The following is a 142,892-nucleotide window of genomic DNA, read 5'->3' on the forward strand; positions in this document are numbered from 1 at the left end:
TCTGCGTTCATTTTGACAGTCATGATAATTGTTAAAATGGACAAAATCATAATGCAAAGAAAGTTATTGTGTTTGCGTCTCTAAGAGAGAAATCAGACATTTAACTGCTTCACAGCACATTGGACGCTCACTGATTAGCTCAGCTGTTTGCTCCTACATGTGAGAAATATTGTTCAGAGAATGTGGCTGTATTGTTGTTAGTTGGTGAGAGTTCAGAGCCATCAAAAACTTTGTCTTTTTTTTTTTTTTTTTCCAAAAGCTGCATTTATGTAACCGTTTCATCTAATAATACATAATGGAGAAATGCTGTGGGTGGAGATCACAGTATTTACTCCAAATTACATTTTTCACAGTAATGATGGAGGGAATTTGTATGATAGGAATGTATTCTGTATCTGTCTGCATGCTGGGAGATAAACTTGAGATTATGTTTTTTTGTTTTTTTGCTGTTGGTTCATCTTATTAAACAGCCCTTCAGATAATTATACAGTCAATGATACCAAGGTTCTTATTTCTGAATGTTTCTTTCAGATTCTGGGGTTATTTGAATTGAAAAAACAAAAAAACAAAAATCCAAACAGCTGAAGCCAAGTCAGAAGGTTGCAGTTATTGTTAAGGTGTTATTATTTAGGCATTGAACATATGACATTATCTTTCCACATAAAAACATGAGGTTGGTGCTAAACCTTTGTGCTACATTGTAATGGAAACACCAAGTCCAGTAAGTCCAAAGTTTTACTTAAACATTGAAGAAAAGACACAACTTTTTTTTTTTTTTTTCTCCACGTTTCGCTAAGCTATGCAGTTGCTCAGTCTGCCTCAGTGAAAAATCATGAGCATTCAGCAGGCTTGGAGTAGCTATTACTGATTACCTATTTTATAATTAATTCAACAAATAACTACTTGACCATTTAGAACCACACACTGAATGCTGATGGAGCACTGAATGTTCACACATTCTGTGTTTTCCAAGTGACAAATATTTAAAAACAACGGTTACAGCAGGACCTGGGATTTCTGACTTTGTCGTGTTTTTGTCAATAAAAACATAAGTATAATGTTTAAATGTTCCTTCTCAGACGTCGTATTTTCAAGATGGATAACTAGGCTGTCTGAGATCAGATTTCAAATGAAAAGTCACCAAACCAAACTACAAAATCTAACATTATATTATGCATTTTAAGAAGTCTGTGACACTTCTTTACTTCTTCTTCTTTGTCTCTAGGTCTCCAGTGTTCGTCCATTCTTAATATTACAGAGACATTTAAAATTAGAAAATGTCATTCAATAATTGCTACCTTAAGAAACAAAACCTTGGTTGTTTTCTGCTTGGAGCTGGTACGACGCTTCGAGACTAAGTCCTAGAATTTGGTTTTATATAATTACTGATCACTTTGTTGTATTAACATTCAAAATAAAGTTTATTACAGGACATGCAGAGATGTTATTTTTCTGATGCCACTGATCTCATATCATCTATAAATGATGTGAAATGCCTGGTTTTCAAAAAGGCATTGCTTGGCTGCTTTTCAGCTGTTATCTCCTTTCATGCTGCTTTCCTAACGTACACTGAAGTCGCTGTGCTCTTGCACAATAACCAGCAGGTAAGTTTGTGACTACAAGCCATGAGAAGAGACTATAAAATAAAAGGACAACTGTGAGATCTCTCGATGACCTTTGCTCCTTTTCCTAGGTGAGTTTTAAGAGGTCTGAAATAATTCAAAGCGAGATTCATCACAGAAAAAGATGCTGAAACTCCTATTATTGTCCAGTTATTAAACTTTCTGCCTCTTTCAGGCAGGGGGTTCTTTGCCATCCCGTTGCTCACACTGGCAACACCATTGATTAGCTAAACTCTATAGGGTGCAGTCTCTGTGGATGCAATCTTACTTACCTTGAAGTTTTTGATGGTCCAGAAAACCTTCCACATGAGGCACATAATATAAAGTGAGGAATGGTTTACCTTTTTCTTTTATAACTTTCTAGAACTCTAAGCAACTTCTTGCTGGTATTATTGGAGTTACAAAACCCCTTTTCCCTGTGGAAAAGAACATGGAAGATAACTTTGAATTATTGTGCATCAAAGCAAGTTTGAAATATAATCCTTGCTACAATGAACCAATGCATTGTCAGTTTGACGTATCCAAAGAGACTAAAACTGCAAGGAACTGTATGAAACAATAATTACGTGCAGGCAACAAGCAGCAGACTTTAGAGCGCTTCTCTCAGGGTTCCTCCGTTTATTTCTTTTGGTTGCATGTCTGCGTGGACATCGTCTCCGAAAACATCCAACAAACTCAGGTCGTTTTTGCGAGAGTCAAGCGTGGACGTCCGTTGTTCTAAACACCGGTGTTCTGTGATGAAGTTCCCCCATCTCTCAGACAATGTCAGCAGGGACGGGACCGCCTGACCTTCTTCGAGGTAAAAGAATTTCTCCTTGCCCGACCTCACAAAGGGAAAGACTGTTTTTTACAAAAGCTCGCGCACAAGGAGAAGGAAGGAAGTGGCTCCAAAGTGTGGGAAGGAGTCCCGCGTCTCTGTAAGAAGCCAGTGAGCTCTGATAGAGACATCCCAACAAACCCGGCTGATTGGTATGCCAAAAGACGCCATTCATTTAGAAATTGAACATGCGAATTGGAGGCTTCTGAGAGGAAGCTGGAGTGATGAAAAATACAGGTTTGGCATGATTGAGCTCCAACCTGTTTGGGGATTGCACATGTGTATGGGATTGTGTGTGCATGCGTGGTGTGTGTGTGTGTGTGTGTATGTATACACTCTCGCTGATAGGATGGGGGGGGGCTTCGTTAGGGTAATTACAGCTTTGCTATGTAAATAAGCCCGTCATAGTGGAGAGAGACACACCCACCTCTTTTTCAGACCCAATTAACCTAACTCCCCTGGAATTTGCATACCTAACAATCTCAATACGCCCATATGTACACAGAAGAATCCACCCCTTTCACGTTTATACACTTTATTAAAGCCGAATTATGCCTATCAGTAAATTTATACACGTGCTAAACTTCTCGTTTCTACTCAGTAGTCGCACCAGGGAGCACGAAGCGTGAACTTGAGGAGTATTTTGTGTGTGTTTTGTTGATCTTGGACGAGCGAGGAGACTACAGGCAGCAGGTGATATCTGTATGCATAAGGCATCACCCGGGGCTAACTGGCTGCTGGAGCTGTGGTGAGCAGCATCTATCATCTCAGGCCACTGATGAATGTCTGTCCTGAATGGCTCTCTGGCGTAGTTGAGGGGAGCAGAGATAAAGCACGAAATGAGTCGCGGTGGAAAGAGAAAAGGGAGAAGCTGGAGAAAGCAAGGTGGGAAGACGAGGAAGGGTGTAGGCGAGGAGGGAGGAGAGAAGGAGCAGCAGACAAACGTACGAGAGAGGTAGGAGAAGAAGAAGAAGAAGAAGAGGAGAGACCGAGAATATCCAATGACTTCGGAGGAGATGCAAAGGAGTGACAAGCAGGAGATGATGCAGGGGAAGAGAATTAGGAAATGTCGGGGGGTGGAAAAAGACACTTGGAGAGCCTGAAATGACTGCAGAGGAGAAGAGGAGGGAGGAAAAAGTAAGAGATGGGGATGGAAGGGTGAACAAGGAGAACTAGAGGATCACAGCATGTCAGAAATAAAAGAAGAGGTGGACAAAGGGATGACGTTGGAATAACAAAAATTTGAATGGCAAGACGCAGTATTATTGAAATAAAGGCTTTCACAGAAAATATTCAAACATATTTGTAAACCTGATTAATTTTACTTTTTCGAATCTGAAACATTTTCATCTAAGAGTGTCTGATGGTTGCTAACCAGAGACTGGATGGCCTCTCTAAACTGCCACTTAGCCTGAAATGAGCAGTTTTGACCTTGTCCACACTGACAGGGGTATTTTTAAAAAGCATCCATAAGCAAACTGAGTTTTCATTAAGAAAAAAAAAAAAAACACTTTCCATAGTGAAGATTTTTACTCTGTGGAGCAGAAGTCAAACTGTTACCCTTTAAATACAACATGAAGAAGTTATTGACTGAAACAAAGGTCAATAAACACGAGCTGCAACAGTGACTGGGCGAGAAAGTCTGTTGGCACCACTGAGAATCTTCTTCTAAATTTTGGTGTTGGTGATGTTGACACCGTTGCTGCCGACTTTCACAACGACAAAACAATCATTTTTGACATTCCAGAAACTGTGTTAATGCAAAAGTTTCGAAAAGGAAACGATGTCCACAGTAATGAAGCCAGTTTTCAGATTAATACTTGTGATTTCTTGAGATAACGATTTGCTGATGTGACCATGACGACCCACCAGGGGTGGAAACTAACTACTGTAACTCCCCGACTACAAGCTGCTACTTTTTTCACTAATACACGTTTCTGAAAGTCTGGACTCCTGCACGATGAAGAGGCAGTTTAAGTTTAATTAAGTTTAAATTAGTTTAATTTATACTTAGTTAGATTGGACCAGTCATCCAGCGCAGAATTATTGTGGTGTATATTAAATACTGTGACCATGTAAACATTAACAACAAATGTAAAAATCGGTTTCATCTTTTGCCAATAATTTCTATTGAGTAAAGCTGACATCAGAGGACAAACTGCTTCTTTTGGAGTGAGTTATTTAAAACTATTAGAAAGGAGGGATGGTGAATAAGTTTGGACAAAATGACTGGATGAAGGTCAGAACCGCCAGTTTCTGAGGAAGAGGAAAACCACAGAGTAGCTTCGTAGTGAAGGTTGGAGTGGAAAGGTGCTGAGATGGGTACAAAAGACATGAGAAATTTATTTCCCATTGAAATATTCATGGTTTTATATGCTAACATGTTTTATTTTGTGTTGCATTTTTATTTAAGAAGGTAATCCTTTAATTAAAACTGTTTGAGAACAATATGTTCTTGTTTCTTTCTCCTGCTCACAAAAAAAAAACTAAGTAACGTGAACAAGAATAAAATTTTAATGAGTTTTCTGCTTTTATTTGAGTAACATTTTACACTGGTAACTTTACTTATATTTATTTTTATTTTTTTTTTTAATATAATTACACTTCACTTTTACTGGAGTTGGTTATTTTTCTGCTCTTTCCATCTCTGCTGCTACTTTGTTCTGTCCACTTGTTCAATGGCTTTTTATTACAAACGAGGAATCAACCAATCATTTCGCTGCGACTCAACGAACTGAGGCGTCTGAGACAACCTCCCGAAGTTCAAACCGAGCATCTGACTCAAGTATTAAGGAGATTTAAAATCAAACACAAAGCTCAAGAACCATTCACTACAACCCAGGTATGCAGAATACAGCCTCTAAATGCACATGTTGAACCCAGATGGGCTACAACAGCAGAAGATCACACCTGGTGCCCTTATTGTCAGCTGAAACCTGGAGACTGAGGAACCAGCTTCCACAGGCTCACTAAAACTGAACAACAGATTGGAAAAAAAACAAACAAAAAAAAAACACTTCGCTTGAGCCATTATTTAACCACAGTATTCCAACGTTAAGGTCAGGATTTGTCATAAACGAGATGAAAGTACGGATCGTCCTGCCTTATTTAATTGTTCACGGTGGTTTGAAGGTATGCAAGGGATTTTACGGGCAATTCTGGCGACGTGTGTAGAGTAATTGTCCTGCAATTGAAAAGTCGTGGGCTTGATTTCAGCTTGCTGTCCTCGTATGTTGACGTGTCCCAAGGCACCAATTCGCCTACCAATAACTTTTTCTTTAGTGTGAATGTGGACCTATAGTCTAAAGTGCTCTGGTTGGTCATTAAGACTTGAAAAGCATCACATAAATTTGGTCCTTTTAGCTTTGGCACCTTGATATTGATGCCCTGCCTTCTCACTTTTCTGTTTTATTTTTATTTTTCTCTTGTTCTGATCTGGTTTGTTTTGGATTAGTTACATTTTATGTGACTGACAGGTTTTTTTTATATATATATAAATTTGTACAGTTTTTATGAATGTATTACAGAAAAAAATATATTAGGTTTTACTCTTAATTCATGCACCAGTGTTGTGTTTTGCTGTGCTCTGTTCTATCATTTTGCCAAAACTTGACATTAGTTACTATAGTAACTAATGTATATATATATATACATTTGTGTTGTAAAGCATTTTGAACTGCTTTCTTGCTTAAAAAGTGCTACACAAATAAACTTGACTTGATTTTTTAGTTGGTAAGTGTAATTTTATTTACAGGTATTATAACACATCCAAAGTTATTTCTGTAAACTTTGTTTGAATTCAACACTTCACTTTAACAAAGATTAACGAAAAATATGCTTGAGGTTCCTTGATGGTTGATTCAAACAAGAAAAAAAACATATTTTTGTAAACTTACTGTGCTGATTTTATTTTATTTTTTTCTTTAACAATTCAAACCCACATTATCTCTGTAAAATATACCAGCTACATATGGGGAAGATGTACAAAACAGCACAAGACTGAGAGAAACAAGAAACAATGGACGAAATGGAACATTTTGAAATCAAATGGACGCCAAGGGGACAAAACGCTAACATCCCGATCTGTGTCTTTGTATAACAGAAAAAGCAGAGACAGAGAGAGCACACAGTGTCCTTGCTTATCTCAACTCTGTGCAAAAGACGAAGAGCCAAGGTTCCCCAGGAATTATTGGGTTCTTGGATCAATAGTGGTGCTATGATAAGACAGTGATAGAGTTTGTGATCTAGGGCTTAAAACACAGGGGTGCACTATCTCTTCTTCTTTCTCTGCTTCTTTTTTTCCACAGCAGAGTCAGCTGAATGTAAGCTTTTTAATAGAAACAGAAAAACAGAAAATCACAAATAGTTCATTTAAGTCTCGATGAGAAAGGTAAGTAGTATAAAGAATAGACTTACAAATTATTATTGCGTGTATGTAAGATCCAATATGGTGACAAATGTTCTAACATAGCATAATTTTCATGATAGGTTTTAGTAGAAATGCAAAGGTTTCACATTTTTAAAACAGAAATGTACACCAACATGCAATCCCTACTGCTGCTAAACTAAAATAAGAATAAAACAGTTTTACCTTAATAGGATTGAGGGGTGGAGGTTCTACAGTTTGTTAACGATCCTGCCTGTTAATGACTGGAAATGTAAGTAACCAAATTTGTCTGTCTTGTAAGACAGGGTAATGTGTAGGAGTCTTCTTGCAGCCAGCTGAGTGGTAGTGTGCAGCAAGAAGTGGCTCCAAAGCAGCACTCTGCACAGAGGAAACTCCAGAATCACGTTATTTATAACGAGGAGGGTTTGCCAAACAGCTGGATGTGTCCCTCATGCCTTTTTTCAGCCGTCTAACCAGCAGAGCAGATGTGTCAGAAAACTCTCTGGTACAGTCACTGTCATTTTATTATAAGGACTTTAAACTGTAGAAATTGTTTGAAATTATACATTGATACTAATAAGTGATTCATTAGCTAATATACAAACAGCTTATAACTACACAGCAAATTTGGAAGTGTCAGATTTCCAGTGCAAGTGTTTGTATGTTAAAAATAGTGTTAATTCTACAACATGAGTGTTAGTATTAGTTTCCCTAACACTCACTAAAGAGTTCCAAAGAGTTAAACAAAAAGCAATCCAGTCCAGTGTTGATTTCTAAACTAACTCCAACAGTCTAACTCAACACTCAGTCTGGTGTTGATTTAGAAATCATCATTAGACAGTTCCTCCCACAATTGTAACATATTTGTGACATCACACCAGGGAAGGAGCAACAGATAGGGTGGGGGTTGCAGCGCGTCCCCAGCCTGGACCTAGAGGGGGCCCACATGGGAGGCAGAACATGCCTTCAGGGATTCAGATTTTCTTTATAACATCTGATGAGAACTGTAAAGAAAAGCCCTCTAAATGATACCCCAGCAGGTTATAGAGTAGGGTGCCCCATTGTTGACTCATGGTTGCTAAAAACCTTACCAGACTGACTGATTTTAGTGACATAGTGAGTGTAAAATATTGAATAAAATGTTGTGCCTCATTTTATTTGCCTTGATATCAGCTGGAAAATGAAAAAACGAAACACTGGATGGTACCGACTAATTACTGGAAACAACTGCACACCACAAAACTCAGTCGTTGTACCAGTAGCTCACAGATATTTTAAGTTTTACGTCTTTTTCATGGTACAGATCTTGCAGCTTCGGCCAAGAACAATAGGAGCAAGCAGGACCCGGAACCAACCTATGTGGAATAAATTCAAACGGAAATACGTTACCACCTCTCGTGGCATATACCCCATTGAGCCATTTGACTCTGGTGTTTTGTACCTGTGGCACATCTAAAAACTGCCAAAATGTTTTTTCTTTGTTAGTGTGTCATGTTGGTGACTGAAGCCTGTTATGATGACTCCAACACATTTCTTCAGACAGGTTGGCACGACTTTTATTGCTGTCCAAATGAATGAATATGACGGAGACACACACAGGTGAGTCTGATTAGTTTTGGTCACACTACTTTTTAAAATATTTATTTATTATCCTAATGTTTCTGCTATATTTCTTGTTTTTCCTTCCAGGCTGTAAGTCTTCCTCCTTCATGTTGGCGAAAACAAGAGCAGCACCAAAGACACTTCACCATCAGTGATCACAAGACCATCCATGGCCGCTTCCAATGAACTTTCAAAGCATACTTTACCTTCAGTGCAAAGTACCACTTAAAATATTTATTTTCAGTTTATGTGTGCGTTTAGGTTAGTAAAAACAAATATTAGATTTTTGCATTCAGTTGTCATTTTTGACATAGATTATAAGGCTCACTGCCCAGGGCACCACAGATTTCTCAACTAGGTTATTACGTTTTTTCATTTGTATTTTTTTTAACATCATAACCACCCAACAGGTTTGCCTTTTATCAGTTTATCTGTTTTGAATAAATGTCACAAAGTTTTCAAATTATTTATCATGGTCTCAATTTTTACAGCACAAAAACCTTTTTTAACAGGGGTACATATACTTTTGCATGTATGCTTCAGAGGGGCGGCATTACGTAAGATTAACTTTTTTGAGCTTTTACACCATTTCGTTCCCTGTTGCTTTGACTTTCATGTAAGTTTGAGAAGTCTTTTAATCTCCATGGCAACCGTTCAGCCGTGCAAAACGCCTGGGGAGACCAAGCGCCGTCTTTGCCGCCTCTTTGGAGCCGCAGTTTCCAAGCCATGCTTTCGCATTACGGTGCACCGCTCCAGCGCAACTTCCTCACTCAGTTCCTTCAGACTAGCCAGCAGCATTAGCAAACACCTGGTGGAAACCCACACCCGCTGAGCTCATTACACAAGCTATTTTTCAGTGAAACGCTGATAAAAACGTTAAAGGATTAATAGAGCAGCGCTATTGTGATGACTTCCTGAAGGTGGAGTGCTAGAGCAGGAATTTTTAAAGAGACAAAGTCTTAAATTGTGAATTAAAATGTATTTTAAGTCATATTTGTTATGTGCAGCATTTTTATAACAAATGAATGCAGCATAGTTACTTGATTGTTCTATAAGATGATACTATGTGGCTGGAAAACACATACTAATGAACTTTTAAAATAATATCTACCTTACTTTCTATATTTATTAAGCTAATTACTCAGATTTTTTTATAAATAAAGGATGGGTGTGTTAACTTTGTGCTCAAAGTAAAATCCAAATAATTTTCTGTAACTTGGAAGATAAAACAAAAAAACTTCAGCCAATAACATTGTACAGCCGTTCCCCACTTTGGACTCTGTACAAATTAGAATCTACATCATGTTATAGTGGAGCATAAGGAACTCGTAAAATCCTACTCTGTTTAAAGTAGCTATATCTGTTCCATAACCGAGGCCATCTGCGCACTTATTTGTTATATAAACAAGATTATTGGGAAAATGTTGATCCTTTATAAAATGATGCCCCTCGCTCCTTTTCTATCTCTTTTGTTCCTCTATTCTTTTATGAAAATGTCTGCTTGCGAGAGCAGGTGTTTGTATCCTCATATAGTAGAAGGCTTTAGCGCTCTCCCTCTTTTTCTCTTTCTCTCTCTCTCTCTCTCTCTTGCAGACAGAAATACATGTGCATGTCCAAGCACATATACACACAGGGGCGTGCGTGCAGACAGACAGTCAGCTGTGCCCTTCCCACAGCAAGTAGCACGAAAACAGAGCACTGCCTATCCCTGCCTTACATACATACACACACACACACACGCACACACACACACACACATATATATATACACACACATGGACACACAAACTCTACAAAGAGCTCTCCACATACTCTTAAAGGGACATGACACACAATTAAACTTAGCCGTCAAGAGCCGGCACCACACCTGGACAACAACAAAGTGCATGAGTTACAGCCGCGTCGTCACTTATATCTGTTAAATGTGACTATTTGTGATTCTGTACTCAAACAGAAGAGCATGTTTGTATTCCAAAAAGTTGATTTAAGTAGACTTCTATCACTTTTTTTCTTTCAGGTTTTGCATGTTCATAGTTTAGATTGATTGCAAGATGTAAAAAAACAAGCAAAAAAATCACTCAAAATCAGCCTGTTAAGAGCTGTAGTTGTGACACCACAATCTGTTAAAGCGCAAACATTTATGTTCAAATCAAGAAATGTTGTCTGGATTTAACTGTAAACGTGCTGAAAATTAAGCCATCTGAGCAGCAAAAATAGCAACTCATAATGATTGTGAGCAGTTTAATAAGGAAATTTTGGAGATATATGAAACATATCTTCAAATTTCACATGCAATTCAATTGAATTGTAAATTATTTTCTACAACATGCCCATTAGAACCTTTTCCTTTCACTGTAGCTCTTGTTCCCATTTGGGCTGGCTTGACTCTCATTGAGAATGACCCCTGATCAAGCCAAAATAACTCCAAGTGACCTTCTGCTGTTAATATGTGTTGAATCAACGTGCTCACATTTTCTTACAACAGTAAAGCAATAAGCAATAAATCATGACTGTCCAATGCAGGTTTGAATCTTCCACCTGGTGGGCACAAATTAATAATCAGAATGAAATGTAAAGTGTAGGAAGCTTAGGAGCCAGAGAGAGTGGAGCAAAAAGAATCTAGTGGAAGCACACTAAAACCGGTTTGATCAAAAACTGTTTTTTTATGACCTATTATAAGCTGGGTTCATGCTTTTAAGTTTCTATGTAGCAAATAAATTAGTTGACGTCATCAATTGAAACTTGTTATTTAGCACCTGCAGATTTTTGTATGCATTGACTTAAAAATATAGAAATTCACCTAATTTTTGACCTAAATAGTTAGCGTGATCCTGCAATCACTTGAGAGAGAGAGAGAGAAAGAGAGAGAGAGAAAGAGAGAGAGAATGATCAGGAGTGAAGGAAATACATTTAAAGAGAAGAAACCAAATAAATAAATAAATAAATAAATAAATATTGATAATCATTGATTGATTTTCTTTTCTTTCTTAAATAAAATAATAAAATGTGATAAAAATATATAATATAATCTGATCAGGAGGTCAGTGGTGCTGCTGTGGTTGATGGGCCCCAAACTATATTCTGCCTAGGACCTCATTCAGCCTGGAGCTGGATGGGTCTGTGAACATCAAGATTTAGCTTTAAATTAATTTATGAGGTAAATTTTTAAATTGAAGGTGGTTAATTATTGTTTAGGGTGCACAAATATGACCAAAGTCACCCATTACTTCCTGTTAATATTATATATTTAATACATTCTACTGTTTAGAATGATTAAACATAATAGTAATAGTTAAATGCAACAGTGTGACGCTGTAGATTGAAAAAAAGGGAAAAGTTGAACGAAGGCCTGAAGAATAGAACTTGAACTTGAGCGAAGTCTGTACAAACTTGGACACTGTGCCTTTAAGAAGCCCCCACCATCTCACAACAGGGGGGGCGTGAGCTGAATCCAGGAACAGCGATTGAAAAAAAAAAAAAAAAAAAAAAAAAAAAGCTCCACCACTGCACTGTTTCAAGTTCCCCTCTCCGGCTGAAACCCTGCCTGATTTGTGGGCAATGTTGGGGATGTAGAAAAAAAAAAGAGAAAAGGAAACCGGAGCAAAGAGAGCGTAAGGAAGGGAGAGATAGAGAGACAACACTAACTGGGTAGCTATGGAGATAGTAGGTTTTCCTGGTTGCTTTCTTTGACAGGTGTCGAGTGGGATAAAATAAAGTGTGAGAACAGCCTCCAAGATGTACGGCAAGGGTAAAGGAGCTGTGGTCCCCTCCGATAGCCAAGCGAGAGAAAAGTGAGTAAATTATCGCAGTGTCACAACAGCAAACCCCAGTACAGAGAGAGGAGTGTGCTAGGTGGCTAAACTTGCTAACTGATGTCGAAGCAGTTCAGCAACTTCAGACTCATGCACAAGTTTGTTACTTTAACTTTTCTTCTGTTTCTTGCAAGTGAAGCCGTGCTGCTTGTGTTTTTGCCACTTCTCCTGTGTGTGTTGTTGCCTTTTCTCGCCTCTTCTTCTTTAGCATCCTCCAACTTGCAGGCATGTCTGCTAAGTTAGCCCCAGCAACTAGCTGCAGCCAGTTTCACTCTTGTATTTAATTGTTTTGTTGCTCATGTTCAACCTAAAGCGGCTGCTAAAGTTGCGCCACTTTCTTCCCCCTCTTCTTTACACGCGTGTGTGCTTTAAATATCCAATAAGGAGCATGGAAGTGGGGAGGGATCCCACTCGAGTTTCTTCCTTTCTCCTCAGCCCCCCCACCATGGGGGAACAATGCATTTGGATTTATTGTAGCTGCGCATTTGGTATTGTATCCGATTGGCTTTTGTGTGCGTGTGTGTGTGCATATGTGTGTCTGCTCTCGGTAAAAATAGGATACAGCTGTTTTGTGGGGGGGGGGGGGCTTTGTTACACACTAGCCGTGTTCGTGGCTTGTTCGCGCAGGGGTTGCGAGTCTGCTGGCGCTCGGCTGCGTTGGATCCACGCGTGTTTTCGGCGACTCTTCGTGCAAAAGCGGAGCGGCGCTTTGTAACTTTTGTACCCCGCTCCGTGCAGATCTTCCCCCTGGCAGCGAAAGCGACCCGCGCTGCTGCCCGGAGTAGGCGCTGATCGGCGGGGTCTTTGCAAGGGAAGCTGCAGCCCCCTCTGAGGCTCTTTGTCTGCATGCCTCAGTCTCGCCCAGCACGCAGCTCCCCTTCTCAACACTTCAACAAGACAGATCGCTTCCAGATTGACCTTAAATATCAATTCAATAATCACCCGGTGCATTAGCGGGCCAATCAGGGGCCACTGACCCGGGTGAGCCTCCCTTGATGTCATCCTACTGTTATCCCGATTTGGTTGGTGTTAAAACTTTGTTGGACTGAACTTTTTTTTTTTTTAATGCATTTGCAATCAAACCGGGACAGAACCTGAGTTTAGATCAACAGGCACCTCTTTGTTTTCTCAAAGCTCTTCCTCATCTCTTTCTTCATCTGCTGCACCTCAGTCCTCATCCCTCACATTGCTGTTGAATTATTGAGACTGACCGAAGCAGCTGCTCTCAGCTTTGCGTCAAGAGTTGAGAGAGAGATGGAGGAGAGAAGAAGAAGAAGAGGAGGAGGAAGATGTGGTGGGCAGACTCATCCATGTTTAAAGAGGGGGTTTTGTCGCGAGCCCCGGGCGAGGTGTCAGATGTACTGATGGAAGAGAATGCGTTTGCGCGCCGATGTCTCCCATCCTAGAAGTTTCGAGGGAGAGAGGGGGGACGGGGAGGTCAAAGGGCACCGTGCTTTCCTCTGTTCTCCGCGTTAACTTTTAAACTCGCTCCACTGCTTCGTTTGTCCTGCAGGAAGTGGAATCTTTCTCCTCCTCTTTGCTCCTGGAGTGGCTCATCTCCTCAAACTTCTCCTGCTTTTCAGTGAGCCAGCTCGCAAGCTTTAATAATGCAGCAGGCCAGGTGCATGCACAAGCAGCCCCTTACACAACACACACACGGACACGCACGCATGTCGACACCACGCATAAAATTTTCATCGAAGGTCTCATGAAGGATGGGAGGGCATTGGCAGCATGATCCTCCCATCCCCAAACATGCGAATAGAGTCCTTAAACAACTCCTACTGCGGGTCAAACTCCTCTAAGGATGCACATGTATCAAGCCTGCACAGAGCAGGGAGATGGTATCAATATTTGAAGACTTTGCTGGATCCTGCGAGCTTTTGCCAGACATTTTAAAACTCCTCCAAATCACTATAGGTGTTTAAATGAGATTGGGCACCAGTATAGTTGCTTGAAGGGTGTAATGTGTGTGTGTGTGTGTGTGTGTGTGTGTGTGTGCGCGTTTGTTTGTAATACCTTGTGGGGACGATTTTCCTGACATATACTACGTTGTGGGGACCAGTCGCTCCTCGTGGGGACCGGAGCCTGGTCCCCACGAGGGGAAACCCTGTTTTTGGGTCAGGGGTCAGAGTTAGGGCTAAGGTATGAATTGAGTTTTGGTTAGGGTTAGGGTTAGGTATGTGATGGTTAGGGTTAGGAAAAGGGTAAAGGTAAGGTTTAGGCTGTAGAAATTAGTAGAAATGAATGGAAGTCAATGGAAAGTCCCCACAAAGATAGCAAAACAAACGTGTGTGTGTGTGTGTGTGTGTGTGTGTGTGTGTGTGTGTGGGCGGGCCAGTGCTAGACTGACCTGCAAGTGGCAGTGACTTACACTCTACACGACAAGTCAAAGAGAGCTTTGTGACCTACAAATTGCTGGAAACCTCAGAAAGTGGTCAGATTCCCCTGGCTGCAGTGGTCAAGTGTTTTTGTTGCTCAGCGGAAGGGAAGTCTCCATCCTCCTGGCTTTACTGGTCATTTCTAGAGCTACAGTTACGAACTATGACCCGTCTTCAATCGGTTAGTAGTTAAAGTAGTTGCAGCGATGATTAGCTTGAATTATTCCGGGAAGTAAGGAATTCAAGACGGCTTCTGCGTTGTCTCTAAGGCGTAGTCCACATGTAGCCGGATATCTCGGGGAAACAAAATTAATTTTTATGCTTTATTCATTTAATATCTCTAAAAATAATTGTGAATAAAAACTCTGACCAAAATGGAGTTTTGGATAAAACTCCCAGTTTGTGTGGACATGGGAAAATGGAGATTTAGGGCCCCGTGCATTACAGTCTGTGACAAATAATGCACGGATATATCGGCATGTTTGCTTTGACATGATTCCCAATCAACATCGTCTTGTATTTTATTGACTTTATATTCTAATCCACTATTTAAAAGTAGTTCAACCTGTAAACCTTTATATATATCTGTCGCACAAATGAACCTCCTACTGTCATGTTAAGTTCCTACTAGGAAGTCGTGGTGGTTTTGAAGCGATATGATTGGCTGACATAGGTTTTAGCTTTGCACTACACTGCCCCCTGTGGGTTTGGCATGTTTAAAACAACGCTCGGGTGTTAAACAATGCGGCGGAGATATTTGTTTTAATAAAGGCCAAGCTACATGTGTACATTTCCTAAGTTTGAACTGCCTTGTTGCTGAAAAAGTGCTTTATAAATAAAACTTATTCTTCTTAAGTTTGCCTATTTGTATATCTTTTTTGTATGTTAGTGTGAAAGCGAACCCTCTGACAGTTCATGGTGTCTATGTATATAAACATGGACAGATTGAATCTATCAATGCATGACACTAAAGCCTACTAATGTTTAACCTGAACTGACCCATTTACAGCCAAACACTGTTGTCAGTGTTATTATGGGACTGTAGTCGTCCAGATGGAGCGTTTAAACGTTTTGTCACAAGGGATCAAAATCGTCCCCTCAAAAGTACCTGCTAGCCAAAAATATATAAGTTTTAAGAACTAACATCACCAAAAATATTTTTCTTTTTTTACCTAGTCAACGACAAACTATAAACCATGTTAATGAATGGAATAAAGTAATTGTTTTTCTTTGTAGGAACAGGATCATACATCCAAAACCTCAAATAATTTCATGTTTTCCTTGTTAAATGAAAGGCAACCAGTTTATTTTGTGCCAAATTGAAGAAAACTGTACAAAAACCCCCCCCAAAAAACCCACATTTCTGCAATAAAAACAGGATTTAGGTCAGTCTTAATTTGAAAACACTCACCAGGTTTTCATACAGCAATTGAATGCAGATTTGGCTGAACCAAGGTGTACTTTAGGGTATAAGGCAATGAGTAGTTCTGGTCCTATTTACAACGAAAATTTGAAGGAAAACAGAAAGCTTGGAAAAGAAAACATTTTTTTTTTGGTATTTTTATGAGCAGATTTTAATTTAAAAGTTATGGTTTTGTCCTAATTTGTAAATTTATTTGTTGAATTGTGGTCTGGAGGAATAAGGAAAAAAAAAAAAAAGTCCAGGTGCCACAAATAGCTGGTTGGTCACATTACGAACACCCTTGACCTGGAGTACCGCATGGCACTGTTATTTCGAATCTTGTTAAAAATAATCTTCATTTTCCACTTGATTCAACGTTAAATCACATTTGGATTTGAAAGCTAGTAAATACAGAACCAGTGGTCAGTTTTGGGGTTGATTTCTGAACACTGACCTGTTATATATTAAGAAGAATAATCTTGACTTTTGACTTTACACCGTTTTTGACTTTTTGTCGTTTAAAACAAAAGCTGTATTGTTCTGGAGTTTACACTTTAAGCAGTCTTTAGCTATTTATATTAGCAACTAGAATAAGTAGTGTGTCTAGACGCACTAATGTAGATTCCTACTATAAAGCTGATATTTCCAAACATATCCAGCAGGCCTCGTAACACTACTGGATGAAACGGAGCAACTCTGCTGTAATCCATTCAGCCTCCCTATTATCTACTAAAAGCCTCGCTCTCTCTCGGACCCTCAGTAAACAGCGGACATGCCTGGACACATATAGTGGAAATAAAACAATTTCTATTTTTTACAACTTTTTGTTTCTCTGTGTTTTACTTTAAATTGTCACTGTTACTGTTACTTTCTCTTTCTATGCCAGCTTCCATATTGAAGCGAGTTATTGTAAAAGCAACCTGGTTGCCCTTGGGTGTGGTGCGTTCGCTGACAAAAAAAAACAAACAGATATGTTTTTTCCTGACATTCCAATGACTGTTTAGGACAGATCAAGCTAAAAATTTACTAATTACAATGCCTTGCTGATTTTCCAATAGTATGCACATATTTCATTTAGTTATGTCAAGGGATTTTTTGCAGTGTGACCTTTTATAAACTAGTTTGATATTCATTACATGCACAAGGTGGCATTGGAGAAATGCCCTCACTAGGACCAAACTGCTTGTGAAGGAACGCTATTTTAGCTTTTTAACATCTTGATCAATAAAAATCAGTTTCCGTTTCCTCCAAACAGTTTTTTTCCCCCAATACAAACTTAAATAGCGATTCATCAATCAATCCACTGGTAATCAAAATGGGCCAATAAACTCGGATTGAAACATCTTATAATAATGATAATGAACATTTTATTCTTTTATCAATTACATCAAAATTAAAATTCACACTGTTCTCAGTCTGTTAACACAAAGGTTGTGTTTTTTCATTTCCCACCTGATTCAAGGACACTCACTCTCAGTATTCTTGATTAATGTTTATTTTTTTTGTTGGACTAAAATGAGAAAATCCTAATTTGGCAGGTCAGAACTAAGAGAAAACAAATAAAAGCCTACTCGGCACATTCCTGAAACATCTAAAATGTGAATCAGAACCAGAGTTGTGGTCCGTTTTCACGAAAACATCGCTCTGTAAATGGGCAGAAGCAAACTGGACAGTTTAATAATCAGCTTTTTGAAAAGTCAAAACATAGATCTTCAGTGTCGGAGTTGTCAATTAAATCTGTTTTCTATAATTGTGCTCAGTTTATAAATAAATTGGGTCATGCCAATGATTGATTGTTTTAAGCTTAAACAAACTCTGGGATAATTATATTGAAACAGAACTGAAAACAAAACCCTCTTAAATAGAAACTCCATTGCTTCTAGATGCAGGTCAGTTTTGCTGTTAAATCTTTAAACGTATAATTTAGTTTTATCTTAAATTACTGAGAAACAGACTCTGATATTGGCCTGTTTGTTGGAAATGCCTGTGATTCTGTCTAGGGCTGAGATATCATCATGTAGGAATCATTGGCTCGGTGTTTGCCTATTCATATCTTCCGCAGACTACATTTGCATACTAACAACGTATTTGCATACTATTGGTAGTAAGTACAGGTCAGGCATGGGTCGTGTCTGTTGTAGCACTTTGGAGCAGTGTTCATTTCTCCTCCCCTGTGGCAGAAATACGCAGCATTGACGACACAAAGATTCAGCTGGAGTCTTACAGAACCTGCGCTCCTGTTTTACTGCGACACGTGTGAACAGTTATTTTGTGTTTCCTTCATACATGAATGTCATCTGATGTTTCAGCAAAGATAGTTTTTTCAGAATCTTGGATTAAACGGGTGTACTTGTGATTAGTAGAGGCAGGTGAGAAAAATTGATTGACGTTGCTGTTCCTGTTAGCTTCAATGTTCCGAATTGACTCGCCGGTGCTGCAGATCGTTTTTTGTTAATGACTTTCTGTTGGTGCGATGAAAAACCTGAATGTCAACTACAAAAGTGGAGTGCTGAAGGTTTGCGGTTTTAACACTTGGTTATTGTACACCATGCAAATACGGTCTTTATTAAAAATATGGAGGAAGATGCCCTTCCTTGTTGGTGTTAAGCCAGACTTCATCAAACACGGTGGAGCTCTCCACATCCTAACTTGAGTCATGGCAAGATTTGGGGAATATACATTTATTTCTCCAATATTAGTTTATAACTCTACTTTTTTACAACAGATGCCTCCTGCTTTGCAAAAAGAATTCCAGCATTCGACATAAAACCCGACGTTCTTAGCAAATATTCAAAAGTTTTCAAATCTTACTGCTGAAAGCTACCAGTTTTCACTGCTCGGGTTTTAGCTGTTCTTTCAGAACCACATTGAGGGTGATGATGACATAATAATAACATGGGGTAGGCGGTACCTGTATCTCATGGTATCTGCTACAGGGAGAGGCAAAGCTTCACACTTTATCTACTAAGTCGGACTTGTTTCCGGTCAGAGTTGTTCTTTGTCACCGATTCTACTCGTAACCTTTACCGACAAAATTTCTTGACTCAACCAAGTTGTTGAGAGGATCCATTTTTCTGACCTCAGGATCGTCTTTTTGCAGATGATGTGGTTCTTTTGGCTTCATCGGGTCGTGATCTCAAGCTTTTACAGAGCGGTTTGCAGCTGAGTGTGAAGTGACCGGAATGAAAATCAACCCCTCCAAACGTAAAACCATCGTCCCGAGCCCGAAAAAGGGTAGAGTGGCTTCTCAGTCCCAAGTGGAAGAATTTTAAGTTTCTCAGGGTTCTGTTCACAAATTAGGGGACAAATTGAGTGGTACATTGATGGACCTGTGGACGGCACAACAGTGGTGTTGTTGAAATGGCTGGTTAGGATTCCTGTTCTGTGGGCGACCCACTGGGAGGGAGACCCAGAGAAAGATTTGGGGCACGCTGGAGGGGCTATGTTTATAAAAACAAAACTTAGTAAATTAAGAAGGAGTTTGTCCTTTTCATTTAAGTCTTAATTAAAATGAAAAAAACAGATGTTGAAGGTAGTATAAGTGCAATGATAAGAATCAATGCAGAATCAAATTCCAGTCGTTATTGCGGTATCAGTGTGGGCAATGCTCAGTCGCATCTCTAGATGCAGTGTTTGGTAGGACAGACTAGTTTGGGTGCATTGAACCTGGCTCTCCATTGTTATTTGCTCTGTTTGATGGTCTTTTATGTAACTAATGTTTGTGTCCAAGATTCAAAAACTTTAAGGGGAAGAAAAGAGTGAAAACATGTTTGCTCTCAAGAAGCAAACTGATGAAGACATTAAGGCAGTATTACAGTTAATAATCTCTCTTGTAGTCATGAAGATTATCAATGCGCTTTGCATTTGATTGTATTGCAGCCATGTTTCAATTCAGCACATAGGAAAGCAGAAGATGTCTTTTAAGTAGCTGTAAATTGAGTCTCTATACGGCGCAGTACAAAGGAAAATCCAAAGAGCTATCAATGTTTAAAAGCAAAGCTCACAACAGCCTGATTATCTCAGAAACCATGTTTCATTGATCAGCTCATTGACTGCTGATGGTGACAATGACACTGAGCTACTGTCCTTCTCATTAGGACCTTATTGGCCTGTCAGAGGAGTGTCTGCTGTGGGCACACAGGGCACTGTCATATCCACACTCCGGGTCGATTGATGGTCCATTAACAGCCTATTAAACATGACTAAGTGAAGGAGTTTGGAGTACAATGTTGGGCCAATGGGGGTTTCCCACTCTGCCTGATAAGATTGGTGGATTTCCATTTTTTAACTTTTGTTGGGCTTTTCTAGCAATGACTTATTTTATGTCTCTTTTTAATTGTCAGACCAGAGCTTTTTCTTTTTTAATTGTTGGTAATGGCTGTTTGTCTTGCTGCAGTGAATCATTAAATTAAATTAAAGTTGTTGCATGATTATCAGTTTTGCATTTATTGAAAGTTGGAGAAAAATAAATGTTCTCATAATGTTTTTTTTCACCATCTGTCTGAGTTGACCTAGTTATGGAGATTATGTTGTTTGAAAAGTCTTTAACATAATGCCAATGCCCTGTCTGCTGCTGTGGTGTCTCATGGCATTTTAGAGCTACTTGACTATAATCAGAATCACAATTTTACCCAATCTGAGCAATAATAAAACAGCAAAGCTCTGATTGGTGCAACATTCGGTACAATCTTTATAGCAACGCAATAAAAATGTGCTTGCCAATAACATATTTGTTAAATTGGATGGGCTATCACTCTTTTATCACATCTAGGTGACCTAAAGGTCAAGTAGAAGGTTATGTAGAAGTAGAAGGTTATGGACTAGAAAGTGGCTTAAGTTCAATCCTCTTGGATTATGTGTGTCATAATCATACACACATCATAGTGATAGCTGACATCAAAGATTTTTCACAGATGCAGAATTTTTCTAAACATGATAAAGTGGATTTTTGTTCTGGAACATTATCTGAATTATTTCACTTCAGTCCAATAATACTCATCTATCCAGCTCATGTACTTCATGTGCCAGTAGAGGAAACCATCTTTGTGCTGCTGGTGATCTCTACTCAAACCCTTCAAACTCAAAGACTTATTCATCATCCTAAATTGACTTTTATCTACTACAGTTAACTAAGTATTTGCATAAAAAAGAAATTAGAAAGGTGGTGTCATTTTTTCACTATTTCAAAAAGGTTGGGGAAATATTTAGAACATTGTTAAATATTGGTTATCAGCCACAACGGCGAAAATATTGTACATCGATATCGGCCCAAATGTTCAAATTGGTGCATCCCAAATTCACACCAGTGTAAGAATAGGTGCTTCTTTCGAAAAGCAGTTGTTTTTTGAAACAAAAGATTGTTTTTTTTATTAACTCGTATCTGTACCTACTACTCAGAAAACTTCCAGTTGGGAAAACCACATAATAAATCTCTATTCTTTCCAAACCAGGCGAAATTACCACATCTTGATAGCATCTCAATATTAGCAGGATATTTGAAACAAAAATGTAGAATATGAGCTTATATTTGTCTGAAACAGAAAAGCACTGAAACATTTATTGCTGCTGATAAAATAATCTAAAATTCAGATTTTTTTTCTTTTATGGTTAAAGAAATCGTATATGTCGTCTTAATCCACAGGCCACATTCACAGAGGAATTTCCAGCTACTCCAGTACTTTCAGGTGTCTCTTTAATGGGGTTTTAAAGAGGAATGCACCAAATAAATTAAGATTTGTATCGGTCGATGTTTTTAACAAATCAGTTCTGTGAGTAAAGCGGGCTGACATTATGTGCTCTGTTTTTTTTATTTATTTATTTTTACAATGTCAAAAGGATGGTGAAATATATAAAAATATATACTGGTAAACATCAGTTATTGGCGATAAAAGCATAATTTACATCTGATGGAGATACTGACCTAAATTTTCCTGGATAAGGTGGTTCAGTTGAGGGAACTAAAGAAACAAATTAAGGAAAAGAAAATAAGACATTCCAACAAGTAAAGAATATTATTTGAAAATGACAAAGTTTTGATTGAACCAGAGATGTTTCTCATCTTGCTGCTAATCTGTCCGTCTGGTTTTAGGTAGTAGCTTTATGGAAATTTTCTTATCGTTCCTGTAATATTGTTCTTATGTTTCTGGCTTTACAAGCTCGACTTGTGAACAAATGTTTTCTGTTTGCAAAAAGTACCAGAAGCTGTCAAATACAATTTTGACCTAACTTGTGATTTACTGGTGCATCAGAAAGGCATTCTGTGTTGTCAGAGTTCCCATGCAGATTTGGAAATTCTTGAAAATAATTTACTTTTATAATTTTCAAGCTCTGGATACAATTTGATACAGTGGTTTTCGTCAGTAGCTTTATTGACTACAGTGAGAAAATGCACACTCGAGTTTAAAAACGACTTTAAAAAGCTGAAGCCATTTTCAGTATTCTCTTGTTTTTTAATTTGTGAAACCTACAGAAGATGAGACCCGATTACTAGTGAAGAAGTTACAGGTTTCCATTTTATACCCGGCACTCTGTCTAGAATATTGTGACAACTTCAGGAAAAAAAAAAAAATCTAGAAATTTGAGTCTGGAACGGTATTTTAATTTTGAAATTAAAATGATTTTGAAAGTATGCTTTAAACCGTTCCCTTCCGATTTCCAATTCTTGTTTTGCGCAACTCTTAAATCTATCATTTCTTTTTTTTTTCTCATTTCAGGTTAGCGTTATATGTGTACGAGTACCTGCTACATGTGGGAGCACAGAAGTCAGCACAGACCTTCCTGTCTGAGGTAAGACGGCGTCTTCGACTCGGAACACATTTAGCTCCGACCGAACGTTCAAAGTCCTCCCGAATTGTTGTCTTTCATTGGAAATCACCTCTGCTTTAAGTTCAGCCGGCTCCTGTTGAAACATGTTACCTGCAAAGTGGGCCCAAGTGCTTCTGAAGGCAAACGGCTCTCTACATTCCTCAGTCTTAATGCAGATCTAAGCAAATACACACTCTTTCAAGTTTTAGCTTTTACACAGCAGGATAAACACCAGTAAGGACATAATTAAATGAACAGCGTGCCAATATTTATTAAAAGCTCCGGGCAGGTGCTGGTAATTTATAGCTAAACCAAACAACTTTTTACCAACCAAAATGTACTGAACAGGCTGTGAAGATGTGGCCAATTATCTCAGAAGACATAAGTGTGGGAAAGGCTAAGAAGGACATTTTGGACAATTTGGATTCCTAAGTGAAAAATGCATGGTGTAGTATGAAAGATTATTCACAAAAAATGTGAAAATGTCACAAGTTATTGTTGCATCGACCCGTTGACCATTGATTGAAGTCTTCAGTCTTTCTAGCTGCTTTTCAGCATATCTGTTACAGAAATAAATTCAATAGATTCGATATATCTAAGCTAAAAACATGTTTGTCTATAAAAAAATCAACAACCAGTGTTCTTTGATGCTCTTTGTTTAGAGTTTAGTGGAAATCGTATAAAGGTAGGAACATATGCTTTGATGAATAAATAAGGATAACCTTGTATCTGTTTGCTCTGCAGCACGTTTCCCTGATTATTTTTGTTCTCATGTTGCCGTGAAATAAAAACAAAGTTTGCTCAAATAAAACCGAACCTTTTTCATAGACCGCTAAGAGAGAATTGTCATTGTTCAGTAAAACATGACCAGTTCATCTATACCTACATATTTTCTCAGAAGTTTTTCCACAGCTTCATGTCCTTTAGAGGGAACTTTTATAGAGTTGTACATAAACAAATAGCTGGTGGTGTTAATGAGCCGAGGCAACGTTACATAGGAAGAAAAATCAAACCTGTGCAAGAATGTGATTGACAGAAAATATGAAATAATGATGTTACTTCAAGTATTATCAAGGATGGTATATATATATATATATATATATATATATATATATATATATATAAACAGAATAATTGTTGTGCAGGTTATTTTCTAGAGTTTGATTTTTGAATCCTTACGGAAATCGAGGGAATTACAAGATTGCCCTAGTTATGCACGCAAACATGTTCCTAACCTTTTGTTTTTTTATTAAACTCCAGATAAAAAAAGTTCTTACATTTAACTGATTTAACGACCTTTTGATCACCCGTTGGAACCAAGGGGAAAAATTTTCAGATTTAAAAAATATTTTTATTTCTTGACTTTTCTCTCTCACAATGGTCTGATTAAAAAAAAAAAATTGTTAAGTCGGGTTTATTATTTCTGTCTCAGTAATGTTTTTTGGTTTTGTTTCTGTGCGGTCAATTCAAGGGTCTAAACATGATCTCCTGGTGCAAGTTGTTACGTAATGCTTTAGTTTTACACCAGATCCTGCTGACTCTCCGCCAATGAAATCTGAAAACCAAAAACAAAACCGAAGTTCTTTTGGAGAACTCCATTTTTAGATGTTTGCATCAAAATACTTTCTCAAAGCGTCTCTCCAGTCGTGTGGGAGCTTTTGAATCTGGATCCACGTTTTTAACATGTTCAGAGCAAAACGTTAAAGAATGAAAGCTGATGTCAGAAGCTGTTCTCGGTTTGACGCAGTGATTACACTTTCTTAATCCCAGGACCTACAAACCAGATGCTATCTCTCATGACTCTCCTCCTTGTTTTCTTCTCAGATTCGATGGGAGAAAAATATTACATTAGGGGAGCCACCCGGATTCCTTCATTCGTGGTGGTGGTGAGTATCCCCGTCACATTTATCCCTGCCTTCACGAAGCCAGCGACTGAATAAGCAGGTTCTCCAGGCCTGTTTATTTGTCCTGACCTCCTACAGTGTCTTACTATATCAGTGAAATCCACAATTGGTGGATACTTTCCCAAAAACAAAGATCATATTATGTAAATGTGCAGAAAATGAGATTCATGTCCTTGTCGATGATTTAAAAATGTCCTCCTGGAACTGAAAGTCCAGCCGACCGTCAGCCTTTTTCTTGACCAGACTCAGCGAGGCCCTGACCCCCGCTGCTCTCTCCTCCTCCTTGGCCCCTCCTCCCGCTCCCCAACCTTCGCCGCCGCTTCTGAAACAATAGATCCAGATGGTTGGGGAATGGACCCCCATCTTCGCTCCTCCTCCTTCCCCCTCTCCTCACCCTTTGTGTTGCCCCCCCACCCTCCGACTTTACCCCCTTTGTTCACACGGGAGAGGGCTTTTTAGCAGATTAACCCGTTGCATTCCAGCTTCCTTTGTGTCACCTCCTTGTCATTTCTCCCCCTCTATCAGACTTGACCTGTTGGGTCAACACCTTAAAGCCCCGATCAGCATTTTCACTGGATTTTACTTCACTGGTGCATTGTGGGATACAGTGCATTCAAACATTTCTTCATTTACCCCTCCAAAAAAAGTCACAAAAGCAGCTTGTTAAATTTAAAGGAGCTATAGCTCACACTTACATGAGTTTTTCAGGTTATTTATGGCTTCTTTTTAAAATTTCTAATTTCTCAATAAGTCGGCATGTGATAATTCAATTGTGAGACATATGCAGTAGTCAAACACAAGAGCTCAAATGCATTCTTTAAAAATGTTGTTTATCTTTTTTAGTGTTTTCCAGCTCTGCATAAATTTAAAACCACCGTGGGAAACCGTTTGATACCAAATTCACTATTTTTATAATTCTAAAAACAAAAACTGTAACTGGTGTGTAAGAGAAGGATGGGCCTTCCCCACATACCAAAAGGTGGTGCATGCCAATTATTGAGGTCTTCCTGTTGCGGTGCTCTTCATCGACGCTCATCTTGATACAAAGATGTGGTTTTGTGTTATCGAACAGGTTATTCTGCCACCAGGAGCTGGTGGAGTTACACAGATTTCAACTGGGACTCCAAAACGACAGAATTAACTTTTTTTTAAATATACATATATGTATAATTTTTTTAATTATGCAATTGGAGAATAATCCAATTGATTTTCCAAAGACATTCACATTTGTTTTGGTGACATTTTCTTGTTTGTTTTTTTACACCTCCTCGGATCCACAGCTTCCGAGCTTCCACCCTATCAGCCCCCGCTCAGCCCCTTCAGACTAGCCAGAAGTAATTGGCAAACACCTGGTGGAACTGCACATCTACTTCTCAGTGCAACGCTGGTAGAAAAGTTGTTTTTACTAATGGGATAGTAGACGAGCGACGCTGTGATGACTTCCTGAAGGCGGAGTTTCAGAAAGACGAAACTCCGAGTTTTTAAAGAGTTAGAGGCCCAAATTCAAGACAAAGTCAGTTCTCTTTAGTCGTTTTAAAGACAACAACTGAATGTTGCTTTATGGCACTATGTGCCTGGAAAATACATAACACCGCCCTTTAATTTATAATATTTCTTTAGAATTTTTGGTAAATAAAAAGTTGTCATTGCTTTTTACTTTTCCTCACAATGACATTTTTGCTAACATAAGCCAAAAACCCATTCTTCTCTAAAGGAGAGAATTAAAGGAGAAGAAACAAACTAATTTGTGATCTGTTTAGTGAAATAAAGGAGAAGATGGAGACGCTGAAGAAGCCGCTGTGTTTTTAGGTGAATGAAAAAGTGCAACTCTCAGGCGTTTGGCATGTTTGTTAGCATTGCATTCTGCTGATGTGAAGTGAAGAGTCTGGCTGATTAGCCCTCTCAGTAGTCGTCTTGCTGTTCCAGTGCCTTAATAGTGTTTTTGTTAAATCAGTGCTCAAAGAACCTCTTACTGGATCAGGTATTCAGCACAATTATTAGCAGCTTGATTGTCCTCCCTTCTCTTAAATGTCGTAGAAAACCTGTCCTCAGATTCCCCCACTGTTGTGCTTCTGAATATCGGGGTTATCTGTGGCCCAGATTTGTAAACGGTATGTAATAACTGGCTATGTTGTTTCAATTACATTCACTTGAGCAACTTTTTGCAAACTATGTACTTTGAGTAGTTTTAGTGCTGCGCCGATGATGTTCCCCGTCCCCGCGGCCTCTCATCAGAGGAGAGGCAGAGGTTAATTTCAAGTTTATCGTTACCTGCAGAACATCACTTCACTTCACTAAGTTCAAGTCCAAAATAATCCTTCATAAGAGAAACTGTGAAATGTTACGTTTGAGATGTTCATCAGCGAAATATTAAAAGGTTTGCAATTATAATTTAGTTTTTCTTCTTTATTTTTTGTTTCTTGATGTTTTTACCTATCTTGAACAAATCAAGTAAAGAACTTTCTGTCTAGTAGATTGTTCATTAATCCATATTACCTTTATGGAGAGTGATTTAGGAAAAAAAAACCTGCAAAGCTGCTATGTTGAATGTAATTAGGGTAAAAAATTGTGTGCATCTAAATAAAAAAGTTAGAAACACCAGTTCAACCAGTGTAGAACGTAAGTCTAGATCCCTGATCAGCCGAAGTTACCCAAACTTAATGATTTCAGGGCTGATTATACAGTAAAAAGTATGTCCACATGGTTGTCACATGAAGTGTTTTACCCCCCTCACACAATACAATATTTACACTACATGCTGGAAGTATTAACTTTAGAAGTTTTGTATTTTTATGGGGGTTTTTCTTACTTTATGTAATACCAAACTTGTATTATATTTCACTGTCTGATTCCACCATTTAAAAAAATAATAAATCAAATATCATATATTTGATTTATATTTAGCCTTCTACTAAATTCATTTTTATTCTTTCTTGATCATTTTTATCTGGATAGCTACTTTTTACTTGAGTAAATCCACTTTTTTATTTTTTTTGGCCGTCTACCCACCTCTGACAGTAACTCACCATGGTGTTTCAGGGATGAGAGCATTTGCTCCTTTTGCACTTTATAGTAAGACACGGGCCCTGGTATGATAATACAAGTACATGTGTGTATTTTGAGTGAGTGAGGTGCTGATTGAGAGGGTGACACTGGCATTGTGTCCCCCTCACAAAGACGCTCAAGTGCATAAGAGGTGGTTTAAGAGTGCTAGGGAGATAATGAAAGTGTGTGAATGGGTTATGATGAATGGCTGTTACACATGGGCTTGGAGCGCTCTGTTTGCTAACCTCTGACCTCTCCTTTCCCTCTTCATTTTAGCGTATTCTGGGATTTGTATTGTGCAGCTCCAGACCGAAGGGAGACGTGCGAACACTCCAGCGAGGCAAAGGCCTTCCATGACTATGTAAGTGACAAATATTGAATGTCGGCTGACGCTCGGCGTCGGTTTATCTTGAGAGTGAAGCTCCGAAATGCTAGCATCTTCTTCAGGGACATTTGGCTGAGAGAAACGCGTGCAGCTAGGGGAGAGTTTATTGCTGCCCCGTGGAAAGACGCGTATAAAGACCTGAAATGAATAGATTTTTCACCGCAGTAGCATAAAATGGTCTCCATTGAAAGCATTCATTTCACGAGGTTGAAGCATAAATATTATTGTTGCTTTAAGACCATTTTCAACTAATATAACGTAATATAATGCTTACACAAAGACATTTGTATAAGTAATAATGGAAGTATACCTTCAAAGGTCAATAAACGTTAATTTCTAAGGAATATTTAACATTGGAGGACATTTTAACTATCCAAAACAAACAAACAAAATAACCGATACAACAAATAAAATGGAAACTAGAGTCTGTGCGAACAAAAGGATAAAAAAGCGAGAGAAGCAAGAAATTATTGGGCTCGTTTTAATTTAGACTGACTTAGTGGTCATTATATGAGTTTTCACAAATTCATTCTTAGTTTTCCGACACACAGCTACGAGTTTTTTCTTTCTTTAGTTTTTTTTTTTTTTTTTACAATCTTCTTCTCAAATCACAGATTTACATTTTGTTTGTCTTTGTGATGGTAGGAGAGAACAGGTTGATGTTTTTTTTTTTTAATCAATCAGACCACAGAGAGCCTTGGTGATAAGATGTCACATTTTGCTGCAGTTTCCTAAGAATGAGCTTCAGAGGTATATTTTTATTTTTATTTTTTAGGTTAGTTCAGTGTGGGTGAGAGCAAGATAAATATAGCTCCTCGTCCAGTCTGGTGTTCCGTTGCTAAAAGAATGGCTGCCTGTGTCACATCGTTATTTATACCCTAGGAAACTAAAAGTCATGGATTACTAATCAGATGTTCCTAGAAATTAATCTGTGATTGGAGAAACAGGTGAAGATTTAGAGGTAGACTTGTTGTTGTTAAGTTTACGGTGAAACTACTTCAGTTTACTCACTAGTCTGGTCTTTTGGCAGGCCCACATTTACCCCTCAGTGTGTGTTTCTCATCTGTGCGTCTCCCAGATCAAATGTCACCTAAATGAACTTCATGCTGTGGAGAAAAAGCTGCTTTCTCTTGACTCTTATTTTAACAAACTCAGAGCTTTGTGTCTTCGCTCAAGAACTTCCACAAACATCTGACGTTTGTTTGTGTATTACTTTGCATACGTCTGAGGCCGTCTAACGGATTCAGCTGAAGTTTTACAAACTCACATTTCTGCAGCTGGTTGGAGACGCCTGTAAAACCGACATTTACTCTGACCATTTTCCAGCTCTTAGTTTTGACTTTCTGAAGGGGGTTTTAAAAGAAAAAGTTTTATTGGTTTATATTTATTGAAATTCTTGAGAGTTAATTTGATTTGAGGGTTGGAGTTGAACCATTCCTCAACACCCAGTGATATCTGGTTGAGCTTGGTGTCGCGGTCTTGATGCAAGCTGCCCAAATGCCTTCAGTGCTTCAGATGACAAGTTATTGTGTTGATGATGATGATGATGATGATGATGATGCATGTTTTACTGCAATTAGAAGGAACCTGAAAAAAATCATGAGGCGTCTCTGCTCTCCCTGCTGCTGCTTGTTGTGTTTCTCGTTCAAAGTCTCTTCAGACCTTTTCATCTCATGACTGGGACTTCCTCCTGAGGTGGATCAGAGATATCACAGGGTTTTTGTTTTGTTGGAAACCTTTTAGCTGATCAAGAGGCATAAAGAGCAAGTGTAGATCATAGATTGGGAGGCTTCAGATGTCACACGGTGGATTCCAGGGTGACAACTCTTAACTTTTTTTTTTTATATATATACATATATAAAAGCTGGAAATTCACTAATCCGGCTCTTGTGGTCAGATTAGTGCAGAAGGCCAATATTTCCATTTTTCCTTTTGTCTTGACCTCCCAATTCTGACTTTTTAAAAGTTTCCATGCATTATAAAATGCAGACGAGAAAGCTATATGCTGCATGTGCATTGCTTAGCAGTTTTGAATCCAACTAGATGTATAGAAAATATGAGATTATCCCTTTTATTCAACAAAACACAAGTCATGAAGGACTTGCTGTTGACTGATGTGTTTATAGACCAAAAGTTATGGGAGTCTGATGCATTTAATGAATCAGAGGCGAAAAAAGAAATCAAATTTTTCAGCCTTTTACTGCTGATCACAGATGAAAACTAGTAAAGAAAACGTTGTACTGATTCTGGTATCAGGGCCGATTTATTGATGGATCTCTGGTTACAGTGGCTGTTGAAGATGTTGACTGATTATTCTCTTTATTCATTAGCAAATTGCTTGTTTTTTGTTTTGTTTTTATGTGAAAATGTTGCAGAAGTTGTCACGATCGATGACCTGATATTCTAAGGCGGCAACCATTACAAAGAGAAGAAAGTTTTCCAAACTGTAAAAAAAAAAAAAGAAAGAACATGTAAACGTTTTGTGAAGAAACGTTTGTGTTGAGCTCTTATGCGAAAGAAAAATCCCAGCATTGTGTTTGAAGCCTTTTGGTGAACATGTTGTCTTTGTAATATGCTACCAATTTTAGTTGTTTACTCATTAGCAGTGATTTTCTCACGGCTAACAATAAAGTTAGGTGTAATATAGTCACGATATTTTCTCACTACAGTTAAAGAAACTCTGTAACTGTGTGGTTTCATGTGTAAACATCAGCTGCTGTGATCGACACCGTTGTCTGTCTTCGGTCTGTCCTCTCTGACCAAGACTATGCGTGTGTGTATATGTGTGTGTATGTACTGTATAGTGTGGGGAGATAATGGAATAGAGTTCTAATCCGGTAATCCCAGCACTGGGCCGAGGCTAAGCCAGGGATTTGTGTGTGTACGTGTGTGTTTTGATGGTGGTGGGGCATCTTTGGCAGCCTGCCCATAAGAGGGTGGCTGGGCTCACACCCTCCTCCTCCCAGTTAACGCCGTGTATAAATGTAGATGGGCATGTGACACGGACACTTGCTGTCTGCTCCCTGACGGCGATAAAGCTCGGAGACGGGACCGGTTTAATTTTGGCTCCAGCCCCCCGAGGCTAGCCTCCGAGCGCAGGTCCCCCTCTCTGCTGGTTTCAAAAGAACGAGCCAGTTAAAGGCAGCGCCGGAGGAAGAAAGAAATTTCACCTCGAAAGAGTTTTAGTCCTGTGAACTTGCCGGATCGCACGCTGGCATTAAAGACACTCTATCACTGCTCTCGCTGCTGGATGCAGAGAAACAGCAGAAGTTGCCTCTACAGTAACTAAAACTCTTTGCAAAGGTTTTGTTGTAGCTGGTTTTAATAATTGAATTACAGACATCACATGTCTGATTTACAGGGTTTAACTTAAAAAAAAAAAAGAAAAGTAGAGTAATTGATTTCTTTTTCTATTAAAGCCCATTAGATCTAATTCAGTGTGTTTATCTTATCACTATGATTGCCTAAATACAGATGCAGAAACTAATTTTAGATCAAATGTCAGGAGTCGGGTTTGTTGAGTGTTTTCATTTAATTTGCCTGTTAAACGTTGTTAATCCTGCCCTGATTGTATGTAATATGTATGACTAATTCAAGTGTTATATTACAACAGTTAGTTTTTATTCAGTTTATTTATATGGCTCAGATACACCGCACAACTCAAATGTCAAGCCTCTCGCAATAAATCAATTAATCTCATGATAGATTAAAACGAGCTTCCATCTGCATGTTTGTCTCTCTTTCTATTAAAGACAAAAGGTGGATTTTCTCCACTAGCTTCTGTTTTGATGGGCGGTTTTGTTTACAGAGACTTCAGCATCCATCTTATTTATTATTTCCGGAGTTTTGTTGATTTATTTTGGATATTTAAAACACCTCCTAGCTCCAGTGTTAAATGTTTGTGAGAAGTTAAAGTTTATTAATCGTCACTTGCATTAGTACTTGAAAATGATCTCAAAATACCACAGTTGCCATTTATCGCAGTAACTTCTGGGACAGTTTATCATCCAGTAACATTTGTTATCATGATATGCCTAGTCAAATCCACTTAATTTCACGACAGTCCACCCATACAGTCTATTTTCAGATGATCATGTAATGCCAGTGAGTCAGAATTGCCTCTCAGCCCAGCTGACGGCATCTGATCATTGACTCTGCAGCAATGCCTCATCCCTTGCAAGCATGTGGCGACAGTAAGGAAGAAACACCACTTTTTAGCCGAGCCAGCTTCAGCATTGGTGGTAATCTGCTTCATTTGGCTAAACGACAGGAAGAACAGGAAGGACACACACATGCACTGGTCCAGGGGAACTTTCTATGGCAATTAAACAAAGATTACATTAACACTGAGGATTCAAAATGGCCGATAGTGATTACTTTTCATGGGTAGAAGAGCAAGATGATTTATAGATAATGTCAGAAATGGCTCCATCTTAAAGAAAACACACAATTTGAAACACTAGCCCAGGTATAGTTTCTAGTGGCAAACAAAAATGTAGAGCAAGGGTCAAAGGGTAATTTGCTCTGTCAATACCTGTTCTCTGGAAAGAGATGGAGAGGAATGTTAAATAAAAAATGTGAAGTTTTCATGTCTGGCTGAGGTTCTTCGGTTCTCTCTGGATCCCTCTGGAAGTTGGCTGCATATAATGCTTAAATAAGAAAAAACCTGGCTTGCTATTTAACCCTGTTGAAATTTTAATTGATATTTCTGCTGAAAATGTGGTTTCTGGCTTCTGCTCAGGTAGTTTATTTGTTGATGAGATTCTCACTCTCCACTTGCTGAGTCCCTCGGGATGATCTGCTTAAAGCTTATAAGCTTCGTTCACACCTGGCATTAACGTGCATCCTAACTGATCCGATCACAAGAGGACAGCTCTTTGTTCACTCCGGCATCAGAACGTGCCGCCGGTAACTTTTAAGTAATCAGTCGTGATTGGATCTCGGATCTTTGCTCAAAGACACAAATAAACACGCAGCCTCCGTGCTTTTATTTTGACGACCAGGACCTGAGTTTGTAACGCGTCGCCTGCACTCGAGACGCTCGGGATGGGCAAGTCGCATCAAATTATCAATCTTATCCGTTTAAACTTAGTGTTTTAATCAGGATTAAACCTGTAGAGAGCATAATCAGTCGCATCACAGCGCTTGTATTCGCTTTTGTTCATTACGCTAAAAGCGCAGTGCAGAAGAAATGGCTTTGTGAAGGGACCGGTTCCCTTCTGGATCCAGGAGTCTGCTGGTGTGGAAGCGCATCAGACTGAGACAGGTGGTGCATCGGTGGGCCTTGAAGCGCACACTGCCGCTCTTTGTGTTTTAGGAATGTGCCTTATACAGCCCACACTGTCTCCAAATGCCGTCTTGAACCTGAACATAAAGCCGTCTGTTTTTGTTCGCACAGGACACAGGGATTGTTTCTTTTTTTTTTGTTTATATATCCCGATTGAAATTAAAGGCGTTAATGTCTTGCCTACTTTTTTTTCCCTTCTCTTCCCCTCAGCTTCCTTCCCCCTCTGAATTTCTTAAACTTCAGCTTCTTCACGTCTTGTTCTCCTGCAGCTTGGGTTTTCTCTCCAGCGCCTACACATTACGTTTCCCACCCAGCCATCTTAACTATATCTCCTCTCCCCAACACTCCAGTCTACCGCTGCCTCACTTGGCTTATCACTTTGTCCTTCCCTCAAACTTTCCTGCTCTTTCACTCTCACTCTTGGCTCCCTGTGTTCCTGAGAAGATTGATCACCTAATCTGGTGGTTTACCTACAATGCCCTGCAGCTCTTAGGAGAGGCGACCAGTGTAGAGAACATAAAGATGGTTGAACTATATTTTGTAGTTTTAGCAGATTTTATTCCCTGACAGTCAGTATTGGTGTAATGTGAAAACGTTTAAACTGAATGAATATGGGTGTAATGAGACGTAGCAAGAAAATACTAAGTGCAAAAAAACAAACAAACAAAAAAAACTGAACAACAAGTTGGAAGATTTAAAAACTTGCTGTTTTCTTCATAGCTTCCTGTCGGTACTCGGTTAAAGAGCTATTTCAGAGTTTTACTGAGACTAACCTGGGTTAAAATGTCTTGATTTTTAAGTAACTTTTATTGTAAAAATGTTTTTTTGTTTTGTTTTTGGCATTAACACCAATCTTAAAATCTGAATAAATAGGCTAGTCAAACCTGGATTAACATATTCTACACCCATTACTAGATCGGCACCAATCAAACTTTTCTGGCCTGTTCTGATCTACTTTGAGGTCTGACTGGCTAATTCCTGTTTGGACTGATTCACGTACATGTAAAAAAAACTACAAAACATTTACCTTACAAGATTATGCCTATTTATAAGTGGCATCATATATACATACATGTCCTTTATCTGATTCTTGTTCAACTTAAAAAACAAAAGTATGCTATTTGATGAGGTGTTTATGAACCAGAAACGGCGGGAGATGGTTTTGATTTCTCACTTGAACAGGAAACAAGTGTTTGGCATCTGGTCAATGATCAAATAGTCAGTCAAGGGGAAATGGACTCTTTAAATCTTTAAAGCCAAAGATTTTTGGCTTTAAAAATCTTTAAAGCCAAAGATTTTTGGCTTTAAAATCTTTGTTATAGAATCATTAAAACAGTTTGTTGACTTTTTTTTTTTTTTTTTTTTTTTTAAACCAAAGCAAATAAGGATTTTCTTTAGTTTTTCCAAAATTATTCTCGACTCTCTAGAAAAACAGTTTCTAGATTTTAATACAAAATGTGCTGAGGCCATTTCTGCCAGCCGTGGTGTAAGAAATCTAAATATTTTCAAGCAATGAATTTCATGCCATCAGATATTCTATCAATTCTGGATTATATTAATATTCAGTAATAGTTTATCTAAGTCCTGTTTTTGTTTTGGGTTGCCAGCAGAAATGTTGCTCAACGTGTTTGGGACGTGGAGCTGCCTGTGCAGCACAATCTGAGTGCCAGCCATGCACACAGAAGAGGACAGTAATGACTCACCTATATAATAAGATACCTTACAGACCAGGAGACTATATATAGCAGACATGACTCTGGTGTTGCGTTTTCTGTCTTAACCCACTTTTCACCTACTTATCAGCAGCAGCTGAACTCTTACTGCTACATTTGACTCTTACTGCTGCTGATTAAAAAGGAGGAGAATAAACGAAGCATCAGGAGAAACTAATGTTGCTTGTAGTGTCGCATGGAAATAACTTATTATTGTTTACAACATATATTAGTGTCAGAGTATTTTGTCCCATACAGATTTATTCTGCTTGACCTTTTAAAGTTGTATAAAGTTGTTGATTTACAGTGGCTGCATTTTCTGCTTATAGGTTTGTAGAAACAAGTAAAATAGAACCTGTCTATGAACACAAAGTAGATTAAAAGATCTCAGAAAGCAACACATCATTTCCAGGTCTAAGGAAATTAAAAAGCAGATTTCAAAGTCATTTGTATCATTTACAGTTTCAAAGCCTTTTTGTAAGGCTGCAGTGAACCGCAGTGAAAGCAGCTTTTTTTTTTTTAAATTAAGAAATCAGAAACATTGATGAACCCTTCTGGAATTGACCAGCTTTATTTTCTCTCCCACGTCCGATCGAGGAGGTCACAAAAGAACCCAGAACAACTTCTAAGGCTTCCGAGGTTGGAGGACCAATGGCATCAATGGGAAAGTTTTAAGGCAGAAACCACTGCTGTCCAAAAATAAAACACACCTCATTTCACGTCTGCCAAAAATATCTCAATTACCCTCATAAACTTTGAGTAAATATTTTGTGTACTGACTGAAGTGAAACTCTGTGAAAGCTGCATCTCCCGGTAGATCTGATGCATCAGGACGATGATCCGAGCCACGTCTGCAGATCTGCCTTTGGAAGGTATTGGAGATGGTTTCTGAGTGGCCTAGTAAAAGTCCAAGCTTAAATTTGGTGGCATGACCTGAAACAGATCAAATGTATCCTGATCACGGCAGTTCCCCAAAAAGAGTAGGAAAATAAAACTAGGGTATACAAATACTTTTTACTGACGGTAAATGCTCACGGCTCATGGTGTTACGAGGTAAATACGAGTGTGAACATCAAATCTTTAATGTTTCAGGTTTGAGCATTCTGGTTTTGTTCTGGTTAGGTTCTGATTTGCTTGTTTTCTTGCAGCCACCCCTGCCTTCTCTCCAGAGTCCCGGCTAAGTGGATGTTGTGTCTGCAGAGTTATTAGTGCTGCCGAGCGTTTGTGCACACTCCTCCTCCTGTCTGGTTGGGCGCTGCTACCTTGGCAGCAGCCTGTTGTGTGTGTGTGTGTGTGTGTGTGTGTGTGTGTGTGTGTGTGTGTGTGTGTGTGTGTGTGTGTGTGTGTGTGTGTGTGTGTGTGTGTTTACGTGCGAGTTGTGCCAGTTTTGAGGACCAGCTGGGTCTTCAGAGATGGCGTTTGCACAAGCATTTGTTTCTCAGACGTGATTGTAAGAGTTTCAGCCGTGTCCTGTTGCTTGTCGACTAAAACGCTCCGTTTTGATGGGGCGGGTGAATCGCCTAAATCACAACTGTCAGCTTTTTCTTTTCTTTTTTTTTTTGGGCGACCACCTCACTCCTTCACTCCTTCAGGCTGTCCCCCTCCTTCCCTTAACTCGTCTCCTCCCCACCCCTTCTTCTGTGTGCGCTAAGGACAGCAGGTCAAGGAGACAGTGATGAGGTACATATCAGTGTGAACCAGAATGTAGATTAGTACCTCTCCAGGCAGGGACACACACAAATATAGACACACACACACACACATGAACTCGCCATCCCTTCCTGCCTCTCCCTTTTTGCCATCCAGTGTTTATGTCTCTGTCTTTATCCCTGTGAAAGGTATCAGGCGGAGGTCAATAATGTGTTGAGCACTATTGATCTGTCCGGTAGTTCCTACGGGTGAGCGAGGGTAAGAGGGAAATGGAGAGGTATGGATCAATGCTATTCTGTATAACCCATCTACATACCGCGCTCTGCCACCCAATCAGATCCCGAGTCTTTTGTTCTCTAATAGATTATTCATCAGCGTTTGGGATCTGTACAGTGGACGACAAGCAAACACAACATGACGGTCCTCGCAGTGAGCCAAAGCCCAGGATTAGAAATGTCTGAGTTGTAGTTTTCTGCCATAAGAAGTAGACGTTCCAGTGCTAAACCAGCGCTGGGCGAGTTGGCTTCAACCAGTTCTTCAAAAAGTTAAACACCAAGTCGAGACATTCTCAATCACAACGTCTGAGCCAGTAAATGTTTTATCATTTCTCTGTTGCATGCTGCATATTTGAGCTGAAAGGGAGTGAAGATAATATTTAACCTACATGAGTCACAGTGTCACCAGGTTTCATATGGAGTATGACATTTCATTGAAATACTTTATAAAGTGTGGGAAAGTATTTAGAAACTTTGTTCTTAACTTTGTTTAAAAGGTCCATCCATCCATCCATCCATCCATTCATAAATCCATCCATCCATCCACTTGTCTGTCAGTCCGATAACAAGGATGATAGAAAGCAGTTGCATTTGAGGAAAAAATGGATGAATTACAATTTATATTATCAGCAACATTGCTGTTTATTAGTTTTCTAACTTCAAACATTTAATTCACCTGCCTGATGGCAGTACAGAGCTCACACAAAACCTCCTGTGGTTTGTGATGATGTAGTTTTACTGTGGATATATATTTTTTTAAACAAATTTCTGATCAGCAGTGAGATCGTGATCAGATTTTAAGCTCTTAGCAGCATTATTGGATTCCTGCTGGTGATTTACTATATAAAAATCTACGGTAACCCACAGGTACGTGTTCTTGGTCCTAAACCGTTGACGTGTTTTCTTAAAGAATTCACAAAAATGAACTGAAACATATCCTGCTGTAATATCATCAGCAATCAGAATGCTTCGTTTCAGGTGTCATTGGCTTAAATGTGGTGTAATTGGTCGTTGCCATGGGGCACGATTTGTTTCTAGTACAGATGGGGTGTTATTCTCACCCAGGCTACATCAAAAAGCAGCTCTGGGAAGATGTTCCCACTCGACGCTGTGACACAGCATCCGTGCAGCTCCGTAGGGTAAGGCCATTAAAATGCAGTTTACGGTTTAAACAGCGTAAATATTTCTAGGCATTTGAAAATGTGTCCCATGGGTTTTGTTGAACTACCTTTAGCTGCTTTAAATGAAAGGAATATATTCTCGTCAGTTGTGCTTTATGCCAAGCATTAAAGCTTCTTGACTGTGTGTTTCTTGCGCGGTTCTCAGCAGCCGACATTCCCCGAACTTGACGGCAGGAAGAGAAATTATTCAACTTAACTTTTAAAAATAAACTAATTAGTTTGTTATTAATGCCTCATTCCTCTACCTGCAGGTTTCTTTAGCATTAGAAGTCCTTGTTTACCTTCTGTGCTGACCGGACTTCCAATAGATTTACTTTCTGTATGAGTCACAGTTATTGCAAGCTACTCTTTTTCGTTATGAAAACAAAGAAATCATATTGATGGCACAAAAAAAAAAAGTCTGCTGGCTCCTTTAGTATTTCCTCAGGCCAGTAGGTTTTGATAAAGCCCGACTGCATGCTAAATCTACGCTCCAATCTCGCTGGCGGCAGTCGCTCGGTCTCCACACTTTTTAGTTTGCATTCGGTTTAGGTTGTGCAAATGTGAAAGTGGATGTGAAGAATTATTACCAATGATGCTCCATAACAATAAGAAAAGATCTGCAAATTGACTAGAACGACAAAAAAATCTTTTTTTTTTTTTCTTCAAAATAATATCTGGGTTTTTTCCTGCGAGTCCTCTTTTTTTCTTCTTCTTCTTTTTCTTTCTCACTCCTTTATCTCCAAACTCACTCTCTCTCTCTCTCTCTCCCTCTCTCCTGCATCTTCTTACTCTCTCTCTGAGCTCCTGGAGCGGGGGATGCCAGGGGGACAGAGTGCAGATAGGACCTGTCGCCATAGCAACAGCTTCTGCAAGCTGCTGACACCCTACTGTGGGGGTGGCGGGGGGATTGAGGGGGCTGAGAGGAGGAGCAGAAGAAAAGGTTGTGAGGGGGAGGCACAGTGTAACGGTCGGGGCACAAGAGGGGTTTGGGGTGGGGGCTGGGGGGGTCATTGATGGAGCAGAGGAAGCTGTACAGAGGACACAGGAAGAGTGTGGGGGGGGGTGGGGGGGGGCGTGTGTGAGGAGGCAAGGAGGCAGCGACCCCGCGTCTACCCCTGGGATTCAGTGCCCTGCTCATGTTCACAAGCAGAATTAGCATAATGATGGGGAGGGGGGGGGGGGCGCATTGTTTCAGTCTCTGTGTGTCGGTAACAGATAAAGGAAGAACGGAGAGTGTTTGCGTACATGTGTGTGCAATTAGACGGCAGTCCTGTCTTCCTGGCGTACAGTAGCATCACATGGACGCCGAGCGCTCTGGAGGTGTGCGTGCTGCCGGATCGGGGGTCTTGAACCCCCTCCACCCTTCTGTTCTCGCCCGTAGCCTGCGGTCCTCCCCTGTCTGTCTCTCTGTACCGAGGGGCTGCACTTTATGAGCCTGTGATGCAACTCTTTGTGTGTCTGTGTGATTTTCCCGTTCGTGTTTCTGAGTGCTGGTCTGATCTTTTGTTTTTGTTTTTTTTCCCAGCTTGCTTATGTAAGCACTCTGAACATGTATTTTGTTTTACGCGTGTTGTCAAGAACACACTGTATCATGTGTAGCCTGCTAGCTGCTCCACATCTCTTTCTGTGGTTTGTATTATTACAGATTTTGCATCATCTTCAAGTCTGGAAAAATATTGAATTTGATTTTAGGTTGTTTTTTTTGGGGGGGGGGGTGAGTATAAAATTAATATATTTATATTCACTGGTTTTATCATGTGTTCATTTGTTGACATGACCTTTTTGATTTAATAAAATCTCTCCTACCCAAATGTTTTTGTTTTAAGAAAAGATGCTGATAAAGTGTTATCAGTCTGTTCTTCCTTTCCTTTTTTGTCTTCATCCCTTCCTAGCAGGTTCCATGTTTAAGTCCTGAGTAATGCAGAAATTTATTCTAAGTATTGGAGGTTATGTCTTTAAAAAAAGACTGGTATACAGTCCAGAAAAGTATGGACAAATCTGTAGGAAAACTGCTGTTATTTGACTCTAACAAAGGGAAACTGTTGTTGTTACACGAGTTAAGTTTAACAAAGTCCTTAAATATTTTTGCATGAACTGGTGTAACGCCGGTTTTGTGATTTCATGCCCAGTGCGCCGGCGTTGTGGAGCGGAGGGTGATTTAGCTGTCGTCTGTGTGTTTCAGAGCGCGGCGGCGGCGCCGAGCCCGGTGATGGGCAACATGCCCCCCAACGACGCCATGCCAGGTGGTCCCATACCTCCAGGCTTCTTCCAGGTATAACCCGCCTCCTCTCTGCCCACTTGTTACATTTTCAGCGTCTCTCATTCATCCCTCTGACCACTCTTCAGAAAAGATTACAAACAACCAAATAATTTAAAATTTAAAGGCAGTTTTGTTGTATGAAGACTAATTGTTCAGAAGTTGTCCACTGAACTTAATTTAACAAAATTGTTTTGTTTTACTGTCTGATAGACAGAAAACAATACATGGTTCTCAATTTTTTTTAATTTTTTATAAATATATAAATTCAGATCTGATAAGTGTGGCATGGACACACTTATCAGAGCACACTTGGCCCCTTTTGATACTTTAAGATATGTAAAATAAAATCAAGTACAACCGTTACTTTCTGAAACCACCCTAATTATCTATTCCTGGAGTCAATAGAACATTTCTGCAGATGCTTCAGTGTTTTGAGATTGAGAAACAAAACAAAACTAAACCATATTTAGGTTATGAATCAACCTTCGAAGCTTTGAATATCTCACCGAGAACAATTTGTGTGCCTGTGTTTAGAGGTGCCAGATAAATGCAAAACACTAAACAGAGGTGTAAATGTTTCATGAAGTCGTTTTGATTTGTGAATATCTTTTATTGCTATTTGCAACGTTCTCAGTGAGCGTGGGAAGATGAGACACAAACTCAACAAAACATGTCTGTTTAAGCGGTTCACTGTAATTATTACTCAGGTTTGCAGTTCTGGGAGTTTTATTTACCTTCTGAGTAAATGAGGGCGATCATTTACTCAAAACCAGCTAAGACTTACTCGACCCGACTCCGTCCATTCATCTGTGGCTCGGCTCTCACTCCATCGACGCTTCAACATCCCGTGTCCATCTCTCCGTTCCACCCATCCATCTCTGTTTCCGTCCCCTCTCTGACCCGTCCCAGCTCTGTAGCGCCAAACGGGGGCGGGGAGGGGTTTCCGTGTTGGAGAGCCTCTAAGAGCGAAGAGAAGGCAAGCACACCGATTGTGAGCGAGCACCCACAAACAAACAAAAAAACAAAAAACACATGCTCTCACATCCTCTGCGAGGCTGCAGCGTGATGGACAGCGGTGGCATTTGGCAGGAGGCGCGATAAGGTAGCGGCGAAGAGTGGGAGCTAAAACGCGGGTGACACAATATAGGAGGGAGGAAGAAAATTAGAGTGGAAGAAGAGGAGGGAAATGTAAAAGATGGTTGCTCCCAGCACTGAGGCCTCACATCCTCGTGGTGCGCTGCCTTGTTGGTGGTGAGGAATAGTGAAAGCACGACTGTAAATAAGGAAGGAGGGGAGTGGAGAGGGGGGGTGACGACGAGAGATGCATGGAAGTGCTATTTTTACCGTCGGTGGGAGAGTGAGATTGGGCGCGGGTTTGTGTGTCTGTTGTGTTCAGGGGAACTTATTTTTCCAGAGAGCTGCTTTGCTTCACAACACATGCAGAATCTTGTTTCTGTTCTTATTAGTGCTGTGGTCAGTGGCACGTCTGACTCCATAAGGAAAAACATAAAGAGCATGTAAGAAGCGACACACCTACAAGTTAAGTGTTGCACGGGAGGCAAATCCTGTTTTATCACAATTCAAACAAGATCAAGGCGACAGCTATAAAGATTTCTTCCACCTTATAGTTTGAGAGGGGCTTTTGTGCCAGTAAGCTTTGAGCTTTGATCAGCTTGTTGCTTTGATAATTAAATATTTGATAACGGCAAGCTCTTACTTGTGTTTTTATTAAACATTAAGGGATCCCTTCACACATAACTTTGATTTAAATTAAATGTTTACACATTTGAAGGCCAGTTTAGCACATTGTTTTCTGAACAATATGCTTGTCTTTTTTTACAGAACAAATGCTCCTTATGGATTATTAAAAAGCAAGACTATTTAAATTTCCTCCATATAGAGAAGCACTGACAACAGAGTTTTTTGTTGTTGTAAGACTGTCATTTGTTTCCAACTCAAATTTCTGTTTAAGAGTAATATTACAAATATTTCAAAAGGTTTCTGAAATGCCATTTTTAGTCTTCATTGGTCATTATTTATGTAAAATAAGAGCAAAGGCAACGTCACATTGTGTTAGGAAAAAAAAAGGTTTGACTTAAATTGTCATACACTTTTAAACTTTGCAAATTGTCTTTACTACTCTCTGTTAGCAATTAGTAGAGCATTATGCAAGCAGCTTTGTGTGTATATTCTAGAAAATATAGTTTGTTTTACTATATTAAAACATTTCCAAATCCATTAATCCAGAATGTTGGCTTAATGGTCGAAAGGGTCAAATTGTACAATCTGGCCTCTCATTCGCCTTCCTGTTGTCTGCTGAAAGTCTTGCTCTCTCCTGCAGCCTACGTGAAACGCAGACCTGCCTTCTTACACTCCTCCAACCCAATTTTAAACCTTTCACTTATAAAGAACAAAGTCAGGATTAAGTCTTCTTCTCTCAGTCACTGCAGCCGCACTGAACAGCACTAGCGCTAAGCGTGGTGTGTTCACTGGTTGGAGGAAAAACGGTTGGAACTGACTAGTCCTCAGGTCTGGGGGCTGAAAAACAACCAATTTTGGCCAATTTTAGATTTAATTGTAGAATTAAAACAAATGTTACACAAATGAGCTTGTGTGTTTTCAGGAAGTTGATGGGATTTGAATCAAACATCAAATTAGAAACCAGTATTGACCAGTAAAAGCCTGACTGGAGCTGCATTGGGCCTGAACGTTTAGCGTCAGCAACCAGTTTGTGTCATGAGGTAGAGAGATGGCACCATCTCATGTATTTAATATTATTTATGGGTCACATTTTTACAATTTGTTTCATTTGAGAATGGAGTCTGGAAAACGTCTAGAACTTACTTTTCGTGTTTTCCAGCTTGAAACGCGTCGCTTATTAACACCTAATTATTATTATTTTTTTGCTAATGTCAATGCACTTTTGCACCAAACATTTGCATAACCAGTGCAAGAAACAACCTGCTTCAAGTGACAGTGTTATAATTAGAGACATTTGTTGGTAAAATGCCATTTTTGTAATTGAAGTCCTCAGCAATTGACCTAAATCCACGTTTCTGCTTGACTGAAAACCACCATGTGTTTAAGAAAACTGACCCTACTCGCAACATTCATTCATTTTTGTTTTAATATATTGAGGCACTGACCTCTTCAGGAAAGTCTCAATAGGCAATGATAGTAAAATGATGCAGTATTTACAATCTTTACTGGATGTTGCCATCTTTCTGTCTCCTCTTATCCTCGCACCGTCGTCTAAATCCAGTGTGTTTAGAGACAGAAGAGATGATCTGTCTGATCTGGAAATGTAGCAGCTTACAGTCTGTTTTGGTCCTCTGAAGAATTGATGTCAGGGATCATAGATCCATTGCAAAGCACATCGTAAATAAAATGAGTGCTGTCCAATCGGGGCTCATCTTTAACTCATTCACTGATAAGTCACAAGATTTAAACTGAGCACAATAGAAAAGGAGAGAGTACACGACAACTGCAGACCTTCTACGAAATAACTGAGCAAGGAGAGCAATAATCAGCGAAGCAGTCAAGAGGAACCTGGTAACTCTGGCGGAGCTGCAGAGATCCACAGCTCAGGTGGGATAACATGTTGACAGTGTAAGTCATAGACATAACAAATCTGGCCACTTTGGAGGATTTGGTAAGCAGATAGTTGTTGAAAGCTGTAATTAACCCCATTTTCAGTTTAACGTAGCAAACATGGAAGAATGCGCTCTGGTTAGACTAGACTGAAACTTTTTGTGGCTGCATGAAAAACCCATGCTGAGTGGTAGAAAACCCTGAAAAAAAAAAAAAGATTTCCCACTGTGAAATATATTGGCAGATGCATCATGCAGGGATTACTCAAACAAAATAAGACAAAAACTTTTAAAAGCATGTGTCCATCCACTGCTATGTGGAGCTTACACATAAAACCTCGTCTGGTTGTGAAATGAGAACTTTTTGCACTGTACCATTTCTGATGATACCTTTAAGAGCCCAAGCAGTGGATGTTGCTTTGAGGCGTATGTCACAACAGGTTACTCTGAACTAGTTATTCTCTGGCTAACTTTGAGCGCACAAACTCCCAGACGCTCTCCGGTAGCCGACGCGTTGCCTCTCTCTCTCTCTCTCTCTCTCTCTCTCTCTCTCTCTCTCTCTCTCTCTGTGTGTCCGGATGTCTTGGAGGGAAAGGTGGAAAATTCCACTTGCTATTTGTGAATCTGACACTCATTGTTTAGGAGGGGAGAGCGGGAAAAGGGGGGAAAAGTAAAACATTGAACTTTACTGAAGAGGGTGTCGCGTAGTGACGTATTTATCAGAGGTTTTTGACCTCCTGTCCCGGGTGGAGAAGTCAGCGGTATGATGTATGAGCGTATTTGTGTGTTGGCACCGGAACTCGACTCTGTCATGAAGTAGGTTTCCAGAAATGCTTCTGTATTTTTGTTTTGTTTATTTTGTTTGTGGTCGGCGTTCTCTCCGGTTGCGAGTCTGTGCCTCTGCTTGGCTTGTTGTGGTAAGCCTTTGATAACACTGCCCCCGTGTGGTTGGAAGTAGAACAGTCGCGGGACATAACAAGGTGGTGGAAATGATCAGCGCTTGTGGTGTAACAGGGTCACTTTAAGGCCGTGTATAAAGATGATATTTGTCAATTAGTTTGGAGTTTTGATTCCCCCACCCCCCAAAAAAATAAAATAAAAATAAGCAGCGTTTTCCTCTCAACGTCCTCCTCCAACGAAAACGCTCCCTCCAGACTCCCTCCCAACATGGTTTTCCTCTCTTCTGTGACTCTGATCGGGTTCTTCCTCCAGGTGTGAACCCCACATTCTGGCCCCTCCCCTCTCTGATATCGCTCTTCTTTCTTAAAGGGACCGCCCGGCTCTCAGCAGTCCCCTCACGCACAGCCCCCCCCACACAACCCCAGCAACCCCATGATGGGACCCCATGGCCAGGTAAGAAGCAGCAAACACTTTCTCTCAAACACCCCGTCATTCCCTGACCCACACACTCCAGCTTCTCTCTTCCCATTTGCTACCTGCACTCTGTCCTCCGACCACCCTTGAGTCCTCCAAGAGCTACATTTGTTCAGGCTAACTCCCCACTAAAGGAAGTCCCCTGCAGTTATGAGCTCCTTTTGGTTTTTTTTAAATAAAAGAAATAATTAAAAAAAGAAAAGCCAAGCATCCAGAGGCAGGCAGTAGGGCAGGCTCCTCTCGAAGGCCGAGAATCGGCTGTCCCCGTGCGGGATGAATAATTCACTCCTTGCCCCTCCCCCGGAGCAGCTTGTGGGGGGTTGCACACTTATCTGCTCCAGCCTGAACACACACAAACAAGCTCACACACCTCTCCCCTCCCCCTCACTTACTTCTTCTTGCATCTTATAAATAAAAAAGCAGACAAGCAAAATTAACAATCGCATACATATCCAGCAGTTTCCTACAGAGTGTTTGGTTATCGACATGAAGGGAGTTCAGCCGCCGCGTCTCAGCTACAGCGGCTACAGACGCCGCTGTGGAGGTGAAGCTAGGCTTTAGCCCATTAACTGCGGCGGCTCGGCTTTTCATTCTTGTGGTTTCCAGTTTCTTTCTTGTGTGCGAGGGAGTGTGGGCACGCTTCCGCTAAGGGTTTTGAACCGTGTCGTTGGCCCGAGGCGTCTCCGACTGCGCCAAGGCAGACCACAGGGCCGAGTCGGCTTACCGGGAAGGGAAGACTCTCGCACACCCGCACTCGAAACGAGCTTTCAGTCCATCTTGTTGGGTATAAAGTGCACTTTATAAAGCTTATACCGCACAAGCTCATGCAAGGATGTTTTTCCTTTTCGGTTCCACGTCGGACGTTCTGCTGATTCTGCAGTTTTCCGATGTTGTCATCCATTTTCCAGCCGCGCTGTGTCCATCTGTGTGTTCTCAGTGCTTCCTCTGTTTGAGTGCTTTTGGATTTATCAATAATAGAAATGTCATTTTCTCTGTGTCTCTTCCCCACCGCCCTTGTTTGTACCCCTCTTTTCTGTCTTCCGCTTTTGTTTTCTTTTCTTTTTTTTTCCTGGTCCCTTTAGCCTTTCATGTCGCCGCGGTATCCAGGTGGTCCACGCCCCTCACTCCGAATGCCAAATCAGGTAATCGCCTGTTTGGATCAAATTTCCATTAAATGAACTATGTGTGTGTTATTATGTTGTTGAGTTTCCGTTTCTGCTCTCTTCCCAGCCTGGGGGAATCCCCGGATCGCAGCCTCTCCTGCCAAACAGTTTGGACCCAACAAGACCGCAAGGTAAGGCTGAAGAACCTCCTCTAGCTTCCCTTTTCTATCCAAAGGTGTTCCTCAGGGATTCTCTCTCATGTCGCTCTTATTTATTTTAATCAGAGAGAGAAAACACTAACTTTTGATGCCAACAATACTGTGGTCAACATCCATCAGTTTATGTATTCACATTTAAAATCCTAGTCTTTAGGGCTTCAACCAGTTGCAACAACGTTTTAAATATTTCTGAAATCACCTCAATAGCTAGCTGAATCTAACCTTTAAACAATGCAGATCTTAAAATGGCACATTTGTTAATCTTCTAAGTATTTTTTTGGCCTTTTTAACTAAATGGTGGGTGTGTTTGACTCGAGGAGGAGTGTGTTGTGATTTTGGCGGTAGATTAGACCTTCTGGAGGCCTGCAGCTCATGGGATTACGGCAGAGCAATGTCTGTTGCATTGCTGACTTAATTCCTGACTTTTAGGAGCTGAGACATATGTGCCTGTGTGTTTATGGTGTGACTCTGGTTCTGTTCTTCTTTCTGCCAGGACATCCTAACATGGGTGGACCAATGAGAATGAATCCTCCCAGAGGAATGGCCATGGGCCCACAGGTATTAATAAAGGAAAATGGAGGCCTTTTTTTTCTCCTTTTAGACTGATTCAAATGTGTTTTGAATTTTCTGACATTTCTTTATGTCCTGTTTCTTAGAACTACGGAGGCATGAGGCCTCCTCCAAACTCCATGGGGGGTCCCATGCCAGGAATGAACATGTAAGTCCGGTGAAATACCCTCTCATTAGTTCACAGGTACCTCAGTCAGCCTGTAGTTGCTCTTCTCCTCCTTTGAGTAGCAGCAGAAAAGCAATGCCTCCCCTCCTCCACCTGTTGCTGCCACTGCAGCTCAACAGCTGAAGGAAAGTTGCTACACTTTGGGTTACTTTTTTTGAAATGGATCATTCACACCACATTGGCCGTTTCATAAAGAATAAATAAACAGTCAGTTTGCATTTGGCACAACCTGCATTTACAAAGCAGTTCAGATACGACGGGATGATCCTGCATTGATCCCTGTTGGAGGAAATCCAGCTCACAAACATAAGTATCTTACAAATAAAGTATATATTCCATAAGATCAAGAGTACTTCTACATATTCTAAACTGAGCATACAAATACTCCTAAGTGACTTTATGACTCCAATGAAAGAAACTGTTAACAGAAGTAGGATTATTAATCTGCATGTACAGACACTTCATGAGCTACACACACAGCCAACATATCATCAGCCGGTCTTTCCTTCAGCATGAATTTCTGCAGAGTTTTCCAGGTTTTCAGATCATCGGAGGAATGTCACGGATCAGCCGTAAACTAAACACAATTCATCTTGAAACCTGGTTTTTGCTTTTCTGATTTGAAGCACAATTTGGACGCAGTAAGCATATTGACTTTGACGCTAGAATATTTGAGCAAGTTGAAAATCTACAGATGCTGAAATGCTTGGTTAATTTATTTTAAAACATAAACTGCTTCTGGGTCCACAATATTTTGCTTTAATATTCTATTGTCCTTTATTGTTGCATGAAAATGGATTAGAGATTGTTTTGTCTAAGACAGTTGCAGATTATGACTTCTCTTAATGCAGTAACAGCTGCATGTTTTCTTCTAGTTAGTCTTTCATTGTCATCTCAGGTGTTTTCTCCTTCTGACCAACTTTTTCTACACATTTTCCCCTTTTTGTCTTTTCCTCAGGGGTCCTGGAGGAAGGGGGCCATGGCCAGGACCTAATGCTAACTCAGTGAGTCCACATTTTATATGTAAAATATGATGACTGCAACTGAGTCCAAACAGGCCCAGCTTCCCCTTTCAGTCACAGCTAAAACTATTTTAGCTAAAAGAAGATTTCTCTTTTCAAAATGTTCCCAGTTCAGTCACAACTTCAGCTATTTTTAGGTCTATTCACAGATTTTCAGTTGAAATAATGTCTGGTCTTTGACTAGGCCATTCTGTGCTTCAGTTTGAACAATTCCATGAGACTCTGACCGTATGTTTGAGGTTGCTGTCCTGCTCGGACCTAATCCTCCTCTCCTTGAGAGCATAGAACACGTTTTTCTTCCGTATTTGCCCTGCATTTAACGTAACTCTGACCATGCAGCCACCACCGTGCTTCAGTATGCTTCACGCAGAGCTTTGAATGTAGTTTAGTTTTTGCAGCGAGCCAAACTCGCATCATTTCAACAGGTTTAATGATCAGAGTAAAGTAGGGCTGAATACAAATGCACACTGTACAGGTTTTTACTGTAAGTTGGCTCTAACCACTGTCCCCTCTGCAGATAGCTTACTCCTCATCATCACCAGGAAACTATGTGGTGAGTCAAACTGTAAATAAAGCCACTTTATTAAGACATGTTCTCTGCTTATGTGACTTGTAAACCTTTAATTTTGTTTCCCAGGGTCCACCGGGTGGAGGAGGGCCTCCTGGAACTCCCATCATGCCCAGCCCAGGTGGTGCGTCACCCAACTGCGTCCCCTGTCACAAACTCTCATCTGTCTCTCTGTTCATTTCCTCACTTAACAATCTTCATTTTCTCTGCTCGCCACCAACTGCTATTGTTCGTTTCTCATTTTCCCCGTCTTGCATTATCTTTATTTTGATCCTTTATCCTTCACTCCATTAAATCCTTTTTTTTAAATTATTATTATTATTATTTTGTGTGACGTCATCATTTAAATAACTTGTCATTAATGTAGTTGTGTTATTTTTCCTAGATTCAACCAACTCCAGTGAAAACATCTACACAATGATGAATCCTATCGGACCCGGAGGCAACAGACCCAATGTGAGTTTTTTGTTGCAGAATCAATTATTTGTGGCAAAGATGAAAATGTAAATGTTGCTCTAACTGCATTAGTGTTGAGAAATGCTTGGATTAATCCGGGGAGTCTGAATTAAATCACTTCAGCTTTGCCTCCAAAGATTACAATTATACCTACGAGTCCGCAGAGAGAAAAAAGGATCTCAAGTCATTCATAATTCCCTCTCACCAGTTCCCTATGGGACCGGGGCCTGATGGGCCAATGGGAGCTATGGGAGCCATGGAGCCACATCACATGAATGGATCACTAGGTGGGTTGAGACACAGTGGGACTTGGCGACTCGCATTACGTTTTTTTTTTTTTATTATTTATTTCTGAAAGTACTCAAATCTGTGCTTTACATCCTCAGGGTCTGGGGATATGGATGGGTTGCCAAAGGTGAGTAAACATCTTCTTTAAGCGTTTCCTCTGTGCTCCAGCGGCGCTTCAGTCAGATCTTGTGTTATTCCTGTTTCGACCCTCTCTCTCGCGCTCTCTCCCACCAGAGCTCTCCTAACAATATGGGAGGCATGAACAATCCTCCCGGGACGCCGCGGGACGACGGCGAAATGGGCGGCAACTTTTTGAACCCATTCCAAAGCGAAAGTGTAAGTGGAGTGGAGCGTGTTGGCGACATTTCACACCCTTTAACGGTTTGTCCTCTCAATCCTGACATACACCAGTGGAAGAATGCAAGCAGAGGGTTTGAATGATTGAAATTTAGGAGTGAAATAAAGTGCTAATATGTCCCTATTTTGGTAATTTAAGAGAAACTTAATTTTTTTTATAGAAATCTCAGTTTTACAGACTTTATTTTTTCTTTGTATGTATTTTTACACTGTCTATGTTTTCTGAAGTTCAAAACCAACCAGGTAAATCAAATCAAAGTTGAATCAAACCCTTTTGGGACATTTTAAAGCAGCCTGGATTCATGGGCACGAGGCCGTATTTATTTTAATGATTCATTTGGACTGTTCTTCTTTTAGAGTGGAATGAATTGTAAAGCAGCTTCAGTGAATCTTAAAACGCAAATCAGAAACTAGAATTAAATCGACCAATCCAGGAGCGCCAATATTTTTCCTGAGTGCTGATTGGTTGAACCCCCAAGAGCATCCCAGGAAGACTGCAGATGCTGGTTTCTGTGGTAGCACTAATACAAATTTTAACTTTGTGTTTGAACTATTAAAATATGCCATTAAAAGTGTTTATAGAGGGAGTTTCAAGTATCTGTGGTTTTTAGTTATTCTCTGTGGTTGTGAACCCCAATTCCTGTAAATACTAGGACAACACTGTTGAGTCGAGGTCTTCCTCATTCCAGAAACTCGGGACTGACAGTGTCAGCCCCTCAGCATAACGCTGCCCACACCGTGCTTAACATTTGCACCATTATATTTCACAGCCTCACCTTCCTCCTCCAGATTTTTCTGAACTTCTTTTGTCGTTATGACTGAACAGCTTAGTTTTTCGTAGCCCTGCTGAGGACGACAGATGGTGCTGACTCTCTCCAGCGTGGCGGGGATGAGTGAAGTTAAACAGCTTTAGTTTTAAAACTTATTTAAATTGTTTGTTCCATTAAAATGAATCATTAAAAGCTCTTAAGTTGTTAACACTCAGTCCATGATGAGAGAATATTAAGATCTGAACTCGAAAAGGAATCCATACCTACTGTAAAAAATGAATCTTAATTGTGAGATTTTTGGTTCCCTGCGTATCAAACTCAAACATGGCTGTTGGATATCTGGGCCTCAAGATCCAAAATAGACTCATTTTAGAATCAATCTCTTTGTAAATCTCAAATATTTTCTAGATTTAAGCTTCTTTTTAAGCTGAACTTTACATGTTGGGACACAGCACTCTAAATTATGTCTTTAGCGACAAAGAAACTCACTTTTATCCACGTTGACTCCTTGTAAGAGCTTGTGTTCTGCTTGCATTGTGGCCGCTTACTAATCTCTTAAAACTTCATTCTGTGCCCTCTGTATGTGATGTGATTATAGCCGATTGATTGAACTGTATCTGAAACTCAAAGCAAACACCTTGGTTCTGGTTAAAATGGCGTAGCGGGCGGGAGCTGATGGGTTTGGTTCCCTGCGTTGTGTAAAATTTGTGACGCTCTCTTACCCTCGACCTGCAGAGCCACGGGGTTCACGGGACGGCAACAAGCTGAGCTCAGATAAAAGGCTGCAGTGCTGCTGTCAACTAAAAACAAAACACGTCTGATTCACTGTTGGAGCTGTCGGGTTGTTCTCCGCATCGAGCCGGGTTCCTGTGTCAGGGTTCCTCCCAGTCTTTTTGGCAATCTAATAAATATTGTAGCCTAACAGGAATTGCAGCTGGTGAACTGTAGTTAGTGCTGTTTATAAAAGGCTTTTTTTTCTGTTTTAGAAACAGAATAAAGATATCAGGAATCATAAAGAGGTGCTTTATAGAATCTATTGCCCCTTTTCCACTGGCCTAGATGTTTTTGCGAATACCAATTCATTCCAAATGAACATCTGAAAAAGCAGGGAGGACAGAAAGTGCCTATTTATCTCACTCTCCGAGTAGAGGCCAACTTCAGATTTGTGAGAAATTCAGGAACTGAAATCCAAATGGTTAAACATCTGGTGCTCAAATATCCAGGATGGTCTGAAAACTAGTCGTTTTGTAAATTTGAGTCTGGGAAATTGAGAAAGGAAGCCGTTCTGGAACCCCGACCTGAGAGCGCCGCTATAAAGCGTGCTTTATCTCTGGAAGCAGTTTGACCTCCCTTCCTGTTTGTCGAAGACAACAGAAACATGACAGCGCTGACTGATGGAGTCTGTTGTATAAGCAGCCTGACTCAGACCTCAAGTCTGTGCTTCCTGCAGCTCTGCAGGCCTGGGTCTGAGCGCCCTCTAGTGTTTAATCGTTGTCGGTGATATCTCCACTCATTTCTGCCCTCCTCCTCCCCCCTTCCCCTCTCTCTCTTTTCAGTATTCACCCAACATGACGATGAGTGTGTGATTTTCTTTTTTTTTTTCTTTTTAATCTTTCTCCCCCAATTTTTTGTGACTCTGCACCTGATTTTTTTTATTTTTATTTTTTTTATCATTTTCTTCAATCCTAACTTGACCCTCGGACTGACCCGCCTCCCCTCATCGCACACACACCTTTTCTCCCCTTGGCCCCCCTCCCTCCTGACGGCATCCGTCCTCCACCGCCCCCGACCCGCCCTCCGTCTTTCCTCTCCTCCCTTCGGGAACTGCTGCGGCCACGCAGCCTTCCGGGAGCGCCCTGGAGCATGCTGGAACTCTAATTAAGACGGGCCCTCCCGGAGCGTGCAAAATGGCCACCGGCGTGAACAGGAAGCAGTCGCAGGGCAGCAGGAAGGGCCTCCTCTCAGACTCCGGCCCCAGCCTCCCCAGCTTTCTCTCGGGGTCCAGACAATGAGCGAGGGGATGGAGGAGACCGGAGAGCACCGCCGTCCCTCCTGGACTCTCTTTGCAGCTGCTGGGAATCTCATCAACCACAATGTTGGATTTTTTTTTATTTATTTTTTTTTCCGTCTTTACTGGTTTTTGTTTTTGCTCCCAACAGATTCCACAGAGGGCCCTCGATGTCCCTACAACATTGTTTTGTTTTTGTTTTTCTCTGTACGTGTACATTTGTAACAGAGTTGTTGTGATGATCAGTGAACATGTTTTTCCAAAATTCTTTTGTGTATGTAATGTATCATTGCTATTTTTATTTTAATTGTATTATTATTATTATGATATTGCTATTATTTTAAGATTAAGGTTTTTCTTTTCATTTGTTTTTAGGGGCACACTGTTTAAATGAAAACAGCACATGTGCGCGCACACACACACACACACACACACACACACACACACACACACACACACACGAGTCTCAAATACAGATTCCTCTCATTTAGAATATCGTTGGAAAGTTAATTCATATCAGAAATTCAATTCAAAATGTTAAATTAATCAGAGTTGAATGTTGTAAGTGTATATTTAAGTTAGTGGTTATAGCTGAAGGCTGATGAAAATGCGAAATGCGGTTTCCAACAAAATTTGAATGAAAACATCAAAGAAAAAAAAAAGTTACTGAAAAGTTTGTCCACTCATTATATGCACTCAGTACTTGACCTGGTCTCCTTTTGCATTAATTTATGCATCGTTAGATTCACTGCAGGGGTTCAAGTCATGCAAGTTTACCAGCTCAGACTGCACAAAAACCAAAAGAAATGTGCTGCTGAGCAACAGTGCAGCCTTTGTTCTGTTGGCTTTGTGTCGGCTTGATGAATGCGACAGCTGTACTCCATGTTGGTGCATGCAATCATGCATTAGCACTTTTTTTTTCTTCCACCCAGTTTTCCATTGACATGCTTACAGCAGCAGGGTGCTTGATTGCCGTCAGGTCAGAGGTCGCCATCTTAGCAGAAGCTGCATTTTGGATTTTCTGTTGGCCGTCGACCTTGATCAGCTGGATAAATATATCACTCTGTCAGTTTCACATTTTGAATTTAAACACTGAAGTAAATGTTTTGATGATATTCAGACTCGCTGAGAAGCACCTGTAATTTGCTGCGCGTCACATGGCTTTCTGTGAGCACACTGCCCCCTGCTGGTGGGATTTTATTTCGTCCATTACGGTACCTATTGAGCATTTTTGAAAACATCCAGACCTTTTTACTCCCTTGCTCACCAGCAGCATCTCTGCCTCCTGCTTTTGTAACTTTGCTGCAGTAAAAAAAAAATAATAATAATAATAATGCACAGCTCTATTTATTTATGTACTTTTAATTTGTTTATAAATCCTTTTTTTTCTTTTTGTTTTCTTTTCGTTTTTGTAAGTGTCATCCCTGTTTTTGTCGTCGATTGCAGAATTGGTAGCAACTGTATAAATCTGCAGATGCGCTCAGCAGAGTCCTCCATCTGAGCCCGAAAGGTTCTGTCCACTCCACCCCACCTTCCTCTGCCAGTATTGCGATCCTGTTCGTCCGCCTGTGCTGTTTTGGAGCTTGCTTTGCTGAAAGGAAGGTCTGGGAGCCCCAAATCTCTGCTCCGTTGACTAAAAGAGTGACGTCCCTCCTCCTCTTCCTCCTCCTCCTCCATCCTTCTCCCTTTATTCTCATCTCTCCATCAGGCTGGCATTCTTACACAAACACCACTTTTCCCCCTCTCCTTCACTTCTGAATTTTTTTGTACAACTCTCCATGTTTTTTTTGTTTTATTTGTTCTGTTGTTTTTGGTTTTTTTTCTTTTTGTAAATACTGTAAAATGCATTTTGATATCATTGACATGTTTTGATATTTCAAATCACAACTGAACAGTTGATCAGTAGCGTGCTGATTCAGGCAAGCGGTGTACTTTTAACCAGAAATGATATGAAACTTAAAAACCGGAGCTGCTATAGACGATTATGCTATTTCACCTCGCAACCCATATTTACGTGGGGGATTTGGGGGGGCCTCTCTGTGCTGCAACTGAGCAGGACAAAAGGAGGGAAATTACCTGTAGTTAGTTCTGGGATAACTCATCGACACGTGTTTTAAACATGGTGCATTTGAGGTGACTAAAGAAAAATACAAAGTAGGAAATTTGTTTTCTTTCTTTATTTTTTCTCTTTTTTGCAATTTTTGGCAGAATTTTCAAAGACCGGGTGCAAAAACAAATGACACGTGGTCTCGGATGCACTGCAGCTCAGCTTCTTTTGACTCGACAACAAAAAAACAAACAAACAAACAAACAAAGCAGGGCACACAGGACACTGGCTCTCAGTCCAGCACACCGGAGATCAGAGTACATACTTTACTATGAAGGATTTTCTAATCTATTTAAAATCAGGCAAGAGAAACGTTTGTGGAAGCAAGAGGAAGGAGAGAGAAAAAAAAAGCCACATGGACATATTTGTTGCTAAGATGAGGTGGAGAAAGTGCATCAACATGCGTTTTCTCCCGTGTACTTTAATACTGTTGTATAAAATGCAGTCCGACTTCTTTCTGTCCTGTAAGCAAAGCCGTCACAATGTTGATCATTACTGTATTTCTATCGTGCTGATGTATAATACTGTAACATTAAGGAATGGGGAGGGTTAAGACAGGACTTTGGGGCAGAATTGGGAGTAAAGATTTTTTTTTTTTTTTTTCTGTTCGGTTCCTCATTATTTCCTCCTGATGACAAAGCAGTATTGAATATAAGGCAGGAAGTTGCTTTGTATATCATGTTAGGGTAGTTTCAGATCCTAAATGTCTTGTGTAGTTAAAAAAAAAAGAGGTTCCTTCGTATGTTTCTTTATATTGTAAAGTTACTTTAGACAAAAAAAAGTTGCTTATTGGAAAAAAAAAAGGTTGGAAATCTACATCGATGCTGATTAAATGTACTTTATTTTATTGTTTTGTTTTAATTTCCATCAACTTGTCGGTCGTTTTTGCCTGTGTCCCCCTTGTTGTAGATACATATTAAAAAGAAATAAAATGACTTCACTCCTTTTGCCATGAACACTAGCTCCGATGTTCCTTCTAGATTTGAAACCAGAAAATTTTTCTTCTCAAATATTTGTTTTCCATTAGGCTACAAAAAGACATTCAAAAACACACAGAGTGAAAAGATGTTAACTAGTTTTGCGGCTAGTTCTTACATCTACTTCATAGAAGGTGAAACTCATTCAGATCGAGAACTGATACAAAATAATGCAGGAAGCTGCAGATGTGGCTGGACTCGACACTTATTTAAATAAAATAAAACCAGACCGCAAACCTATAGCTTCACAGTTTCAGAAGTCCAAATTATTTTGTTCCAACTGCGCCGAGTGGCGACGCGGTGACCTCCCGCTCCTCTCCCTGTGACTGAAGCCAGCAGGAGCGAACAGAGAGGAGGCCTGGGGCAGCAGAGGGAGCAGGGCCGCTCTGGCAGAGGTCGGGGGAGAGGAGGAGCAGGGCGGGCGCGGCTGAAACCAGGACACGCGTCTGCTGCTTCCTGCAGGTAAAACGTTAGCTGGCACCTGCAGGCGAGAGTCCGGTTGCTTCGTTAAGGGCGGGAGGTGAAGGGGAGGATTGACCGCAGCGACAGAGGGGAGGGTGTTCCTGCGGAGATGAAAGCGACGGGATGAGCAGGCTGAAAGCTTCGTGTCTGACCCTCCTGGTGACAGAATCCTCTTGGGGACACCGCCGTCTGATTTAGTTGTAACCGAGTCCTTAATCCAGCATTTACGAACGTCCCCGGTAAACCCAGCATCCGGTCTGCGCGCCACGCCGTCCTCTATCTCCTCATCTACGTCCTCGTCTCCATATTCTCCCTGCACCTCTCCTTCCTCCACGAGGTTCCTCTCCCTCATTCCCCGTTCATAAGCCCTCTGCAGGGAGTCCAGGTTGTTAATGGCCAACCACGGTTCAGACGACACCCTCTGTCTGGAAGCCGGACCCCTACATGGACTTGACTGACTCAGCTCGAACGACGAGCGTCTGCTGCCGCTTCCGTGTTTGCCTGCTGGACATAAACGAACAGAAAAGCCCGAGTCAGAGTCATTACTAAATGATGCTATTTCTACAATTCCAAAATTACACTCTTGTCTTTCTTCCAGGAACAATCTGACCAAACACTGTCGTTTAGTTGATGTAGTTTCTTGCAAGATTCAAAGCTAGAAATTCACATCCAAGGGACATTTCTACGTTGCAACTTGGAAATTACCCAGCATTCATGGAATTAGTCTGAACCAACTTTGAATGCAGTTGCGATTTGAAATTTCCTGGCTAAGAATTTTGCAGACAGAGAAATTTAAAAGGAAACTTTCTTCTGAGGGCATTTGCTAAATGTTAGCCATTCCTAACCCAGTGTTGATGCGAGGCTGATTGATTATAGCAAAGTTCTCGTCTTCTAGCTGTAGATTTTAGATTAAATAATTGTGAGGTAGTTCACCTTTACCAGCCAAACAACCCAGCAGTATGAAGCTACCACCACCATGCCTGACAGTGGCTACAGAGTTACTGGAATTAAAAGCGTTATTTCGACCCGTCCAATAACACTTCTCGTCAGCTAGCTGGTTCTGCCTTTATTACATCTGACTGTAAACCATTTCTCCAGATGACTTTAGACTTCTCCAGATGGAAAGCTGCCCATTTTAGGCAAATGTCATTCGTTCTTGTCTTTCATCTGAGGTCAGTTAACTGAGACCTGAAGATGCGCAACCAGTTCTCATGATTTTAACCAATTTCTGACAGGAGGATAGGTCAAATGTTTTTTTTTTGTTTTTTTTTTTAAATCCTCACTTGTTCCTCTGAAGTTGAAGATGTTTCCCCCCTCAGGCGAGCTTGGCGAGCCCGTCTTCAGGATGATGTCGGACGGGGACATGCAGGACACTGGGGAGGAGTCCGGAGACGGGGGGACGTTCAGGTACCTCCTGGTCACTGGGCCTCTGTTCGCACCCGTCTCCGTAGCAATGATGATGATGTCACGACCTTTGGCCCGGCAAGCGTCTATTAGCACCTGAAATAAAAGTGCGGCATGAATCATCTGTGGTACTCTTATATCTTTTTAGGATTTTTCTCTATTTTTTTTTTTTCGTTGGGATAATAACCTGCACTGTGGGTTGGTGCTGTGCGTTGATGGCGTAGACCAAAGCTGAGGCTCCAGAGCCGTCCTCTATGCACGGGTCAGCTCCTGCAGCCACCAGGGCGGACGCCACCGGAGCGCCCGCTCTCTGCATACAGGTGTACATCAGAGCAGTGCGACCCTCCTGGTCCTGTGCGTTGGGATCTGCCTGATTGTAGGTGATGCTGTTTAAATATTTCTGAAATTCAAACTTTAGCTGATCTGAATGCCGTTTGCTTCATCTTCCCACCATAAAAAAAAACAACAAAAAAACAACTGCTCTGGGTCTGTCGGTTTTGCGTTGTGGCTCTTGAGTGAAGATGCACAAGCAAAGTGTCTGTTTCATAATGCACTCTTGGTGAGAGGTTTTGTGTTCCACAATGGGCAAAACGTTCAAGAACACACACGTGGGTGGATGAAGTACTTAAATCTGAGGCTTATTTAATTCATTTTTGTGCATTGTAAATATACAACACTGCAAAAAAAAACACCAAAATTTTACCAAGTATTTTGGCCTAGTTTCTAGTGCAAGTATGTTAGTACACTTGAAATAAAAAAAAAATAAAATTAAAAATACTAACTTATAAGTAACTTTTCAGCAACATATAAGCTTGTTTTGAGACAGTATGTCCTTAATATTGGTGTAAAAAGTACTAGTTGGAAGTGAAATAATCTTCTAGTGGAACAACAAACTTTTCCATATTCCTCTGGGAGATTATTTCACTTATACCCAACACTCTTTCATCAACATTAAGGAATTATTCACTTTAAACAAGCTCATATATATCAACGCTGAGAAGCTACTTATAAGTTAGTTTTGTCCTATTTCAAATGGACTAACATATATGCACAAGAAACTAGACCAAAAAGTACTTAGCAGGATTTTGTGTTTTTGCTGTGAAAACCGTCACACTGCCGTCGCGCATGTGTTTTCGTGAAAGGGGAAGTATTTGTCACCACAGTTTGACCTTATTCTGCAGCAGGAATCTCAGGAGTTTCACACTCTCCTTCCCGGCTGGCTCTCCTCTCAGGGCCTTGCAGGCAGCCAGGAGGGGCGTCTCTCCTCTCTGGTTGCTCCCGTTCACCTGAGCCCCGCCTTCCACGAGGAGGCGGACCAGACGAAGCTTCCCGCAGGAGGCTGCGCTGATGAGGGGGCTGGAGTCTGTCAGAGGATCCCCCATTTGCCCTGAGAGGCAAAACAGAGTCAGGCAGGCTGCATTTTAGTCGCTGACCCGCTGAGAAGTTTGCTCTTCATCAGCGTGAATGTCGTAATCGTGTTGGCGCTTTCGATGATCCCATTGGAATTGGTCTGAAAATGCAGGATATGCAACTCGAATTGAACGCAAAAGCTTTTTGTTTTTATTACAAAGATTTCAAATGATGCATAGTCAAACAAATGCGTGCAACACCACCAACAGAACCGGATGTGGGGGGGGGGAGTGAAATTTGCAATTCATCAACAAGCTTCTGGCTCCACATTCGACCAATCTTCTGATCTAAGACGATGGAAATCATTTATATTTGTTGGTGTCCAGCAATAAACAATTACTTTTAGGAATAGTCTGTAAATTTCTAGATCTAAATGTCTTCACAAAGAAGTTTTTATAGTCAAGGGAGACCAAAAAAAATGGGTATTTGGGAAGGATTGTATTTTTGTTGTCTTTTTGTATATTTTTCGTCACCCGCTAAAACTTCCTAAATTGAAATATAAGTTGAGAACAAAGATGGAGAAAGACATCGGTTGATGTGTATTAAATGAACGAAAAGCACGTCACTTACCTTATGGTTCTTTTTGCTGTCAGTTCAGCCGGAAAGAAATCATTTCACACCGAAGTCGTCGTTAATCCTTTGAAACATTTGCCTTTGTTTTGTTTTTAGAAGAAGAAGAAGAAGAAGCGCCTTCATGCGTCGCTGCGATCTGCAGAGGGAAAAGTGAGTTTCCCTCAGCAGCCTCCCTCCCACCTGCTCTCCTGCTCCCTGTTGGCGCAGGAGAGGTTCGGCTCAGGGCGGGCGTTCAAAGTCACAAACGGTTTCCAGCCCAAAATGTCACCTGTCGCAAACACAGCATCACAAAGAGCCAGAGGGCCTTTGATATGAGTCAGCTTTGAACGGCTCTCATCTGCCCTGCGACCACCGTCTGTGTTCAAACAGACGCAGGGAAAAAAGACAAAAGCAAACAAAAACCCCTCGGCATGCACAGGCTCTCTGTTCAACTCTCAGCAGTTCATTAAAACTGTCTGCTGCTGCTGCTGCTGCTTTGGAGTTGATCATTTTCAGTGATTCAGCTCCAAAAGTGAAACTCAAGATTCCTGAAGCAAAGAGTGGAATATTTTAGGGGTTTCTTTCTGTTATTTATTTTTATTTTTATTTTTTAATAAATGTGGCTTGCAGGATTCAGAAAAAATCCTCAGACATTTGATTTGTGGATATTGGGCAAATACTATGTTATGAAATCTCTGATATTCCAGAAGTCACAGTTGTTTTTAAAGCATCAACATCAGTATATCTGACAAATCTTTTGAATACCATCAGCTTAAAGCTATTATCCTGAAAAAAATCAGTGACATACTCCTTCAGTGACTGACTGTTGCATCCCAGGTGCACAAAGGAGCATTATAGCAGGTCCTTCTTCCCAGCAGCTGTACGACTATAACCATCACTTGCTGTTTTTTTATGTCTTTCCCATTTGTTTTAAATGTCTGTCTTTTGTACGTTTCTTAAAATACCCTATGCAGATGCAGATTTTTTGCATGATTTTTTTAAAGTAAATATAGCGTATGCTATCTAATAATTCCATAGCATTTTATGCCGTAAATCTGCCCTCATTGTACAGTCTCATTTCCTACTTTCTGTTTTTATTTGAGCTCAATTTAGTTAATTTACACAACAACAAATCATAACACATGACAGCTAAAGGCCCTTTAAAGTACATTTTTACCTTGATGTGAAAGTACATTCTTCTACTTGGCTGTCACTTTACTGCTGCTTTATTGTCCTTCAGTGATTTTCTCACTGAAGGACAATAAAGAATATTTCACTTTAACCTGTCCACAAAACAGGACGGTGTAGGTCTGAATGTTTACAAAGAAAACATGCATAATGTTGTGCATTTTTGTTTTATTTAACCTCCGTGGAGTTTATTGCTACCTCCATTAGCCCCACCACAACCTGCAGAATCGATGACTGCGATACATTTATGGCTTTCCTAAAAGAATGTGACTCCTTCTACGGCTACTATGAGACCAGAAAGAGAGCTTATGCAGCATTCTCATTCCCAGGTCTCCTCGCTGCTAGTTAGCTCCATGTTTAAGAATCAATCTTAAGATGCTTTTAGTCACTTTTGAAGCCATTAAAGGTCTTGGGAGGAACAAAAACCCTCAGTGGTGCATAATTTTCCTCAAAAAAGACAAAAAGCCTTTCTGAAGACTCTTTCCCAGGGGAAGCCATTGATGTTTTTAAAAGCAAATTTGAGATTGATCTTTGTGGTTTAGGGTTTTGTTTGATTTTAGGTAATTATGATAAACTGCTCAGCACTGTTTGGCTTTATACTGATTACATTTTTAATGTACTTTATTTTCTGTAATTTTCATGATTTACTCACTTTTCTCCTATTTTAGTTCATTTCCATCTCATTTGTTTTTTAAATTAATTAATTGTTAACCTCTGTTAACAATGCATCTTTGTACATTTCTTCTTTTTAAATCCATACTTGTTGAACACACTAATTATTTTTTTTATATATCTGTTTGGTCATAGATGCTGCCTTATGTATCTAGCTTATGTAAATCACTTTGCGTTCCCCATTAATTGCTTGAAAAATGCTCTGTAAACAAAGATTGACTGGCTGCTGGTCGGGAGCACTAAAACAGAAAATTTAAGCCATAACACAGTCATGTATGTCCCATTTCTAACCTATCTATACTAGCAGTGTAATACAGCAAATCACATTTACAGCATCTATATCCTAACTCTGATTAGGTTTGCACTGCACTTCCTTCTACACCTACTTCGTCACGTAAACACACCCATGTGCATTTATATAACATAGCTTTAGTCCTCAAGACAAATATGTCACTGACACATAATTGCAGTTCAACTGGTTTTATCAGTGTGGCTCAGACAGTCTTGTACTCTTTTACCACCATCCCTTCAGCACAGACAGGATTTAGCCTTTTCTCTCTCTTTTTTTTGTTCTGCCTTTTAAGCACATTTTTTTCCCCCCACAAAGAAACACAATAATACTGAATGAATAACTGCCTCATCCTGAAAGTTGCAGCTGTCTGTAATAAACCAGGTTGGAGCACATCGTCATTGTTTTTGTTATTTCACAATTACAACAGTTTCATGATGTGGTCTTTATGTAATTCTGGCCTTAAGAGGGTTTAAAGGCTGAAACTGTGAAGCTGTAAAAACATGGTATCTTCTCAGACTGGTTGGCAAACTACTTTACTATATAATTATTTGACAAGCTCTTTTAAATGGATGTTTATAACTCGGTCTTTTTTTTCCTGTCGCATAAGCACTATCTAGAATTCCTTTACTTGCAGTTATCATCAGAGTTGCCACAGACATCCCGCTTCCATTAAATATGTGTTTTGCTAATGGCTCTACGGTGCATCTATAGGACTTTTGCCTCGATGTCAGGAGGTATGATAGATACTGTAGCATATTTCCACAAACTTTGCATATTTCTGCAAAAAAAAATTGATTTTGGAAGAAACTAATGAAAAAAACTTCTTTTCTCCATTCAATATATAATTTCGAACATGTGGCAGGGATGCACATCCTGCTCATGTTGTGAAATAAAACAATGTATTTTGTAAAATATGTATCTTTGAATAAACTGATTAAAGTTTTACGTACTGTACGTGTTAATTACCTAACCGGGGGCATCGTCACAAACTATTGACTAAAAACAAAGCTTGTCATTTGCACCGCAGTACATTCTTTATTGACCTGTACTTCTGGACAGCGTAAGCTATTTGAAAATGAGTGCTGTGTCATTAGTTGTGACTTATGACAGTGAAGTTGGAAACTTATTTGTAGCTTACAGTGTATTAAAGGATTAATGCACTGGTTTTGGAGGAGGAACCTGGTCTGCATTTGATCACCTTTAGTTCAAAATCTAGGATTCTCGGACTGGTTAAATCTGTATTTTTCACTAAAAAGTTAAATTTTTATCAAGATGAGATTTATTAAACTTGAAGTTGTTTACTTTGTTTTTATTTATTGACATATACTAATAGAGCTAAAGATTCACATCTATATCTAAATATATCTTTATATATCTGCCTTTAGCGGTCTAATGATGGAAGACCACTCTCATGGCCAGTGGTTTGAATTATATCTTATTACGGCCTGCCATAGCCCTTCGCAAACATGAGTCTCCCCCATTACCTCATGTAAAGGACCATTAGCATAGCGAGACGAGGACGAGAAACCCAACAAAAAGAGTGGAAGTGGTTACGTAAGACCTACGCAATGGCTTGTGCGTGTCTCTCGACCAATAGGATCCGCTTTGAGTTCAGCCGTAATAGCGCGCCGCGGAGCAGCAGCAGAAGCCTCACAGCTCCGTGGAGGTCTTTCTTTGGATCCGACTGGCCAATGTTTGCCCATTTATATCTCGTCGGGCTGCTTTGGTTCGGAATAATTCTGACCGGGACGGGAGGATTGTGGCGCGATGTCGGCTCTGAGGGAGAAGCAGTGTTACGGACTGTCCAGCGGTAAACTAGACCTCGGCGGCAACGTCTCTGTTTTTCACGTAAAACTCACTGACAGCGCGGCAAGAGCCATTGGTACCTTTCAAAACGGCAAGGTGGGTCTTCACGCTGCTCTTCCTCTCGGTAAATTGCGCCGCATGAACTTGTTACGGGGCCTCTCGCTTGCTTTAAAAACGAAGCGACGGGGGTTGTGCTGTGAATTTCGGCCGAAGTTCACCGCCACCTTCCCCCGGAGGTGGTTGCTACCAACGAGCCCCCCCACCACCTTTTTTTGTTGCCAATACATGTTGCATAATGCAACGCGGAAACGTGTGTGTTGTGAAGCTTGTAGCAAGCTGCTGGCCAAGTCCAAACAAGCTTCTGGCAAAGTGTGAGGGCAGCTCATCAGTGAGGAGGACAGGAGAAGGAAAGTGAGGGAGGAGAAGCTGTGGGGGTGAAGGCTTGTAGTAGGAGGGAATATTTGGATGAAACTCCACGCTGGTCATTGACTGATATTATACTTTTTTTCTAAAACTAGGCCATGGCAGAGTGACTGAACTCAAAATCCACCATTTAACCCAGTTAATCACCACTGAACCAGATGCTGCAGGAAGTCTAACGTAACAGACACTTCCTCAAATCAGCAATTCCTTGTAACGAGGGTTGGAAACTCCTCGGTGAGGAAATTACTGCCACCTCTTTGAAAGCTTAAAGGTGAAACCCCCCCGATCGATTTCGTCATAATTTGACCTGAAGTGGCGATGAGACGGAACGGCTGGGGGGGGGGGGAATCACCTAAGCCGAGACTCGGAGCTTTACGGCTCTTCAGATCACACTTGCGCGCATCACGCAGGAAAAAGTAAGACATCTGCACATGAAGCAGGGCCAGACCCTGCGCTGGCTGCCAGCTCACACTGCGCACTCAACAGGTGGACTCTCGATTTAAAAAGGTCACTTAGATGGTAGTCACTGCATACTTTCCATCAGGGCTGCAGACGTGTCACTCGAGCTTTTTTTTTTTTTTTTAATTTCACTCAATGTGACAACGCATTTTTGTTTTTTTTTTGCTGTGTCATGATGTTTGAACAGATTTATGATGCTGAATCTGCTGTATGTTTGCATAGATAATCAAAATGATGTTTTTTTTAAACAACTCATTTGTTTATTGGTCATAAAATCAAAGGTGAATCTGAGGGATGGTTGAAATGTTGCACAGACATGGGTCATGGATGTATTTACTATAAATAAAAGGACTTGCTAAAGAGTTTGTGCTTGAACTTGCTCACATTGTTGGCATATTTTAGGCACAAACCTCAATGTTATTCAGGTTTTATGACCAACACACAATAAATGATTGTTTTCTTTTTTTTTTTTACAAAGAAAAATACATTTATACAGTAAAACTGCAGAATACATTGCAAATACAGCCTCTTTGTTTTTGCAAAGGACTGTCTGGAGAACAGCTTATATATTCCAAGTGCTATGAACTTGCATTTTAAATGCTAAGGTAATATTTAGCCAGCTGGACAGAGTCACACGACATTAGATGATCACCGATCAAATGAAGCTGTCCAAAATATCAAATCTCAAGAGTGTAGGAAGCATAGATGGAAAAGACAAAGGAGAAAATAAGCATATATCACAATTGGTAACAGATTTACCAAATCCAATCGCCATTGCAAGGTTGCAGGCTGGACAAGAAGCAAAGCAGAGAAACAGCCATGAAGGAAACCTGCGAAAGAATCAGTCAGCAACTTTTAGTTGGGGATCTCACAGATTTCTGCTTTATTTAGTGACAAGAAGGAAGTCATTATTGAATTAAAGCGATAAGAAGAGTGGCGTCAAACGTGACCAAAAGTAAAAAAATTTTGGCAAGTGACGCGTGCGTCAGAAAACTAACCCGTCACCTTATTATCAACATGTTGACCCAAGGTGAAAGATGGTGGCATCATCAATCTGCAAGGTTTTTATTAACCAAGGGCAGGGAAGTTGGTCAAATTGGAAAGAAAGATGGATTGAGCTAAAGAGAGGGCTATCCCGAAAGAAAACTTGTAGGGTTGATAATCACCCTCAGACGGGGAAATGACCCTAAACCTCCAGCCAGAGAAACAATCGAATCCAGAATCTGACAAGAGACGCACTCTTAAAGACCTGCAGCTCCAATGGCAGCAAGAACAGTAAAGATACAGAAGTCTGAGAATGAATGCATGCCACACTTTTCAGATATTTATTTGTAAATCTTAAGAAGGATACTTTATAAGTTGTCTTTTCTCTGCACTTGAAAATCAAACACTTGCATTTCGTTGGTCTGCCATACAAAAACCAAATGAATTGCACTGGTTTGTTTATGTAAAGTAACAAAACATGGAGGAGTTTATTGCTTTTTCTAAGTGCTGTGTGTTTATGTCACACTCGTACTGAATCACTACGCACAAAATTCAGCTTCTCTTGATATTCTTCACAGCTTCTGTTTTTTTTTTTTTTAATCTTTTTTAGAGCTGGTCTTCCGGTCCTACCATCACCTTCAGTGGAAATCAAGGGGTAAGATGACCTGCTATTTCCGCTCCCTAAACACTGTGTTTTCCCTCGTATTGTATCTTAAAAAATATCCAATCTCCGTTGTAGAGAATCGCCGTACCTTGCTCAGAAAATGGAAATGAAGCGAGGATCTTCACCTTCGGAGTGACTAACGTCGCTCGAAACAGTCCGCACGGAAGCTTCGACTGCGTCAAGCAGCACGACGCGGGGTAAGCCATGAAGGAACGGCCAGCAGAAACGCAAATATCGACTGCTTTATTCATTCTGAACAAGTGAACAGCCGGCTTTTCAAAATGACAGCCACCGTTGGGACCTTACATTAGCATTTAGTCGTAGCGGTTAACGTTACGTTGACGTTTAGCTGTATATTCAGTGGGATGGTAGCTGCCAACGTTTCCAAATTCCATATGTTTCACGCCAGACTGTGATTAATAGGAAAAGTGCCTTTACTATACTCTCCTGAGCCTTCCTGTTATCCACTGAAAGTCTTCCTCTCTGTTGCTGTCTTGCAGCCTGAACAAACAATAAGCTTTTTTTGACCTGTTGTAGAAAGTCGTTTATATTTGAAATAGTTTCTTGCATTCGTGTGAGCCCTTCAATCACGAAGCACCTCCCTGGTATTGAAAATAGCAACTTTTATTGTCTTCTTCCCAGTGGTTGTTTTTTAAGCAATTTGTCCATTTAAAGTGTTATTAGGTGAAGAAGGCAACGTTTTGAGTTCCTACTTGTTGATCTAGCCATTTCTCTGAGTAGAAGATGAATAAAAGTTGGACTTTTTAATTCTCTCTAGTAAAGAGAAGTTTTTTATTTATTGTTGTTTTCCTTTTTTTTTTTTTTAAATCAGCCACAGTTGGGCTTCTGGTTAGGCAAATTACTTCCCTCAACAGCTAACAGGTCGTCTCGTCTGCAGCAACATTTTCACATAAAGTTGCATTGTTGACGTTATCTTTGGATTTGATTACCAGAGGAAACCCGGGAAGCAGAGAAGAGAATTTAAATAACGTCGAGGAAGAAAATTAAATTCCCCGTGTCGGATTCAGAACTGGCACGCTTCAGAGCCGTTCCTAAAAACCGAATTTGGACTCGGCCGGCGAAACGGTCCGGCTGATGCAAGCGGGCATCAACTTAAGCAACCGGGTTAGGTTTTTATTAGGAGCATCAATCATGGCAGGCTGAATGCTGACTGTCTTCCCCACCACCCCCCCGTTGTGCTCTCAGTGCTGCCGAGGAGCTGACATGTCTCGGAGTGATTCAGAAGAAGATGACAGTCAACGCCACAGATGACTCGTATGATAAGGCTCGCCAGAGCATGACCCAGGCCGAGGAGGAGACGCGCAGCAAAGGGGCCATCGTCATCAAGAACGGCGCACGCTACCAGGGTAAGAAGAACGGAAAAGGGCTTGCATGTCTGCAGTGTGCGTGTGTGTGTGTGTGCGCGATTATACAACCAGAAACCCAGCGCAAGACAGGCGCTCGGCCTGAAGGCGATTCTCTCTCTGATATCCTGAAAATGCTGTCAGCCATATTGCATTGGTTGCCTTGGAAACATGTGTAGTAAACAGATATTTTAAGGGTTGCTTTCTTTTTTTTTTTGTTTTGTTTTGTTTTGTTTTTTTTTGCTCTTCCTGCACATTTTGTCCCTTTTCTTTCTTGGTGATTGCATTTCAGTTTAGCACAAAAATGAACAGTGCAAATGCAGGACAATCAGTTTTGCTCTCTGCGTTGTAGAGCCAGCGCTTTAGCTTTTCCTTGTTCTACCACTGTTGTTGCATATCCAACCACCACACCACTTCCTCCTGAGATGATATGTTAGTCTCTGTCATCATCTCTCAGTGAACCTACACACACACACACAGACACACAAATGGAGTTTAGCATGTTAAGATATGATGAGTCTGTCGTTTTAGAGGAAGCTTAAAGGGGGGGGGGAGAAAATCAACATTACTCATGCCAGGGTTGTGCAACAGTGTGGTTTTGTCTTAAATTAGATTGCTACATCTGCTCGCTGTGCTCTGTTTGTGTCTTTCTAGCCTGACTGTGGCTTTCTGGTGGGGTGAACTGAGGTCTTTTCTTTTTTTATTCACAACTCTGCAAGTGGAGAAAGTTAAGATAGAACAACTTCCTCCTCTCATGTCTAATCTTGTCTAAAATGATTTAACAACCTCATTGTTGATGCATATTTAGTTTAGACTGTGGGGTTTAAGTAACACTTTTTTATTTAAACTAACATAACATAATATGGGATTGATTGCCTTTTGAATTAAAAATCTTTCTTGGTAAGGGCCTGTTTTTTTTTTTTGTTTTTTTTTTTGTGGATAACCTTTTTAACTTCCGGCCTATTAAACTGAGTTTAGATCAGTCATCTCTTGGCTCCCATAGACTGATTGCTCAACACCCCTGAATTGCAAACATTCTTAAGAAGGTTGTAACATAGACGCTCTTGCACACAGGAAATTATTATAAACCATGAATAATACTAATTTGCTTTTCTGCTGCAAAATCAGACTTCTTCGTTAGCTCTTAAGGATGTAGTGGCACAGAGTTATTTACTTGGTTTACTTACTTCTCATGTATCACATTTTATGGGTGATTTGGACATGGATAATTAGGATATTTTGTGATGTTTAATGCAAAAACTTGTACTAACTATAAAAAAAAAAGAAGCAAAGCAAAAAAAAAAAAATACAACACTTTTTGGCAGTGTTTATGTATTATACTGCTCTTTAAAAGAATTGTATTCAGCTTTTTCTGTTATCTTTACTTTTCAAATGTATCTTGACAGTTTCCCTAATGAAGAAGTTTCTGAAACGTTCAGGCTGAATAAAAATCTCCAGCGTGCCAGACTGAATCCTCCAGATTGTTGGAAACCTGGATTTTCTGCAAGCATCAAACCCATTTTTCAGCTCTTTACACAAACTTTCTATGGGACTGAAATCAGGACTTTGTTTTGGCCACTTTGTTGTCTTTAAGACCGGTGCTGTGCGGAGGGTCAGTGCTTATCCATGTGTGACGACGTTTTGACTTCCTGGCTGATCTCTTGAGATTCAGCTTCAGTATTTTATCATAATCTTCATTCCTCAGTCCCTCCTGCAGCCAAACAGCCTCAGAACATAAAAGTGCCAGCGCCGCTCCCCACTTTGAGGTGTGCTAGCTTGGTTTCCTCCAAACCTGACGACGGTCATCACGGCTAAACACGTGACTTTAGTTTGATTAGACCACGAGACGTGTCTCTACAACTTGGGGGTTGTGTCTCTTTTTGTGTATTTGCAAACCATAATCTGGCTTGTTGTGTTGCTTTTGAACTAATGGCTTCCTCCTGTCTGAATGGACCGTGTCTGTACAGGACTCGTCTCACCGTGGATAATCACGCTCTCTCGCCAGCTGCAGCCGGTTCCTTCACAAGGACCTTAAGCCTTTGTTCTGGGCTTTTTGCACAAATTTGCCAAAGCACAGTCATGTCTGGGACTCTGCACCAAAACTTGCCTGATAATGAGGAGGTTGTATTTTTAGAACAGTATTTGAGTGCGGTGCTCTAAGTGTAGCAGTAAGGAATAAATTGACTGTTTATCTGGAAGGTGCTATGAACACAATTTCTAAACGTACTTATTGCTGATGCCTTTTTTTTTCTCTCCTCTCCCTTTTTCCTTATTTTCTTTCTCAGGCAAGAAGGTGACGGTGCGAGCTCCGGCTCCGGCGCTGGCCAAGCTGACCAAGCCCAAACACTCGTCTCACTCCCTCCTCAACAACATCAAGAAGGGGGCCAGCCTGCCGAGGCAGAGGAAGGGTCCCTGTCCAGTGAGTAGGAAAAGTGTCGGTGACGTTGGGGAGCGGCCCCTCAGGGAGAGAGTGATGCACCTGCTGGCTCTGAGGCCGTACAAGAGGCCCGAGCTGATCCTGAGGCTGCAGAAAGACGGGATCGCAGACGGAGACAAGGACGTGCTGGACGCCGTGATGATGGAGGTGACGAAGTTACTTTGACGCTGTGGGAACGAATCCAATAAAACATCTGAATAATTTTACTGCCGTTCGACGTGTGGTGCAGGAAGAAATTCTGACGGAGGTGGCCCGTTTGTTTTGCAGGTGGGACAGCTCAGTAACAGAGACAGCACGTTCGTCCTGAAGGACGGCCTGTACAAGGAGCTGCAGAAGGACTGGCCAGGCTACACCTCAGGGGACCAGCAGCTGCTTAAACGGATCCTCGTCAGGTAATAAAAACGAATCCTCACTGTTTGCTTGTTGTTCCATCAAACAGTTATTTGCTGTTTATTATATTTATTAATGCCGGTTTTCCAGCTGTTTGAGTAGCTGGAAAACCTGTAGGGTTATTTTCTAACCCTATAGAAAATAAATCTCTAAGTAAGATCAGAGAGTGGGTATGTTGTAAACATTACTTCGGTTTTAAGTCACGCAGTCATGCTGAAAGGCATGACGGCTGATGATGATCATCATCAGCCTCCTTTGGCGTTGCATAAACCGACTGTCACCTGCATGAAGTCACTCTTTACCTGGAAATGTGTTCTGCTGGATGTTCTTAATAAAAATGGAAATTAAAAATCATTCAAAATGAGCAAACCATGAATCAAAAGGACAACATTCTCAGAACTGAAACGGCTTAATAAATCTAATAAGGTGCTCTACCACAGTAGGTTCATTTACATGGTTGCTCTACTGCAGCTCAGCTTTAGAGAATCCTGCACCAACAGACGCATGAAGTATAAAAGCCACATCGCTTGATCGGCTCGCGCATGTTAAACACAAACCACTGACGGCGTGACGAGAACTCAGCCTTAAATAGAAACCTGTGTGACTTTCTATTTGTGCCACCAACCTGAGTGCACAGTAAGATTGATGTGAGCACATATCTTGTATATATATATTTTTAAACTGACTTTACTTTTAGTGTGACCAGCATTAAATAGCTTGTTTTAAGATCCACTGGCGGTTTATTTAATTAGAATTTAGCTGAAGTGCAAAAAGCATCTTATTTATTTAAATCATGTTTTTTGGTATTTGTTAAATATTGTCAATAATGACTTCCAGTAACCCTAACCAGATTGTTAAGTTTTATATCAACTTTTAACATGTCTTAGCACAAAAACACAGTTGTCTGTTGCTTACCAGCGGGCTTAGCAAGTTTTCTGGGGGAAACTCTGCGGCGCATCTGTCATTTACTTGGTTCCTTATTTTTGTGTTTTCCTGTTTAACCAGGAAAAAGCCGCAGCAACATTTTATTTCTGCTCCCTTCCTGCTTGATTGTTGATGTGCAATGCTTCCCTTGCAGGAGACTTTTCCAGCCACAGCAGAACCTCCTCACTGTCCCCGAGGCCCAGGTCAGCCCTCTTCGAGAGACCCCCAACTCATCACCCGCACACCGCCCAAAACACTCCCTCCTCGATGAATACGCCGATCCTCTGGCCAGCAAGAAGCCCAGAATATCTCACCTGACGAGCAAATCACCAAGCGAGAATTTCAGACTGAGGTCTTCTAAACAGGAGGCTCAGAAAGGCGCCGAAGCTGCAGCAGCAGAGGACGGGCGAAATAACTCGCTTGACCCCAAAAGACTTTTTGACTCGCTATCAGCAGTTTGTCAGCAGGAAGCAGAAGTGGCTAAAAGACTGGAGCAGACGGATGCTCGTCAAGAGGAACCTAGAGACCCAGAGGAGCAACAGAAACCCAAGTCGGATCGCCCCCCTCCGCCTCTGATGGTGCCCGACCTGAGCAGACACACGGTCAAAAAGAAGAAGAGCAAACACAAGCGCAAAGATCAGGTGAGAAAACGGGTGCCTGCTTCAAGGTGGTTGTTGGGATTTCCATTTTAGGTAATTTGTTGATGTTTTTTATGTTTTTTTTTTTGTTTGTTTTTTAAGGAGAAAGAAGAATGGAGAGACAAGAAGCATAGGAGAAAAGACAAAGATTGCAGTTCAGATTATTCAAATAACGATGCTCCTTTGCAACGCACAGGTGAGAACTGCCAGACTTGGTGAAACCGTTAATTCCTCTGTACTTTTCTGCTCACTTACAGCTTTTCTTTGTTTCTTTCAGAGACGAGTAAGCTAATGTTTGACTCCAACGTACCTCAAGTTGACACTGACTCAGCAGACTATTTATCGTAAGTTGTTTGTTTGACCTAGTTGCGTTCCTGCTTAAGCAATAGTTACAGGGCTGTTTGCTTTCCTGTTCCCCTGCAACCTGCAGGACAGCAAACACAGGAACGCGTCTTTGCAAAAACCTGGGTCTTCCCTTGAGGCCTGAAAAGGATACAGCCGTAATTTTATTCAAATTTTATGTGGAAGACGTAAAAAGGAAAGCGTTCGCAGGGCACCAAAATGTATTTTTTCCCAAACTAAAAATGCAAAAATCGTTTTTAATAAAACGGGTCATTCAAAACTATGTGAATTATCTCTTTCTATAAGGAGAAATATTTACATTTTTATATTTAATAGTTTTAACTTTTGCAGTTTATTGTGCTACCGTTTAATTTTCAGATGTTTTAAGTGCTCAAAGATTTGAGCAAGGTACACATAAAATGATTAATATGAAATCCAGTTAATTATTTGTATACTATTTATCACAAAATCAATATTGCAATATTATATTGAATCAAATCGATTTCAAATTTAAATGTAACCCAAAGAATCTAAATTGGAGTTTATTGATACCCAGCCCTTGTGATTATTCTTTTCCATCCCAATAAAAATCTAAACACTCTTTTCTTTTTTTCTTTTTTGCTCTTATAATTCTGTTAAGTAGTTATTTTTTTGTAACTCTCTAGTCGACTTACAGATACGACTTTCAGGCATCTGTAAGTTGTGGTAGATCCACACCTTATGAAGGATCCCCTTTAATGAAAATCATGCCATTTATTAATCTTTTTGGGTCGATTGTTTCACCTTCAAATAGGACAGAAAGCATAAACATCAAGTCAGAGCTACAATGGACGCTTTCCTGCTCAAACCAGTATGTTGTTTTTTTGTTTTTTTTCCTTTGTGCAGGAAGTACACGGCCATTTCCAGCCACAGCCAGAGACAGAGCTATAAGCTGGACTTCAATAAGGAGTACAGCGAGTACAGAGACTTGCACGCTCGCATCGACAGCGTCACGCAGCAGTTCATGGACCTGGACACTCAGCTCAAGCAACTTCACCACGAGTCGCATAAATACAAAGTAAGCTATACGAAGAAAAATACACGGTTTAGCACATTTTATTGAAGGTGTGGATATTTCCTGCTCGTTCTGATTTGTGCGTCGTTGTTTTTTCTCTCTCACAGACGGTTCGGAATAAAATCCTACAAGAGTACCGGAAAATTAAAAAAGTAACTCTCCTCTTTCTTCACACTGCTCCTCAACAAATGTTTCCTCTGGTTCGCCTGGAGGTAATCGATTTTCTTTGTTTTCCTTGTTCGTCTCTTTAGTCCAATCCCAACTACAATCAGGACAAAGTTCACTGTGAATATCTACACAACAAGCTGGCCCACATCAAGAAGCTCATATCAGACTTCGATCAGCAGCAGATCACAGTGGATCACTCCGGCCCCAAATGAAGCTCCCGGCTGGGGAGGGTACGAGGAGAAACGTCCCGAGGCTGCTGAGCTCAGCGCCATCAACCTGCAGCCGACGTGGCTGGAGCAACCTGCTGTAAACATCAAGCAGTGTTCAGACTAAAGAAAAGTGGCTTATTTTCTTAGAAAGCGAGGAGCTCTGCACCGACGTGGTGCAGACACGAGAAGTCGCTGCAGTTCTGTTCAGGCGGTTCAAACTGGAAACGGGCGATGAGATGAGCTGCTGACCCTGAAAGCATTTAGCAGGTCCTCATCTCTCGTTACACTTTGGTTGTGAAGGATGGCTTGTATGTTCTGGTTGCCAGGTTGGTGTTCAAGTTTTAACCTGAGAAAACTGCATGCTGTACATATCCAGAAAGTCCGCATGATTTGTCAGGTGAGGGTTATTTTTTTCTCTTAGTGACGGCAGCTAGGACAATACAAAGGCCTGACCTTCAGTGTTATTTAAGCTGGCTGAGCTCTTCATCTGTGTTAGCTGTTCATCAGTTTGGATAAAATCATTTAAAAATTCACTTCTACCCAGGACTCATTGCTCATCAACTGCGTAATCAGGGAATGTACTCTTGACATTCGCTGCAAGTGTAAATTACAAATGGTTGAAACTAATGTACAGAGCCGTCCATACTGTAAGCTGAGATGACTTAAAACACTGAAATGTGAAAATAATGCATGTTGTGTACTTTACAGACCGCATGATGAGTAAAACTAAAGGTATTGTCAAGGTTTCTAATAAATAATTTTGTATAGATTCAAGTTCTCATTTTTATTTTCTTGGATTCTTACTGGTGTGGATAACAGGATGTTATAACTTCTTGTGTTTTCTTTTGTATCAACTGATGATTGCCTTGTCCATTCATTTCTTTGCTGTTTATTATAGTTCTGGACGTCGTTAAGATAGACGTCATATGAGCATTTTTGACGGATGTGCTGATTATTCAAGGTAAAACTAGAAGCAGATGAACAAGTTTAAATAAGCTGGGGGGTTTTCTAATCTTCACATACAATATCAAGTTGTACACATAGACAAACACTCCACTAATAAGTGGATAAATGTTCAAAAGGTTATGGTTGCATATTTGAAAAGGGAAAAATCACCTCGGTAGTTTAAGTTTATGGGACAGACCTGACTAGTAGTAAACATTGTTTACAAATTCTAAATGAGGTTAAAGTTGCAGGCCAATGCAGGTTTTGGAGTATTTATATTAATTATGGAATATGCATAAATGCTTTATACAATAAAAAAGTTAAAAAGTGACAGGATGGGAAAAGAAGACTTATAAAAGATAAATGTTATAATTTGAATAACGGAAAGAAATTGCTCGATTTATTTGTATTAACTGGAAGACTTTAAATATTTAAAAAACAAAAATAAAGCGTAGTGAAATAGTAAGCAATGATTGGTTGTTCAGTTACAACTGAAGCCTCGCCTATTGGCTGAATGTACGAGCGGCCTCTTGATTGGCTGCCCCGGAGCTTTTTGCCCTAGTTACAACTTCCGGCTTTTGTTAGCATGCTAGTGGTAAACACATTGAAATCTGTAAATTACTAAGCTGTCCTTGAACTTTATGAGAGACAGCTCGGGGTGATATGAAGGGAAAATACAGACGCACGGAAGGGGGAACGTGAGCAGTGAAATGAACGCTTACGGTGGGTTAAACATATTTTTATGTATAAAGTCATTTAGGTCAGTGATAAAACACTCCAAGCTAATAATGCAGGTGTGTGTCGCTTGTGTGTCCAGCAATTTTATTTAGTAGGACAGCTTGTGTATGCTGCATGACCATTTCAAGAAAGAAATCTGCATTACTAGTAGCGGTTGTAATTTTTAAACATAATTGTTATAGCTCACTAACTTTCCTTGTACCACTACCAGGTAAGAAAAAACAAACATGCAAATATGTGACTTTCTTCCCACTTTTTTCTGTGACTTCTATCCACACCTCCTCGTCCCCATCTTCTCAGTCATGTTAGGAGTTTTCCAGACGTCACAAAAGCTGAGGACGTCGCTGAGACTCCTGTCCAGAGCGGGACTCCCACCTGTTGACCTCCAGGTGCAGCTTCTTCTCAGGGGCCGCAGTCCACAAAGTGCGACCTTCTCCCGTGAGCTTCACCTTGGACCTGATGGACCCGCGTCGTCCCCGGCCGCTGCTCCACGGAGGCTGCCTTTCTCCAGGGTAACTGTGGAGGATTTGACCTTTTTCAGAAAGACACTGCCAGGCAGGGCCATCACTGACCCGGACCTGGTACAGTCCAGTAATGAGGACTGGCTGAAGTCGGTGAGAGGTGAATCCTAGAACTGCATGTGTCATTTTTTTTTTAACTTTATTTGCTTCGTTTACTGCATGTTTAGATCCTTGTGTCTGAGTCCTGCAGGGTCAAGCGAAGTGTTGCTGAGACCTCAGACAACACAGGAAGTGTCACAAATTCTCAGGTATATTAGTGACTATTTAATGCTCTGAGATATTGTTCCATATTTTATCTCTTTAAAAATATAATATTTGAACACACTGCACAAATTTAAACTGGAGAGATTATTTTTTAATATTTGAAAAAAAATCTGAAAGCCCACCAAGACCCAACTAGTCAGCTACACTGACATGATGGAGGAAGGAGAACATTGATAATAAAAGCATCCAAGAGGCCTATTGTAACTCTGGAGGAGCTTGAGAGAGCAAGACCAAGCATATTCTGCCTTTGAGAGTGCAGTGACTGAAAGCAATAAGACACTTACCACAAGCTGTGTAGTAAACCTAGAAGGTAGATGAAACCACAGTGGCAGGCCCATCTTTTGGTCTACAAGCAAAAAAAAAAAAAAAAAGAAGAAGCTGAAAATCACCTTAAATGCATCACTCCAATGGTGATAACATGATTTTGTGGGAAGGCTTTTTTTTCAGGAGTTATAGAAGCTGCCCTCTTAATGGAGAGCCACATAGATGACCAGCAGAATAAAAATCCACAACACACTTCTAAGTTTTTTTTTTTTTTAACTGCTTTGTTTAGGTGTGTCAATATGCGACAAAATGGGATACAAACTCAAGGACTGTGGCTATTTATGTAAGGCCCTGTAACCACATTGCCACTTTTCATGAGGACTTGTGTTTTCCTTCTTTAGTTACTGTCACAGTCGCAACCTGGCAGTGAACCCTCAAGGAGGTAATACTGGTCTAGTCGGCGGCAGCGTGCCTGTGTATGACGAGATCATCCTCTCCACCTCTCTCATGAACAGCATACTTTCCTTTGATAAAATCTCTGGTAAGGTTCAACCTTAAACCAGTCACCGGTTTTAAGAAAGGTCGCTTGAACAATAACTCTTTAGATTCTCCTCCTCAGGTATTCTGACCTGTCAGGCAGGTTGTGTGTTGGAGAACTTGTCCCTCTACCTGGAGGAGAGAGACTACATCATGCCACTGGATCTGGGAGCAAAGGGCAGCTGCCAGATCGGGGGCAACGTGGCGACCAACGCAGGCGGTCTGCGGCTGCTCCGATACGGCTCCCTGCACGGGACTGTGCTAGGCCTTGAAATTGTGAGTGGATGTGTGAGCCCACAACAGACGCACTCGGGTTTCACTGTGTTTATTCTAACAAGGGAGAAAATCAAGTTGGTGGCTAACATCAGTCCAGCAGCTTCTACCCCGGGTCATTAAATAAAATGCAATAAAAAAAAAGAAGAAACAAACAGACTACAGAGTAAATGGCTCCCAATGAACAGTTGATAGCAGTTGTAAAATTAAACACAGCTAAAAAGTACATCAAATATTAATGGTTAAAAACAAATATAATGCATAGCAAAATTACCCATGAAACACTGCATGTAACTCCAATTGTCTAGTGTGTGTGTGTGTGTATATATATATATATATATATATATATATATATATATATATATATATATATATATATAAATAAAATTTTACATATATATAAATTTTTTTAGGTGATCAATTGTAATTTTCTCCAAATACAAAGCTGTTATTTGAAAAATACATCAGTAGTATTGCTCTTAACGGTTATCTGAGGTCACCATATTGTTTTTTTTTTTTTTTACCTGCAAGAGTCGTCTACAGTAGAAGGAGGGACCGGGTCGGTGGGCATGCTTTTTTGTCTGTCGGCCATATTGGATTTAACAAAAATAATTTCTTGCATTTGCAGATGATGGCCAGTAGTTGATAGTGTATTTTATGATGCATTAGTGTCCACTTCAGTGGTCTGTGTGCTTTTATAACATAAAAATCTACAAGATAAACTAATTCTGACAAACTTCACAACTATAATATTGTTAAAATAAAACTTGGATACAGATGTGGCTTTTATACCTGACATTGTTTTTTTTTTGTGAGGATTGTGTAGTATTTGACCCAAAGCTCAAATTTTTAACGCATCTCTTGTTTAGGTACTGGCAGATGGTCAGGTGCTGGACTGTTTGTCCACGCTGCGGAAGGATAACACAGGATACGACCTCAAACAGCTGTTCATTGGCTCAGAGGGCACTTTGGGCATCATCACTGCGGTCTCCATCCTTTGCCCTCGAAAGCCAAAATCCGTCAACGTTGTTTTCCTGGGTAGGAGCTTCTTCGCGTTCGTCTCCCGGGCGTAAAAACGACAGAGCAGAGCAGTGAGCGTTTCTGCTTTCCTTTGTAGGCTGTGAAACCTTTGACCAGCTGCTGAAAACCTTTCAGCTCTGCAAAGGCATGCTGGGAGAAATCCTGTCAGCCTTCGAGTTCCTGGATAGTGAGTGTATGAGGCTGCTGAACACACACCTGAAGCTGGCCAATCCTATCTCTGGTATGCACACACATGCCAGTAGTTTATAAAAACGCATGACTCGCATTCTTTCACGTTACAACCACTAGCTTCAGTGTATTTTATCGGGAATTTATGTGACGTACCAACAGAAGGTAATGGATGCAGCTGCTGCTCGTCCAGTTGCCACGAACCTCTTGGCTACTTTTACTAGGAATGAAATCCTGGCCCTGAACAGAGCGGGGGGGAATCAAGAGGCAACAGGGTTCAATACATATGACGACAGATTTTGCCTTCATTAATTGTCCCTGTAATTATTGTAATAAACGATAATATTTTAATAATAGTCATTTTGAGACTGTTTTCAAGTAATATATTGATAATAACATAATGATGCAATTTCTCCCTCTCAAAGATGAATAAACCTTAATTTTGTAAAGAGCACTCAGCATTGGAACAGGAAGATACTTAAAATATCGAAAATAAAACACAACAGTACATAAATAATACACTTTTTTTATGTGTAAAATTTACTATTTACATCATTTTATTTCCACTTCACAGGTATGTACTGCACTACCAATTTGCGTTGAGGCACAGCATATAATCCCAGTCACATTTCTTGAAGCTGGTGGTTGTAATATGACAAAACGTAATCAAAGTTCTGGTGGTGTGAATTCTTTTACAGTATATATGTTTTCTGTTTTCTGCAGATTGCCCCTTTTACATCGTCATCGAAACATCTGGATCTGACTCAGACCACGACTCGCAGAAGCTCCACAACTTTTTAGAGGAAGCGATGACCTCGCTATTAGTTACAGATGGTACTGTAGCAACCGAGGAATCAAAAATAAAGGTAAGGGGATGTTCTTAACACTTCACCTGTTCAACCAAATGTGACATAAAATAATAAGGATGGACAATATTTTTATCCAGACTCTTATATCTTTGCATCGTGGAGCGGTTCTCGTGTCCCTGGGCTATTAAAAGCACATCGGACGCCTACAGTCCTGCAGTGGGTGACTTGTGTTTTCATTCTAACAAACTCAGACACAGTGGTCTATTCTGAGTCACTGAGTAGAGAGTCAAAGCAAGCCCTGAAAATAGTCTCCAAACCACTGCAACACACCACTCAAAACTTTAAATGAGTGAAGTAATCAAAGATTGTCTCATCACAATCTTTGACCAGATTGTGATGAGACACAATCGCTGTTTTTTCAGTGCAGAAATCAGCTGAGAAACTTTTGGTTCAGGTGATTATGTTGACGTTCCTTCAAAATTTAACCATCACAGTCGGTCCTTTTGAACTAGACACACACAGAAAATCAACCAGTGACTGAAGTCGACCCATCTTTGGCTTTTTGATGGGAAACTCAACATTTGAACTTTTTCCAGGCAGTACACTTTCAAATCTGTTTTTGTAATAATCATGATAAAAGCTAAGATAACATAATGAAGATAAAAACAAGCTAAGTTTTTTATTTATTTTTATGTCAACTAGCATGTATACATGTAAAACACATGTAAATAGTTCTTAACCTCATGGGAGCTTCTTGTTTTGGACAATCATTTATGTTGTCTGGATTAGAAAATATGTATTTCCTAACTTTATTCCCTGTCCCATATTGTGTTAACATTCATGCCTTTCTTCTTTGTCGTCCCTTTCTTACTTCTTCCCTGCTTTTTTTTCTTCCTCCTTTCCAAATGTCATCCTTACCTCCTTCATGTCTCGTCTTTCTTCCAGGTTTTATATTTAAAGCCCGAACACTGTACACACGTCTGCCATAAATTCACAGTGAATGCATTTCATATTTTAAAATGAATGAAAATTATAGAGAATTATGGCTAATAATGGTAATATTCTTGGGAGCCTTTCTTTCCTTTTTTATATTAATGAAAGTCAAGCCGCGTTTCCTCCTGCTGCTGCTTTAGTTTTGAGAGCGTGAGAGCTGAATGACTTATTCAGACTTTCCATTTCCACCGCTCCAGACGCTGTGGTCAATGCGCGAACGTGTCACCGAGGCGCTGACTCACGACGGCTTCACCTACAAGTACGACATCTCCCTTCCGGTGGAGCGGATCTACCAGCTGGTGACGGACATGAGGCAGCATCTGGGAAAGCGAGCCAGGAGCGTGGTGGGATACGGACACGTCGGTAAGACCACGGGACGGGAGGATGAGTCGGGAGGTTTTCCGTCCTGTTCTCACGCTTCTTCTCGCGTTCCCCCTTGTAGGTGACGGCAACCTCCACCTTAATGTCACCTCTCCTGCAAAGGATCCCGCCCTGCTGGCGTCCATTGAGCCGTTCATCTACGAATGGACGGCCAAGTTTCAGGGCAGCATCAGCGCAGAACACGGACTGGGCCTTAAAAAGAGGAATTACATCTATTACAGTAAATCAAGGCCAGCTGTGGCCGTCATGGGTAAAATGAAGACGGTGCTGGACCCCAAAGGTATCCTGAACCCGTATAAGACTTTACCAGATGATCTGAAGTGATTTTAGATGGAAATGTTCCAGAAGCCATCTTTCACAGCTTACTGTCTGCAATCTTCTTCGTACGTTTGTAGTTCAGAGCTGCCACCTTTGCACCAAAACAACAATGAGATGTTTTTGGTAAAATTGTTGCAGTCTAACATTCACTTTGACTTGCTTAGGTGTGGGCTTTAGGTGTGGCTTTTAAAAAGGACAGGGCAGACCTTTCAGTGTGGCTCAGAAAGAAAAGAAACTGTTAATTATGCATGCTAGTGTAACCTTTGGGCCATCATGATTCACCAGAGTAGAGCGATCAGCATCAGATGACGTCCTACAGGTTTGTGTTTGCTTCAGATTGAAGTGGAATGAAACTGAGCAAAGCTTGGACACTAAAACTATAATAATCAGTTAATCGTCAAGCAAGAATGCAGTAAATGTTTTATTACATGTAAAAAAAAAAAGAGACAAAGCGGTATTTTTCTTCAAAGCAAAGCCAGCACTTGTGAGCTTATTCCTTTGTACACCTAGGCAATGTTTTAGTTTTGAACCGGTAATATAAATAAGTGTCCAATGAATATGGAGCGTTTTCTTTTCCCTCCAGTTATTTAGTTGGCCTCTGCTGCGTCGCATTATTGAAGAGACTCGAGTGAAAAATCAGCTGCTGTCGTCTGGATGACAGAAAAAGGAAAAAGTAGCTCAACACCAGCAGATCCCGTCTATTCCTTTCTGCTCGAGTTTCACACATTTAATGTGAGAGTGTGTGTTTCATTGCCTTAATGTAAAATATTAGATCTTACTACTTGCCTATAGTTTAGGTCAGAAGTTTCTGAACCTTCCATATGGACATTTATAATGTTATTTTGGGGCTTTTAATGGTTTTTAATTTGACAACTTCATTGTAGAGAAAAACAAAAGACTGGAGCACCGATTTGGATTTAGTTTTCTGCAATCAACACATGGTCAAAAGTATACATACAGGTTCAGATATAAATATACAAGAAATGTAATTATCACACTATCAATATGTCCTTTGCCAATTAATGCACATTGTGCCTGTAATATGCTTGACATGTTTAATGCAGCATAAAAAGTTTTCGAACATGGCGAGGTGGTCAAGGCATTAAAAAAACTACAACTGAAATATTTCACAGGCATCAGCTAAAAACTTTTGTTTTTTTTTAAATAAAACCTTACATGGAACAATTTTTTTCATGAAACTAGATTATGCACTTAATCTGAAGTCTGTTTGCTATGAACTCTTATTCACTCACCACCAATCCCTACAGTGACACTGACCAATATTATAAATGGCTTTTCTTTTTTTGCTCAACATATACATCCTAATGTTTGTGGAAAATGTTTTTTTGTTTTTTTTTAGATGATCCATATACCAGGTTAAAGCAGAAATCAGTTGCACATTTGACCACCAGACCTCCTTGTGAAAAATATTTGAGCTTATTTAAATTGGTTGAGTTCCTGTCTTGACCTGGATTTTTTTAAGCATCATTCAAAAATGTTTTATATAATTAAGCTAACTGTTAGCCTGCTTCAGCCAATCTAAAACCAGTAAGTCCTTGGAACTGATTATAAGCCATAAAATGCTTCAAAGTATATGCATGTATTCATTTGAATCCTGTTCCTGGCAAAAGGTTGCATAAGTTTGCCTAATCTTTGTTTTTAATAATCAGTGAAGTATGTTGCCAACTCATTCCATCACAGAACAATTTAAATAAACAATTAAAAGCCCCAAATTAATATAATATTCTTCCCAACTGAGAATGTAATTTAAACTTCAAACAGCGTAGCGTTCTCTCTTTATACTCGCCCGCATCCTGTTTCATCCCATTTCTCAATATCAAAAAGTCAAACGTTCCTCTGTGTTTCTCAGCAAATTATTTCCTACTTGGTAGTGATGATAGTTAGTCCAATAGCGTTAATGCCTATGTATGTTCACATCATCATCGTCGTACACCAGTCTTGCATAAATCCTCAGTAGTGTGGGTAACAGTGGAGGTTCAATACATAAATATCACTTTTAAAACGGGACTAAAAAGTTTTGATTCTATTGGCTCTTCTCCTTTAGTAAGTGAACATGTCGAGTATTCGTTGGCTTGTTCAGATCACGCCGAGTGAGTGGAGCAAAATCTGATTGTCTCTCAGCAGAATGCCACAAACGCATGCCAAAGAAAATGCTTGGCCGGAGATCAGACGCTGGACTCGGCATGTAGTGTTCGGTGTGTGTAGAAAGGCCGGACCCAGAGCCGTGTAGACCGTGCATTGAAGCGCTATGATCGGGTGCTATAATATGCCAACCTTTCACACCCTGTAACAGTCCGCGGCGGTAACTCGGGACGCGTCCCACGGCTACGGCTGGTTTGTCCAAATGCGACGGCTCCAAATGTCTTCAAGTCAAACAGAGGGATGTTGGTGGAAGGCAACAGCAGAGAAAGGAAGAGCAAAAGAAGGATAGAAGCTTTCCTGTCCGTCTCCATCCTTCGGATTGCCTCTCATTTCAACAAACTCCAAGCCGCCTGACATCATGCAGGCGCCTCCGTCTCACGACTCCTTGCCCTTCTCCAGGGAGCTGTGGATCTTATCAAGGGTCTTCTTGATGCGCAGCGCTGTGAGTCTGGCAGAGGGGTTCTGGTACCAACACTCCTTCATCAGTTTAACCAGAGCAGAGAGCGTCTGAGGGAGACAAGCGTGCGTTAGAGGAAGCTCCACAATCGATGTCTTCACTACAGCCTTCAGATAAAAACAATGCGTTGGATGATTGCATCGGAAAACTGTTTAGTTCTTATGGGTAATTTTAAGAAGCCTAGGCTCATGAGCTGATACGGCAAAACCTCTTGGCATCTAATAGTGCAGAAACCTCTCACATACAGGAGAAAACAACAGATTGTGAGAAAAAAAATCTTAGTGCAAACCTGACACTAGTGTTAGCAGAGTCAAAGCAACTTAAGAAAAACTAAACAGAGCACTTAAAACAGAACTAAATCATTGTAGTTTTGTGCTGTCTTACTAAAGTTACTTCCTTAAATGCTCTTAAAGCAATTCATTTTCTAACTTGTGTCTTTGTGACAAATGTGAGTAAAAAAAAAAAAAAATACTAAAAAGGTTTTTCCTTTTCCTCACCGGATCTGAAAACCAGCGATTAGGAATGAAAGGCCTCTGCTGCTCCACACACACCACTTTCCTCATGTCCTCAAAGCTGGGGTCGTTTGGCACCTGATCGTAAAAGGGAGGTCTGTACTCTTCGACGATACCTGCAGTCAAGCAGGAAAAAAAAACAAAACAAAAAAGAGCGAAATTACAAAAACTATTCTAGTCTGCACAGAAGCTGGAACGATTGCGTCACCATGGCACCCGAGCTTCACACATGGCGCTCACCGTTGCTGTACGTGCGCCTCGCTATCTCCCACAGCACCAGTCCGAAGGCCCATATGTCGACCCTCTTGTAGGCGTCGAAGCAGTCGGTCTGAATGGTCTCATCCAGCACTTCAGGTGCCATGTAGCGCTTGGTGCCAACCTTGGGATTGTTGCCCACATCCAGCAGGTTGTCAGCCTGAGTGTGTGTCACAGCCAGCCCTGCAAGTCACAAACAGGATCACAGCAAAAGAGCAGGAAGAAAAGGAGAGAGCAGGAAGAAAAGGAGAGATATGTTAATTACACACAGTCTACAAACCTGCAAGTTGTGATAAGGGCAGAATCTGTTATATATATATATATATATATATATATATATATATATAAAAAAAAATTACGGGAGATGAAGTAAAAACTAACCAAGGTCTGCAATGCAGCAGCGCAGCTCCTTGGTCACCAGGATGTTTTTGCTCTTCAGGTCTCGGTGTGCAATGGCCGGTTTGCCCTCGGTGCCAAAGATCTCGGTGTGCAGGTGAACCAGGCCGTTGGCGATCGACGCCGCCATCGCCAGGCCCTCCGACGTCTCCACGGCAACTCGCTGCAGGTAGTCGTACAGCGAGCCGTTTTCATGGTACTGAGTGATGAGCCACAGCTGAGTGCTGGAGTTTCGAGAAGTCATGTCGGACGCCATAAATCCTGGGAGACACGAGCAAACCGAACGAAAAACTTTGAGCACTTGATTCTTTCAACCGTCTGTTCGGGTTCGGTAGTTCAAGTTTAACTCACCAAGAATGTTCTCATGCCTTAGCAGCACGGTGTTGTAGATCTCCGTCTCCCTGAACCAAGACTTTTCGTCTCTGGAGGAGAAGATTTTCACGGCAACGTTCTCCCCCTGCCACTGACCGCGCCACACCTCTCCATATCGCCCCTTACCTGAAACACAAAGAGTACTTTTTTTTCTATTCAGGAAGTATTCTTGGAAAATGGCTGAACGGAAAAAGTGGAAAAGCAGCCAACACTCAATTTATTAGGTACGGTAAACTCAATTTGTCATTAGCCGCATTTCCATCTGGGGGGTTTTTTAATGCGCATTTTGAAGAAACGTGTTAGAAAAGGTTGACGGAAACAGCCAAATTAAAAAAACACAAAATGTTTCCACACTCACTTGAAGTGGTCATTATTTTGACCAAAAAAATTGTGATTATTACAATGTTTTAATTTATATGTAGATATGTGGTGCTTTTTGTCACTGGAGTGAAAAAGTTACGTGCATTCATCGGCACGATATGGATTCTCTGTCTCATTTGCTAAATACTAATTAAACTGAATAATAATAGAAATGCATATATAAATATGTCATTTTTATTTCTAAAAAATGACGAGTAAAATTAAGAGTATGATGGATTTTTTTTTGGTCGCTTTTGTCAAAATGACAGACAACAAAAGGCACCAGAGGCACAGACGTAGAAACTTTCTACATATCCTGATTGAGTCGCTTCAAACCAGCAGAAGGAAACACGGCTAATTTGAAACACGGCTGTTCAGAGAAGTCCACTTACCAACACACTCCACCAGGCTGATCTGCCTGGCTACAGTTCTCTGGACGAGGAAGGGAAGACCTGAACCACTGCCTGAAGTGCACGAGTGATCCAAAAGATCCTGCAGGAGAAAGGACGAGCAGATGCTCAAACTGAATCCTGTCCTAGTTCACTATTACTTTTTTTTTTTTTTTTTTCATTAATCTGTACAACTCTTACAGCTAGAGTGCTGTCTCCCACATTGGAGGTGATGAGACCATCTCCCTGCTCGGTGTCAAACTCTTGCAGCCTCTGGAGGCGGCCACGGTGGAGCCTCCTGCAGGCCAGCACCGACACCACAGACAGCAGGACCAGAACCACCACTGGGGCGAGCACGAAGAGAGCCAACGTCTCCACCCGGTACCGAACCGGTTCCCCTTCAGGGGCTGTGGGAAAACAGAGGAAAAAAAAAAAGGAGAGGATGCTTATGAGAACCTCCGTCATCCGGTAAGGCGCTCGTTCAGATTCACGGTCCCGACTCCCTGCTGTCTGACCTGATATGAGGAGCGACATCAGGAAGCTCCTGGTGGTGTTTCCGTTGCACATGTGCTTGGAGCAGCAGTGGACGGCCTGGTGGAAGGACGGCGCCGTGAAGCACTGCAGTCGCTCTTTGAAGCAGCCGTGCTCCAGCAGCACCTCGCCGCCGCTCACTTTAATGGAGGAGAAGCACCGGGTGCCTCGACACTCTGGGGTCTGAGGACATTTGGAGCCTTCGCAAAGACACATCAGGTGTCCTTCTGTAAAAGACATGAGGTTTAGGTCCAGCGCACAAAGAAGGGACTCAAATAATCCGAGGGAAAAAAAACCCTGCAGAAATAAATATTTTTATGTTTTAGAACACCTAAGCAGAAGGCATCACATCTTCACCTGACATTACAGGAAAAGTGTCTTGTAGATATCTTGCAGTTTTCACATTTCCCCCCCCCACACACACATTTCATTGGGAAAATATATAATGGATATCATTTGATATAAACTATCAAATATCATTGTAGCCCTGGCTGTCTGGTTAGGTTGATCACAACTCTGTGAGATGTCCAATGATTTGGGATGTTGGGATATCATCTCTGAGATACCTTTCAGAATTGTGCTTGTGGAAAAAAATCTGGAACACAGTTTTGTTTTTCTTCCGCTTAATAATTAGGAGCCACTTTGTGTTGCTCCATCACATAAAATCCCACTAAAATGCATTAAAGTTAGCAGTTGTAACAGGACAAAATGTGAAAACCCTTCAGTTTGGCTACATTTGCACACTAATGCATGAAAACCTTCACAGGTTAATGAAGATGTAAAAGAGTACCTGAGTCCTCAGCCGATGCCTGTAGAGCCTGCAGGAGGAGCAGCAGAAGGACGTGGAAACTGCCAAGATCCATGTTTCCCTTCGCTAACAAAACAGATGAAGAGATGCCAGAGATGGAGAGAGGTCAACGAGGACAGACGCAGTGTGCATAATCTCATTTACCGCCCTCTGTTCTCTGACGATCATGAATTCAGACAGAAAGAAAAGGACAGTTTAGAATTTTAGCGAACTTTCAGAGGCTCAGAGAAAACACAAATCTCTAATTGATTAGACGAAGGGTAACATGAGGTCTGGCAGCCAAAGGCTGAATAGCCTGAGATATGAACGGTCCGTTTAAGCATCAAACGACTAGAATTGTTACAGAAGAAAATCAAAATGCAAGTTTGTCCTCTTTAAAATAAGATGTGAAGCGTCATGTTTTTAGATTTTGATTTAGAAATCGTGGGACAGACAAATGGGATGCAATTCAGGACAGGTGAGGACTATGCGAGTTACAGACACACACACACACACACACCAAAAATACAATTACATAAACTTAGAAAGCTGAGCTAAAGTTCTGCAATAAGTATCACAGCTATATGTATTTATTATTTTGATCTTGGTACATAAAAAAAAATGAATACCTGCTAAATTTGAAACAGACTCTGAATGCTTCCTGCCCAGAATCAGCAAGTTTATTTCAATTTTCATTTTTCTACCTCAACCTGCAATAACCCAGCTTCACGTACAGGACTCTTTCACATGTTCTGAGCAAACACTGAACGGTCAGGAAAACCTTTGCTGCCTTTTTAGTGGGGATTTTAGCAAAATCCTAACTAATAGCCTCAAAAGAAACAAACTAAACACTACAGGTACATACAGAACTAGTGTCTGATTGAAGACAAAACTAACTGATTATTTGCAAATCAAATACTCTTAGTGAATGTTTTTAGGTACCAACAGGCATAAATAAGTAGAAATGATCAACAAATGTGATGCACATGCTTGATGCTTGATTAACCGTACATGCCTTAATTTCAGGATTCAACCAAGTTAATGGAAACTTAAATATTTTCTTTTTAAATTTTATTTTAGCTGCTCTCAACAAATATATTCTCAAGTAACAACACCCTTTTGCTAATTAAAGGGTCAATTACAAATCGATTAACTAACACGTATTCTAATAATTATGTATTGTACATTCCAGTGCAGTAAGTATGGAAATATTTTGAAATGTTCAACTATTAGAAGTACTAATACATTCGACAGTGGCATAATTTTACGGTTTCCTTCGCTTTAATTGTTTTGGCGCAGAAACTAGTTTAAAATGTTTATAGCTTACTTACTTCCAGTCTGGGCTAAGCCCCCCAGTGTTTACAGAATCTAGCATCGCGCCTGCATCAAATCGCAATACAAAAATGACTAAAATAGAACAGCTTTACCTCAAAGTATCATATTAATGCAGTTGAGCCGCTGATAAAGAAGCTGCTCGCTGCACAGACTGGTTTTCAACCAACTTTAACAGATTCTCCGCAGTCAAGAGCAGCGCGGAAGACGAAGATTTCCCCTTGGAAGCGAGTAGCTTAAATCCAATGACGAAACCTTTAGAGACGGATAAAGAAACGCCACCAGGATGTTTTTGACGGTAAAACTCAATAAATAGAGGCCTGCTGGTACCCTGGAGCCGTTCACAGACTGGTTTATTGTCCGTCCACAGCCGCCTGAGAGGCGCCAGTCGGACAGGCTGTTAGCCCAGCGAGCTAAGCTATCTCTGGAGCACCGGGGACAGGAATGATTAAAAAAAAAAACAACCACATACCTGGCAGAGGTGCGCCCTCTAACTCATTCTGGGAGCTCAGTGTGTCCACATACGAGGCTCAAATATTCATAGCCACGTTATCCGCAGCGTTGAACAGTCCTAAAGCAGGGCTCCAGCCCACCCACTGGCTGTTTTCGTCTCCAGACGTCACCAAAACATCATCATCCAGAAGCATTGTGGGGCAGCAGAGTCCTCCGACAGCCTCCGAAGGCAAGCTGGCACTTCACTCAATTAAGACTGAATAGATAGCAGTTGATAACATGTTACTTAGCACATTAGAACACCAGCTCAATTAGAAACCATGTTTGCAATGAGTCATACTGTTCTCGTGGATTCGGATCATTTTTGCTCGGCTTAACTAAAAAGAGCCGATTTCTTCTCCTCTCCAAAAGGCTTAGCATTTGCTACAAACTCCAACATGCACTGACTGTAGATATTTCGTTAAGAAGCGAACATACATGGATTTGCAGTGTTTTGCAAAGCCACATGCGACAAGATAACACGCAAGTTCAAGCTGAATTGATTAAATTATGTTCATAGTTCACATCTGAACGCTGACCATTGTGAGATAATCACAATGATTGAACTCCCTAGTTTGATATGTCATTATGGATCACATCTATATTGACGCTTTAATTTGTTTTGGATGTATTATGAGCTCTCTGTCTAACTTTATGTCTCTGCTTTTTAATTGACAGAGATAAATAATGTTTTGAACTGAATTGAATTAACGGCATTAATATGTTATACACTGCTCAAAAAAATAAAGGGAACACCAAATAACACATCCTATCTGAATGAATGAAATATTCTCATTGAATACTTTGTTCTGTACAAAGTTGAATGTGCTGACAACAAAATCACACAAAAATCATCAATGGAAATCAAAGTTATTAACCAATGGAGGCCTGGATTTGGAGCCACACACAAAATTAAAGTGAAATGTTCCCTTTATTTTTTTGAGCAGTATATATCCTATTTAGTGAAAAAAGTTAGTCTTATGATCGGAATATTTACTGAATTAAAAGAATATGAAATTAGATTCATATTCTGGGGGTTGATAAATGACAATAAACTATTTTTAAATACTATACACACCAACTCCTCTAGAAGGAGCCCTGACATTTGTGATAAATGATATGAAAGCATTGCACTGATAATGTGAGAGGTGAGCAATAATTTCAATCTATTCTGTATTTAGAAACAGGGTACAGACTTCCATAAATCACTAAACTCTTGGTGGATAGTCTGAGCAGCAACTCAATTTCCTTCCTCCTCTGTGAAAGAAAAGTTTAATTCTGTAAAACAAAAACCCTTTGTAATCCGCAATGCTAAATCTCCACTCTCTTACCGCTTCCTTTACATACATTGCTCGATCTTCCTCAACAAACTCTGACTCTACCATCCACGCTGAGCAAAAGTCATGCCTGAATACTGAGATCAGGACTTAGAAGAACCACATCTTTTCGCGCCTGTCATCTTCCGCAGATGCTTTGATCACTTCCACTGCTCACTTTGAAGCTTCCAGAACCTCTCCTAACACCAGACCCACCCAGCTGAACAGCCTCACAGCATAACTAATAAGAATAATAGTTGGCTCTCTGTGAAAGCTGCATGCCTGGACAACGTCTCAGGCTCTGTCCTCAAAGACACCCCACACCCGCTGCAATAGGTACTGATTAAAATGTTCTGCATATTTTCTGTCCGGAAAGATTAAAGCTATAATTGTACTTGAAATGTGCCACTATTCTCCCCCTTTCCAAACGCATCTTCAGCGTTAGCAGTTATAATTGCATGGTGACACTTAAAAGCACAAATCTAAATACGTAGAGACAAAAATTAAACTAAGTATTTGTAAATATATAATAATATACTCAAAATATGAAGTTCGGTCTTCAAAGCATTTTATCAATCCAACAAATTGTATACCATGTAAATTTCAGGTTTAAGTACTCACATTTAAGTCTAAAAGGTTCTGAGGTTAGAAAAACAGCAGCAAACTGGTTTTAGCGTTTCTTCATCCCTAAATCAGATTATTTATGTGTAGTGGAGGAGTGTTGGGTATGATTCACTGTTACGGCTTAAGGCAAAAAGCTGTGACCTGTCCTGTAGTTCCAGCTACATGAACAGTGTAGCATTTTGCCTCATGTGGGTGAGCTTTTACTGACTAATGCGTAAAACGCTGCTTCGCAATGACTAAAACCTCGAGGAGCGATTCCTAGTTGACCACTTTATTGAACAGTGCAGATGAGGCCAAGACAACAGCAAAAGTCACTGGAGTTTGCCAGGATGTAAACTCCAGTGAACTAAGATCTTTGAACTAAGATCCAATAGATTCTCTCATTTCCATCTGAATCGGTAATCACTCATCTTGTGATTCACCAACGTATTTGTGCTGACGCGATGCACCGGGTCAGATTTAGCAGTAATTGTTGCACAACGCTTGCATGACAGGCACACTGTAAATCAATGAGACAATGGTGAATAATTTATGTAAGAATTTTCGATTCAAGAAAGACACGTTATGTGTATTAGCTGATTAAATTGTTGACGTGTAATCAGACCTGGTTTGAATGGGGAGTCTCCAGTTTAGCCTATAAACTACCATAGTCCTTCTGACCCCCTTTATTTCATCAATGCTTGGTTTTCTGGTTTGTTTTTTGTTTTTTACTGTTAATATTTTTACGTTCTTTCATACCTGTATTGAACATAACTTGTAGAGTTACCGTAAGAACCAATGATAAATTAAATTGGCTATATGCTAATGTGCTTTGCTAAAATGATCTATAAAATAATTATATCAAGGTTTCCTGAGCATAGGAGATAAATAGATTACAGTTATTCACTGAATGAGGCATTTGTATGTAGAATTTTGAGGAAAGAGAATAATTTAATACAATTTGAAAGAAGGTTCAAATTTACATTCTGCACATTTTCAATTAATTTAAACAAGACACTTCAGTTCCAATGGTATCAATGACATCAACAGTTATGACATCACTCTATGAAAGGCAGACGTCCAATCATCCAGGGACATCCCAGGAAAGACACACCTCCATGCAACGAAAGAGGTCCAAGGAATGCCATACACCCATGCAACCAAGGGTCTCCATGCAAAGATATGGACCTACACAAACAGGGGATCACAGAAACATCAATGTTAATGCAGTTAGAGGTCCCGATGAACACAGAAGACATCCAAACAGAGGCCATTACGCCAACTCAGACTATGCAAACCCAGGTTATGCAAACTCAGGTTGCCCAAATATAGGTCACTATACAAACTCAGGTTTTGCTAATACTGGTCACTATGGAAATGCAAGGCTTTACACAAATCTAGGAAACCAGAAAGGACACAGGCCTCGACACAAATAAAATGGGTAACTCCTAAAACAATGGAGAAAACACAATAAACACAAAAAATAACTACACAAGATCAATTGCAGAATTAAAAACAGCATAACAGACCTTATCACATTGGTCCTATATCAAAGCTGCAGTAGGTAAATTTGATAAAAACTAAATTTATCCTAAAATGTGGTGCAGTGGTGCAGTTGGTACCATTGTTGCCTTGCAACAAGACGGCAACAGTGCTTAGAGATATCAATTAGAAAACCAGAGCACCCGGAGAGAACCCACACATGATCAGCGAGAACATGCAAACTCCATGCAGAAGGTCCTGGGTTCAAGTCTGACGCTAAGTCTTGTCATGTTCTCCCTGATCATGTGTGGGTTCTCTCTCCGGGTGCTCTGGTTTCCTAATTGAGCTCTCTAAACTGTCCTTAGGTATGAATATTTTATAAAAGTGTCACAATACAATAGTATTTTACATATAACTCTAACCAACACTAGTCTATTCCCAACTGTAACTAAAACTTAATTGGAACCCCTGACCCAAAACAAGGACTCCACTGTAATGTAATATTTGGTCCCCATAACGCCCATCGGTCTTCAGAAGGTTAGTAAATATATTCAAGAGATGTATGTAGAACAGCTAAACAAGTACACGCAAACACACACACACACACACGCACACACACACACACACATGCACAATCCTACACACAGGTGTTTGGATTCAAGTATTTACAGATGCACTCTATTTTGAATTGTGGTTGCTCTTGTATACTTTTCAGTGACATTATTCAAGCATTCAATCTCTCTCTTTTTTTTTGGAAGTGCAGAATAACTTCACTGAAAGCATGCAGAAGTAACACAAGAGGTATTTAGCAGGAACTGCAATTCAAAATAGAGTGTAACTCTAAATACTTGAATCCAAACACTAATAATAATAATAATAATAATAATAATAATAATAATAATAAATAAACTACCGAATGAAAATAATTAAGCAATTAATTACTTAATTAATTAAGTCATTTGTGACACTAAATAAGTGTCACAAATTAAGACACTTAATCAGTGTTTCTAATCACGCCAGTGTTGAAGTTCTACTTTGGAAGTCGACACCCTAAAAGTGCTGCGATAGGTCCAGCAGGTTTACTTGGATGTGCAGAGACACTTTGTGGAAATAATGAAGTAGATCAGCGCGCAGTTGTGGTCATAATCACCACTGGGTGTTTGAACGGGAACCAGTCCAACCAGAAGATGAACGGCTGGTTATCAGTAAAATGTTTTAGTCCCAATTACATAATCACAGCTCAAGCGCGCTGCTTTCTCGCAAGGCATGTGGCTTCTTCCCCCAGCATCTCTTTCATAAACAGCACAACATAGTCTACCCGCAGCATCATAAACAACATCATAAAGATGTCACGAAGGCGTCACGAGGTTTTCCTTTTTTTTTTTCTTTTTTTTTCTTTTTTACCCAAAACAGAGTTCATTAGGCCAGTCAGACGTTGCTTTTCTTTCTCCTGTGTCGCCACTAGATGTCACCAAAACGAAGCTGTGACTGAATGAAGCCTCTCAACCCTTGGAAGTGGAACAATCTTTTCGTTATTTCGATTTTGATTACATTCACCTTTGTTTGTTTTTTTGTTGAGATGCTTTAAATCTTAACAAGGGATTAGATTAGAGGATTTTTTTTTTCTAGCTCATTAACAACAAGAAAACGCACAGTAGATCCAAAAGACAAGGTCAAATCAAGACAGAAAAGATTCAGCAGACAGACACTGAATCAACCTTCGTCTAAACTCATCTCAGAACCCAGATTTAATCAGAAATCTGGGGAGGGGATTCGCTACAGACTTTCCTGCTAAATACTTAAACTAAGGGCTTGATATTTCTAATGTTTTCAGGGTGAGATTATGCTACTACGATAAATTGCTAATTTATTTCAAGGTTTTTACACATCGTCACTGCGAGTAAATGTGGAGGAATATTACTCCCCACGTTTCTATTGGTAAGCTTTACCCCTCTTTTGCCAAACTACTGCAGGGGAAGGAGTGAAAAGAGCTGCAGATGTAGAGTTTCACCGTCTCACCGTTGCTTATATAGCAAGTCACCTAAATCCTTACACCTGTCCTCCCCCCCCCCCAGCTTCTAAGATATCTGTTTCAGGAAAGAAAGTTCAGGTGGTTCCTGCTGAATGCCAGATGTATCAAGATAATCTGTGTTATTTTTTTTCTTCCTTGCATGAGGGAAGTAAGTGCCCATGCAGGGTGAATGCTGATGTTAGCGAAGATGAAATAATGTCCAAAAGACACGAAGCAGAGCAACATTTTGTAGGAAAATAGAAAACGAGCCCTGTGGGGAGATGAGAAATCTCAGCAACTATGCAGATGTAAATGAGCTGAATGTGTTCATCTGGACTTTATTTCTGATGCTCAGTTTTTAATTAAGATGATTTTGAATGGATAAGAGATGCTTTGTCCTTTTTATATGAAGTTTCAACTGTTTAATTAGAAAAAATATATCTTTACTTAGTAACCCATCTAAGCCAAAGTTATTTCAATTTGTTTTCATTTTAGGATAAATTTAGTTTTTAGCAAGCTATCACAAAGGGAAACTTTTTCCCTTTTCTGTAGCAGAATTCAAATTAAACATAAAAAATAGACAGTTTGACAGGTATAATCCAACAAGTTGATTTCTAAAGGTGTATTGGCAAAATAAAAACTTGAGATATAGTGAATGTTTTGTGTGTGTATGTGTGTGTGTGTGTGCACGCGCGTGCGTGTGAGTGTGTGTGTGGGTATGTGCGTGCGTGTGTGTGTGTGCGTGTGTTTGTAATACTTTGTGGGGATGATTTTCCTGACATATACTACGTTGTGGGGATCATTTGCTCCTTGTGGGGACTGAAGTCTGGTCCCCACAAGGGGAAACCCTGTTTTTGGGTCAGGGGTCAGAGTTAGGACTACGGTGTGAATTGAGTTTTGGTTAGGGTTAGGTATGTGATGGTTAGGGTTAGGAAAAGGGTAAACGTAAGGTTTAGGCTGTAGAAATGAATGGAAGTCAATGGAAAGTCCCCACAAAGATAGCCACGCAAACGTGTGTGTGTGTGTGTGTGTGTGTGTGTGTGTGCGCGCGCGCGTGTGTGTGTGTGTGTGTGTGTTGCAGCCAAAACAAGAGGCAGATTACTGTAAAAGTATCTTCCAGTGATTCTTCTCCAGGGGGAAAAAAAGCAATGTTGGGTGTTTTTGTTAGGATGCAGTATATTACAACCTTATTCCAGTTAAATGTGCTGTTCACTGGTAAGTTATGTGCACCATCACACGCCTTTGATTTTATTGGTTAAATCAGGATCTGGTTGTGTTGCTGCTAATACAATCTCTTCTTCTATATGTCCCTGTTGCTCAAGTTAAATTCATATTTTCCCGCCTTACAACAAACTTCATCGATTTAAATCTGAATTTTATGTCATGCAGAGCATGTTTTTTTTTTTTTTTTTTTTTAACAAGTTCACAAATATTACTTTGTGAAACCTCCAAATCAAGTTCACCTCAATAAAACAGAATATTTAACCTGATTTAATCTGATCTGAGTAGAAATGCAGCGGCTCGCTGAAGGGACCTGGTTAGAGAACATTAGAGAACAAGCCGAGGAACACAGCAGACGGATCAGAGAGGAAACGGAGGAGAAGCAACAATGACTCCCTTTGTGGAAAGAAAGTGGGACGAGCCAAACATGGGGGTGGGGGGGAGTTGATCCGGTCAAATGAAACCAAACTTGCACTTCATGGCCCAAATGCAAAGTGCTGCGTGTGGCGGAAATCTAAAACACAACACATAACTCCAAACACAGCGTAGTGAAATATGGTGGCAGCAGCATAATCCTGACACAAAGTAACTCTGGAAACCCATTTACTCTTTAGACTGTAAAATGACTCGTTTGCCAGCCAGAAGCAGCCATTTGTGAGAACGTGAAATAAACCGAGTGAGTCTGTGCGTGTTTAAAACAACGCAGGTGCAGGTTGACTGATCCTGACAGCGGCTGATGACGGATGGGAGTAAGTAGTTAAAGGTTGGAAATGAACAGAGAGCTTTGCAATGTGACAGTGACATGACATAATGATTTGAGATTTGGCAGCTAATGTTGAAATATGATAGAGATAACCGTTCTCATCGGGAAGCGGTTTGTCACGCAGTTTTAGGATTTCCTCTCTGCATTTTTCCGTTTGTGTTTTTTTTTTTTTTTATAAGGCAAAACAAAAGTACCATCCAGATTGTTTTTACTTCAAGACGGTAAAACAATCACCTAGAAGTAGTTTTTCATTAAGTATGATTGAGTACGAATGCTCAGTAAAGTGAGAATATAAAGTGATGTACTCAAATGCAGAACTCTTATTTGTCAGTTTAGCAAATTTCTGGCGGATCACGCTCTATTTTTTTAGACACCACACTAGAAATGATTCTGCCCTGGTTTTGAGTCAACGAGAACCTTTGAGAATGCTGAAACCGGGCTGCGGGACAGAAAGACGTCATTTTGTTCTTCCAGGCCTGGATGGGAGAAAACAAACCTCTGTGTTCTTGTGGAGTATTTATAGGCCGTAAATTGTTCCCGAGGGCCAGATGAGCCTTTATGTCCTGAGCCAATGCTGTGGGGAAGCTTTTCTTCAGTAAGGACCGGGAAGTTAAATGGAGCTAAACAGAGAATAAACCTTGAGCAGAACCTGTTGGGAGCTGTAAAATACCCTCCACTTGGGGGTGGAGTGGGTGGAGGTTCACCTTCCAGCGAAACAGTCGCCCTAAACACAGAGGTTTAAATCAAAGCAATTCCATGTGGTAGAACGGCCCAGTCAAAGTTCAGATCGAAATCCAATTGACAATGTGCGGGAATGGCTTGAAAACTGCTGTTCAGAGACCAGCTCTGACGAGGTATTTTGGAAACATTTAGTGGAGGCCTGCTGCTGCGACTGCTGCAAAAACACCTTCTAAATCTCCATGAAATTTAAATTGCATCTAAAAAAAAAAACTGACCCAGAAGATTCGGTTTTGTATTCCTTCCCAACAGATTTACATAGATTTATATGGGTTTTTATGTGGCTGGATGTTGTTAGATGTGAATAAAAGACAGACAAATGGTTTAATTTTCTGCAGTAGGTGATATGCGTTCCCTTCTCTGGGTCTGCTGGGCATGAACAACGGCAGACGCTGTTTGTTCTTGCTTTCTTGGAGCTGTGTACTCTGGTGAGTCGGAGCAAGACCTATTCGGTATCTATTCTCCACGAACACCGCTCCGGCACAAAGATGCATTGTCCGCTGCTTTTTTTTTTCTTTTCTTTTTTTTTCTTTTAATTAAAGACCCCTGCTCGAGTCTCTGTGCCAGGTGACCTGAGCTGCTGCGATGACATGAGCCAACCAGCACGGTGTCTACGGGGCTTAAATCTCTGTGGATAATTGGAGGAAGAAACACTACACCACTATCGAGAGACGGAGGTAAGGATTATCTGATGAGGACTTAGACTTAAGAGTCAAGGATGGAGGAATAATATGATGTTTTCTTCTCTCTACATCCAATCTCCCTACGACATTCCCCTGCTTTATACCCCCTCTCTCTGTGGCGAGGTTACGCGAGAGGGAGGAGGCTGAATTATTTCTTTTTTCTAACCAATGAATCCCACCTGGTCCTCATCTCTGCTGAATTACAGAATCATTCTGAAGCCGGTTTCAGACCAGAGTCGACATGGAGAGAAGATTAGCTGCGACCTTCCTGCTTTTGCTACCTCTTCTGAGCGTCGACTGTGTCTCCAATCAGAAAACCACAGGTACGCCAGTCGAAGGCTCTCAGGGAACATTTGTTTCTAGAGAATACAGACATTTTCATGTGATCTTGCTTTAATGGATGGGGAAAAAAAAAAAAAAAAATCTTCTCTGATTCAGTCTCCTGGTGTGTGCTATCGGACGCCGAGGAGCAGAAGTGCCTGGATTTAGCCGGCAATGCCACGGCCAGGAATGTGAGGGGATCGCTGATGTGTGTCCGCGGCCTGAGCACCAGAGACTGCATGGAGAAAATCAAGGTGCACAAAGACGGAGATGGGATACCTGTGCTTTACAAACCATTTCTAGCTCTGTGCAAAATACGCAGCAACAATTTTGACTGAATTCTTTAAATATAATTTTCAGTTTTCACAATGTGGTGAAAAATAACACTGCAATACATATGCAATAAGATGTTTTATTTTTTTTTATAAAAAACGAAATAAATTATAAATCTGATATTATTTTTGCATTTAGTTGTTAGTTGTACGTTAGTAGGATACATGAAGGCATCTCTGTTTTCTCAGAACGGCACAGCAGATGCAGCTTCGATGTTTGCAGATGATATCTACGCTGCGGGTCTCTGCCATGGCCTGGCGCTTGCAGCAGGAGAGTCTCATAATGGAGTAGGTAGGTAAGCCACGTGTTGGAGCACTTAGTACAATTAGCTCACTAGGGATTTTTGCCTGATTATATCAACATTTATGTTTTCCAGTAGAAGAAGAACATTTGCCAGAGATGCACTGATCAGGCTTTTTCTGGACGATAACGATTTCGACTTTGGCCAGTTTGATTTCTTTTTATAGTAAGGATTTTTTGGAAGTAACAGGCAGATTTGTTGATTGGGGTGGTACTTTAGATCTCAACAGAAACTTCAGAACGTCTTTTTATCCAAGTGCGTGTCTCCAAAAAATATATTAAATTGATATTTAACTAAACCAAGTTGAAAACTAATGTGTTTACAGATTAAAAGTGGTGTGTGTGACTTTTTAATTTGATGCATTTAACACATTTTTCAATGCAAAACCAGCTAATTACAATCTTTGCCTCATCGATTGGTTTCTTAACGCGTGTCCGACCGCCTTATTCCAGATGGAATCAGCTACTATGTGGTGGCAATGGCCCGGCGCTCCTCTTCAGACCTGTCCTTGCTGGAGATGCATGAGCGCAGCTCCTGTCACCCCGGCGTCCGGACCACGGTGGGCTGGACGGTTCCCATCGGCTACTTGGTGAACACATCCCAAATCAGCGTAGGAGAGCAGTGCAATTTCCCCAAAGGTGAAGCCGAGCGTGACGGCCGCGCACGGCTGTGTGTGTTGATGTACGCTGATGCGTGGAAGGTATTTGAGAGGTCCGGAGGCAGGAAGTGGGGGGAAGCAGAGAGGTGGGAATGGATGGAGGTGGGATGTGGAAATGTGGGAAAGAGATGAAACACTCAAAAACACTCTGAAAGAACAGAACAGGAAGATTTAGTTACCAAAAAACACTGTGTCCTCATTGTGTATTTTTTCTTGGACTTTAGTTTAAATGTAATCACATAACATTAAATATGCAGCTGCTTTAGTAAGATACTTTAAATGGCAAATACTGATAACTAATTTGACATAAGAAAAACAAAACAAAACAAAATATGCAAAAACAACATTTGCTAGTGTCTAATTTCAGCTGACTTGTCCTCCGTTTCTCCTGCCAGCGGTGGGGAACTTCTTTGGTTACAGCTGTGTGCCCGGCATTAAGGATCCTCTGCATGATCCCAGAGGCAACAACCCGAAGAACCTCTGCGAGGCTTGCATAGGAGACGAGAACGACAGACACATCTGTGCCAACAATCACAGGGAGAGACATTACGGAGAGGCAGGGGCACTGAGGTACGACTCCTTCACCAATAGCCCACTAACAACACCTGGAGTCGAGGTATTTGATCGTCTATGTCCGATAGATCCACTGGAACCTGAAAAAAATTTGCCTGCTGGTAAAGAAATAGCCTTGCTCAAAAAGGCAAACCACAAATTAGAGGTACTTGTATAAGAAGGAAGATTACCCATTGGCTTTATACGAACTTTTAACATAAAAGCACTTGTGTTTTATAATATAAGCTATACAATATGGAGAACAAACAAAATCAGTTCTACGCACTTACGTACATTATGAGGCATTTACATTGCACCACATCCAAATGCTGGTTTAGTTCATTAGATGTTTCTTCATAATATCCTGGTATTTCAGGGTTTGTTGGGTTTATTCAGCGAATAGAAACAGGCCTGCATCGTCCCAGGTGCTCCTCCCCATACCTTACACTTAGCATGATGCAGTTTTCTATACATTGAAGCCAAATCCAGCTGGATTCCTTGTAGTCAAAAGTTGTAGGTAAATTATCAGAAGAGTTAAGGGAAATCCACATCTTCATGTTTGTGATGGTAGGACAGAAAAGTCTATTGTTTTAGCGACACGTCTGGACTTGTTGCTTGTTGTAGGTCATAGAGAGAAATACTTATCACCTCCCTTACTATTCCTATTGAGTTTGAGAGCCAAATAAAAGTCTGGTTATGTGTTTTTTTTCATAGGTTAAGTGGATTTAACTGTTTTTCCCCTCTCAGGTGTGTTGCTGAGAACCTCGGTGATGTTGCATTTGTCAAACACACAACAGTCTTCGACAATTCGGATGGTAAGAGCAAAAACAATTTCTTGAATGTTCCACAATAGACAAGTGGTGATGAAACACTGCTGGTGTTTGCCTGAATCCAACTGGGCTTGTAGTACCCAAACCAGACACAAGATGTCACTGTGGCACAAAGCATTTCTGCTTTTTAAAACCGTGTGCAATCCAGGATAAATGAGAAAATTTCACTGAAATTCAACGAGGCACATCAGTATGTCTCCCTGTGAGATTTATAAAGACAGAAAGATGGATGAAAAACAGGAACTAAAAAAAAAGAGAGAGAAATGATATCATAACAAACAGATGTCCATGCATTTTTCTGTCCAGCAATAGCATCCTAATTCTCAGCTTGGTGCATCTGCTGCTTTGCTTTGGGCAACATCCAAAATTAATGGTGATCATTATCACAGTCATGCTGCACAGACTCTGCTGGTAGACGAGAAGGAGCAGCTTGGCTCTGGCTCCACGAACACTGCAGCTGTTTAACGAAGCTTGCTGCATCATATGCTTTAGAAAGGTCCAGAGTGGCACCAATTAGGGCAGGTCAGGAGAGCACAGAAGGCCTGGGCTGATGTCTAGGGAGAAGTCAGCATCAAGGTGGTCTACCTCTTTTTTTACAAAAACATCTGTTTGGATGTGGAAAGGTAAATTTTTTTTAGTATTAAGAAGGCAAATTGGAAATTTTGCACTCAGAACACAGATCTTGATCAGCAAGAAATATAATTGTAAATATGTTCATTTACCAGCATTTCCCGCTTTTTAAAAAAAGAAAACTAAACTCAGTTTTGCTCTCCTTTTGGTCAGGCAAGAATCAGGAATCCTGGGCCTTGGACTTGGAGCTGGACGACCTCAAGCTGCTGTGTCCGGACGGGACAGAGGCGGGTCTGGATGAGTATCTGCGGTGCCACCTGTCAGACGTCCCCGCCAACGGCGTCGTGGTGCGCGTGGAGGACAAGTGCCGCGTCTGGAAATACCTGGAGCGTTTACAGGTAGAACGCATCAGCTACCAGTAATAGTTTGTGTTACGCCCCCAAAGGCACTCGCCAGCCACTTTATGGGGAGAACCTGTTCAATTGCTTGCAACAGAATTAACGAATAAGCCAAGCTACATGGCCTCAACTCAAAGCATTTCGAGTCTTATGTGATGTTGAGGACTTGCTGGACTTGAAACTGAGCATCAAAATGGGAAAGAAAATGGTTTCAGATTCATGGAAATGGGTCAGAAGAGAGAAAACATCTTTTGAGGGGCAGCTGTGCGGATGAAAATGCCTTGTTGAGGTCAAGGGAGGCTGGTTTGAGATGCTAATGCAACAATAACTCAAATAGCCACTCATTTCAGCCATCTCTGAATGCACAACATGCTGAAGGTTGAAGCAGACGAGCCACTCTAACAAAACATCCTAACAGGTGCCACTTGTGTAATTTAAGAAGAGAAAAACAAGGCCAACATTTGACCAGTCTTTAAAAAGTTGGACAATGACAGACTGGTTTGGTCAGATGAATCTGGATTTAACATGCAGGTTAGGTCGGCTCTGGTCTTAACCACAGGAATCCTGGAATCCAATCTGCCTTGTGACAGCAGTTAAGACTGGAAGTGGTATAATGGTTTGGGGGTGTTTTCTTATCACACTTTGGGGCCCTTGTTACCAACTAAGCATCATTTAAGCTCCACGGTGTTGTTGAGTGTTGTTGCTGACAATGCCCTTCCTTTATGACCAGAGTATCTATCTTGTGATAGCTTCTTTCTGCAAGATGTCACAAAACTTAAATCATCTCAAACCAGTTTTTAGATAGTTCATTATCACTCCAATTGGCCTCTACAATTTCTGGCCCACAAATCTGTAGCAGCTATCAGGTCTGAAATCTCTGTTAAATCTATGAGGTTTAACTAGTAATGTGACCAGCGGGTATGTATAAATCTCCAGAGTGAATATCATCGCTCTGTGTTGCTCGCTGTGGAGATCCTAGCAGGGAATCCTCTCTCCTCCTTCCTTCCTCGCAAGAGAGTGTGTGTCAGACTGATACGTCCTGCGCCATTCCTCCAGCTGCACATGCCCTCAATCTCACAGCCACACATGTTCCCTGAACACGCCAACGCACATCCATGCATGCCCTCATGCATTAAGTGCTGTCACACGCTGTCTCTCCTGCAGAATGTGTTTGGCAACGCCACCGAGGGCTTCAGCCTGTTCAGCTCGGCGGGCTACGGCCAATCCGATCTGCTGTTCAGCGACGCTACCCACCACCTGCAGAGAGTTCTGGGTAGTTACACCTCTTGGCTGGGCCCAAGTTACACCGCCATACTGCAGGCCTTCGAGTGTGAGGGTAAGAGTGATGATGTCTGCCTATTCGCCAGTGTGCACAATCGGGTTTACGTGGGTTTGCTTATGAGGAGTGGGTGGCTAAGTGGCTGGATAAGTGTTTTCTGCTTTTTATATGTGCGTGTGTGTGTGTGTGTGTGTGTGTGTGTATCCGCTGCAGCTGCTCTCATTACTGCTCTTTTCCACAAACAGGCTTCTGCTGATGGAAGAGGGGGAAGATACCCAGCGCATCAACTTCCACCCCATCCTGCTGTCTCCATGCTAGTGTTCTGCCTTCCCGCCCTGCCATCTGTGCCCCTCTGCTTTAACACCATTTTCTTTTTTTTCTATTGCTCTGCATTTTATATTTGTTTTGTTCCTGAATTTCGCCACCCATCTCTCTCATTTTAGTCATTGTCCTTCACTAACTTGGTGTGTTGTCCAACAAAGCCAAAAACCGGCTAATCAACTTTTAAAAACTCTGTAAAACAAGATGTGGGGGGGGGGGGGAAGAGGTAGAAAATATGAAGTAATTGGGTAAAAATACATGATAATAATGTAGAATGTAATAGTTATGGTACCCGTGGTAATTACAGATGATTTCTCTTCATTTTTTAAATCAAAAGTTCAAACAGTAACCATTGAGTTTGACCCTCAGAAACCATCTGAACACCTTAAAAACATCCTGCCAAACTGTTTCACTCCTGTGTGTCTGCTGGGGAATTGCAGCCTTCTTAGTCCAAAGCTTCAGCACCACCACCCTCCCACCTCCTTCTCACAGGGTCCGTCTCTGGCACTGAACAACTGGGTGCTATTAACGTTGACATTAGGAGTCTCAGTTACTGTATCAGTGTGTGTGTGTGTGTGTGTGTGTGCTTGAGAGAAGTACGCACGCTTTCCCACAGCCATTATTGCCCTAATTGGCAGTATGGTGTATTTTATATCGCTGGTGTGTGACAGGAAGAAATGTGTGTGTGTGTGTGTGTGTGTGTGTTTATGTGTAGAGTTGCTTCTCTCCCATGGCTTGTGTAGCTCGCCGTTTTGGATCAGCGCTTTCTCACGTCTGGCATGGTGGGCCGCACCGTGCCAGCACACTGTGTATTGTAACGCTATGCAATTTGGAGGGAGAACGTTGAGGTTTGCGTCGCCTCTATTGCCCCCTTAGAGATTCTTGACTGAAATAAATTTTTTCATTACTTCGCATCATCAAGATTTCCTCAGTTTTACTCTTCAAAATGTGCCTGCTTGTTTTTCTTTCTTTTATTTTTTCCTCTCAAAATTATGAAGCCCTTCAAGCTTTTCCACATTCTGACAAAAGGGTGCCCACAAACTTCAGTGGGTTTTATTGGGTTCTTAAGAGGAAAACCAATAAAATCACTGCCTATTTATGAAGTGGAAGGAAATTTAAACAAACAAAACAAAACAAAAAATCTGTAGAGTATATCTATTCCTGGGATCAATTTGTTGCAGAAGACTCTGCAGTTAAAGCTGGGTATGTTGAGCTTCCTGCCGTTCTTCTTTCCAACATGGCTGAACCGCAGTCAGACCAGAAGGAAAGCGTCTGTGAACAGCAAGTTTTAGGTTTTGCTTCAGCGTCCCAGAGGGTGGCACCAATTCTTCAAACGAGAAAAGTCGTCCATATTTGTTGCACCTTGAAACCAGATTTCCTTTCCTCTTTGGCATGACTAGTTGGTCGGTGGGCAGGGATTGTGCCTCCCAATCAGTTTTTCTGTCACAAAAAAACACTTGTGCAACAGCCAGAATGATCACATTTAGACTTTGACCAGCTTTCCTGTCGCATCTCCATGAAATGACACCGCCACCACCATGCTTCACAGGAGAGATGTCATTTTAAGGCGCGGTGTTGGTTTTCCAACATACATTTTGTTTTTAGTAGTTGGGCAAAAAAAAAAAAAAAAAAGTTGACATAGGTATCTGACAAAACAATCTCATTGCAGAACAACTGTATTTATTATGAAATGTGCTGAGTAAAAGAGGCAGAAGTTGGTGCCACACATTTTGAATTTGTATTGTCTCTGTCATATAAACTTATAATAAGCTAAAGTTTGCCTTTGCATTATAATAAAACAAGGAAAGGTTTGAGAGGTATGAGTAATTTGTAGCTGAATGTTAGAGCTGAAGGAGCTGCTTACATGATTGCGCTTTAGGCCGGGTTTGACGCTCAATATTAGTCGGTTAAGATCTTTTTGGTGATCATTTGTAATTCTGGTTACAGAGTAAAGACAGTCAAGTTTGGCAACTGCAGATAAAATCACTTACCACTTTATAGCTGCTTGATCTTCTGGATCCTCTTCTGCAAAAGTCGGAACGGTCAATAAATTTCAGCCTTTTAAGTGTCGCCTGCTTTTGTTTCCCACACCGCTTCCGACATAAACTGGGCGAGGTTCTTCCCATCGGACTGGGCTTTTTGAAGTCTCCTTGCGTGAAGCACTCACAGGTGGTCCATTGGCAGGATTTTCAAAGAGCTCTGTTTTCTTTCGACTTGGGTTTTTATCATTGGTGCTTTTTATGCCACTGTTTTAAACAAGGCTTAACGTAAATAAGTCACCTGTGCCCGACTGTGTAGAGCTGCAAACTTCCCCTTTTTTCAATCAATTAAATGATGAAGAATAATTCTCCCTTCGTTTTGTGTCAACTATTCCGCGCAATCCCGATTTGCCTGAAAACAAATGATCCTTCTTGTTTATCTCACACACACACACACACACACACACACACACGCACACTCAAGGTTTCACTGGTAAATCAGGGACAAAACCATTATCATCAGTGATCCCAGCAAAAAAAACAGACCTCTTTCTAGAGACCCAATACGCCTTCTGGCAGAGCTTCACCTCATTTACAATATTAATCCTATAGAGAAAGCCTCCACATGATGGAGTGGAACCATTTAGCAATGACCAGATACTGTAGATTGAACTGCACTGCAGCAAAATGCTGCAATCACTCTCCTTGGATCTCCTGCTGCTCCCCTTCTTAGCCGTAACGCTACGATAAAATCACGAACAGAACAGCCTTGGTGCAGCCCAAGTTCTCAGCTGAGAATAATTAAAGAGTTATAAAAAGTGTAGATTTGCATGCTTTTTTTTATTGCAACAATCTGAGATATTAAAGAGGGTGGTAGCTTCAAACAGCAGGACACACAGCTAGAACAAAACAACAATAATGGAAAAAGAAAAAAAACATTCAGGAAAATCTAAGCAATTCTCAAGCAGTTTTCTGGAATTGCAACACTAAAATAAGATTAGGAAACGCAAAACGGATTTACAAATTATTGACACGCAGCTATAAAAGGAAAACGTTTCCATGGCAGCAATGAAAACATTCGACAAAGGATACTCGTACACCTGAGTGGTCAGTCCATCTCAGTGCTGCACCTCCATTTAGCTCAAAAGTTGTGAATTTTGAAGAAATCTTAAAACATTCAATATTTTTGCTAATCCTTACCAACTTTACGCAGGAACGATTGGTCCGATTTAGCGTCGTAGCATCCTCTTTCATACAGCGTCTGGAAATATGTGGTATCCATATAAACCTTTCAAGCATATAATGTGTATAACGTTTAGACATTCCCATTTTATAATACTTTGTTCTCAACAAAACACAAGACCTATGCCAAACATTGTAAAGTCGAATTACTTCCAGAAAACACAGAAAACGACTGCATGTTCTGTCACCACTTACACTAAAACGTATTTTATTTATTCAAAATTGGCTGCACCTCTGACAGGTCAGAGTTAGAAACTCAGTATGCACGGCATACACACGAAATGAAAACCTTGTGTGACTTTGCTAGTGTCTTTATTTACGCTGGCACGAGGGACGCCCCGGACGGGACGCCATTTGACCAGAGGTTGTGGGGCGAAAGCGGCTCAGAAGAGAGAAATGACAGTGATGGAGGGGGCAAAGATAGAGGAATGACAGGTAATCCATCAGGAGGATGACTGTCATTATTCAATTACCACCCATCCTTAGCTCTCTTGATAGCCACACACACACACACACACATCTCTACTCTCACACATTTGCAGTGAGAATTTGCAGTGGGTTGTGTGTGTGGGGGGGGATCCCCTTACATGAGGTGGGTGAGTGCTCTGTGGGTGGCGAGGTGAAGCAGGATATGGGACTTGGCTCCAGTTTCTTATACGCTTTTAGTGCAACAGACCCTTAAATCTCTGGTCCTCCTTCCTACATCTCTCATCTCCATTCCTTCCCTCTTCCCATTGCCTTTCACATCTAACCCATTCACCATGCTTCCTTCATTCCCTCCCTCGTCTCGTTCCACACAGTTCATTCAGGCTCCTTAGCCCCTGAGATGAGAATGATTAGATACCAGTGACACCAGGCTTATCGTTCCACTCCCACACTGCTCTCCAGATCCTTTTGCATTATGAAAACCAAGCAAAGCAAGAAAACACACACACTTCATATTCATATTTTGAGTGAAACTCTGCAACCCTCAGGCGTGTGTTTTAGCCGTCAGCAACATTTTTTTTTTCTTGCTTCTGAGTTCAAAGTAAGTAGCTACTCCAGACAGATGCAGGAAGCTCCGATGTTGAAGAGAAATTCCCCAAAGGTGACCAACCTTTTATTAACCTCGTAGAGTCATGATAATTTTTAGGTAGAAAGTTTCTTATGATCAAATCTTACTACATACATTTTATGAAGATGGGAAGTGAAATTATTGGACTTATATGTTATTAGTTAGTCTGTCAAATTGTATTTTTTATCTTCAGAAATAACCATTATTTTTGCAAACATCCTTTCTTCCCCCACTTCTTATCATCTGTTAGACTCCCATTGCCTCATTCAGTCCATATTGGTCACATTTCCAAATATCCACCAATTAAAGTCGAAGAAAGAGGAACGTTTAAGAGATTTTTTCACTGGCATTTACCTTCCTGGTGTTTCACTCAGTTCGACACTTCTCCCTTCGCAGTAGGGGATGGCTGTTTATAATGTGGGAGATTTCCGGTGAGATTCACGTCGTTGCAATCGAGCTAGCGCATTACATCCGTTACAAACTTTAGCTACTGGAAAAATTAGATCCAATCGTTTAAAACTTCAACAAAGTCCACGTCTTTTTACCAGGCTAATCATCTGTGCTCTTCTCTTTCTTTCTTTCTTTCTCTATGCAAACTTCTTTCTCTGCGTTTCTTGCCTTCTAATACTCTTTATCCATTAAATGTATTTCCTTCTTTCTTCTCTTATCCTCATGGTAACCGCAGCCCGCCCACTTTCCTCATCCGTTACTGCGTCCTCTCATCTTTTCGCCATCTTTTTTTATGTTTATCCACTTTTTCCCCCTAACTTTTGCATTCATCTGTTCCTCTCCTCATCTCAAATTCTCTGCTCCTCTTGATCTTTTTCTTTTCATTAACGTTCTCTCAGAGCCGTATGCAGATCCTTTTGAAGTACACACACAACATGTACTAGCAAGTAACAGCGACTCGTTTTAGTCGGAATAAAATTATGTTCATACATGTCAAAAGATTAGGATGATTAGGTCTAACATTAGAGTGCAAGCTGCTTGTTACAGTTTTAATTGGATTAAATATTCAAAATTTTAAATGACTCCAGTTGCGTTGCAGGCTATTAGATTTATCTCGGGACAATTAGACGATGAAATTGAATCCAGTATTTTTAGATCTTTTGTTAAATATTTAATCATGTTGAGCCGAAGTATTTGAAGGAAAATAAATTAATAAATGAATAAAAAAACTGTACTCATTAACTGATTTTCATTTTTTAATGCTTCCCCAAATAATGCTGGACTATTTCACATCTTTTCTGATTACAACAACAAACTTCTTCGCATATTATTTAGAGTTTTTTTTTTTTTTTTTAGCTAAGAAAAGATTGAGAGTGGAAAAAGTGTGAAGAGAAAAATAAAAATCTGAAAAGTTTGGGGCACATTTGCATTCAGGGCTCTCTACTCTGATATCCATAAACAGAACTGATGCAACAAATAGCCTTTTATATTGCCTAATTAGGACATAGTCCCATCCTGTTTGTGTTTTAATCTTATTAATGCAACATTAAGGCCTCAGAGAACATTAGTGAACAAACAGCCTACCAAGCACACACTTTAAAAAAAGTTAAATTGATCCACACTGGCAGTCTCATGCTTTTGTTATGATTTTCTTGTTTTGATAGTACAATTGTTGCATTTTAGGCAATTCTGAAAAATAAACTATTTCAGAGGCTACAAAACCCAGGGGTTGTCACTTTTGAGTTTTCAATCAGACCTACTATGTAAGTCAGTTTAGATCAAAGCCTTGCAAAGACCCTGGAAAAAAAAAATGTCCAAAATTTAACCCGGTTAAAAATCTACGCAAAGACTTTCAAATTACCATTCACACACACACACACACACACACACACACACACACACACACACACACACACACTCAGTCCCATCTAGCAAAGCTTCTTCAAAGAAGAAAGGGAAATAGGTTGATTCTCCACACCCAGAAATGTGTTGACTCAGAGCTACTGACACGTAAAACTTTTTGGGAGTCATAAAAAAAAATTGTGAAAACTTTCACAACTCGCTCCTTAATGTTGATTCGGTCACATAAAATCCCAATATAAATACCCTGAAAAGGAAAAGTTGCACAAATTGATGCTGTATCCATTTAGGACACACACACACACACACACACACACACACACACACACACACACACAGTCAGAATAACATTTAACATCTATAGTTTCCCCGAGTTCCCAGTGAGATCCATTAATTCTGTGTCCCTTGTACCTTCAAAGAGTCCTTTTTCCTGCCTCTTACTTCTGTCCACTGCCTACTTTTTCAATTACTCTCCCCTGTGTTCCTTCTACCTGCTCCCTTTTCCATTTGCTTTTCATCTACCTTTCTTTTATTCTTCCCTTGTACTTTTTTCTCTCCCACGTTTATTTTTTTTTTCCTCGGTGCCTCTATCCTCCTGCTCCCTGTCCTGGTTCCCTCTCTCCTGCTCTCTCCCAGCCTCTCCTCCATGGGGCAGCAGCTCTGTAATGTTGTTAGGACATGCTCTCATTAATAACCCACACTCTGAGAGTCTTTGCTAGTGGAGCGTGAATCTCTCATCCGTTTGGGGACGAATAGAGGGTGTTGTGCTGGGTGTGTGTTGGTGAAGGGTGTACGCATAAAAGCCAAAAAAAATAAAAAAGAAATCACTGTCGTATGAGAGAAACATGATGTTTTACGGCATTGCTAAAAGAGTGCTGGATCAGTTTAAAGTTTTCCCTATCCAAATATATATATATATATATTTTACGTGTTTGAAAACTGTGCGCACCTCGGGCCCCGTGAATCGTTACTTGTGAAAGACCGGCAGAAAAAGTTGCATGCAACAGAGAGAGCATGTTGCAATCCTCCAATTACGTTGTAGGATCTGAGAGAGAAGCGCCGCTGCCTCATAAAAGAATCATTTGTGACCGACCATGTCTGAACCTCATTAAGGAACCGGGAGAGATTTGAAGCAGCGTCACGGATAAACATGAGAGCTCAGGTGAAGGCGGCTGTCCGGCAATTAGCGGTGACGGAGGGGAGGGGAACTTAAGAGAAGTTATTGAAAGTAAGTGTGACTTTAACAAGGTTATGTGCGTGAATGTGTGAGCGAATGTTAGATTTATGCTCAATGTGCCACCTCTGTCTGCTCCTGCACACCGTAACAAGACGACAGGTGTATGGGCCGGCATCCCGGACAATGACTAATGCAGCGCTAATGGTTGAACTCACGCAAACACACACACACTTGGAAAGAGAGAGGAGGAATGCATTGTACAGTGAGTGTTGTCTAACCTTAGCAGTGCATTGAGCATTGAAGCCAAGACAAAGAGGAGAAAGCAGAGGATGGAGGGAGGGTGATTAAATAGTCTTGTTAGTCCACAGAGTGGTTCAGAACATTAAGAGCTGGGCCATTCATCAGTATAATGCACACACACTCACTATGTATACGCTCATATTGATTGGGCATGTTCGAAATGTCTCTCTGGTCGGCGAGTCTGGGAATTCTCATCGGACAGCGGCCTGCAAAGACACATCCACTCTGTACCCAAAAATGCCCACACACACACACACACACACGCACACACACACACACACAAACCTTTTACATCCCCAACTCGCTTTCTCTCAAACAGATTAATTTTCCATCACTTACCCCTTCTGTCACGAGTGTGAGCGCTGGCTCATTAAAACTCTCGAAACTCCCTCCCACACCTCCCCCATCAGTCTCTCCCCTCATAAGTGGACAGAGCTCTCCCGTTCTACGGAGGCGGAGATGGTAAGTGAGAAAATAAATTACTTACACACACATACTTAGAGACGTGGGCAAGATGAGGGGGTGAAGGCAGTTTGACTGTCAGGAGAGGAGATGAGAGAAAGAAAAGCGAGAGGAGGGGAAAAAAAAGGGGGGACAAAATAGGTGGATTGTTAGCAAAGACAAACTAAATGAGGAAGGATTCGTGCAAATAGGATGAAAAACGAGCAGACAAGGGAGGACAAACGTTAGGAAAATGGAAGAAGGTTTAAATAAAAGAGATATAAAAATAGAACCTATGTGGATAAATGCGTAAGATTAATCAATGAATAAATTAAAGTGTGGAGAGAAAGCAAAATGGCATGTTTACTGAGAGACTTCTTCGGTGGGCGATATAGCTCCCCCAGAGCGCCCCTGTGCAGTTTTCTATTGCTTGTTTGCAGGTCCAGTCGATGGGAGTCAGACTGTAATAAAATCCATCCATGCATGGATTCATGAAACTGAAACCTGGGACTGTTTACCAAGCAGTCTTTTACTCTGATCTCTAGTTCAAAGCTGAAACACCTAGACTGGTCAAACTCTGCGTTTATTAAATTTTTATTCTATTTTTGAAAGTGCAAAAAAAAAAAAAGAGAGAGAGAAAGTTTTTATGTTTTTGTCACTATAAAATGAACTGACACAACCATGAAAACGGCAAGGTACAAATAGGAAAACATTGCACTATATTATGCTAAACTGATCCCACATTCTTGATTCTTGAGTTTTACAACTGACTGGTGAAAAAGAAATGATAAAAAAAGAATCTGAAAACGCTCCCGCAGGGCGAAGTTCACGCCAGAGATCTGGCAGGACAGAAATGTTCTCCTTGGACCTCCCAGCTATCCTCAAACCCGAAGCCCCTTGTTACCACTGTTTAACTTTAATCTTCAGTCTAACGCTTTTAATTATCACAATGATGCGAGTTGTTACCTCTTCGGTGCCGGGGATATTATGATGAATGCATTCTAAGCAGGCCCAATATTAATATGATCACTGCGTACTTTGGGATAATCCGTCAGCATGCTGCTCATAATAACTCCTGATTGTTGTGAGTTAGTCTCAATGCCACAGCAGCTGGAGGTGCGTTTAAGGACCATTAGTTACGCAGAGAGAGGGAGGGGGCGTGAGCGGGACGAGCACAGGGAGGGAAAGGGGATGGAAACAAACAAAAAAAAAGGAATGGCGAGCTACGAAAGGCAAAGAGGAAAAATAAGTGGGTGAACCAACAAAGACTGCATTTCACACGTTTGCTTCAGTCTTTGTTGATCATTACCGTAACAGACAACAAATTAGCGTTTGGTCATCTGGGTGTTACGATGCTATAATAACGTCGTCAATCAGTTTTAATGCAACTACTGCGAGCCAAAAACACAACGTTGTCCTTTGAGGCAACCTTTACATCGGACTAAACCACAGCACAACTTTAAAAACGATCCAGAATATCGAGGATCTCTGCGGGGTGTGGAAGGCGCCTGATAGGTCGTGTCCAATCTGTGTGTGTTCCCCAGAGATGAAATTCATTATCTGTGTTAAACATACACAGCGCTTTGTGTTATGATTGTTCACTGCAACATTGGCAGCATATTTGGATGTTTACTGCTGCAGGAGAAAAATTCATTACAGATTTTACTTCTTTTGCCAGACTTACTCTCCCCTTTACACTAAAATACTACTGCAGTGTTAGATTTACTAGGGACAAAGATGTTAGCGTTTCCTGGGATTACTGGTCTCAAATTCAGTTTCCATCTTTTTTTTCTTTTTTTTTTACATAGCATTGATATGACAAAAAAAAATCCCTGAAAACATTCAAAGTTTAAACTCAGGTCTCCAACTTCTTGGTAAACTTGAAAGTACAGAAAACCCTAAAATTAATAAATCAGGCTTTTAAATGCCGAGTCCAGTGTTCTTGAGGCTTCTCCATATAATTTACAAAATCATAGAACCGCGACTTTTCATGGCAAGAATGGAAACAGCTAAATTTGTCATGAATCTCCAGTGATTTATTTAAGACTTTCCTTCAACCGATGACCATTCTGCAGGTTTAATAGTCAGCATTTGGAAGCCATGCATAAAATAATGAAACAAGGACACGTCATTATGAGCTTATTCAGCTATTTCCTATATGTTCTTGGCTTACGTGAGCACCAGAATAGCTAAATTAGCTCCAAAAGCCCTTTATGCTCTGTTGAATTTGCAAGGACTATTTGTTTTGACTCCCCCGCATCACCTTAATCTCTTAACTTGCAGAATCGTTTGTTTGGAGAGCTGCTTAATAAAGCTGAACTATTTGTGACTCCTGATTACAAGCCCCAGTTCGCTTGTAAATGGGCTGTTGAAGCTAAAGGGAACATTTACTGAAAATGCTTTGAAGAGAACTTTCAAACTGTGCCTTAAAAGTAGGAGCAACTTCTTAAAAGTGCTTGCGCACTCGTATTATCTCACGAAACAAGAGTGGACTTTGGTTCTTTGTGCGAAGTTCGTCCATCGGTGCCACTCAGAGTAAAGTTGTGTGTGCAAGCACAAGAATGTTGATCGGCAGAAATAAACCCCAAAAGACATCATGCACCCCAAAAAGAGTTTTGTTTTTTTCTTCGTTCCCCAGTAGGGCAGCGTCCTGCTGTGGCGCACGACGTCAAACGAGCTCCCAGTGCACTTCCTGCTGCAGCCTGGGAGAGCGTCGCATGCGAGAACCGGAGCATAAAGAACAACAGAGTCGACGCTATCTGACACAACTTGCATTAATATTATATTAAAACACCTTTCCAAAAGACCAGATCAGTGCACACACTCACACCCATCAACATCAGAGAGCGTTGCTCTCCTCATGAATATTACACCAGTCTCGGTGTTAAAAGCTTTTTTTTTTTTTTTTTTCCCTCCGGCGTTGCTGGCAAAATGCTCCACAGCTGTCGAAGCAGTGTTGGAAGGTGAGAGGAAGGTGTTGGGCTGAACAGAAAGTAACTGTAATTCAAGCGTGAGTTGATATGTGTTTAAGATGATGGAGGAATTTCAATTTCTTAGTATCTGGTCATCATTTTAGTGCAGTGAAGAGTAAAATAAGGCGGATTATGATGCATCAGGCAATGAGTAACCAGGAATAAACAAGAAAACTAAAAACTGTTAAAAAAAAACATTTACGAAAGCTTGATCATGTTATTGATAAGTGTAAATCTTTGATTTGACTGTGATTGAATATACATTGTCCAGCTCTGTAATATTTTGTGTATTATTACGTTGTAGCTCACAGAATAACAGACAATGCCCTGCAAAACACAAAAAGTGTCTTTTCCTAAAGTGGTTGTGCTCGATATGTTCACAACCTCTGGAGCAGCAAGGAACATTTTTAAAATAATAATACAATGATTCTCAAAGTTACCACCGTTGGTAACTTTTTTCGTGCTTTTTTTTGCTTGTCAGTGCGAAATGATGCTCCGTGCTTTACACAGTGTAAAGAACAAATGACCGGTGAAAAGTTGGTCTCTGATTTTAAATGATTTGAGGTTAAAGGAAAAGATTGAACAGATTTAAGATTCCTGCAACTTTTATTCTATTAAAAAATAAAATCCAAAAATAAGCATTTTGACTTATCTTTATACTTTCCCATTTTAAACTGAGACAAATGTGAGAATCTGTGCGTCAACTTAAATCAACCGAAGTCAATATGTTTATGTTCTTTTTGTTAAGAGAATTTTAGCTAGGGAAGATTTTCTTTCTTTCTTTCTTTTTTATAAAATCAGCCACAATTTACACCTTTGATTTTGTATTATTTACTACTAAGTTGTGACTTGCATTTTAGATCCAGTTTAAACATTTTCTCAGACAGGTGAAAACACTCTCATACCCAAAACATGCAATTACTGTAGAAGAGCCTTTAAATAGCACTCTTCTTCTTGTCTTGCAAAAACATTCAAATATCTTGAGCTTTTCCACATGTTTTTGTCACTGCAACAATTTCAGTTTTGGGTTTGAATAGACCAAGACAAAATACTGTACAGTTGTGAAATATAGAAAATGAAGCTTTCATTCTTTTTAGAAGTAAAATCAGAAAAGTGTGGTATGCGTGTTTTATTCACTCCCTCTGTGTCAATTCATTAAAGAAACACATTTTGTCACAGTGAGTATCAAAATTTGTTCCGCCATTCTCAGTTTTATATAAGCCTTGAATAAACGTATTTCTCTGTTCCTGCCCCACGCTGCTCTTGTTCCTGTTAATTACTGATTGCTTTCACCTGTGCTTCTGCCCTTATGTAGCCTTTACCCTGCTACTGGAGTTTCCAAACTTCCTGATGTAGTTTTGTCCAGGTTTCCTGCATATATTGTTCAACTCTCTACGATCCTGCGGGTGCTACAATCCCCAGTAGGCTGATATTTGTCAATTCCTCATCAGTTGCATCTTTAATAGATGATAGATGAGGACTTCCAGGTTAACCACCTCTGCTGGAGTCGGACCAAATACGTAGCTGCTGACCACCTTGCACATTTTCAATTTTGTAAATAAAACTTACTTAACCTTTCCTGGGTTCTGGATCTAAAATATATTTTTGTTGCACAAGCAAACACATGGAGCTCTGGTTGTGAATGATTTATTAATGATGCATAGCTGAATCATTCTTAGTTATACATTTACATAGTAATTACTGTGTAAAAGTTTCAAGGCCACTTTGACAAGTACCATAAAGCATCTGAGTGGAGTTTTTAAATTAAAACGCCTTAGGATCATAGAAAAAAGAACGGCACGTTTTCGACATCTCTCATAATAAAGACCTTCTCTAAAGGTGTGAAAGGTGTGTCATGGTAACTGTGTAATTATGAAAACGAGTTTGGCAGCTGAATAAATCTAAGAAGTGATTGACAGAATGATTTTTTCTTTTTCGCTCTCTTCTTGCTGAATTCTTTGTCAGCATTAATGATCTGATGATGCAGATCTTCCATGACCGCAGCAATTACTAACTTTTAAATGAAAACGTTTCAAAATGAAACATCGTCGTCCTCGCAGCTCTCTGAAATATTTGTAAAAACATTTACATCTCCTCTGAAGGCATCTGCTGGTTTCTTCTCCACTCCAGCCCGACGTCATCTCTGCTCTTCTGCATGCTCACACACCGCACCGCGCTCTCCCGGCGTCCTTGGACCCGGCGTCCTCTCCGCACCGGCAGCAGAGCATACATTAGGTTCTTCTGGGTTGCCCTTGAACCTCTATAAAGAGCTTTTTTAGAGTTTCCCGTCCACCAGCGCCGGCTGCTGAATGAAAACATGGACATAAAAGACTTGCAGCTCTTTATTCACCCGAGGGTGTGCTTTAAAGGCACAAAAGAATCTAATTTACGGTTGAATTGACATTCAAAATAATAGTTCATTTGAATTGTAAAATTAAAACACAATAGCACTTTCTCCAGGAGTGTGATTTTTACCTGGCAGGGAAAAAAATAATAAAAAAAAATCCTCTGCTTCCAGTGGATGATGCTTTTGGCTTTTCATACATCTTTAAATTCCATCAGCCTTTGTGGTGATGAAATCACATTTCATACCATAATTGCAGTTTTTTTTTTTTTTTTTAGTATATCTTAACCATTCTAACATAACATTTTATGTTGCATATCGTAAACCCAGAGCTGAATTTACCTTACACAATAGGAAGTGTAATATCCATTGTAGTCCTGTGGAGGGAAGTCCATTTTTTTAACTTTTGATATATTTTACACTGTCCTCTCAAGTGAAAACACACAACGATTAAAGCTGCAGTGGGTAACGTTTATAAAAAGTTAATTGTTTTACATATTTGTTAAAGCTGTCTCTAGAAATCTTGGCTCACATTTTATTGAACCGTTCGAAATCCTAAATTCATCTTTACAAACTGCGACCTCTGGGGGCTCCTGTGTATTCGTACAAAACAGAAAAGCAAATGAAACGCTTTAACTCTAACAAACATAAATCCGTGTTGTAATTAGAGACATATTTCACCTCACACGAAGCAATCACAATACATCGTATGACAACTTTTCCACTAATCCTCTTCATCAGTTGAACAAACTGCGACGTAGAATTAAACGAACGGGGGGCGAGTCGCCCAATGAGGTTGAGACTAATCTTATTTTACAAGGAAACATAAATCCCCTTGGTGCCTGAATGCTCCTGCACTCATTCCCTGCAGTTTTAAAGGTTAAGAACCCCCAATAAATAAGCGGGGCACCACATTAAGTTTCTGATCAAGAGATGGATAGACGAGGCCCTTGAGCGCTGTTGGAATGTGTCATGTTGCATAAATTCCAAGACTAAACTGACAGCGATTACTCCCTAATTAGTCCGCAGAGACAAAAGAGACGTGACGAGGGTGAACCACTTCTGTCAGTCGTATCGCAGCGGCGCTGTTGTGATGCTCGGAGCCGAAGCCTACTTGTGTCAAAAAAAAAAAAAAAAAGTGACTCATTTGTGTCTTTGTGTCTGCTTTACAAAATACAATTTACTCAGTTTTGCTTAATTGACGGCATTTGGTGTCTGATTTTCGTGATTATAGTGTCGTTTTGGGGGTTTTTTAGGTAGGGGAAAGCTGTGCTTGGAGAAATTTATGGTTTAACTTATTGGGAGTATTCTACTTCCTTTATATGTGTTGGTGTAGAGGGTAAAGGGGCCATCTGTGTTTCCATGCAGTGGCTTCTAATTAAACATTTAAGTGCTTTTGGGAGTCATGCTTTAATGTATTCTTTTTTTTCTCTTATCCCTCCTGTTGTTTTCAATATTTGGAACCTGAAGAGATGACAGCAATGAATATAATGAAATCTCAACCAAAGCATTTTTTGTTTTCAGGCTTGGCTGCCCACAAACTAATCAAAATTTAGTGAATGTAATTTATTTTTGTTGGGATTTTATGTGACAGACTGCGACACACAGTCGTGCAAAAAAAAAAAAAAAATCACACAGTTTTCAAACTATTAAAATAAAACGTCGGTGACTCAATGTGATCGTAAATCTGCTTATTTGATTGGTTTAACATATATTTCTGTGTATAAATCAGGTATTTTTTGCAAAGTGTTCTGAGAATATAAAACGGTGCTATTCGAGTAAACTGAATTGAAATAAAAATTAAATCCGAACAGTGTTGTTCGTTGCTGTTACACCCTCAGAATCAATACTTGAAATACTGCAAGTCATTCGGTTTCCATCCCCGCCATCTTTTTTTTGTTGCTATTCTTCATATTCAAACTCAGTCAAATGAAAAGTGTGTGTGAACAGCAGTGAACTGGATTTAGGTCTGGACTTTAACTGTTCTCATGTCCAGAACCAGCCTGTGTTTACATCCAATGCATCTTCCCGTCATCTTGGACCATCTTCTGTAAACAAAAACAAAAAACATCCTGATAACATGATGCTGCCACCACCCTATGTCTCTACGGGAACGATGCGTTCAGGGTGATGATCACTGTCGGTTTTCTGCCGCACTTGTAGCTTTATATACACCAAAATAAATACATTAAAATAATTTTTTATGCCCCCTTTATGGCTTTCTTCCAGCGTTGGCTTTCCTCTTGCTTCTCCTCCAAAAAGGCAGAATGAATAATCCAACTGAGCTGTGCATCTTTGCAGCTCCTCCATAGGTAATATGCACCTCTTGGCTGCTTCTCTGACTAATGCTCTCCATTCATCGTCTGTCGATTTAGGTGGATCATCAGAGTATGACTGGGTTACAGTGATAATAAACTCTTTCCACTTATAAATGATGGATTGGACACGAGATGATTAAAGTTGTGGATGTTATTTTATAATCCTCTGATTAAGTTTATCCCTCTTCTGTCAGATGTGTTGGTTGATCAGCATTAATTATTTTGTTCACTAATGTGAGCTTAGACACATCTTTGAAACGGTCTCACAACAACTATACAGTAAATATATTAAAACAAACACAGGCGGATATTTATTAGTTTAGTGAATTTTAAAGGCAGATTTAAAGATGCATCACTGTAAAAGGAGTCAATACAAGTTCAAACCATACTTTTCATATATTTTGTTTTTATTTAAAAAAAAAAGGTGTTAACTGTAACGTCACAAAAAATTAAAACACATTTTAATTTGTTTATTACTTTAAAAGAAAATAACATTTCTATTGTCCAAGTATTTATTTTCAAATTCAGTTGCAATTCTGAACATTTTACTTTAACACTTTTTTTTTTTTTGTCATGCTGGAAGTGGTTGAAACCGTCATTAGTATTTTAGATCCATCAAAAGCTGTTAATATTTTATCAAGAAAGTTAAACAGGAGCACGAAAGCGTCCCACTGTTAGAAGAGCTTCATCAGATTATATCTAATCATATGGTGGCGCTTTGTGATAAAGCATCAAAATTTGATTTCTTTGTCACTTTTTCCATTTGGCCTCAGCACATTGTTGGACTCCGCTTAATCAAATCAGCCCTTAATTAGTTTTTTTTTTCTTAAGCAATCTCCCAAATGCTTTGAGGAGTATCATAATTCAGATTTCAGCTTTGAAAACAAATATATTTTACTAATTAATTTGATTCTAATTTGCTTTCTCATTCATCTGCTGCGATGGATCTGCCTTCTTGGAGTCAGCCTAGTAAATGGAGGAAACCCAGGCAAGCCGAGCCGAGCCCCTCAGAATCTCATTAATGCGCTCACTCTCCTACATTTCCTCCGTCTCCCTGGTGGTGCTATCAGAGGAGTGAATCTGTGCGTCTTCCCTGCAGCTCTACATGAGCTCCATCTCCTCGCCCCACACTGTCTGGCTAAAAACATGCAACCCACACCGAGGCGTTTCGCTCGCTGCTAGTCACTTAGCTGCGGTCAGACGGAAAATCCATACAAAGACTGGGAATAAAAAAAAAAAAAAAAGAAGTGAGAGAATACCTTTAAACGCAGTGTAGCCCATTAGGTTTTGCAGGATGAAATCCACACAGACTCGCTCAGAAGGATGATGATTATTATCTCTCCTCTCATTTTCAGGGTCTGATATGACCTTCTTTGTCCGTGCAACCTGGTGTGCTGCTGCCGCCGCTGCCAGGTTGAACTAGCCAGAGGGCACCGGGGGTCCGCAGAGGCCCTGTGATGGATGGTCGGCGCTCATTTATGGAAGAAAAAACTCTGCTCTGTAGAGTGTTTGGTTTTCTGCATGCTCCAGTACATGTGTATGTGTGTGTCTGCGAGAACTGACACAGGTAAAAGAGAGCAGGAGGTGAGGTGGGCCTTTGATTCTGAAGCGTGCCACAACCTTGACCTTGCTTCTGGGCAAAAAACAGGCCAAACTTTGTTTATATCTGGAAGAGAAAGCGGGAGAGCAAGAACTCAGCTGACAAGGTTTTAAAGGCCAGAGGATAGTCTAACCTTGGCAGAGAACAGACTGGACACCGGCCAGCCTCATCTTCACCTTAATCCCCACGCCTAATAAATCCTTCACCAGGCCCTGCAGAGACCGCAGCATATTTCACATCATGACCTGATCATTTTTCTGATAAGTTTTCACCATTACACCCCCAAAAGAGCTCGCTGAGAAACATCCCAGTGAAAGTTCAAAAAGGCGCAGCACTTCCTTCTTCTGACTGTGGGTGGCACTATTGAGCCAGTGTAGCTTGAGCGGCTGGATCCAGTCATCAATAGTCAGATGAAGACAGGAAAAAAAAAAAATAAAAATAAAAATCCCCCCTTGCTGAACAACAGTGCAATTCACTCATAGTGGGTTCTTGATCCAGCTTCCTGCCTCCACCCACCCTGGAGGCTGTGATGGATGTGCTTTCCCGCATAGGTGGTTATGAAATGCTTAACAACGTGACATAACAACGCATAACAATAACAATTTCACTTCACACCGTTCCTCAAATACCTCCACCGTTTAGGCTCTTTAGGTAAAGCAAATTAGCAACGAACAGCTACCAAAAAGAGATCGCAATTAACGACATGGAAAATATGAGGATGTAAAAATCAAAGATAGTTTACAGGACAATAAACATAAATAAAAAAAACGAAGCATTAAAAACCTTTTAAGTGGATGCCTTTTATGAAAGCTTGATCGTTTCCTAAGCAGCTCATACTCGGTTAGATTTGATGGAGAGTGTCGACAGGCTTCACTTTTCAAGTTTGGCCACAAACTCTCATTCGGATTTGTGTCTGGACTTTGACTGAGCCATTCCAACACGTGAGTATGCTTTGATCTAAACCTCTGAATTTCAGCTCTGACGGTATGATTTGGGTTCTCCTGCAATCGTTACGATCTTCTGGATTACTTGGTTGAATATTAAATGGGTTCTGTGTGTTCCTTGTGTTGTTCAGTTGCTTCGAGTTGTGTGTTGCGGTTCCACTGACCCTCGTTTCAATCGAGGAACTCCTGCGTTACATTGTAGTTTTTGATTCACTTCTAGCCATTGTTTTTCCTTGGCTCAGACTTTGCTTTGCGGCATCTCCTTCACTTTCATTTAATTAGTCCCAAATGTTTCTTTTACCAGTAATAATGTGTTTTTATACTCCCCAGATTATTCAAGTCATTGTGTTTCAACAGCTTGCTCTTCTCTCTTTAATGTAAATCCTTGGTTTTCTTAATGAAACATTCACAATTTCATCCTGCCTGACACATTGACCTTTTAGTCTCAGATCTTTTGTAGCTCATAGCAGATTGTTTTCCAGGATTCTTCTCTATTTATCTTCGTTTACCTTCCCATCAGGTCTGACAAACTCCTCAATCTAAGCTGAAGAAAAGCATCTCCACACATGATGCCGCTACCTCTGTGCTTCAGCTGAGACTCTTCTTATGGATTTCTGACCACAATGGCTTTTCTGAGTTAAAAAAAATAATTAAAAGTCAGCTTTATTTTAACAGTGCATTGTATCGAGCTGCACCTATTCTATGAAATGTTGCACATTAGTGAATATCAAAGGAACGCGTCGCCTGCTATAATTGTATAGATCCACCCTGGCGAGGAACACGTATGCATTATTAATAGTCACATATTACAGTATTCTGCGGGGGAAACGAACAAAGTTCTCCTGCACAGAAGAAATCAGACATGACAAATTTCTTGTTTGTCAAAGAGGCGAGTTCTCAGCGCTGACTAATAAAAAGCTGCAGAGAGAGCGAGGGAGAGGGAGAGCGGCAAGCTTTCTTTCCAAACAGGCAATTTTCCTTTTGCCTTAACCCTCACCATGACCCTACCTCTAACCTCCACCCTGTCCAATACCACAGACAAAGAGCACATATTTCATGTGTTCAATCATTGTCGCTGACATTATGGCCATTGGCGGGGCTGTCAGCTGTGACTATATACTGGCTAACCCTCAGGTCCCTGCAAACACAGCGACGGCAGCCCCCTCAGCCTCCCACGACGATAGCTGCCTGGGAAATAGAAGTACAGCCTCCCTGTGATCATTCCAGGAGCAATCCTGCCTAACAGCTCTGGGCTTTATGGCTCTGCTGCTTCTGGTGATTCACACTCTGTCATATAGTGCAAGCACAGCTACACCAACGGACAGATTCATGGGCGCACGCCGGCTTGCACATAAACACCTGCTCGCAAACACACATCAGCGAGGCTCACGTAAAGGTAAGCATACAAACCGGGCGGATTCCTGCTTACGCAGGGGAATACATGTCAGTTCTACAGATACAGACTCTGATGCATCAAAGCGTGTTATTATACAACGTGCAGACTACTTTTCATTGCCGGAATAGAAAAGAGTAATGCTTTCTTAACTTGGGTAGCAATAATGTAAGTTTGGGCAAAATCGTTGGGAAACAAGTTTCACCGAGAATAAAAAGCAATGAAGATTAAAACACATGTGAATATGAAAATGTAAATATATCAGGGTTTTTTTTCCTGGAGGCTGAATCTAACAGATGAGACAAGACACCAGCTGACTTTACTATCTGAATTTTAGCCAGCTATATTGGTTCTTTAAACCAATATATTTGGATTAGCCAGTTATTTGTTGAAAGACTGATAATTATTTCCACTGGAATAGAGGTTGGAGATGGTGCACCACTAACGATCTTCTGCTGGTGAGAGTAAAATCTACAGTATTTCTGGTGAGAGTAGCCACACAGAAAAGTAAACCAGTGTAAAAGTCAATGAAACAGTGTTCATTTCAACCAGTATTACCTGTGGTTTTTACACAAATCAGTGACGACGACACCTATGGATTTCCTGTAAAAAATAATGCAAATATGATGATGACGACTTGAAGGTCTGAAGATCACGTTTGCCTGTGATATTCCAATTTGAATGTCAATTTAAAGAAGCAGAGTCCACGTTGGATTTCACACAAAATGTTAAAGGCCGATTTTCCAAACTACTGCCTTGCAGTGAGAAGGTTTTGGGTTTGATTCTGGGCTGCAGCCTGTCGGAGCGTCTACTTGTTCTGCTTTGGTTCACTCCAGGTGCTTCCTCTCACAAGTTGCCCTGTGATGGACTGACAAGCGGTGCAGGGCGTACCCTTCCTCTCGCTCTCTGGGGATATTCACCAGCTACACAAAAAGTTTGGGATGTCTGCATAATAGTAAAGAGTGAGAGCTGTCAAACACAGACAGAGGAGAAAAGTGTATCAGAGCAATGTTTTGTCGTGAAGAGCAAATTGTTGGGAGTCCAGTTCACGCAGCTTTTGTCAAAAGGGTCGAACTTGTTTACCAGAGCGGCTGGATCTATAAAAAAACAAAATTTACTCAAATGGGCTTGTGAAACAGATACATTAACAACATTAGACTTTGTAGTCAGTCGTGTTTCAGTCAGAAGATCAGTGTAAATAACCTGGCACTGATGTGTTGAATGAACCCAGGATGGGGTCAGGCCATGTTTGACCCAGCATCGCTCGTTATAACACTTTAACCCACACAGCAAACGCGTCTACTCGTCTCTGTCGTAGTCTAATCCTCTGATGAAACTGCAGGCACTTCACAACATGGAAGCAGTCTTTACTTCCCGATGGTTAACGTCGCCCCACCGCCGGCGTAGCATTTCGGTTGCCTGGGTAACCTCACATCGCCTTTAAGACCCCATTAAAATCAGCAGAGATGAAACACAAAAAAGCAGATCTAGTAAAATCCCTCTTAACCTTTACCAATCCTCTCCTCTTTCCTTCATCCTTCCATTTTCCGGCTTCACAGACAGCGACGCGAATTCGCCCTCACCCGCTCACCCTCACCAACCCGCTCATTTCCCTCTCTATTTTCTGTGCTCAGAGAGAGTGATACAAGTTCTCACCTCGTTCCTCCACCTTCGTAATCCCTTTCCCTTAGCTCAAGCCCTTCCACTTCCCCCACACGTTTCTCCCACATCTCACATTTTCAGTAATACAGTCCCTTCTACCTTGCGGCGATCTCTCCTCTCCCTTTTCATCACCACCTTCTCCTTCATCTCTAACCCTTCATATTCTCAGAGATGGCGAGGATGGGCCTTTCCTGTCTATCAGCTCCAGCTATGACCTTTTATTCCTCTCATCCTCTTCACTATCCCCACCTCATCCACCCGCTTGGCCGTCTCCCTTTGTTCTGCGTAAACAGTTGTATATTTTCACTAGAGTGCCTCTGATTGAAGTCCAGCCATGACTAGTGCATAGATTACCCGTTATCTCGTTCTGTGGATGAACGGTATCCTTCACTTTTTGTGTCTCGCTGGATGCCACTGAATGATGCATTGTGATCTGCAACATCAAACCCGTGCCGTTGAATTCATACATCTACATTATCCGGCTGCCCTTGGCATGTGTCAGTAGAGACTGCAGTTTACTGTCTGGTAGCGGGATGACACAGTCTTGCCCCGGCCACTGTCACATTGATGTACGACGGCAAATTACGGCGATGAAAACCTAACGCTACTACTGTTACCGTCCCATCGACTGCTTTTAATGCAAAGCGGGAGGGAGACGGGAAGAGGGAGAGGGTAGGTGTGATGCATTGCACACTTTCGTGGATATGTTTTTTTGACTTACGAACCGTTCAGCCATTTCCATTCCTCCTGGAGGCCACTACAAGGTAAATTGGATGTATCTACAACTGTCAGAGTGCGGCTGCAGTTTGTGCGCGCGTCCGCTGGGATAATGGGGTAGCTGCTTGAGTGAACTTTCTTCTATCTCTCGGTGCGTTTCTGCCGACAATGTCGGCGAGCAGAGTTTTGTCAGATGCTACGGCTTTGAGCGATGTGCAATTCTCAGCGCAATGACAGCAAAGACTGAAATGACTTTGAAGAGATGGAGGAGACGGCGAGAGAAGACAGAAACGGGGAAGGTAGTGGTATGAAGATATGAGGACAGGCCGACAGAGATGACAGGAAGTCGGGAGGCTGGGCGAAAATGGAAGGTGAGAGAAACAAGGGAGAGATTACAGAAAATACAGGAATGTAAGCCTAAAAAGACTAGAAGGTGTCGGTGATAAAGGATTACGACTCACGGAGGAGTTTGAAGAGAAGCAGGGGTCACTGCAAGCAAGCAGTTGCCTCCCTCGGTGTTCTTCCACTAAAAACACAGGCTTAAAAACAAAGTTTTAAAGTTCTTCACTGAAATCTAGTCGAACAAGTTGTAGCCTTTTTACACAGTACAGGTTCAATAACATGAAACTCACTTTCTCATACCTGACTGATCCACTTGAAAAGCCTGTTAACCGACCAATCAATATAAGCAGCGCAATAAAGATCTTTTCATAGTTTTACCCTCTTCTTTCTTGTGTTTAGCTTTGTCCATATCCTGGGCGAAGACATTGACCGAGACATGGAAGCCGTCGCCTCTGAGTAGTTTATGTTATTCTTTCCTGTAGAAGGTACCCCTGGTTAAGAGTTGAGTATTTGACAGTTTTTCTCTCCTTGATGAACCCATTAACAGAACTATTACTCTATGGGCTCTCTCTCTCTCTCTCTCTCCGTTTTTCTTTTCTATAGAAAGTACCCCTAGCTCAGTACTTCATTGTTTAGCAGTGTCTGTTTCCCTTATTTGTGTATTCTTTTTGCTTTTTCCTCCTGGCTTAGAGTATTTTTTGCTCCAGCCTGTCTGGGCTGGGTTTTTCTTTCTTGATCGTGTCATGTGAAACCCCCAGCAGGTTGTGTTGTTTTTTAGCGATTGCCTCAAAGTCAATGACTCGGTGCCACCAAATGGGGTTCATTTGGTGGAGTTTTACCAAAGGGCATTACATGCTCTGCTGAAGTCGACTGTATTTAATTATAATTGATATCAATTTGCACCGCATCCAAGTAAGTGGATGTGAATCTGACTATATGATTGGATTGGAGTAATTTGGACTAATTTGTGCCAAACTGCACACCACATACTTCCCCAAAAAATCTAAATCTAAATCTTGTAAAGTGCCTACTGATATGTATTATTAACTGGTGCTATAAGATACTGACATGAATTGAATTACTCATGTGTTGTTTGTCTAGTTATTTAAAAATACATACTTTTAAATGTTTTCTATGCCTTCAAAAAACATTACATTGGGTCTTAATGCCACTGTTGACTCAAGAACTTAAAAAAAAGCTCCTGCAGCTCTTTTTCTTTGGCATCTGTGGTTCAAAATTGCGTTATTCAGTAAATGGTTCAGATTAGCCCGGGGAAAGCATGTCAAATTTTCTCCCTCAGAGGAAGAAAGCCAAGCTCTTTATCTTCATCACCAACTAAATCCAACTTCAAATCAAAGTGCTTCCAGTATTTGAAGTGAAAAGTCAAAACTCTTTTTGCTTTGTCAGTAACGGCAATTTCTTATCCGCAGCTGCATTGTTTGACTAAATTCTGAAAAATATTCAGAAAGCAATATGTGCAATGTTTTTGTTTGTGGCTATTTTCTCCTGCTGAAAATCGGAAATTACAGTTTTCCATTTTTTCTCTCAGCGCTAAAGAATCTAGCAAAAAATCCTGGAGTCTGTCAAATGTTGGTTAACGTTTCTGATCTGATGTTATTCAGTTCAAGGCCTTAAAATCTATAAAATAATAATAATAATAATAATAAAAAGATTGCTTTTTATTCTCCTGCATGTTGCAACTTTAGGGATTGTTTTTCTCTTTGACAATAAATGCATTGTAGAGAGAAAGTAGTACAATTATTCTAATGAATCATTAGTTGGAACATTTAATCTTGTGGCTGTTTTTTGGCATCAAGAGGAAACAAATTGTAAATCATAATGAGTCTGATGTGGAGTAAATACACATTTATGAGGTTTTTGGTGTATAAAAATGTACATAAGTTTCTTCCACACTTATTTTTAATACAGTAAATGTAATGTAAACATGGGAATACAAGTTATATGGATTATAGAAATGCTTAATGCCGCCACACTTGCAAATTTGACCAATTTCACAGGGGGTTCAAGCCTTAATGAGGGTGGTGAGCAACCAACCATATTTCTTCTTTCACTTAAAATAATTGTTTTCCATCTGTCAATAATATTTTCAATTAAAAGAAGATTCAAAATGTAATGTTTTGGCTAATCACACACCAGTCACTGCTAATGGAATCTATTTGAGTTGGAAAGTCTGTGTTTGAAAAACATTAAAATTGTTTTTGTTTTTTTTAAATAATAATACACTTTGTCTCAAGCACTATCATTGTAAAAAAAAAAGACTTTATGTTGGTAATTGTTGTGTTAAACTGTGAATGTGCCTATCTGAGCACAGAATTGTCTAACCTCTTCTGATCAACTTCTTCGTCCTGCTCTTCCTTAGAGACAGTAAAGTGTTTCCCAACCTTATAATCTCTTCTGTGGACCCTGGTTACGCCTGGTTACGCATCTTTCTTAGACGTTATCTTGAGGTTACAGTGGTGATCTGAACACTGTGTCCGTACACAACAGCAAAAGCAAAACATTGATCAGACAGACAGAACAATTCACCCAGTCAACAGCTTCAAGGTTTAACGCTCCATCTGAGCATTAAAGTTTCTCGGGTCACCTGTCAGCACTCGACCTATGAACCATAAGAGACCTGGATGCTCTGAACTCCCAGACATATTACTTCAAATAATGGTTAAGTCCCATTCCCCAGTCCAAAAGCAGTCACCTGCTTGTCCCTCAGGGAAAACTAAAATCCAGCCTCTGCCTCTAATCCAGATTGCTCCGAAGAGGAGAAGAGTTGGAGCCCCTCCTTATGACTTTGGTTCCAAAGCATGTATTCATGATAAGCCTGCCTATCTGTCTTTTCTCCATCTCCAGCACCAACTCTGTTTCCATCTCCACCAGAGGACATGGAAACGGCAGACTCAGATACAGGACTCAGAGAGTGAACTCAGTTTAGATTATTTTACAGTAAAAGAGGACAGCACACAAGTAGACGGTAAAAAAAAAAAAAAAACATACGAGAATGATCAGGTAAAGTACACAGTTCAAAAACAGGCTGAAATAATAAATAGAAGCAAAGGATCAGATCAGCAGAGACATGAAAGTTTGCACACAAAAGACTTCAATAAAAACAGAGGCTGGTGAATTATACTGTCAAACAGAACACACTGGCATAACTCAGGCAAACTGGGTTTATGTGCTGTAAGTACACTTACAAGGGACAGGAGATGGAAGATAATCAGAGATGACGAAAATTGTGAAGTGGAGGTAAAACCCAATCTCAAAATACAACAGAAAATACGCTCAATAGACTAAAGAATATGAGAACTAAAGATAAACAAGGAGCAGAACTTGACTCAGCAAGATTAGCATCAGACTGAAATTAGCTTTCTTGGTAGTTTCAGGATCCTGGGATTAAACAGTCGACGACTCCACCCCACTCTGACCCCGAATCCACGACTTACTGAACCCTAATGATCATAAACGCCTATTGAACAAGGCAAAGTCCAGTTTCTCAGCAAGAGTTACCCTACAAGAGGTAAACTTGGGCCTGCATAGCTCCCAACCCTTTCTATAAAGGTAAAAATGGGAATTCAAAGATGGTTGGCGAGTTTCAGTGAGAGTCCATTACAACCACAATTGAATTTTGCTCATGCAGAATCATTCTGCATAAAGAAAAGGTACAGGCGTTATGTTTACGAAATGTTCTGTCCATCTCTCCATCTAAATGCTGATTTTCACTCTCAATTTATGGATATGCTGTCAAAAAGCTACATTTACAGCTACAAGAGAACCTGTTCAAAACTAGCAGCAAGACAAGATTTAAAAGAAACATTCCCAAGTAAAACTGAATAATGAATAAGAACAAAAGTGCTTTAGTGTTTACAGATTTGTCTCCGTATACCAATTTTTTCACCTGGGATTTTAAAATCCTTATATTCTTTTTTTTTTTTTTTTTTTTTTTTTGTGCTTTATGCTTGGTGCTGATATCCCAGTCTTTGAGGTCAGGAAGACATTTGACATTTTGCTCCCTCCGTAGGTTTTTCTATCAGATGTAAGCTTATTGTCTGGCTCCAAAATGCTAATATTTCTTCCAGTCAGAAGCAATAGTTGATAAAATTACATGATTAAACCTAAATATGTCATTAATTTTGGACTTAGCTGTAATTGAAACACAGATTGATAAATTAAACATCAACAGCTTGACGACTTTGCAGCAGTGATTTATCTAAACTAACCGGGTGTGAAAGTCTCTCAGTTTCCTCTTTACAGCGGAAAACCTTAAGATTCCTGAAAAGAACTGTCGTGTTTCTGGAAGATTAATATTTACACCACATTGCATTCCAGGTATTTATCGCTAACATTGTAAGCGACACTAAAACAACCCTGACAAAATATTTTTCATTCAAAAGCCTGGGTGTTACTCAATGAAAGCAAACCCGTAATGTGCACACATTCACAGAACAGACCACTTAATGATTCCTTTCCGTGGTAATTTGATCTTGGTTCTATTAGCGTTGTAGCTAATTGGTTTATTGTATGTAATGTAATTTCCTCTGCAGCATGTTAAATGCTGGATGCGTCTGTGTGTGGCTTTGCTCTACAGCAGTAAAGACTCTGCTTCTTAATGGTCTTTTTTTAAACTTGCTGGATGTGTGATGGCTCTGTGAGGCAGACAGGTGCTGAATACCAATAAGGAGAGCGGTTTCCATAGGAATGGCTTTATCAGTCCACCGGGCTGCCGGCTCACAAATCAACCTTCTGTCTCGGTGTAATTTCGGTTTTATGAGCTCAGTCGGAATGAAAGTTCAGAAACAATATTGTCTGAGCAATTAGGATGATTTGGATAATAATGAGATTTGAAAACAGAGATGGTTTATGAGGGTAATATCGCAGATGAAAATTTGGAGTTTGGACTTGTACATGCTCAATACTTGGGCATGACTCACTTTGGTGATTAAGCACAGAGACTTTCAGAAGTATTTAGAAACCTTGCACTTTCTCGGGTTTTGTAACATCACAATCGCAAACTACAACTTATTTCACTGGGATTCATGAGGGCATATGTACTAACCCCCTCTTTCTCTGATGTCCCTCAATAAAATCCAGAGCAATAATTCTCAAATAATTAAACGAAGAACATCTTCATTTAATAACAGGGTTAGGGGAATTCAAGTATAAGTACAACTATTCTGTGAAGGCCACAGAGACGGACTGAACAAACATTAATGAACAGTCAGTGAAGACAAACACAGCAGACAAGTCAGAGATAAATTTGTCAGGTTATAATGCAAAATGGCAATCACTGAACATCCCTCAAAGTTCTGCTAATGCCACCGTTAGAGGGTGGAAAGGACATAACCCTGAGAAACCAATGAAGTTCACCTAAACCGTCAGAAGAACACTGAGGGTAAATACAGCTACAGGAGTTTCTGCAGAGATCCTCAGATGAGGTAGGAGAATATGTTGACAAATATTAGTTGCATAAATCTGAGGAAAAGAGGAAAATCTTTGTGGAAAAAAAAAGAAATTCTTAAGTCCAATTTAAACTTTGCTGCAATCCATTTAGAGGAGACATCAAAGAACATACTCTGGTCAAATATGATAAAAATTAAATGTTTTGACCTACATGCAAAACCTCTGTGTGTCACCTACACAGTAGAACACGGCGGTGGCTGCATCATTCTGTTGGGATGCAATATTTAGTAAGGAAGACGACCCGACACAACGGATGGATGAGTGGAGCTAAAAGCAATGCTGGAAGAAAAGCTGTTAATGCACGACTATCACGCTAAACATGGCCTAGCCAAAGTCCAGATGTAAATGCAATTAGGTCTCTGCAGCAAGACTTGAAAGTTACTATTTACAAACACTCTCCATTCAATGCTACTATTTACACCAGGCAAACATTTTGGGCCTCAAGCTGGGAGAGACATTCATCCACTTTCACTACAGAATCACATTCAACTTCATTTTGTTTCATCCCTTAAAATCCAAATAAAATAGATTCAAGTTTGTGGCAATTTAATGTGACAATTTGTGTCAAAGTTCAAATGGGTATGAACACTGATGGAGGTCACTGTATGTCATAAATGATTCCTGGACAAAAAGACCCTGCAAAAAAATGACAGAAAAGTTTCCGTCAATTATTTCCCAGCTTATATTTAGAATTGCACTTTAAAAAAAAAAATTAAACGAGGACCTCTGCATTGGATTTAAACACCGATATATAAGCATTCAGTCAGTATTTTTTTCATGTAAAGGTGAACTAAAACCACTGGCCCTGTGTGAGGAAAAACACTGTGTTGACTTAGGAAAGTGTGACATGCAGGTGTCTGTAAGGAGCCGCTCTGAACCAGTGTGCAGTGCTGTTGGCCATGTGGGAGGCTGCTCCAGCAGAGAGATGTGGTGCCGCCGGAGAGTCAACGAAAACCCCCAACACAGAGACTTTATTAAAGACTCGACAGGTGACGGAGGTGCCAGAGAGATCGGCTCCATCGACTGAGTCACACACACGCGCGTGCGCCGCTAACACAAGCATGCAATCCTCTATCTCTCTGTCTCCCTTCACACTCATTGATTGCTGTCATTCTATAATAACCTCTCTGTTCCACCAATTCCATCCTCTGACTGCCATCGCCTCTCCTTCCCCTTCCCTATTCTCCTCTGAATTTCCTTGTCTTTCTTCTTTCACATCTCCCTGAGCCACCTCTGTCTATTCTTCCTCTCCACATGCTTTGGTCTTCTGTCACCTTCCCATATCCCTCCTTTCTCCTCTTTGTGATTCTCATCCTCTTAGCTCTACCTTTAAACTTTCTAACCTCCCACTCTTCCTTCATTTTCTCTCTCTCTTTTTTTTTTTTCCCCATGGCCTTTTCTACGATTCCCCCACCCCATCGTCCCCCCACACCTTCTCTCCCTGCCTTCTTCTGCTGTTGCTGTAAAGGTCAGGTTAACTCCATGAATAAGCTGTAGATTTATGATGCTGTCATCTCCCAGGAATCACTGTGACCAGGGCCAAACAAAAACAACACTGCAATAGACCGCAATAGATCGCCCGAGCCCCATTCAGCAAACGCAAGGGTTATTAATGAGGCTATGGGCCAGCACACCAGAGGTTGAGGGAGTGTTTGAAAAGTGTGTGCTGCTGCCAAGCACACACTTTTACTTTTAACCACACAAACAGATGCACAGAAGGGTTTGTGGAGAATGTGCGTGCTCCAAGAAGAGATTATATCCAATGAGTTTGTCATTGGGGTTCCTTTAAATTATTCTCATAGTTATACAGAAAGCAAAAACATGATAAATAAGGGTGATCTCAGAATAAACACAAGTGCAAACATAATATACATTAAAACCATTTTACTCAGGTGGACCAACAGAAGTGTCTCCAGGATCTTTCTGATATGCAGTGATTATTTATTTATTTAAGCTGTCATGTACTCTGGAAAGGTTCCCAGAGACTTTGAAAGAGAAACTTTATAAGTGACAATGGTGATAAGTTTTTTTTGTTTGTTTTTTTAAAAATAAATGTTAACATGATTAGTCAAGGGATACAATGGATAAACTAAAAAAAATATGTGTATTGTCAAAGCTAACTGGTAAAAAAAAAGAGAGAGAGAAAAAAAATGTCAACACCAGTTGCATAATTTGAACAACGTAATAGTAATACAACCAGTTAACCAGCCCTCTATTATACATGAAATTTCTTTTTCTTTTTTTTTTGCTCTCATCAAACATGATTATGCTCGGAAGGGAGTTTAGCTTTAGGACAATGTCAAGCACCAGTATTTTGCAAGGATAATATTTTAAATTATAGATCATAGCATCCTTGTGAGGTCCATGCTGCTTCGTCTGTACCGACGCAGGGGAGTGGCCCCCCACCTGGTCCTCATTGTACAGCCTGTGGGCAACACACAAAACACATTAAATATGAAACCAGGTGCTGGACTTTAACAGGTGCAGGCTCAGCTTTAACAGTTTGTTTTACTGGAAATGTTACAAATTATAGTTGTTGGGGTTTTTTTTCATAAGATGTTAGTGGTCAGGTTAATAGTAATGATACATATTGTTCAGTAAAGCAAAAAAAATAAAAAATAAATCCTTGAAATGATTGACTAAAAGAGTAAACAGTTAAATCATGAAAACTGAAATACAAAGTGATCTGCATGAAGTTATAGTAATATTTCAATTGGCCTAAATCAGTTAATCCCATAATCAAAATCTTCATCACACTAAACAAACAAACAAACAACAAAAAAAAGAATATACAAGAATAAAAATGTACTGTTCAGAGACTTGAATGTTTAAGGAAAGTTGTTTTTGGCCGAATTCTTATCCATTTCTTTTTTTAAAACATATTTTTATTGATTTTAAGCACAATACAAGCAATGTGCAACATTATAGCCAAACAAGACAGTTAAACATTTTATTTGTGTGTCTACAAGCAAATAATTAAAATATTCTCATCCCACCAATGTACAGGATCCTTTGTATGTGTGTGTGTGTGTGTGTGCGCGTGTGTGTGTACTTGTTTGTAATACCTTGTGGGGACCATTTTCCTGACACATGATACGTTGTGGGGCCCCTGCTCTTAGTGGGGACCGAAGCCTGGTCCCCACAAGGGGAAACACTGTTTTTGGGTCAGGGGTCAGATTTAGGACTAAGATGGGAATTGAGTTTTGGTTAGTTAGGATTGGATAGATTTAGGCTGTAGAAATGAATGGAAGTCAATGGAAAGTCCCCATAAAGATAGTCACGAAAACGTGTGTGTGTGTGTGTCATGGGAGTTTTTTGTCCCATGACTCCCCACCCACCAGAGCTCTGCTGTGAGGCCCACCTCATGGTAATCTCCTAGCTGTTGGGAATACAAGGAGCTGCAAAATGTCTCTTCTTTGCCTTATTATCTATCAAAGTGAACCCCAAGTTTTCCTCGCGTCTCTCCTTGACTATTGGGATCCTAGAGCTTCCTTACTGTCTGAGTCACTTCACGTTTTCTCTACTCCCAAGTTGAAGATTCTTCTCCGGTCCTGAACTCCTCCATTCCAAGCTTACAAGACCAATCTCTGCCAAATACTTCCTCTCCCTTCCTCTGCAGCTTCATTCCCCATCTGCCACCGTCAGCCTGTCTCTCCTCCAACGCTCTGCTCCCTCCTTCTGGACTCGGACTTACACTCACCATTCTCATCCTCAGACTCACCCTCTGGACTGACAGAATCTTTTTTCCATTGCATTATCCCTAAGATCTGTCCATTTCCCTCCTCTTGTTAACTCATCGTCTGCACCCATATCCCTTCTGGTAATTAAATCGCGCTCCAGACACCATCAGTGGGCAGTATCTACCTGGATCCTCCTGATGTGTGGATAGCATTAAACCCAAGATGTAATTAAACAAAACATAAACCCTCATACGAAAGCCTCAGTCCTCGACGTGGCCATCACACTGTGCCCAAACATTTCACCAAGAAAATGTTTGACACCGAAAAGGATGGATATGACAACTGAGGCAGGAACGCCGCAGCAGTTTGAGTTAAACAGGACTTATTACAAAACTGTACAGTTTTCCAAATAAGCAAAATAAAAGGATCAACCTTAAAAGTGTCACTAAGTTTAATTTAAAACAGTATTTTTCTACCCTGGTCCTCACTGCCCTGCATGTTTTAGGCATTCCCCTGCTTCAGCACGCATGATTTCAATTTATGGCAGATTAACACAGTTTTGTTGTCATCTACATGGGGCGTGTTGAAGCAGGGAAACATCTAAAACATGCAGGCCAGTGTACCCCTGTTGGGAAACTGATCTAAGAGACATTCATTATAAGCTGGATTAGTTTTCTTCCACTAACTCTATGACTTTACGAGGTCATCTGGTAAAACCTGGAAAAACTATAAATACCAGAACATTAGCACAAAATGAACATCTCAAGCCTCCATGCTGCCTTTCTCAGCAAGCTACACATTGAGTAAAAGCTGATGCTAACCGATTTATTTTGGCCTCAAACGCCAAAGCTTTTGAGGGTAGGACTGAAAATAAAATGTATAAACGGTGTGTTGCATGTGTAACCTTGCACGCCTCCTTTTATGTCTGCAAAGTCTGAAATATATTTATGGAAACACAAACAGCAAAAAAACAAATGGTAATGATAAACATCAAGGATGAGAGACTCAGAGTTCAGGCGTCAACAATAAAATGCTAAATAAAGACATCAAACCAGAAACGAGAATTTACATAGCTCCGCCTGATTGTCCTGTGCTGTTTGTTTACCCTTTGCAAATATGAACATCTTTTGTTTCTGAACACTGAAACGCACTGACAACTCAGATATGGTTAAATGTCCTGATTACGTATGCACAAAGACTTTTGGTGTTTAAGAGATTGATCCCTTTAAACTGAGTATATTTCTGTAGTTGGTTGTTAATAAAGTGCGTTTTTCAAGGGACTTTGATCCAGAGAGAAAAAACCTCTGACCACATACATAACATGAAAACATATTTGACTCTCTTGGAAAATCCTCAGATGGTCTCGCGGTTGCAGACGTCCCAGTTTCTGCCGTAGTAATGGAACACGTAGACACTCAGGCACTCAGACAGATAAAATTACTCTAAAGCTCCAGCCGGCCTTATTACTCCCTTCTTCCTCACAATTTCCTCTCGCTGCTCCTGCACTCACCGCTCCCTTCCAGTCTTCCTCTGCGGATATTTTCTCTCCCTCCCTGCTAGTGTTGGGTCACAATGGGGTCAATTTCCTGTCAACAGTCTGGATTAAAATTTCACAAGGGCCCTGATGCATATTTTATTGTTCTACGGTCGCTATCTATCATGCTAGGTCCTCCCGGCTGCCTGTCTCCCTTCGCCTCTTCCTCCGGTAGTGATTCGTTTTCTGTATTTGTCCATCTCTAGAGTGCAGACCTCACAGCAGCTTACTGCACTCATAATCTGGGGGCTGACTGGCATGCAGAGAGCCCTTTACACACTGATTGTCAGAAGAACAAATAACAAGAAGCAGAAAAGATTAAAGGCTAAATATCATCGCATTTTTTTTTTTTTTTTTTTTTTTTTTTAGAAGGCCCGTCCCCAAAGCACAAGTTTGAACAATGAATAAATCAGAAAGGCTGTGCTGCTTTTCAAATCAGATAAGTAATTTGAAAAAGGAAAACACATTCTTGACGACATGCACTGTGTATGTCACTACGTGAAATTAGCTTGTAGCATCTAAATATGTTGTAGGAAATCTTTAGACGAGGTTGCAGAGTTCCAGCGGGACGACAGGCGATCCCCTCTGAATAATGTTTGACATCTAGGTCAAACATCTGAAGCCACACCACTAAACAGACTGAATTTGTGCAGAAATGTGAGACCTTCAAGAACTTCCGTTCATTGCTGCTGTGTTTTATCTAACCACTGAACGGCAAGCTGTTATAAAGTATTCTTGTAACACAATTCTGCAAAGAAATGGGAGTAACAACGCTGGTCAGAAATGTAAACCCTTATCTGAATGATTTCAGCAGCTTTGTTGTTTTTTTTTTTGTTTTTTTAATTACGGTTTTTGTCACAAGTCATCACTCAAAACTATACTGAATTACAGACAGATTGGGTTCAACACAGGGCTTTGGTAGGGCGCCATGATGTTTTGGTTTTTCTATCCTTTGCAGGACAAATCCTTTAGAAAATAAAGTCATCCTTCTTAACCATTTTTTTTTTATATCAGATGTGGAAATTAATAAAACTACTGCGGGTTACGAAGTCTACCTGAAAAATAACAATGTGTGCCAATTAATTGGGATTTTTGGAAATGTTTGCTGTTTAATTTTATGCTAGCAATTCCTGTTTAGCATGAGTACAATGTCAAGACTGATGGCAAAAGAGGAATGTTTTGTAAATTCAAGAGAAAATATCCCAAAGTATTCTTTTAGTCCATACCATTAGTGCATACTGTCTTAAAATGCTGATTGTGTACAGTGACCCCTTTTTTTTTCTTAATGCAACACATTTACCGAACTCTGAGCCCATATTGGACACGTTGGTCAACCAAACTACCTACCTCAAAAACATCTTCACCAGATACCGTGACTACCATCTCTCGTGGTTTTTTGATTATAATAACAGGAATACTGATTGTTTCGGCACCGCAGCCCTGATTCCTTGATTAAGCAGCATGTGTAACTACAAAGGATTTGTTCGGCTGGAGTGTTTTTTTCCTCTCTCTCCCTCTAACTGAAAGGGCGCCTGATTGACTGCACCTGCTTTTTTTTTTTTTTTTTTTGGTGTATTTTAAGTGACCTGTGAACATGAATCCATAAAAGCTGATGAAAAACAGCTCCTGAAATGCTTGCTAGTGATTGCAATCTTTTTTTTTCTCCTCCAGCAAAAGTGTTTCATGGAAGAATATTTTGATATTTGCTTGATTGTTTCTTTTTCGAAAGCTGTTGGGGTTTAATTTTGTGTTAATGTAACCCTTAAAATTTGCGCTCCAAATCCACTACTACACGTATTCTCCTGCAGAAATGACCTTTTTCTAAATTAAAGGACCAAGTCGTAATTAATCTATTGTTTATGGGGCTGGAACTTATGACAGCAATGTTCATGTTTGTGTTTAAAACTTGCAGAAGAGATGAAGTCTTCCGGCAATTTGCCACAGCAGTAAATGACTGCTGGAGACATTTGAAACGTCTGACAGTGAGCATTCAGACAAGTTAAAATGTATGCTCCAATTCTGACCAGCATTGTTGTGTCGGTGCACACATGCAATCCAACAACTTTGTCACCAGAGTAACCAACATTATTTTAACAATCTATGCAGGAGGATTGTTTGAAGAGAAAGACTATCGATTTATTTAGTGATGTAATCTACAGATGTTATACTGGCAGAAAAAAAACATCTTTCCTCCAAAGTTGTTCTTTAAAACAATAGTAATCGCTGTTTGTTTTTTTTTTTATTTAGTTTTTTTTGTCCTATCAACTGCTGCTAAAGATCATAAGAGGAACAATGTATGGAGAAAATGGTTATTGATTTCAATCAATCAATCAATCAACACTTTATTTTGGTAAATTGCCCACATTAAACACATGACACAAACAAAAAAAACAATAAACAACCTCATAATTTACCAAAAAAGGAATAGGCTGAAGCCAAGCTTTATTCTTGCCTACCCTATTTTACACAACAACCTACCAGGATATCTTCACATTGCATATATAAATCTACATAACAGCGTAAGATGTTATCATTTTACATTTTAGAGCTCTTTTGAAGCTCACCAAGAAAGGACATAACTTAAAATCATCATTCAATTCATTCCACAGTTTCACACCAATAACTGAAACATCTTGATTTTACCTGGCTCTTCTCTTTAGCACATTGAAATACAAACAACCTTGCAAATTATATTCTCTCTTAACTTAATAATTTCTGAATACCAGAAGGAAGACATTATTCAATGCTTTATACATTATTTCCAGTATTTTTATATAAATAATATCTTTAAATTTTAATATATTACTTTGAAAGAAAAGTTTATCAGTTGGTTCACAATATCCTACCTTATTAATAAGCCTTATAGCTTTTTTTTTGCAACTTAACTAATACATCAATGTTTGTTTTACTTGCATTTCCCCAGATTTCTGAACAATAACACAAATAAGGCATAACCAAAGAGGAATATTTAATATGCAAGCCTTTAACATTTACTAAATCTTTTATTTTAAACAATATTCCAATAGTTTTTGCAACTTTATTTCTAATGTATTCTATGTGAGGCCTCCAACTAGGTATACTGTCTATAATAATTCCTAAAAATGTTGTCTCATAAACCCTTTCAATTTCAACTCCTTTTATGCATAACTTTACTTTACATAAAATTATTTATGCATAATTTAATATTAATCAGTGAAGACCAGCATGATCTTTAATTGATAGAGGAAACATAAAAAGTACAAAATGCAGTAAAATGCATTTACTTCTGTAAAGACATTTCATCTTCAATCTGCATACTCTTCCCAGAGTGATCCGTCATAGCTGTGTGACTTTCTCATCTCGAAGCAAAGACGCCTGTTTAATAACCTTGGAATAAAGAGTGTTGTGAGCAGAGAACTGCGACTTTAAGTGGGAGAAGAAAACAAAATCAGTCTTCTGTTTGCTTTCACTAATCTTAACCCCTAAGTTTCCCAATGAAATGATCTTTTCATCAGAAGTGAAACCGCACACTCCACCCTTCAGAATATTTTTGTTTTTGGTCAAGAGGGGACTTTATGTTTTATTTTAAGCTTTTTTCAAAACAATCTATGAACTTTAAAACAGAATTTAAATGGTAAATTGTAATTTATGTTTTATGCTTAAGACTTCTTTGTTTTTCCGGCTCTAATATATGATTGTGTTTGCCCTTTACGCATTGAGTTGTATCAAGTAGGCCACTCTCTCAGTGAGTGCTCTGCTTTTGATACAGAGCTGGTCCACACCGGCTCATCAGTCTGCTAATTTACCTTCTTCACATTCAGTATTTAGAGTGTTGCGTTTAACCTTTTTACGCTTTTACACACGTGCCACTTCCTCCTTAAGCTGTTTTACAACCCATTTCCACTCAGACTCTCTCTCTTTTTTTTGTTTTTTTAAAGTCATGTCTGACTTAATCAGTGTCATGTTTGTCACTGATGCTGTTCAGTTTTTCACTCTGGGGTCTTTTGCTGTGGCTGCTCTATGCCTGAGGTATTTTAAGCTACGTGTGCGTAGAATGGCTGATTGGCAGCAGGATGGATGACTCTTAGTGGTACCTCTACACACATACTGTAAATGCACACTGTGATTTTGAAAAAAGGTGATCCCGACTGGATTACAGGTGTTTATCTTAGTGACGTGATGTAGCATTATTTTTGGTTGTCTCATATCACACATCATGAGATGTACTCCTGGTCGAATTAGAAGCTGTGTCTACCACGTTGGGGCAAAACACAGGAACGGTTTGAGCTCTGAATTATTTACAGGCTGCAGAAGGTATGAATGAGTGGTTGTATTCATGTTGAGTAGTGGTAGGATTGCAGACAGAGACCAGAGAAAGACTAAATAAGATTTTGCAAAATGAGCAAAGGTAGAAGAATTTCAAGTTTACCAGAAACTACAAAATAAGGTAACAATTTGGAGATTTTTTTTAAAAATTATTATTCAGTGCAGAGATGATCGAAGAGTTATGAACTTTTCTCTGGGAGCCTGCTATATGAGTTCATGAAAACACACTCCTTTTAAAATAATTTTTTTAAAATTAGAAAAAGAGAATGACAAATCACTTCAAAACAATTGTCAAACTTTGAAATGATTCAAAGTCAACAAATCTACTAAAAAGAAAATGTGAAGAATAAAACGGTGCAGTGATTCAGTTCAAGCATGCAATCATCTTTGTTAAAGATCTCTCGACTCAACAATAGCAATGGAGCTCTCTATTTTAACTTTTCTTACCTGTTTGGAATAGTAATTTGAGCTTAATATCACAATAGAATGTTTTGCAGATTTTTCCATCATAAAAATAACATTTTGCTGTTTCTTGTCTGGATATCTGCTCTTGCGGCAGCTACTACATTTGGTCATAATCTGGTCATAATCTGAACAGCTGACTTGAAGTGAATAGAGCAGAAGCTGGTGTAAGACTTTTTTTGTAAATGTTCTTTTTTATATATATATTTTTAGTTAGCTAACCCTTAAATAAACTTAATACATGTTAAATTTTAAACATGGTATAAAATATTGGTACCTCTTTAGCGTTTGGTGGTATAAAGTCACCTTGCAAAGAGCTGAGTGGGAGGAAAACGAACCAATTACCTGCCTGCTCTGAGGTGGGTGTTTGATTCGCCCTCAGTGTCCTTGAGAACCACCACCTTGGGGTCACTGAGGCCATTTTTAACCTTGTTAAAAAATCACTAACCAAAGGAAAGATGACTGATGGCGTTGGCAGAAAAACTATATTAAAAAAAATACCACTGTTGCCTCTTTATTAGCTAGTACCACCTGGTCTGTTATTGGGTATTATGTCCTTATATATTTTTTCTTTATTCCTTCTTAATTGCCTTTCTTTAGCATTTAATCTCATATTTGACATCCCCAGAAACAAAACGCTATATTATCACTGCTCGTTTCAAAGGTTTGTTAATTTGTGTATTTTGAATTATGATGATGTTGTCTTGGGAACAACTTTTTTTTTTTTTTTTAGAACAACTCAGACTTATAAATGTATTACAGCCATATCCAAGACATGATTAAGAAATAATGTGTCTCCAAGATACTAATATCTATATTTACTGAAGATCAGATGACCATGTCTTCTGGTGAGGCAAACACTATGTCAGCAGGCTGAATAGTGATGTTCTAGTCCCACATACCTCACATAAAACGTCATTTAAAACCATCCTAGGCACAGGATGATAATCTGATATTTCCACTCAGTGAAAACTTCCCTGGCAGACAAAACACTAACACAACGCTGAGACGCTCCAGGTCATAAAACCTCATCTGAATGGTAGAGCCACTGCTTTAATGAACAGCACACCTCAGTGAGGTGATGTTAACACCCCGACAAAAGCTAAATACACCATAAAGCACCGACAGTTTTACAGTTCTTACTGTTAAAGCTGTAATGTCTTGACTTTTTGTCGATATATCTGGGCTGACTGTGTTGCAATAAGGACTTAGCTGCTATAATCTAGCTTGCTAGCTGTTCTCTATACTTTGCCTCTTAGTCTTAAGAAGAAGCATTATACGTTTCACATTTATTAAGACAAGATAACAATTTCTTTAGCTGTGCTAGCTCATTTTTTATTAATACAGGCAGCCTGACAGTAGATCAGAGAACCAGTTGTAGATAAGATCTGGCTAAAAAAAAACAAAAAAAAAAGCCTTTTATGCTTACCACATCTCATTTTTTTGTCTTTGTTTTTAAGACTGGACAGTGTCAAGGAAAACAGAAACAGCACTTTTGTTTGTATCTCATTAAATCTGCTACCTATTAGATGTTACACCAAATAAA

The 142,892-nt window shown here is 40.4% G+C and overlaps 6 protein-coding genes across 10 annotated transcripts; 4 read left to right on the top strand and 2 right to left on the bottom strand.

Moving 5' to 3' along the window:
• The first annotated feature begins 11,584 nt into the window (after positions 1 to 11,584).
• On the top strand, positions 11,585 to 56,061 carry LOC106906218 (single-stranded DNA-binding protein 3). Of its 2 annotated transcripts, none has more exons than XM_014971395.2 (18): positions 11,585 to 12,219; positions 22,737 to 22,809; positions 24,652 to 24,713; positions 28,053 to 28,137; positions 40,431 to 40,520; positions 45,368 to 45,451; positions 46,555 to 46,614; positions 46,703 to 46,766; positions 47,287 to 47,351; positions 47,450 to 47,511; positions 48,488 to 48,533; positions 49,069 to 49,104; positions 49,189 to 49,240; positions 49,505 to 49,575; positions 49,784 to 49,862; positions 49,962 to 49,990; positions 50,098 to 50,199; positions 52,547 to 56,061. In XM_014971395.2, the coding sequence occupies exons 1-18, from the start codon at positions 12,164 to 12,166 to the stop codon at positions 52,574 to 52,576; spliced, it is 1,146 nt and encodes a 381-aa protein (XP_014826881.1). In that variant the 5' UTR covers positions 11,585 to 12,163; the 3' UTR covers positions 52,577 to 56,061. The 2 variants fall into 2 exon arrangements, with proteins under 2 accessions (XP_014826881.1, XP_014826880.1); XM_014971394.2 differs by having other exon boundaries at positions 11,586 to 12,219; positions 49,189 to 49,243.
• On the bottom strand, positions 55,928 to 59,465 carry LOC106906217 (ankyrin repeat domain-containing protein 34B). Its single transcript, XM_014971390.2, has 4 exons — positions 59,118 to 59,465; positions 58,136 to 58,318; positions 57,828 to 58,044; positions 55,928 to 57,048 (listed from the first exon to the last, which is right to left on the bottom strand). Exons 1-4 carry the CDS (start codon positions 59,328 to 59,330, stop codon positions 56,336 to 56,338), a joined length of 1,326 nt encoding a protein of 441 aa, XP_014826876.2. The 5' UTR covers positions 59,331 to 59,465; the 3' UTR covers positions 55,928 to 56,335.
• A 4,168-nt stretch (positions 59,466 to 63,633) lies between these two features.
• Positions 63,634 to 74,693, top strand: LOC106906213 (RNA polymerase II elongation factor ELL-like). Its single transcript, XM_014971382.2, has 12 exons — positions 63,634 to 63,964; positions 66,345 to 66,389; positions 66,474 to 66,595; positions 67,605 to 67,765; positions 70,048 to 70,346; positions 70,467 to 70,591; positions 71,668 to 72,154; positions 72,254 to 72,347; positions 72,429 to 72,495; positions 73,379 to 73,550; positions 73,655 to 73,699; positions 73,799 to 74,693. The coding sequence occupies exons 1-12, from the start codon at positions 63,830 to 63,832 to the stop codon at positions 73,925 to 73,927; spliced, it is 1,881 nt and encodes a 626-aa protein (XP_014826868.2). The 5' UTR covers positions 63,634 to 63,829; the 3' UTR covers positions 73,928 to 74,693.
• A 733-nt stretch (positions 74,694 to 75,426) lies between these two features.
• On the top strand, positions 75,427 to 81,733 carry d2hgdh (D-2-hydroxyglutarate dehydrogenase). Of its 3 annotated transcripts, none has more exons than XM_014971386.2 (10): positions 75,427 to 75,592; positions 75,908 to 76,228; positions 76,319 to 76,376; positions 77,058 to 77,197; positions 77,276 to 77,469; positions 78,336 to 78,504; positions 78,584 to 78,727; positions 79,399 to 79,541; positions 80,675 to 80,840; positions 80,920 to 81,733. In XM_014971386.2, exons 1-10 carry the CDS (start codon positions 75,580 to 75,582, stop codon positions 81,180 to 81,182), a joined length of 1,611 nt encoding a protein of 536 aa, XP_014826872.2. In that variant the 5' UTR covers positions 75,427 to 75,579; the 3' UTR covers positions 81,183 to 81,733. The 3 variants fall into 3 exon arrangements, with proteins under 3 accessions (XP_014826872.2, XP_014826873.2, XP_087858975.1); XM_014971387.2 differs by lacking the exon at positions 75,427 to 75,592 and adding an exon at positions 75,624 to 75,818; XM_088002849.1 differs by lacking the exon at positions 75,427 to 75,592 and adding an exon at positions 75,626 to 75,818 and having other exon boundaries at positions 75,908 to 76,119; positions 76,296 to 76,376.
• On the bottom strand, positions 81,585 to 89,405 carry acvr1l (activin A receptor, type 1 like). The gene is made up of 10 exons (XM_088002851.1): positions 89,203 to 89,405; positions 87,402 to 87,576; positions 86,596 to 86,838; positions 86,282 to 86,487; positions 86,084 to 86,183; positions 85,311 to 85,457; positions 84,945 to 85,220; positions 84,549 to 84,746; positions 84,294 to 84,424; positions 81,585 to 83,846 (listed from the first exon to the last, which is right to left on the bottom strand). The coding sequence occupies exons 2-10, from the start codon at positions 87,472 to 87,474 to the stop codon at positions 83,715 to 83,717; spliced, it is 1,506 nt and encodes a 501-aa protein (XP_087858977.1). The 5' UTR covers positions 87,475 to 87,576; positions 89,203 to 89,405; the 3' UTR covers positions 81,585 to 83,714.
• Positions 89,406 to 97,621: 8,216 nt separating this feature from the next.
• On the top strand, positions 97,622 to 104,519 carry otomp (otolith matrix protein). Of its 2 annotated transcripts, XM_088002669.1 has the most exons (10): positions 97,622 to 98,033; positions 98,246 to 98,362; positions 98,478 to 98,614; positions 98,882 to 98,984; positions 99,447 to 99,632; positions 100,048 to 100,222; positions 100,952 to 101,019; positions 101,818 to 102,002; positions 103,167 to 103,338; positions 103,527 to 104,519. In XM_088002669.1, exons 2-10 carry the CDS (start codon positions 98,281 to 98,283, stop codon positions 103,535 to 103,537), a joined length of 1,119 nt encoding a protein of 372 aa, XP_087858795.1. In that variant the 5' UTR covers positions 97,622 to 98,033; positions 98,246 to 98,280; the 3' UTR covers positions 103,538 to 104,519. The 2 variants fall into 2 exon arrangements, with proteins under 2 accessions (XP_087858795.1, XP_014855252.1); XM_014999766.2 differs by having other exon boundaries at positions 97,622 to 98,362.
• Positions 104,520 to 142,892: the final 38,373 nt, after the last annotated feature.

The sequence above is a fragment of the Poecilia mexicana genome, unplaced genomic scaffold (assembly GCF_051168715.1).
Source record: "Poecilia mexicana isolate PSO_F unplaced genomic scaffold, ASM5116871v1 scaffold_22, whole genome shotgun sequence".
NCBI classification, from domain to species: domain Eukaryota; kingdom Metazoa; phylum Chordata; class Actinopteri; order Cyprinodontiformes; family Poeciliidae; genus Poecilia; species Poecilia mexicana.

What these genes read in the sequence shown, in the direction of transcription:
- LOC106906218 (XM_014971394.2), top strand. Translation starts at nt 12,164, where the DNA reads ATGTACGGCAAGGGTAAAGGAGCTGTGGTCCCCTCCGATAGCCAAGCG. An exon ending in GGACCCAACAAGACCGCAAG is followed by an intron (nt 46,767 to 47,286) that starts GTAAGGCTGAAG and finishes TCTTTCTGCCAG; the next exon opens with GACATCCTAACATGGGTGGA. An exon ending in CCGGAGGCAACAGACCCAAT is followed by an intron (nt 49,576 to 49,783) that starts GTGAGTTTTTTG and finishes CCCTCTCACCAG; the next exon opens with TTCCCTATGGGACCGGGGCC.
- acvr1l (XM_088002851.1), bottom strand. Translation starts at nt 87,474, where the DNA reads ATGGATCTTGGCAGTTTCCACGTCCTTCTGCTGCTCCTCCTGCAGGCT. An exon ending in GATGTCGCTCCTCATATCAG is followed by an intron (nt 86,488 to 86,595) that starts GTCAGACAGCAG and finishes GTTTTCCCACAG; the next exon opens with CCCCTGAAGGGGAACCGGTT. An exon ending in CTGCTGCATTGCAGACCTTG is followed by an intron (nt 84,747 to 84,944) that starts GTTAGTTTTTAC and finishes TGTGACTTGCAG; the next exon opens with GGCTGGCTGTGACACACACT.
- LOC106906217 (XM_014971390.2), bottom strand. Translation starts at nt 59,330, where the DNA reads ATGGGGGATCCTCTGACAGACTCCAGCCCCCTCATCAGCGCAGCCTCC. An exon ending in GATTCCTGCTGCAGAATAAG is followed by an intron (nt 58,319 to 59,117) that starts GTCAAACTGTGG and finishes ACCTACAATCAG; the next exon opens with GCAGATCCCAACGCACAGGA. An exon ending in CTTCAACTTCAGAGGAACAA is followed by an intron (nt 57,049 to 57,827) that starts GTGAGGATTTAA and finishes GTTTATGTCCAG; the next exon opens with CAGGCAAACACGGAAGCGGC.
- otomp (XM_014999766.2), top strand. Translation starts at nt 98,281, where the DNA reads ATGGAGAGAAGATTAGCTGCGACCTTCCTGCTTTTGCTACCTCTTCTG. An exon ending in AGAGTCTCATAATGGAGTAG is followed by an intron (nt 98,985 to 99,446) that starts GTAGGTAAGCCA and finishes GCCTTATTCCAG; the next exon opens with ATGGAATCAGCTACTATGTG. An exon ending in GGAGAGGCAGGGGCACTGAG is followed by an intron (nt 100,223 to 100,951) that starts GTACGACTCCTT and finishes TTCCCCTCTCAG; the next exon opens with GTGTGTTGCTGAGAACCTCG.
- LOC106906213 (XM_014971382.2), top strand. Translation starts at nt 63,830, where the DNA reads ATGTCGGCTCTGAGGGAGAAGCAGTGTTACGGACTGTCCAGCGGTAAA. An exon ending in GTCAAGCAGCACGACGCGGG is followed by an intron (nt 66,596 to 67,604) that starts GTAAGCCATGAA and finishes TTGTGCTCTCAG; the next exon opens with TGCTGCCGAGGAGCTGACAT. An exon ending in AGTACCGGAAAATTAAAAAA is followed by an intron (nt 73,700 to 73,798) that starts GTAACTCTCCTC and finishes TCGTCTCTTTAG; the next exon opens with TCCAATCCCAACTACAATCA.
- d2hgdh (XM_014971387.2), top strand. Translation starts at nt 75,722, where the DNA reads ATGACCATTTCAAGAAAGAAATCTGCATTACTAGTAGCGGTTGTAATT. An exon ending in CTGTGCTAGGCCTTGAAATT is followed by an intron (nt 77,470 to 78,335) that starts GTGAGTGGATGT and finishes TCTCTTGTTTAG; the next exon opens with GTACTGGCAGATGGTCAGGT. An exon ending in GCTGGCCAATCCTATCTCTG is followed by an intron (nt 78,728 to 79,398) that starts GTATGCACACAC and finishes TGTTTTCTGCAG; the next exon opens with ATTGCCCCTTTTACATCGTC.